The sequence below is a fragment of the Salvia splendens genome, chromosome 14 (genome assembly GCF_004379255.2).
Source record: "Salvia splendens isolate huo1 chromosome 14, SspV2, whole genome shotgun sequence".
Taxonomy (NCBI): domain Eukaryota; kingdom Viridiplantae; phylum Streptophyta; class Magnoliopsida; order Lamiales; family Lamiaceae; genus Salvia; species Salvia splendens.
In genome coordinates this window covers 28,010,041-28,147,866 of record NC_056045.1, presented here as the reverse complement: position 1 = coordinate 28,147,866, position 137,826 = coordinate 28,010,041, and the positions used below count along the sequence as shown (strand labels likewise).

The window sequence follows — 137,826 nt, the reverse complement described above, 5'->3', positions numbered from 1 at the left end:
CAAAGCATTAACATGATCTTCAGGGTTTTATTGTGCATTTACTCAAGAGTGGAATAGGAGATTCCACTCCTATTCCAGAAATGAAGTCATCAAATAACAGACCCTACGCGTACCAGGCGCTACTGGACACAACATAGTTACGTATGACTGAACCATGTAAATAGAAGTTTCACTTACCTTTGGAGCCAGGACAAGCATGGACTTTAGTGTCAATTCCCTTAGGAAAGCAGATGTATCGGAAAAGCCGTTTGCAACATGAGGGTAAACCTATTATAGAAAAAAAAATTGTCACTTCCCAATCTTCTAGATGGCATATTTGAACTGCGTGCACTTACAAAGAATATTGAGTTATAGATTATAAAGAATCACATAAAAGCTTACTTGCTCATCAACCATTTGTGCAGATAATGACTCGCCATATTGATCAATATGTTGAAGAAGACCGACGCGAATAGCACGGTCATTTGAACCAAAAAGTTTGAGAATTGTTGGTAATATCTAAAAAGAATATAGTGATAATAAGTTCAATACAAATTAACTAGAAATTGTGTGAGCCCCATTTATAGACAATACAGCTCACACAAACAAAAGCAGGACACAAGAAGGCCCCCCGTGGAGTATGCTAAGTAATAGTGACCTTAACACCATATTCTTCTGGTGAAAGCCAAGAACCCATTTTTAACAATGCCGTCAGAGCGGGTGCAGTAGCAGAACCATATTCTAATGCTGATGCTAGCAAAGGAAGCAGCTAGAAAAAACGAAAATGCAATAAGTTAGAAGTGGCAGGGATACAATTAAACTGCTAAAGATTTCAGGCTAAATGAGATACCTTCTTCTGAACTATCTGGCGGGGAAGCTGGTCGGCAAGATTTGGAAGCTTACGAAAAAAGTTATCCTTTTCTACACTATCCTTTAAGTTAAGTACTTCCATAAACTGTATTGTGTCCACCAGCTTATTTTGGAAATATTCTGTCAAAACATATTGCCAGACTTTAGTCCATAAAAAAGATTCTACATTTGCGAAGTCATGAATAAGAATGTTCTCTCTTGCGAGAAAAAACTGAGTGATATAATTAGGACTGCTAATCTAGCAGAAGCTTCAAAAAGGAAACGACATTGCTATGGACATTCCATAAATACATTTTTCAGCTTAGTGGGAAACTCAAGTAATCCAGGGAGGATGAAATCAGAAAGGGAAAATGTAACTATTCCCATGAGATAACAAAATATTGGAAAGCAAAAATGGTGATCCATCCACCAACACGCAGAGTATTAAGGAAAATAAGACAAACTTAAATTATAACAGGACAAGTTAACTATAGCAGGATGAAACCCATAACTCACCACTATTCTCTAGAAGCTTTGATGGATTCAACCTGCGAGCGGGCATGGAGCTCAAGAGACGCTGATAATCTTGAAGTAAGGACTGTCATCAAAAGAAGAATAAACAATTTTTAAATGAAAATGAAATTATCAAATCAAATGGATGCTGAAGAAACTCAAATAAGCCTTGCCTTTTAATGAAGATATCCTATGGCTAAATAAATTTCAAAATGACACTGAAATTGGAAATATGATATAGTATGCGAAGGTAATAAAGCTATCTCACCTTTGGAATATTAGTTGTATTCCGCAATTCCTCAGTTCTACCCAATTTCATTCCAGAGAAGAGCTCATATATTAAGCAGCCTAATACACCCAAGAAAAAGTATAATATTTTAAGAATCAATTTGACTTAACATTTTGTGTAAAGAGAAATGAAAAGAAAAGGATAGCTGCACAGTGAAGAGAAAATAAGGTAATCCAAGAAAAAGTTATAGATTTGAGAGTAGCTTCCATATAAAATAAGTAAACAGATGAACTCATAAGGAGGGATTGAAGTGTAACCAGTGGATGAATTTTACACACTGGAACATCATTCAACGAGGTTGCCTTCAGCTTCTTGGGATTATTTTCAAACCAACTTTTATAGATCCCGCATAGCTAGGCATTGAAAATATTTTCAAGAGGTTTCCAGGAACAATGGAGATGCATTTCAATGAGGTTTGCAATTCAGACTATGAGAGCATGTTGGTTGTATGAGCTTATGTAATGTAAAAATGTCGGGTCTATGTATACTAGAGAATTCTGCTACATTCATGAAATTATTTGAAATGATAGTAGATTTGGAAATTGATTTTGAGAATGACAATAAGTTGATCAGATAAATTTCACATTTATAAAAAGTAAAAAGCGGAAACTTACATCTTAAAACAGAAGCAGAGACTTTAGTTCAGATATCATCATAGTTCAGTCAACCCATAATTAAGCTGAAATAAACCTTTCATCACCATCAATTAATGATTACAAGGATTAGGATAATTGTTCCTTTACTAGGATTAGGATAACTGTTCCTTTACTTCATTACGTATATAGAGGAATGAGACATAGTAAAGAGTAACAATCACTTATGAATCTTAGAACACAGACTTATATTTCATTCCTGCTGCATAACTTACAACCTCTTATTCACAATAACTATAATGCCTATCCAAGATTCCAAAATACACACTTACCTAAACCCCAAGAATCTAGAGCCCAAGGTGGAGATTTTCTGATAGCTGACCAGTCTGATTTTGACAACTCCATTGATTTGTATTGTGAACCAATAAGCCATTCATATTGCTGTGTCCCAAATTGAGCAGAAACAGAAAGCATAAATAGCCATTAGATCATCTAACACAGCCTTCAGTCAAAAAACAACAGAAACAGCAGCAATGAATTTTTCACTAAACATGTATTGAGAAATATGGACACTAGATTAGAAGACACCACATACTTTTGGTCGGTAACGATACAAGAAAGAAAGTAAACAGGGAAAAAGAAAAAAAATAATCATCATTACAATAAGCTGCATGTGCCAAACAGGTCCAGGTTACAATTCTACAAGTTCAAAATACGAATCCCATACATAATTTGAAAAGTAAATACATCTGTGTGAGAATTTTGGAAAGCAATAACTATTTAGAAAACATTATTGATTTTGTGAACAACAAACCAAACATTTTTATTGAAGACCAGAGGCCTAAGTAACTAAATAATTATATGCTAAATCAGTGAAACAGTGCATCCCCTCTATTACAAATTTCCGATATGTTTTAGGAATACATTTGGATCAGGTCATGTGATGCTTATAAAAATCGATTGGCTTTTCTTACATGTGAAACAGATCTTCGGAAATGACTGGTAAGAGATTGGAAATATTTTTTTAAAACGACTTCTACAAATTCAGCAAAAATATGAAATTACCAACTCCAGGAAACACAGAAACTAAAGTATAATGAAGCCAACTAAAGCTAATTCCTTCAGGTGCAAGTTTCATGTGTTTCACCAAATGCATTTGTATGCAAGGGTCAGTTTTTCTTTTGCAGTCTTAGATATTGATATTGCATCTTGAGCTATTCGCGAAACAGTAGAATAGGACATGTTCAAACTCAATAAATGAAAAAGGATGGCAGTAAAGCCCATACTTAAAAATTTATTAATACAGCTTCTTTTGATAAGATGGTCTTATCATAACATCATTAATATCTAGCAATCAGTTCTACTTTTCCCTTAACTAGACCAAGCAAATTTGTTGATGTCCAACACAAGGCAGACAAAGAATGGCAAAAAGAGATTAAACTGAGAACTCACAAGCATTGGTCCTGTTGCTGCTTCATTGTTTCCGTCATACTCGGATAAAACATCAAACGCATGGAGTTTCCAGTCCAAAGTTTGGGTGACAACAACACTGGCCATGCAAACATTACCATGAACCTGAAGCAACCAGCACACAAAATATCATGCTTGACTAGAATAAATCAAATCCTGCCAATAACTGGAAAGTGAATCATCCCCAAAGAGTTTTTATTCAGGTAATACCAAATCATATTTACTTGAACATGTCTACAAAGAAAAAAAAAGATAAACAAATATGCTAAGGTTTAACATTTAAGATGCTTACCAATTTACAATCGTTATTCAGGAAGCTCACAGCTTTAGATATCCGGTGCAATCCCCATGCGTAATATTCATCCCTGACACAAGGCAGGTATAAACTCTCAACTTTTAATTCCAGAAACATGAAGACAGAGCAGAGCCTAAGGATGTACTCAAATAGATATCTTAAACAGAATATAGGTTCTCAACACTTCTGAAAATTTCAAAATAATAGGCCAGTGATTATAACAATAACAAATAACAACATAAAAGATAAAAGATAACTAACTTGCTACATTTTCACACTTCCCAAAATCATGGCACAAGGTACATCAGATCAGAGTATAAACAATTTACTTATCATCAGTTCAAACAAAAGAAATAACATCAATATAAAAAACTTTTGAAACTGCAACTAACAGAATGCCTCAATTTTCACCTTTGGCTACCTTCCAGTCCCAGTTCCTTGATCTTTTCTGAAAGTGGCATAACAGGTTCTGTCACAATGTAAATGGTCACCTTAGTAGTAGAACCATCTAAAGTTTCAGCCTCAGTACTGTGCAGAAATGACAAAATATTTGGATGCCTGACCTGAAAGAAGATGAACAAAAACTATGAGAAAAGTAAAAAATGAGATAAGTGCCTTAGGAAAGCAGAATGCATTCCATTCTACAAACTCGGCGAACTGGAATGATATTGTAGAGATGAAGAAATTGTTGTCAAGAAAACGATGTGAGCTTATTTTAAGTTACACAATCTTCTATTGAGAAAATCACAGGTAAAGGCTTCCAAATTCTAAATATAAAATCTATGGGTACTTGAGGTATATTTTTATCAGGAATTTCATTTATTAGAGGGAGTTTGGCTAAACTTGTTTTAGACATTTTATAAGCTCCAACATCTTAATATCTTATAACTTATAAGATATTTCAATAGCTCACATGATGTAATATCACAAGATCTTATAAGTTATCTTAATGTTTGGAGAAATGAGCTTATAAGTTAGAGAGAGAATACGAGTAAGAGAAAGAGAGTGAGTTAGAGAGGAGGGATAGATGAAATGGTAAAAGTATATTTTGGAAATAGCAAAACTTAATAGGGTTATTAAATTATTATTGACTTTTTTGTCATTAGTTGTTGCTTATAAGATCACGAAAAATAAGATGGGGTTGATAAACATCTTTAGGGAGCTTACACGCTGTTGGAGCTTAATTTTAGATCTTAAAAGTTGCTTACTAGCTAGTTTTGTAAAGCACCTTTCAAGAGCTTACACAGCTTATAAGTTGTTTTAAAGAGCTTATAAGCTCAATACCCCCTTTTCCCTTCTAAAAATGGAAAGGTTTCCGCAGTATGGGTTAAAGTAAGCCATGCAAAGCACTAACAAAGGAAAGAAAACTTTCAAGTCAAATTTCAGGCAGGACATAGGCTATCTTTCACCTGTAATTAACATTTTTGCTTACATAATAAAATTATCTGTCAAGCTTCAGTTCATGTACTATTAGCTATTAGTAACCTGAATATATAGCCAGTGACAAATTTATGGCAGTGAAATAAATCAGCAATGTGGGTTCACACTTCAACAATAAACTAAGGTAGTCTTAGGACTCTTACAATAATGATTACTGAAAGAAGAAGAAACATCAAACAGAAACATCAATCATAAGCTTACTGTTCGCAAACGTTTGACACCATTACGGCCAGCAACTAAATGTCCATCATTTGCACTGCTCCCTGAAAGAGAAAATATTGAGACAGGTGCTCCATCATCCTGTCAAATAAATAGAGCAGATTACAGAAAAAAGACAATAGTAAGAGTCTAAGAGACAATCTGAATGGTTACGGAGAGTGATAATTCAGAAAGTACAAGCAGAATTTTAACGATAATATGCGCGAATTCCCCAACAAAGGCCACCGTCAAAGGAAAAAAACTGAACACCCTATATTAGTGGCTTAGTCGTCCACATCTGCTGTACTGGAGATGCAAAGCAAATTTGTTTCTGAAGCAAAAGTGATTATGATAATCACAACTGTAAAGTTTGATCAGCAAATTGATAACATCTGGTTCTCTCCGGTCTTCAGAAAAAAATTGTTTTCTCACATAGTATTTTTATTGTTCTATCTGTTTTTCTTTCTTTTTATTGTGTATGTGTGTCTGTGTCCTCGCCAGGGCTAAGAACACGCTTCAACAACAAGAATCAGAAGATACAATAACACAATCAGCTATGGTATCCAAGTTGGGAGAGACCAAATAGCCCAAGCATCAGAAGAAAAGTTTGTGTGAACACTGAACAAAGAGGTCTGACTCTAAAGCAAGAGATGAATTTATCATCAGTAGTATATGCCCATATGAAAAGCTACTATTTTTGCTGTTCAATCATGAATAGAGCTCAATATTATCACATACTTCTTGGCCCAGTACCTTGGTTTGAGACATCACTGAAGCTACAACCTCTCTCTAAAGCCTCAACTCAAGTTACTAAACTAGATACACATATAGTAGCATAGAAAAACCTAAAATTGCATCCCGACTGATTTATTCTGCAGTTGCCTTTCATTACCAGTTCATCTAGCCACTATTGGTGTTTCTTAAATTATAGTCTAGTGTTTTCCCTTGTTCTATTGTAGTGTTTCCTAACTGAAATATACAATTACCACCATTACCAAATAATAATCGCATCCCCACAAAATCCATGGTGCAAGACCAAATAACTGAATGCATCTCATATTTGTGTCATCATTAACCAAGAAACAATAATTAGAAATAAAGCAATATGGATAGTTTTGGAACTAATTTAAGTTTCGTCGATCAAAATAAAGGAAGTACCATCTGTGATCGACTATTTTATTGATGCCAATATATGTCCAAAAGGATGGAATTAAGGATTACAATTTAGGAAATTATAAATGGTAATTCTATTTACCTAAGCTTGTCATTATTTTTCGTCCTTGATCAACTAAGATACAGCAAAAAAGGGAATTCTTTTGTGTCAAAGGTATTCTAATTTCATCACAGAAGCAAACCCCCAGTTACAAGCATAAAGAACTTGAAGAACTAATTGCATTCAATCAAGTGAGCAAAGCCTAGGAACTAGGAGTGAAGTACAACAAATGATCTAATACAAGCTAGCATGCTCCAGTCAAAACAGGCTGCAACTTTTTCAGATCTTATGGAACTACGAATGTATGAAAATTCTCAGAAGAGCCTAGAACTCCAAATCTGTAATACTTTTCTGCAATTGATCTTAATACTTCAAAAATATACACAATCCAGTGCTATAGAAATCCATATGTTAAAAACTTATAACAATGCAAATCCAATCTAATCGACGTCAAAGTTTTTCAATCTTTCCAGCTCCTCAGCCAGCTCTAATTCACCAATTTCCAGAATAACAAACAAATCAATCCCCGAAAAAACTATTAAGCTTCGCACAAGCAACCTTGATCTCGAGGTAGTAACGCAAATTGAGGGGAAATTCGAAATGAAAACCAATGAAATCGAAGCCAATCCAACTAGATGTAACGGAATCGAGAGGATCACCTTAGAGGTTCCGCGATAGTGCACCCAGGAGCCCCACGCAGAAGAGTAGGGCTCCCCGATGTCATACGGCAGATCCTTGAGGCCAGCGCCCGATCCGGCGACGACTCCTTTCAGAAATTTCAGCATCTTCCCGGCGCAATCGAGAGAGACAGAGGTGATCTGAAGGGAGATTTGCGGGGAAGAAGAGGTGTACACTACGGTGACAGACTGCGAAACAGGGGATAAAATTGTTCTTCACAATGAATTAATTCATTAATAATTTCATCATCTTTTCTTTCGAGATCCTCGCCTCAACAAAACAGTGAAGCACTATCCTATCCGATATCGAATTTTCATAATTTATTAATATTACTATAATAATAATAATAATTATTATTATTATTATTATTATTATTATTATTATTAGATGTTACTAAAACATCTCATAAACATGCCATGATCATTGATCAAGAACCAAATTTTATATTGTAAATAAACTAATGGTATTTTATATCTTCAATTTTTTTTTACTAGTATTTTTAGTGATATGAATTGATTCATCTTAGCATATCGATTTTATTCCACCTTAACACGTAAAATTTCATTATTCAAGAAAAAATTATAAAAGCTTAATAGCATCTTCTATCCCCAATTTTTAACATAGTTTCGGAAAATGTCTCAACTCATAGAAAAAACGAAAGTTGAGTACACAAACCACTCTTTCCCCTTAGTTTTTGCAAAAAAATGATATTGTTTCTCATGTGTTGATGCAAAATTATTGTACAACGGGAATTTTTGTAGAATATGTTGAAAGTTGGATACAGTCTGAATTTAAATGCTTCTTCGTTAGCTATTAACCCTAGGATTATGAATTTGTGATATGGCATCAATAGCACTATGAGGATGTGAATATATTAGTTGATCATTGATCATTTATCATTTATAATAGGTTGCATTTTATACTTATTAAGTGTTTGTAGAATAACCAATCCTTTATAACTTAATCTCTCATCTAATTCGTGAGCATTATTGACATTTAATTTATTTCAATATTTTTTAAATATGTATCTATTTAATTTAGTTTTCGAATGAGAAGGTCAAGAGAAGACAAAATCTCCTTTGAGGTCGACCACACGTCGGACGTAGTCACGTAGTACAACCATATGAATATATGATTCTTTTATTACCATCTATGATTTGTGAACTTCCCAAAACAAAATTGGCAAATTGTAAGAAAAATCACTGATCAAATCTTACTCAATTACATAATTTTAAAAAAATATTGATTGTATCATAATTTTGATAACCTTTTCAATTGTTTTATAACGAAAGAATTCGACATATTGTGTGTCTTCATTTTTTGATATATTTTTTCACTAAAATGTACAGGGATAAACTTACAAGGTAAGAAGAGCTTAATAGCATACTATCATACAGGAGAATATAAAAAAAATTAAGACATGGTAGAACGCCGATTTTTTTAATTTTTAAATATTTTTTTTACAATTAGCCTAAACAAATACAGTATTAATTTTCAATTATAATCAATTAATTAACTTATAATTCAATCTAATATAATAAATAAAAAAATTAAACAAATAAATAAACGAAGTGAGCCCCGTTGGCACGGTGTTGATGGTCGTACTACAAGAAACTTATTATTTTTGAAGGACACAAAATTAGAGACATAATTACTTGCACTGAATATTTATTAAATGGTCAAAATTAATGGCATGGAGAAAAATGTTATTAAGTTGAAGACGCAATTATCCATTATACTTTAATCTATTGTTTTTTTTGAAAGACTTTCATTTGCATTCCTTAATTTAAGCTGGGACAATAGGATTGAAGACGTTTTTGAAGTTTTGGAGATGTATTTAAAACATAAATAACATCTTTAATTGACTAAAAATGGTGAAACGAAGAACTCATAACTAAATAGGAAGTACTATAACTCACTGGAAAAAAGATAGTATGATTTACCGACGAAAAACTAGAGGATTAATATCTATTATTACTCCATCCGTCCCCCATTAAGAGTCACTCTTTTCCATTTCGGTCCGTCCCCCATTCGGAGTCACTCTTCTTTTTTACCATAAATGGTAAGTGGGTCTCACATTCCACTAACTCACTTCACTCACATTTTATTATAAAAACCAATATAAAAAGTGTCTCACATTCTACTAACTTTTTCAACCAATTTTTCTTTACATTTCTTAAAACTCGTGTCCGGCCAAAGAGTGACTCCTAATTGAGGACGGAGGGAGTATTATTTACCGAGAGATATGTTGGCAAAACATCAAACTAAAGTGCTCTTTCTATCTTTATCTATATTCTATTATCAAGTTTATTGTTTCTCCACTTATAGTTAGGGGGAAATACATACATGGTCCTGTATGATGAGAGTGTGACATGTTCTAACTAACTAAATAACTAGGAAATGCAATTATAGTTGTCGTGCCACTATTTACCAACATGAATGCAACTAATTAAATCCATTTCTAGAACTATGGACCAATCCCATTTAGTATAAGTAAACTAATGTCGTAGAATTTAATTCATGCTTAATCAGTCATAGATTCAAATTCATGGTCCAATTTTTTTGGTTTCAATGAGGCCAAGTCTTCTCGTGGACTACTGGCATGGGGTAGACCCAAAAAAATGAAATTTTTTGCCAAGAATTTAGACCCTGACTAAGTCATTATTTTCCTGAAGTTTCTTCCACTCACCGTGTTCAACACATGCATAAACACTTTGAATTTTTTCATTTTCCATATTCTTGATTTCCTTCTTGTTTACATTAATATATATACCCCACATCCACTTGCAACAAAATCCCACCAAAAAAACATTACTTCTGTTTTTAAGGTAAAAAAAATGGAGGAAAATCTGATATTGTATGGGTGTAAATTGGCAAAAGAGATGGAACAGAATCTATCAATGCTGGCCAATCAGCCTGAAGCTCTCCTCGCATCATGTGAAGAAATTATTAACATATTTAACGGCGTTAAGGAGAGACTTATCGTGTCTCAAGCGAATTCGATGAGTTTTCCCGGTCGCCGCGGCCCTGGTGGCACTAGCGCGACTCGTGAGCCGTTGGATTTGATCAGTGCCCAGACGATGCTCGGTGACCAGAGCAAGCTCAACGAGTACCTGCCGAGTCTGGATTTAATGTTTGGCAGTGGAAGGGATGTTGGCAGGGCTGGACCGGTCGGGGAGGTCCAGTCTGCTGCTAATGCAACGGATTCCATCAGAACTTCGCCTTCGCGGAATCTCAGGAGGAGGTGAGAGTTTCCTAGTACTCATGTACAGTTAGAAAATAATTTGTTGATTGTGATTTTATTTAAATGGAATTAATAGGAAGGATGAAGGTGGTAAGTTTGTGACGACGGTGGCGGCGCCGCAAATGGGGAATCTGGATCTTCCGCCGGAAGATGGGTATACATGGAGAAAGTATGGGCAGAAGGAAATCCTTGGATCAAAATATCCTAGGTAATATTTGTTTACTTATACTATTTCACAATCACCATATTTATTTTGTTGGCTGATAATTATTTCTAACTACGTGTGAGAGTGTGGTTGACGTGTAATCATGTGTCTCACCTCCTAAGTACTATTACTAAGTTCTAATATGGAAAATTTATATTTTGTTATTATATATACTTGTATATGAGATAATTATAATTCAAAATCATAGTTTTGATTTGAGAGAAAACAAGTACTATTTAATCTTTTACTTTTTGCTGCTGAAACTTAAAGCAATTCAGATTTTGAAACTTTCATATTCAGTGTTCTTGATTTGAGAAACTATATATTGGGCTCGAAAAGATTAATATTGTGACACATGATGAGTTGGCATTCAATACTCAATTTTCATTAGACTAGGCATCAAAATTCGATATTGTTGGCAATTATTATTGAACATTTGGCCTGTTTATTGCCTAAGTATTCCTCTATTTGTGTCCATTAAACATAGATTTTTTAATCCTAGAATCTTGAAACACTGAAAATTCAAAGGTTTAGGTTGCCATAAAAGGTAATTAAGAAGGTTATCATAAAATAAGGACTGGGTATTACTTCTAAAAATGAAATCAAAACTATAAGTTGACTAAACATTGTAATTTAATCAATGGTAATCATTGTACTGATATATTGTTCTAAAACAAATGAATCTTTTTGGGGGTGTTTAGTGCAAAATGATTGAAAGTGTCAAATGGGGGCATGAAGCCATAAAATTTTCTAAGCATCATGATCTTTTCTTGTATGTGAAAAAAACTGAAGTCGTGGTGCACGAAAACACGATTCAAATTTAGTGGAATGGTAGGTTTCAAATTTAACAAGAAAGATACTTACGTTTGTTGAATTGAATGAACTAAGAATTGACTTTGATAATTCAAACGATAATTGAAGAAAAACAGAAAGCGATGCATGTATTGAAGAAGTCTTTAGGGTCAGTAAAAATAATATGTCGAGGAAATCTCATTAGTCTGACTTTTCAAGCACGAGTTTGAATTTTTTTCATTTACTTAATTAATTCAACCCCTATCATTTATATTTTCATTCTTTTTATATTCAATGATCATTTAATTCGAACTAGTAGCTGGGCTAGCTATTGTTCTTAATTCCAGTCATTATTGAAGAAGTAAACGTATATTGATAATTAAGTTACGTATACAATATTAGGGTATTAAGGGTAAAAGGGAAAATAATACTAGCATATAACCTTCTCACCAAACTTCATGAGTAAATTCAAACAACTCCATTTCCTAATTTGTGAGGTTGGTGTGACTGTAAACCGTGATTCTTAATTATTTTCATATATCATAAAAAATTAAAGTAACAATTAGAAAGATAAAATTATGATGTGTTACATGAATCCATTACCCAATATGTTACTTACAGGTTTTGCATATTCAATTTTAGTACGTATTTCTTTTTCTTTTTTTGCATAAATGCAAATTCGATCTAAATATAGAACATTAAAATTAATTATGCAATTAAAAACAAATACTTCATCCGTCTTAAAAAAAATAGTAGGTATATATGTATCATTTTGTTATTGTGATTAGTCCATCAAAATTATTTTCATTTATATATATTTATAAAAACTTTCTCTATCATTTTTTTTACTTTATTCATTTTCTTTTTCTTAATTTGTTATATTTTACTAATTACACATTTAAACTCGACGTCACAATTGAGAATATTTTTTGTGCAGGAGTTACTATCGATGTACCCATCAAAAATTCTACAATTGCCCGGCAAAGAAGCAAGTGCAGCGATTGGACCACGACCCCTTCACCTTCGAGCTCACATATCGCGGGACCCACACCTGCCACCTGTCCTCCACGGCCCCTTCTGCCCCCACCCCCTTGCCGGAGCAAGCCCTCCCACCGCCGGTCACCTCCCTCCCCCTCTCCTCCTCCCTCGCCAACACCTCTCACTGGCTCTCCATGCACATCACTACTGCCGGCGCCAGCTCCAGCACCAGCGCTGCCCGTTTCCCCGCAGACTGCCCGCTTCCGGTGGCGGATATGGCCGACGCCATGTTCAACTCCGGCAGCAGCAGCAGCAGCATGGACCTTATCTTCTCCTCCATGGATGACAAGTGGGATTCTGAGGTCAAGAAAGATTAATTCAATTTTGATGAAATACTATGATTTAGTTGACAAAAAAAGAAAAACCAAATTAGTTTGGGCTAATTATATTTGATCGATCGGAAATTGATCATTGTCACAAAAATTGTCTTGTACCCTCATTTGTAGTGCTGCATACACTGACTTGATTTGATTTATTCAGTTTTGTAATCTTTGTCTTTTACCAATAATGGAGAAAATTACTTTTGTATTCTTACTATGCTCATGGGCCGTTTCACACGTGTGTTGAGATGAAATTATCATTTCACACTTCGTTTTAGGATGAAATTATCACCTACACTTATTTTCACTAATCATTATTTAAAAGAAATATTGGTAAAAGTTTTGAAACCATATAAGAGTCTATGACCATCCATAACAGAAATATATATGGGGCAGCCTCGATAGAGGCTGAAACATGGCCCTAACTAGAGCCATCTCCATCCGGATGGCCGCAAATTTAGCCCTCGGAGGGGCGGTCAACCGGGCTTCTCGGCTGTTTCGTGGTACTATATTGAGTGTCATGACCACCGGGATAAACTTTTTATTTTACATTTTTATTAATCTTTATTGTCATATTTTTTCTATTGGTCACATTTTTTTTAATAAATATTGGACCACAAACCCAATTACTTAAAGCGGCAACGTACGAATCATGAATTCATGATTAAGGTCCTCATGAAAAAAAAAATCGCTCATTCAGTTTAGGAAGTTATATTGTAATTTAAAATTTCTGCTTATAATTTTAGAAGTTAAGTACTAGTAGTATAATTTATGAATCTGACTTATGTTTCAGGATAAAATTATGAAATTGTAGTCATTTTATTTTGAATTTATAATTATCAATATTTGAATAAATATCTAATTGAAATGAGGTTGCTCCTATAACAAAAATATGGCTGAATTGATCAGATTGAAGGACGCAACCATTGAAAAATAGAATTATGATTGATTTGAGACTAAACTGAATGAATTTTCCTAAGGGCGAGCCATCTCGTCCGCCCACTGTGGGCATCGTCCGCGGACGATGTGGCGGACGATGCAACGCGTTTTTTATCATAATTAAATTAAAAATGCGTTTGTCGGGAGTCAAACCCGGGTCTATTGCTTGGAAGGCAATTATCATAACTGTTGGACTACAAACGCTAGTTGAGATATCTTGAAAACTAAGTTGTTTTATTCGTATGAGAATGATATGACAAAAATAAAAATTCACATCACTTATGATTGAATATGGTGTGATAATTTATGATTAAAAAGTAGAAATTGGTGAAACGAGAATTTGCTTCTTCGAGTTATTAAGATGATTATGTTGTGTGATTGAAATAAAATTTTTTCCAATTTTTGTAGTGTTTTACTAATTCAAATAAAGAAAATGCTTAGGGCGGCCCACTGCAGGTGAAAGGGTAGGAGAATAAAATGATGATGTGACGGTGCATAGGGCGCCCTATAGGGCGCCACATTGCTAATGCCCTAAAGAAATCGCATAACAACCTCAAGTTAGTGACGTTGAAATGATTTTGACCAAAGAAAACATGTTATTCGATGTTAACAGGGATGAGAGTGGAACACTATATAATTATAAATTATGGTATCATTTACTTTGATAAATAGTTCATCAAAATTGATAAGAGAACAAACAAAATGAAAACAAATTATCCCTAATAACTAAACAAGGCCCGTTTGCTATGATGGTGTAGTATATGGACATTTATAACTATCTAATAATTGGACAATTTATAATTTTAGAAATTTGTAAATTAAACGTCCTTCCAAAAGCCTCCATGCTTCAATAATAAATTGAGATTAATTTCAAATTAATAAATCACATCGAATAGTAGTCTTCTGATTTTTCTATAACGGAATTTCAGGCATTAATGCCACTAGCCTTCTATATATATACTAGCTATAAGTAGCAAGTTGTGCAAGGATTAGCTGTATTAACGAGACTGGACAAGCACTAATTAATGTTAAGACCAATTTCCTACTAATATTGTTTCGTCATTGGTTAATGGAAGTAGTCAAGTGGGTAGATGACTACTCCATTGTTCATACATATACTTAATTAGCTTATTCTAATGTTAACGCTCGTACTACTATTTTACAATAAGCAAAATGCTAACATCATATGGTCAAATGATTAATTAGAAGTTCAAACAAAACAGAAAATTAAACAATTATGTTAGACTCTAACTATAATCCCACTAGTAAAACATATTTTAAAGTAAAAAAACTAAACACTAATAGAAGTCGAAGAAGAGATCTCCGAACCCTGCAAGCTGCATCCAAACATATGCGACAATAAGCTCCTAAACACATACTAAGAAAGTGAAGCTAACATACCAATGTTATATTAGTGCATCATGTTTGTTTTGAAGTCATTCATCTCATCCAATTCTTTATGCCACAAGTTATTTATCACTGATCTCAACGATAATAGGATGTTTGAGCAACAATCTCTAGTCCAATTACCAAGACGCGAGAATAAGAGTTTTTCTCCATATTCATGCCAGGATGTATCTATCTGAAAGTTGTTTTTTTGAATATTCTAAGTAGAGCATGCTATCACATATTCGCATAGAGATCCACATATTTTTATCAAACTTTCTGAATGTAGTCGTCTGAGGGTCCTTAAAAATGCTCAGAACAATAGTATGAAATATTATTGGGTTCTATGCATCAGAAAAAATGTGTTGATGATATCACGTCCTTCTTTGCAAAACACACGAGTTCTATCATCTTCAATTTCATAACAAATAATTTTGTTCTTGGGCGAACTAAAATAGAAAAATATTACTATGTTTTGTTGGCAGAGGTAATTTAAGTAGTTTTAAAGATGAAAGATATAATTGAAAAATAATCCACTTATCAAATACCACTAATCTTCTGATTATTTATCCAAGGTTTAGTTTTGAAGTCATAAATGCTACTAGCATTTCAATAAACTAGCTAGGCAGCAAGTTGTGCAAAGGATTAGATGTACTAATGAGACCAGTTAATCACTACTTAAGACAATCTGTCCAATATTTCGTGATTGGTTTATTTATCAAGTAGTCAACTAGATGACTACTCCATAGTCCCTACATATACTAGACTAAGTATCTTATAGTATTTATCTGTTTTTTACTCCAATGTAAATTTTGTCATAATATTTAAATTAATCCGAGCTCCTCACATTTGCTTCACATATACTACTAGTATTTTACAGAATCTTCGTATAAATATACACATCTAAAATACTACATCCGTCCCTGAAAATTCGTCCCAGTTTTCCATTTTCGTCCGTCCCCCAAAATTTATCTCATTTCACTTTTACCATTTTTGGTAGTGGGTCTCATATTCTACCAACTCATTCCTACTCACATTTTATTATAAAACTAATATATAAAAGTAGGTCCCACACTCCACTAACTTTTTCAACTCACTTTCCATTATATTTCTTAAAACCCGTGCCTGGTCAAACTAGGACGAATTTTGGGGGACGGAGGTAGTATATTTCTACCAACTCTATTGACTCATTTGACTGTGTGGATTTACCGGCATATGTATGTCTTCACCTTTTGTTTAGATGTCGTGTGGTACTTACTTATTTGTGATGTGGGCTACCAGCTATCTCATATATGTGAACTTGCTTTATTCTTTAATTTTGTGTCTTTCGATGTGATTCATCGTTGTTGCTGCTTTTAGTGATGCCTTTGCCAGAGGTGTTTTTTATTGTGTGTAATAACGTTATTGCCATATAATAGAAATATATTGTGCACACATCTTGAGTTGAGCATCACATACAACATTAACTTGAATAGAACATCGTGGAGTATTCATGATCAAACAAGAAAAAATAAGAATACAATTTATATGTACTATTCGCATGTGGTTAGGCTGCCGATTGCGATCCAACTTGTGCAAGTGGAAGAGAGCATGCACCTTTTAAGGAACGCACAAGATTCGTCAGTGGGTGGTGCTTGCATTATTAGAATTAATTTGTGTGAGTAATAATATCCACTAAAAATAAAAAATAAAAATAATATTTTTACACTGTATAGTGTATCTTTAATTCACATCGACCAAGAATAGATATAGACGAAGCTCTTTAACTATGCAATATAGAAGTAAATTGATATTTAAAAGTAACTATTATTTTAATTTTTAATTTTATGTTTTTATTCTTATAATGAGAAAATGACTACTATTAATATATTAACTCTGGAATAGATTATGGAATAATTTTGCCTAATTAATGAACAATACTTATTCATACTCCAATATTTTTCTGTTTGGAATATAAATTGACATGATTGATTTTGGTATTGTTTGCGGAGTTGTATTAATTTATAGGAGTGACACATTCAAGTTTATCAAATTTGGTAGTCACTCAATCCCTAACTAATACGTCATCTTTTTCTTACTTTGATTTCAATAGATCATTATGTAAGTAAAATAGAAATTCACCACATAACAAATACTCCATCAATCTAATGGAGCTTATTTATTTACATCACATGTCATATTTATTGACTTGTTTATTTTACTTTCTTCTAAGTACTTTATTTATTAAAATGATTTTTCCTCTCTTTAACTTTCCTGACCAATACAATATCAACAAAAAGTTATCTTTGCTATTTAGATTTATTTTAAAATAGTCTACGTCCCAAATAATTGAATACATCCCAAACTAACTTTTTATTGAACGCCCTACTATAATAAACCACTATTTAAAATAGAATTTACTTCATCACAAATAATCCAATTCACTTCGTCCCAAATCACTTTTCTTATTTGGACGCCATATTTCAACAAGTCACTGTCTAAATATAAATTCACTACTACATTGCAAATACACAACATAACTCATTAATTAGTCATTATTTACACCACTTGTTTTTTCTTCAGTTTCTCTACTCTAGTTATTAATTGAAACCAATCTTTATCTCTCTTATTTTTTTTAAAAAAATATACTATCAACTGATCAAATAATCTTTTTCCCGATTTATTATAAACTACTCTTTTCTTAACATCAATGTCCGAATCTTAATGAGTCCTATTTTAATTTCTTTATTCCATAAATTAGTTACTCTTACTCCCTCCGTTCGTTATATAAGTATATTACTTTTAGGGACAAAAAAAAAAAAAAAAAAAAAAAAGTAATATACTTATATAACGAAGTTCACCGTAAATTTTACTAATAAATAATCATATGGTAAAAGTGTTTCGAGTAAATGAAGCATCAACTATATGTGGGTCCAAGAAAGGACAAAAAAAGAAAGTGATACGTACTCTTTTGCCAATTACTGAAAAAATAATGATGATTGATCGTTTACAATAATGGAGTCACGGAGAGAGTATTTATTTTCAATATCGATTGTGCGATCTTTTATAGTTATTTATTTGAAGGATAAGAAATAATTAAATTCTAGTACTATAATTTTCAGAAACTACTAATAATAGATACATGCAATAACGCAAAGGAGGATGGTAAGAAAATTCAAACCCACTCAAACAATAATTAAATCTCATAGTAATTTTAAGACAGACTACTCCTATTACACATCCAATTACACACAAAAAAGGATGCATTAAGAAAATGCAAACCTATCCAAAAGATAATTAAATCTTACTCTCTCCTTCTTTCCAATTACTTGAATCATATTCAATTTTGGACAATTTCAAACTATTTAGTCATTCTTTTTATAATAAAAAATTATTCTATTTTATACGACTAATTATTCTTAAAAAATTAATACTCCTACTGTATAAAAAAGGAAGTACATAAGTTTAAGATAAGTGAGTCCAGTCACACATGAAATAACACAAAAAAGGATGCAGTAATAAATTTCAAACCTACCCAATTTCCTTCTACATTATTTGTACCACCACACAAGTATTTAATTACACCAATCCCGACACGCCACATCTCCACCGTTGATTGAGTGCCCACAGCTACCCTCAACGGCCTTGATGGATACTCCACAGCCGACACTCTGAAACGCCAATCTCAAATCCGCAAAAACATATCACTTCCAACCCCAACGTCACCAAATGATGTCACAACCATGACGTCACTCCATTTTTTTCCATTTTCTCCCCCCATTTTATATATATCCAAACCCTTGATATTTCGAGGGTTTTTTCCACCTCGCTTCCTCTCTCTTTCCTCCAAATTAACCCAACCCCCCTTTTTTAAGCCTTCATACACAAAAACAGCACAGACAGCAAACACACCACAACACGCACTGTGCGTGATATATATTTACAGAGAGAGAAAATGGGGAGTTTGAGTTTCGATAATTTTCATGCAAGGAAGAGAAATGCTATGGTGAAGCTGGTTAAAGGGAAGGAGATTGCGGTCCAGCTTCAAACCCTTCTCCGCGAACCGGTCCAAGATCGCGGACCGGTTTCCGCGGAGAAACTCGCCTTCCAAATCTACAGATCTTTCTCTGATTCTCTCTCCGAGCTCAGCTCCTGCACCTCCGACCAGATCCCCGCCGCTGACGGCGCCGCCTCCTACGGCGACTCCGGCAGCAAGAAGAAGCGCGTGGTCAAAGACCGGCGGGGCTGCTACAAACGGAGGTGAGGAATAAAGAATTAAATAATTTATTTATATATATTATATTTGTCGACAGTTTGGTAGGGTAGATAACTCATCTGAAATTATATAAAAAAAACTATAATTTGTGTTATATTATATTAATTTTAGGGTTGAGATTGGTCTAAATTGAAGTATTTTAATTATTATTTTTTCAAATTTTTTGAGCTGGATTTGCGTGAGCCATAATTAATGAACATAAAATATCCTCTCTTTTTTTACTAAACTAAGCTAATCAAAACGTTAATGTGTATAAGTAATCTACAAATTTAATGTATCTATATACATGAATTGTGTGTGACGTTGATTGTGTGTAATCATCAACTTGATCAGTGACTCATTCATGAATAGTGTTAGCAACTTGATAGAAAACAACAATAATAGAGGTCGGTGTTTACTTTTCTGCTTTTTTGCCTTTTATATTACACTTTTCACTGGATTTTTTAACCGTGTACTTACCAAAAAGGTTATCCATGATGATTGATCTGTTTGATTATCATACTCTTATGGAAGATTAATGATTTATATGTTGGATTCAGAAGGACCTCAGATTCATGGGAAAAAATATCTCCATCTATGGAAGATAATTATGCTTGGAGAAAATATGGACAGAAGACCATCTTTGGTGCCGACTATCCCAGGTAATTAATTCTTCAATTTTTTTTTAAAATCTTATTTAAATAAAAAAATTATCTTGATTTCATTATAGATTCATGTGGATGAAAGAAATAATGAATAATACATGCTTTCATTTATGTATATATTTATATATAATTGTGGGGTACCATAATAGTGCAACTTGTGCACACAGCATTATGCATGCCTTCTAGCTTCTTTCCATCATCATGCATTGATTTATTTATTCATTTGATGAAAAAGAAATAAACTATAATCAATACCACCAAATGAAATGAGATAACAAGTTGACAATACGGATGGTAAATCTTCATGATTAGTTTCCATTTCTTGAACTTGATATTTCTAGTTTTTCTTCTACAATCATGAGAGTTGATTTGTGTTGTACCAGGAGCTACTTCAGGTGCACCCACAAGAAAGAAGGCTGCAAAGCCTTAAAACAAGTGCAAAGAATCAAAGGAGATGAAGTCATGTACCAAACCACATACTTGAACCACCATACATGCAATGAGACACTAAGGGCCCCTCCACTTGTGTTGGATTCCGACCCGATTGACCCGAACCTGATCAGCTTTCAGACAAGCAACCCATCCGAACAAGACAAACACGGCCAATTTTGCATTAATTCCACCAAAAAACCCTTGGTTGTCTCATCAGTGAAACGTGAGGAGTGTGTGAGCGAGGACGTGTCAAACGAGGCCAAATCTACGTTGGAGGACCCGTGGCACGACATCACTGGGCTCGAATACGAGCCAGTGTGGGCCCCCTACCAAGATGAAGTCGAATCTACTACTTTGCATGGGCTTGATATGGAAGTTGATCAGCTTTGCGACATACAAAATTTCAAGTATTTTGATCAGATGTATTGAGCTTTTTTATTTTCTTTCTCCCCCCTAGTGTATAGTACATACGAAATATTATTACATTGGGGTGTAATAATGTTGGCCTTCCTAAATGGAAGTTGTGTGCACTAGTAATTAAATTTTGTACAGTTTTTATTGAGATTTTGATAAAGTTACCGACATGGTTGTTTAGGTTTGCTTTACCTTCAGTAGTACCTCGTGGGGAATGAATTGATCCATTTTTCATAGTACTATTGTTAAGTTATTACATGTCAATTTGATGAGTCCATTTAAGATGTATGATTTTAAGCAGCTTACACTATTCGTGAATAGACTTGCAACTCAATAGACAAAGAATAACTATGGTTAGCCATTTATCGAAGAACATAGCCACCATAACCGGCTAAAATTGTTAGTGACATATCAGGATCCACTCCACTGATCTAGCAACAAACTATCAAAACAGTATATATCAATAGTACCAACTACTTATTGGACAACTTTGTTGTCTCAGCGCTACTTGTTGCTAATTTAGCAACATGCTTCAATACTAAAGATCGATAGCACCAACTACTAATTGAACAATTTCTTCTCTAGTGAATGAATGAAATTTGTAACATGACTGATGAATCCGCGAATTTCTGATGTTTGTAAATGCTGGTCTATCAGATCTAAGTTCTATTTATATATTGAACTGAGATCGTGGCTTGCATCACCACCCTAAGTCGTGGAGGTCATGGAGGTCATGAGATCCTGCATGGCCACTGACTAGGCAGTGGCTTACATCATCAGTAATTATGTCGTGGATGTCGTGGAGGTCATGAGAGCCTGCATGGGTCCACCACTAGATAGATCGTGTAGTGGAGGTCGTGGCTCCCAGTTCGGTATTGCCGAGCAGCTTTTGCCGATGCTGAGACCGAACTGCTGAACTATTGCCCAGTTCGGTATTGCCGAGCAGCTTTGTAGAGCTTGATTGGTCGGCTCTTACCGAGCTATAGGCTGGGGCCGAACTCTTTGGTAACGCCGAACTGATACTCTTTCTTGGGCTTTAGGCTGATGGGCATGTTTAGTACGTACTCCATCACTACCCCCCCCGAAAAGCGAAGTGAATTACTTCGGCATTCTGGATAAAGGTACAGGGTAAGTTGATGTTTGTCCTCGGTCTTATGAAGTGAACTCTTCTTTGACCGGACTCGTCTTTGGTCTGATGAAATAAACATCTTTGACCGGACTCGTCTTTGGTCTGATGAAATAAACATCTTTGACCGGACTCGTCTTTGGTCTGATGAAATAAACATCTTTGACCGGACTCGTCTTGTGTCCTAATTTGGCGAGTTTTATCACTCGGATCGGACTTTCCGTTGTCCTAATTTGGGGATCGGACTTTCCCTTGTCCTAATTCGGCGAGTTTTATCGCGTGGATCGGACTTTCCCTTGTCCTAATTCAGGCAAGTTTTATCGCGAGAATCGGACTTTCGTTGCAGTTCGTTTCAGACGAAGTGCTTGATTCTTAAGCCGAATTGCGGTCTTGTATCCTCTTTAGAAGCTTGGACTTCACAATCGTTGGCTTATTGCAGCTCGTTTCAGACGAACTGCTTGTTTAAGCTGAATTGTGGTCTTGTATCCTCTTTAGAAGCTTTGACTCGCAATCGTTAGCTTATTGCAGCTCGTTTCAGACGAACTGCTTGTTTAAGCTGAATTGTGGTCTTGTATCCTCTTTAGAAGCTTTGACTCGCAATCGTTAGCTTATTGCAGCTCGTTTCAGACGAACTGCTTGTTTAAGCTGAATTGTGGTCTTGTATCCTCTTTAGAAGCTTTGACTCACAATCGTTAGCTTATATATGTTCTAAAAAGGGGATCAGCCTTCGAAGAACAAGATACCTCAGCAACATTTGTAAGAGACGACACGCACATAGACAGACAAAACGCACATAGACAAAACGCACATAGACAAAAAGACCAAGCAAACCAAAGAAAGCACATTGACCGAACAGGACTCAAGACTGACTGACCGGACTGTCTCTTACAAATGGAACTTCTTGAGGTTGGAAATGTGCCACGTTCGGGGTACCTGTTCTCCTGACATGTGAGCCAATTTGTGAGACCCTTTGCCGAGGACTTCTGACACCCGATACGGACCTTCCCATGTGGGTTCGAGCTTGCCCAGCTTTTCTGCTCGGCTTACTTCGTTGTTTCTCAAGACGAGATCTCCCACTTGAAATTGCAGCTTCTTCACCCTTTGGTTGTAATACCGGGCTACTTGCTCCTTGTACTTGGCTGCTTTTATGCATGCCAATTCTCTTCTTTCTTCGGCAAGATCTAGCTCGGCTCTCAGTCCGTCGTCATTCATTTCTGCTGAGAAATTTAGAGTTCGGGGACTGGGTATGCCGATCTCCACCGGAATCACGGCTTCAGTGCCGTACACAAGACTGTACGGAGTTTCACCGTTGGAGGTTGTGGGTGTAGTTCGGTAGGACCATAGGACTTGAGGGAGATTTTCTACCCATTGTCCTTTGGCTTGTTCTAACCGAGCTTTTAACCCTTTCACCAGGATACGATTTGTTACCTCCGTTTGTCCGTTTGCTTGTGGATGAGAGACCGAAGTGAACCGCTGTTGAATATTCAGCTCTTGGCACCAATTTTTGAACGTCTTGTCGGTGAACTGAGTCCCGTTATCCGAGATGAGGATGTGGGGTATGCCAAATCGGCACACTATGTTTTTCCAGACGAAATCCAATGCCTTCGAGCTCGTTATCGTAGCTAATGGTTCAGCTTCCACCCACTTCGTAAAGTAGTCCACGGCAACGATTAGGAATTTCATTTGCCGAGGAGCTTGTGGTAGTGGTCCCACTATGTCTATGCCCCATTGCATGAAAGGCCAAGGGCTTTGCATAGTGTATAGATCGGTCTGCGGCATCCTTGGGATATTTGCATGAATTTGGCACTTCGTACACTTCTTGACGAGCTGCACTGCCTCTTGTACCATGGTTGGCCAATAATATCCTCATCTTAGAACTTTTTTAGCTAAAGCTCTAGCTCCGATGTGGCTGCCGCACGATCCTTCATGAACTTCTCTGAGGATGTAGTCCGTCTCTTCTGGCCCTATACATCGTAATAACGGCTGAAGGTAGGACTTTCTGTATAAGACTCCTTCATGAAGTTCGTACCGAAGTGCTCGACATGTGATTTTCCGAGCTTCTCTCTTATCCTCGGGCAGTTGTCCTTGATCCAGATACTGCAAGATCGGCGTCATCCAGTTCGGCGAGGTGGATACTGAATGTACCTCGGCTTCATCAATGCTTCGATGCATTAATTCTTCCGCCTTTGAGCTCGGATCTGAGGCCAACTTACTTAAGGTATCTGCTCGGCTATTTTCCGCTCTGGGAATGCGGATTATCCGAAAATAAGAGAAACTTCGGCTAATGCTTTGCGCTTTGTCTAAATATTTTCTCATCCTCTCATCACGGGCTTCACTTGTACCCAACATGTGATTCACTATGACTTGTGAATCACAATGGATTTTGAGAGACTTGATACATAGACTTTGCGCTAGCTGGAGTCCGGCAAGGAGGGCTTCGTATTCGGCTTCGTTATTAGTGGTTGGGAATGAGAACCGAAGTGAATAGGTTACCTCGTGTCCATCGGGAGCGATAAGCAGAATACCAGCTCCACTTCCCGTTTTATTCGAAGCTCCATCTACGAATCCGCTCCAGCAGTCCGGCGGCTCCTCTTCGGATTCCAAGGGCTGTGCTAGTTCGGCATTGGCAGAATTTTTCTGTTCGGCAATGACAGGGATTGCTTGATCGAACTTGGCCTCTGCAAGAAAATCTGCCAAGGCTTGTCCCTTGATGGCTTTCCGAGGTAGGTACTCGATTGAGTGTTCTCCCAGCTCTATGGCCCATTTGGCGATTCTGCCTGATGCTTCTGGCTTGGTCAAAATTTGCCGAAGAGGCAGATCGGTTAAGACGCATACCTTGTGAGCATAGAAGTATGGCCGCAGTCTCCTTGCTGCATTTACTAACGCCAGAGCAATTTTTTCCAGAGGTTGATACCTTGTTTCTGGACCTCTTAATGCTCGGCTTGTAAAGTAGATGGGAAACTGCTTTAGGCCTTCTTCTCGTACAAGCACCGCGCTAATGGTTTGATCGGATGCCGCTAAGTATAAGAAAATCACTTCGGCATCTGTTGGAGCAGAGAGAATTGGAAGCTCGGCTAAATAACTTTTGAGCTCGTCAAAAGCCTTTTTCTGCTCGGCTCCCCACTCGAACTTTGGTGCCTTTTTTAACACTTTGAAGAACGGCAGTTGCTTTTCGGCTGCTTGGGAAAGGAATCTATTCAATGCGGCTAGACATCCAGTTAGTCTTTGCACATCGTGTATGGACTTCGGCATCGCCATGTTCTGAATAACCTGAACTTTTGAGGGATTTGCCTTGAGTCCGTCCTTTGAAACCCAACAACCCAGAAATTTTCCTGAATCTACCAAAAAGGTACATTTTTGGGGGTTGAGTTTGAGGTTGGCTTTTCGGAGCACGTCGAGAGTGGATTTGAGGTTGTCTTCGTACTCCGAAGTGCTTTTGCTTTTGACAACTATGTCGTCGACATACACTTCAACCTGTTTTCCGATTAGGTGCCGAAAAAGCTTGTCTACCATCCTTTGATAAGTGGCTCCGGCATTCTTTAAACCGAATGGCATCTTTTTATAAGCGAAAATGCCGAAATCGGTAATGAAAGCTGTTTTCGGAGCGTCACTCTCATCCATCAACACTTGGTGATATCCTTTGTATAAATCAAGAAAACAGAAAATTTCGAAGCCGATCAAAGCTTCTACTTTTTTATCTATATTCGGAAGGGGATAGCAATCTTTAGGACAGTGCTTGTTTAGATCGGTAAAATCTATGCACATCCGCCATCCTCCTCCTTTTTTCTTGATCATCACAGGATTGGCCACCCAAGAAGGATATTTCACCTCGAATAGTACATCCGCTTTTAGTAATTGGCGGACTTCGTCATGGATGACTTGGCTTCTTTCCGCCGCAAAGAGTCTTTGCTTCTGTTTTACCGGCCGGATTGAAGGATCAATATTTAACCGATGAGTGATTACCTCGGGGGGCACTCCGGTCATGTCCAACGAAGACCATGCAAAGACATCTTTGTACTCCTTGAGGAGCTGAATGGTCTTTTCCCGGAGTAGAGGCGTTCCTGTGAAGCCGATCTTGACCGTTCTGGATGGATCATCTTCGTATAACTGAACGGTCATTGAGTTCGGCTCTGAAGTGACTTCGGTCATCTCGCTTGCCTCTGACTCCGGTTGCTGTGATTGCTATGCTTGATGGTGCCGAACTGATTGCTCGGCACTTTTAAGCGCAATCTGCAGACATTCTCTTGCTCTCTTTTGATCACCTCGGATGACCGCTATCCCACCTTTAGTGGGGATCTTGATGGTGAGGTGATAAGTAGAGCAAACGGCCCGAACTGTGTTGAGCCAGTCTCTCCCCAGGATGATGTTGTACGGGGACCGAGCTTTCACCACAAAGAACTCGATCATCGTATTGGAGCTTGTAGGCGCTTTTCCCACCGTGATCGGAAGGCTGATAATACCTTCAGGGCGGGTGTCCTCCTGGGCGAAACTTTTCAGAGGAAGTGGAGCTGGACTAAGCCGAGCTGGATCCACTTCCATTTTATCGAAACATTCTTTAAAAAGAACGCTGACTGACGCTCCTGTATCCACAAATACTCTGTGGATCAGTTTGTTTGCCACTCCGGCTTGAATGACAATAGCGTCTTGGTGAGGAGAGATGGCTGGGACGGGATCGGCATCTGAAAATGTAATCACTTCGTCTTTCTTCAGCCTTTTATGTGTTGGCTCCTCTTGATTGGAACCTCTGCGTTCTGCTTTTAGGGACGACTTAGTCTTCCCGGCAGGGAGAGCATCAATAGTCTGGATTACTCCATCATATTGCGGCTCGTCGTCGTCTTCGGGATCTTCATGCCTTTTCGGATCCTGAGGATTGCAGTTCGCACCTCTCTGCTTTTTGTTCTTTTTCGGCTGCTTGCTTTGGTATTTTTTTAACGTTCCTGTTTTCACAAGAACATCAATACCTGCAGCCAAATTTCGGCACTCCTCGGTATCGTGACCGTGGGCTTGATGGAAGGAGCAATATTGATCCTGAGGTCGCCGCGCGGCTGATTTCGTCATCCGCTTTGGTTTTTCGAACATATCGGAATGTAGTTCGAAAATTTCCGTTCTTGACTTGTTTAATGGTACGAACTGAGCGGGCGGCTTCTCAGGATTGAGACGTGGCCCCAATCTGCCTTGTACCGGTGCCCTTTGAATTCTTTCAAAAGGAGTTCGGCGAGGAAGCACCTGGCCGCTTTGATCGGGCTTCTTTTTCTCTTCTCGGGATGAGCTGTCTAAAGACCGTTTTCGACGGTCTGCCTCATCCGCACGGGAAAACTGGTCCGCAATGTCCCACATTTCTTGAGCTGTTTGCGGACCGCACTCCACGAGCTTTCTGTAGAGAGCTCCGGGCAGGATTCCATTTTGGAATGCCGAAATGACAAGTAGATCATTGAGATTATCTACTTGTAGGCATTCCTTATGGAATCTCGTCAGGAAGTCGCTGATCTTTTCGTCGTGACCTTGACGTATAGAAAGCAGCTGAGCCGAAGTAATCCGGGCTTCTGCTTTCTGAAAGAACCTCCTGTGGAAAGCATCCATTAGATCTCGGTAGGATCTAATGCTGCCTTGAGGAAGGCTGTCGAACCACCTTCTGGCGTTCCCGATGAGCAGCTCGGGGAACAGCTTGCACATATGGACCTCATTGAGACCCTGGTTCGCCATATTATATTGATAGCATCCCAAGAAGTCATGAGGATCCACTAGCCCGTCATAAGTCATTGACGGTGTCCGGTAGTTCCGCGGCAAAGGAGTTCGGGTGATATCGTCCGAGAACGGAGTCTTTAATGCTCCGTACATGGCGAACCCGACATCTCTTCGGTACGGAGGAGATGGAGTTCTCCTGTGGTTCCGGTACCGAGGAGGAACAGGAACATGTCGGGGTTGAGGATTCTTTCTCCTGGAAGACACGTCACTACTGCGGTAGTGACTTTCATGTCTGGATGAGGAGGGAGAATCCGCCGTTGTCTTCTCCGGCTGTTGGCTCTTCTGCAGGAAGGTTAAGAACTCCTCCTGCTTCTCGGCCAAGAACAGCTTGACAGCTTCATTTAAATCGGGCTGCTGGGAAGACTCGGTGCGATCTCTCCTGGAGTGGCTTGTTCCTTCTTCGTGAGAACTGGAGACAGATTTCTCACGAGGCTGCTTTCCAGGCCTATGGGCTGCTGGATTAGCTTCCTCGTGGTTATCACGGACGGAGGCACGGGTGTTATGTGATCTGGTATGCATTTTTTTTTTTTTTTTAGTGGTGGAAAAAGGATCAAAAATTCGCTTTATCACAGATTTGGTTCTCTGGTTTCCCACAGACGGCGCCAGTGATGAATCCGCGAATTTCTGATGTTTGTAAATGCTGGTCTATCAGATCTAAGTTCTATTTATATATTGAACTGAGATCGTGGCTTGCATCACCACCCTAAGTCGTGGAGGTCATGGAGGTCATGAGATCCTGCATGGCCACTGACTAGGCAGTGGCTTACATCATCAGTAATTATGTCGTGGATGTCGTGGAGGTCATGAGAGCCTGCATGGGTCCACCACTAGATAGATCGTGTAGTGGAGGTCGTGGCTCCCAGTTCGGTATTGCCGAGCAGCTTTTGCCGATGCTGAGACCGAACTGCTGAACTATTGCCCAGTTCGGTATTGCCGAGCAGCTTTGTAGAGCTTGATTGGTCGGCTCTTACCGAGCTATAGGCTGGGGCCGAACTCTTTGGTAACGCCGAACTGATACTCTTTCTTGGGCTTTAGGCTGATGGGCATGTTTAGTACGTACTCCATCAATGACTAATGAAGTGACATAAGCTAATTTAGTGAGACCCATTGTTGTATCCCCAAAGTACAACACCCTTGAGAAACCGTTATCTACATTCTCGAATGCCCTTAAAAACCCGTTATCTAGTGGAGTACTATAATGACTTTTATCAATTCCACGTTAACTTATTTAGTCAAGAAAATAGAAATATAATTTCCATAAGATTCTATTGAAGATGCACCATGATTTATATGCTACTTTACTATATTCCCACATGCAAAATATTTTCAAAATCGCATCGATGTCTAATTTTGCTTGTGTTTTGAAAATGGGATCATAAAAAAACTGAAGAAGTACATTTACAGGAGGAAGAAGAAAACGTGGCATGTATTTAGGGTTGTAAACATAATACTAATAAAAGGTTAAATGGGCTTCTTATGAATTGGGCTTTGACCAGGAGATGGTTTAATAAATCGATAATTGGGCTTAATTAGCCTAAATGGGCCCAATGAATTGCTTAATAATGCACTACTATTACTCTATTACACTGGTAAAAGGGAATCACCAAAACGCGATATACTTGCAAACGGGAATCACCAAAACGCGACTACTATATATCCATCCCATGACTGCAAATTGTATTCACCAAACAATAGAATGGTTTTAATAGGACACCATGTTTGGATACATTCTCACTCTCTCATCTTCAACAAAAGAACTGCTTCCGCGGCGGCGCTCAGAATGCTATCTTCATCTTCTGCCACCACTTCAATTAACCCAAATCCTTCTCTCGCCATGACTAAATCCAATTCAGAATTACCCTCCAAATCTACAAATTTTCCTCATTTTCCTGATTCTGCTCAACCCCCTTTCCCCTCGCCTACTATCCATCTCTCTCAAAGCTTCGCTACTAGAAGCTTCTCGATTGGCGCGACTGCCGCAGAAAGCTTGGAGTGTCCATTGGTGGTGGTTTCGTTCTACAAGTTTGCTGATTTCCCGGACCATGCTCATTTACGGAAGCCGCTGAAAGAGCTCTGTGAGCGGCTGGTAGAATCTCCCTCTCTCTCTTGTTAGGGCGTTTTGCTCTTTATAAACTACTGAGACGCTGGATTTGTGTTTTTTCAATGTGATTCATGTGCTCTTTGAACTTTAATTGCTAAAATACTGAGTTCTTCAATGTGTTGAATCGAATGTTCGTATGTGAAACCCTTGCTGCGGATAATTGGGGGAGGATAGGTGGAGAAGATACTAACTCTATGTGTACCCAATTTTGAGGGTAATGGATAATTCATGCTATATGTACAAGTTATTCCATGTGTTTGATTGTTATATTGATATGTCGAGGATCAAAATAAGTCTCGTGTTGATTGCTATATGTACCCAATTTTCCTTGAATCTCTGTGATCTCATGGTCTACCATTTTACAACATAAAATGTTGTCAAGTGGTTTTTGATGAAGAAGCTGATTGCTGTCTGGTGCAATGAGCCATCTAGGCATAGTGACTTCGATAAAAATGTTAGATCGTTCATGTCCTTTATGCATGCTTTAGCACCCCACTCGACACAGGCACACAAGGTTTCTGCCTGTGGCATTTTTGAGTTACCTGTTTAATGAAAATACCCTTTTATACAAGTCATGCCTCACTAAGCTGATACCCTCAGCGTGTGTCAGGGGGCATAATACTTGCACCAGAAGGGATCAACGGAACCATGTGCGGAACCTGTGATTCCGTAGAAGAAGTGCTTAATTTCATCCAGGCTGATGAACGGTTAAAGGGGCTGAGGTGCATTGAGTCCCCTGTGAGTCCTGAGGAAGAAGCTATTCACCACGGACATATGGAGAGTTCTCCTCTCGCTGCCGGGGAAGATGCTCCCTTCCGATGGGATCATGTGAGGGTCAAGCTGAAAAAAGAGGTGACCAAATATTTGCTTGTTAATTGTTGTTCAAAAAAACTTTTACTAGAAGGTAGCTACAACTTTTTGCTCATTGTTTGCAGATAGTCACGCTAGGAATGCCTTCTGTATCACCAACTGAGAGAGTTGGTACCTATGTGAGCCCCGGGGAGTGGAATAACTTGATCAGCGATCCAGATACGGTAATATCTTTATTGCATGTTTAGTAGTATGGTTAACTTGGTTGCGATGATTTTCCTTGTCAGCGTATATAATTGTGACATCATACCAAGTGTTATCATTTATCACCTATTGTCTGTAGTTTGGAGTTGTGCCTCTGGTCCAACCATGTTCATATTTCTTCAAACCTAATTGTTAAGATGTAAACGACCAAACGTTGGCCTTTGTGGAGCAGTAGAGATCACCCAAAGATTATCCAGTTATCAGTTGTGGTCTTAATTCGCCGTCGAGTATTATCTATTGAATGTAATAATAGTTGGTAAATTATTCTTCCTTGTGTAAGTTGTTGCATATGAAGTTGGTTCCTAGCATTTTGTAGTTTCGACTCCGCCATAGTAATACATATTTCTGCTCTTTTATGCATTAATCTCTAACAACTCCATACTGATACATATTTCTGCTCTTTTATGCATTAATCTCTAACAACTCGATCTTTTCTTTTGCATAAATTTGCGCTGTCCAGGTGGTGATAGATGTACGCAATGACTATGAAACCAGAATAGGGAAGTTCAAGCGGGCAGTTGATCCCTGTACAACAGCATTCAGAGAGTTCCCAACGTGGGTGGATGACAGTTTCAAACTAAACGAACCAGATGATGCCGTAGGCCAAGCTGATTCTGAACAGACCATAGATGAGCAAACGGAGAAGAAGATGCCCCGGGTGGCTATGTACTGCACTGGTGGGATCCGGTGTGAGAAAGCCTCGAGCTTCCTCCTTAGCCGAGGATTCAAAGAGGTTAGATATCGATATTCTTGAAATACAATGATCCAGCTGGTTACTAGGTCTTTCTGACTCAAGCTGAAATGCTCCAGGTCTATCATCTACGAGGCGGAATCTTGAAATACCTCGAGGAAGTCCCCAAGGACAAGAGCCTGTGGGAAGGGGAATGTTTTGTCTTTGATAAACGAGTGTCTGTTGAGCACGGGCTGGTGCAGGGGACGTACAAACTCTGCTACGGTTGCAAGAAACCAGTGAGTGATGCGGACATGGAAGCTCCGGAATGGGAGTACGGAGTCTGCTGCCCGTATTGCTACTCTTCTAAGTCGGAAGAGGAGAAGGAGAGGGCGAGGGCAAGGCAGAAGCAGTTCGAGAGGTTTGGCATCATCGGGGGCCCACACAAAGGCCGGAAACCGATCAAAACGGCTCAAACTCCTGAGAGTAAGAGCAACCAAATGTCGAGCTCAATATGAGACCTTCCATCAAACTATGTGTAGGACATTTTGCGATAAATGGATTCATTGGTTTTATACTTTTTATTTCCTTTGTAAGATTATTGTGATCGAAATCTTTGTCTTATTTATTATGTCGGACTTTAATGAGTCAATATTAGCCATAAAAGCAACCAAAAGTTCCATTTCATTTAATGATTGAAAATATTGATGAATTTATTCAAAAAAGTTTACTCGTGATTCAATTGAGTATCAATTTAAATACGAAACACGATTTGTTAAATTTACGATTTTTTGAATTGATCTAGATTTTGCGATTAATCTAAAATTAATAATTCTACTTAATTGTCGATTGTAAATTTGGAAACAATTACTCCATTTTTTTATCAAAATAATAGTAATGCAGAATTAATTATTTTTAGTATTATCATATTTTTGGGGAAATGGTTGAGCGACGACCTAGTTAAGTTTATTCCATTGAATATAAACTCCATTTTCCATTGCCACTTTTGCGCTTCAACATTCCATCTCAATTTGATAATTCAATCGATCTAGGGTTTTCGCATTCTTCGATTATGGCGCCACCAGCTGCAGCATCGGGTCTATCCAAGCTCCGTCCCCGCCTCCACCCCACCGATGTACAGGCCGCCGCTCTTTGGGGCGTCACCGCCGGGACCGCCGCTATCTACCTTGTTCAGGTACCGATATTTCGATTTCCCTGTTTTTTTTATTTACGATTTGCGACTGGTGGATTTCTTGTTTGATCCTGTAATCGCGTGTTTTATTAATGGTGAAGGTGTTGTAATCACGTGTTAGTATATTGTCATTTGTGTTATTTATTGTTTGAATTAGATCTCGATCCTCATGCTTTACATCTGCTCATTTCCGTGGATGCAGAAAATATGAGTAGCTTTAATTCGTCTCTAATGCTATGAGCTTAAAATTTTCACGACTTCTTAGCCATTGTTCATTTTAGATGCAAAAATGAAATGCGAGTCACGGACATATGAAAATAATAAGAAAGGCATATGCAAATAGACTGATTTATTTTGTAAAATATAAAGCATGAAATATGTTAAGATTTTTTTTTGGGCGGTTATCATCTTCAGGCTTTCAATATGTAGTAAGCTGAACACGCTCCCCTATTTTAATCTACCATTTTGTTTTATCCTAATATATGTTCTACCGTTCCCTGTACATAAGAAGTCCATAAAAGATGGTTGGATGCATTTCACTTCTACACATCTTTAAATCCTTTTGTGCAACTGTCAGGTACCTAATACCTATGGTGATTTGTATCTGTAAAAGTAGTGCATAATTCGTTACCTGGTCTGTACATTTCAATGAGTCCGATGATGTTATCTAAAGTGTAATATGCAAAGCAAAATGCAAAGTGACCATTGATGAAAGAGTATGCTAGTTCTGGTATACTCCCACAACGATATATCTTACTGGTCATGACATGAGACCGTTTCTTCAGTTTGTTACTTGTCAGTGTCACTTGGCTCTCTTTGTTTTGATTAACCCTTGGCTTCATGTAGTGGCGGGGTTTGAAAGTGAACCTAGTCTTTAAAGTGTATCTCAAGTCTGCCTTGTAAGCTCTGGGTTAAGATCATTGGCATCTTTAGTAGTAGGGTTAATCATTTGTGTTGCATACATTTCGAATGATAGAAGAAAAATATCATGTCCACGACTTCTTTAAAAATTACCAGGCCACTTTTCACAACTAGTGTTTTACACACCCATCAATAAGTAATTCCATTTGCAGTTTTACTTCTATCTAAAATCAACCATGAACCATCTGCAGCATGATGTGTTAGTAATAAATGTGTGAATGATGAATCTCATGAGACCAATTTGTTTGAAAAACTTCTATTTGGACTGGAAAAAGTGTGATCAAATTTGTGTTGCTACATATCCTACATAACCAAGTTGTTATCTTGTTTTGGAAATCTGTTGTGCCGATAGTTGCCAGTCCGGCTTGTACAAGATGTGAAGATTTACATCTATGTTTTTTTAATTGAATAAATATATGATTCTACTCATTTGTAAGTTCTGGTTAATGTGATCTTATTTTCCTTGGTTTATGGGATTTGAGCAGCCTTTTGACTGGATTAGGAAGACATTTTTTGAGAAACCTGCGCCTGAAGAGAAGTGAAGAGCAGCGTTTGGTCTCACATCCAACCTTTTTGTAATGATTTTCTGATGCAACTCTGAGCAGAGATTATGAAATAATAATAATGATTTTATGTAATCACGCTTTTCCCAGTAAAAGCTACATTGTACTTGTTTTTTTGGATTAATTTGCACAAGCTATTGATTTCTCTCTTTCTCTTTCATTTCTTGCCCTCATTGAATACTTTGGTATACCGAGGATTTCATCATATTGTTGAGTTATTTTGGCAATATTAGTATTTAGGTGTTATATCACTGCCACAACAACTAAAATCTCAAGTTCTAGGTGATACATCACGGCCACTGCTAAAATATGAAATTCTAGTATTATTTGTTTTCCAAACAGTTTAATTTCCACATCAACTATCCGTAAAGCTCCAACTGTAAAATAACTTCATTTGTTTAATGCATGTTATTTAATATTATAAATTAGTTTTATTGTAAATATTAGTATCTTCTCATTTAGCTCTATTAATCACTATCTAAATGAGTCATAAAGTAAAGATGTTACAATCTAAAAAGAAAATTGAATCAAAGACTTGTGAGTTGTGAAAGAGAGGCTTGGTACCTCAAGTTGGAAGAGACCTCATCGGTTGTAATTAAAGCTAACTATTATAAGATTAATAGTGACCTAAGATTAGAAGAACTTAAAAAAATGTATATCCAATAAAAGGAAAAGTCAATATATATTTGGAGTATCTTTTGTTTTTTTAGTTGTACACCGAGACCATAATGACTTGAACCAATAATGACTTGAACCAGCAATCTATTGATTGGAGAAAAATCTCTACCAATTAAGTTGAAACTTTTTTTCATCCAATAAATAAATTAAAGGCAATAAATGTGATTAAAATATAAATAAAATAGGTAACTAAGAACTAGTAAGATTAGATTTAGGCCCACTATTGAAAGAAGAAATAAGACGTATTAGCTCGGCCCAAGCCCAATAACGCGGGCGGTCGCTCCACCTTACACCTCAAATCCTTTTTCTGTTATCATCAAACAGCTTCATCATCGTTCAACGCATCTTCGCCGCTCTGACATTGTCAAGAGGCTGCTCCATCAATTTTCGTAGGTACCGCCTACGAAACTCTGCTATCGCGCCGTCTCCGGCGAGGGCTAGCTGCCAATTTGTATTCAGGTGCTCTTCCTGCTTCCGTTACTCGTTGTAAATCTCTTTTGCCCAGGAAAATAGGTGCCGTGTTTTTGTTATCCTGTTTGTTTCGAAAGCAACTGAAATTGGAATGGAAACGGACTCTAGTGATTTGCAGGAACGGATTCTTATCACTCGTTATAGTTAACTTCTTCACGGAATTCGAAAATTTTGAATTGATATATTGACACTGTTACCTAACCCTAGGGCCTAGAATGCTTTTTGATGTGTGAATTTTATGTAAAATCATTTATTTTTTTTGTTTGTAGTTTGATTGTCTGATTTTTAAGTTGATTTTTTAGAAACACAGTTTGATATGGTTTCTGTTTGACATCTGATAGATAGGAACAATGGAGAAGGAGCTGACTAAGCTTTTCGAGTCGGTGAAGAGAGCTGCGGATGGGGCTGAGAACTCGCCTGCGGAGGAGGATCGATGCGTTGATGCATTAAAGCAACTCAAGAAGTTCCCTGTTAATTATCAAGTCCTTGTATCCACACAGGTTTTTTTTTAACTATTTTTATGTATTTTTAACTATTTTTATGCATTTGGTAATGTTGTGATTGTCATGTCCATGCAAAGGTATATATACGAATTATTGTGCCGCATGTGTTTCTGTGTGGGTTTTTGTTTATTACCTGAAATCCTGTGTTGGTAATCTAGTCCCATTCGTATTGCTTTGAAACTCAAATGCACCCAAAGATCTGATTTTGATTAGAATTAATATTACAGGCATGTGTTAAAATTTGACGGTAAGTGCACTCCCTCATTTCATTCTTGAATTTTTTTAGTTCCTTAATCAGGGCTTCATAAAAACCACAACTTTAAATGAAGGCTTAGGCTTTAAACCCATTAAGTTTCAAGCATCAATAACCCCAAAACAGAATTAACACAGAATCGAAACCCTAAATGCGAGTTACTCGCCTGCATATGTACTAGTAGTACTTTCTTTGTGCACTTTTTTCTTGATGCATTTGGTACATTGGTGTGAATTGCTCAGTTTTACTTGCACACATCTACAGCAGATTATAGTGAGGTTGGTGATTCTGAGTTGTCTGGTTCCAACCTATTGATTGAGCAGTATTACTCCCTTAGCAACTGATTAGATGTTAGAGCATCATAGGATATTGTTGTTTATTTGGTATTGATATTTAGTTTGATTCCCTTACATTATTTAACTTATTTCAGGTGGGTAAACGTCTTCGCCAACTGACTAAACATAGAAGCGATAAGATCAAAGCGCTGGCTTCTGATGTGGTTGATATTTGGAAAGGCATAATTGTCAAAGAAACAATGAAAAACAAGAAGAATGGAAATAGTGAAAATGGTGATTCCGCGAAAACCGAGTCTCGTTCAGAAGCTGATGAGGCAAAGAATTTCCAGAGGACAAACTCAATGAAATCTGAAAACTCTCCAGCTCCTAAGAAATTGACGGTGGACAATTATGGTAAGTCCACAAAGTCGGGAAGTTCCTCCAGCGCCAAAAGTGAGAAAGCCGAAGTCCAGAAATTCAGTACTTCAGTGCAAAAACCACCGCCAAAACTGTCTTCTCCTGTATCCTGCAAAGACCCAGTGAGGGACAAAGTTCGGGAAATTCTGGCAGAAGCATTGTGCAAAGTATATGGTGAGGCTGACACGGATTTGAAACAAAGCATTGATCAACACGACCCAAACCGAGTTGCTGTTCAAGTAGAGAGCGCCATGTTTGAGAAGTGGGGCAAGTCCAACGGCCAGCACAAGTTCAAGTACAGGTCGGTGATGTTCAACATCAAGGATCAAAACAACCCGGATTTCCGGAGGAAAGTCCTGACTGGGGAGTTCTCGCCACCAGAGATTCTAGAACTGACGCCAGAGCAAATGGCTAGTGACGCAAGGCAGATGGAGAACGAAGAGATAAAGCAGAGGGCGTTGTTCAACAGCGAACGAGCAGCTGCACCGAAAGCTAGCACGAACGAGTTCAGATGCGGCCGGTGCAAGAAGAAGGAATGCACTTACTATCAGATGCAGACGAGGAGTGCGGATGAGCCCATGACTACGTTTGTCACCTGTGTAAACTGCAACAACCATTGGAAGTTCTGCTGATTTGATCTTTAATTGTTTTATTTCTTAGCTTTTTGTTATTTTAGAACATAGCTCAATTGTTGTAGGATACGGCGTTATTATTAAGACCATAATTTTGGTAGCATAATGTTTGTATTTGCATAATTAATCAGGATTCTGAATTTCTCTTGTGTAATGCAGTATTATTATGCAGTGCAGATCATGTAATATGGAGATTTATTATTTACGAAGGATAAATTATGGGGAAATTTGGTCAATTTTTTGTCAGTCTCAAAATTTTTAAAAATGATCTAACTTTAATAGTATTTTTCTCCATTGTCTTATACTCCTAGAGTCCTAGTTTTGAATTTGTTCAGAAAATTTTCAAAGTTCGGTCAATTTTGATCAATCTTGAAACTTTTTGAAAAATCATTATGTACTAATATTTTTTTAAATTGTTTTATAATATTGAATTTGGTGAAATTGAGTAGAATGTGGTTTATGAAAAATATTACTATGTGATAGAGTGTTTGACTACGAATAATATCATGTAGACAGAACATTTGGCTACGAAAAATATCACATGTATCATATGCTTGGCTACTTAAATGAAGTTGTTCAATATACCTAATGAGTCACATCTTTAATTTTTTTCTATCACGTGAAAATCATGCTACTATAAGTTACAATATAATCGATCATTTTATAATAATTTACCTTTTAATTAATATGATTTTCACTATCTTTGTTTTTTTAGTTGCAAATTTGTCCCGAGACCATAATGGCTTGAACCACCAAGTATTGATTGGAAAAAAATCTCTACCAATTAAGTTGAATTTTTTTCATCCAATAAATAAATTAAAGGCAAGATGTATATATAGGCCCATTATTGAAAGAAGAAATAGCCCAAGCCCAATATTGCGGTCGGTCGCTCCACCTTAAAACTCAAATCCTTTTTCAGTTATCATCAACAGCTTCATCATTATTCAATACATCTTCGCCGCTCTGACATTGTCAAGAGGCTGCTCCATCGATTCAATTTACGTAGGTAACGCCTACGAACTCTGCTATCGACGCCATCTCCGGCGAGGGCTAGCTGCCAATTTCTATTCAGGTGCTCTTCCTGCTTCCGTTACTCGTTGTAAATCTCTTTTGCCCAGGAAAATAGGTGCCGTGTTTTTTGTTATCCTATCTGTTTCGAAAACAACGAAAATTGGAATGGAAGGTCTCTAGTGATTTTCAGGAACGGATTCTTAACTCTCGTTATAATTAACTTCTTCACGGAGTTCGACAATTTTAAATTGATATATTGACATTGTTACCTAACCCTAGAATGCTTTTTGATGTGTGAATTTTATGTAAAATCATTAAATTTTTTGTTTGTAGAAACGATTGTCTGATTATTTTATTTGATTTTATAGAAAAACAATTTGATATGGTTGCTGTTTGACATCTGATAGATAGGGATAATGGAGAAGGAGCTGACTGAGCTTTTCGAGTCTGTGAAGAGAGCTGCGGATGGGTCTGAGAAATCTCCTGCGGAGGTGGATCGATGCGTCGATGCATTAAAGCAACTCAAAAAGTTCCCTGTTAATTATCAAGTCCTTGTATCCACACAGGTATGTTAACTATTTTTATGCATTTGGTAATGTTGTTTTTCATGTTGCGTTATCATGTCAATGCAAAGGTATATATACGAATTATTGTGCCTCATGCGGTTGTGGGTGGGTTTTTGTTTTATTACCTGGAATCCTGTTTTGTTAATCTAGTCCCATTCAAATTGCTTTGAAAATCAAATCCACCCGCAGATCTGATTTTGATTGCAATTAGTATTACATGCAATGTGTAAAAATTTGAGGGTATCATTAGATGGTCCAACTGTGGTTAGTTTTCTTTATTATTAGTCTTCAAACATGGACAGTACTCAAATGTGTTATCCCCTGGTGGCCCTGGATTCATATTGTGAATATTTTGAGAATATATCAATTTGACTTTAGAATGTGGCGTTTCTAATCACATCACATGTGAGATGAATCTAGACATCATCGTGATTTTTATACTATCGTAGCTGATATATCTCTGATGGCAATATCTTTCCAATTCACTACCTAATCTGACAAGATACGTTCAATTAGTTAAAACATAAAGGTGACCTACTTATGTAATCTTTTGGCCCAAGTTTTATGATGGAAGGATATATTTAATGACTATTTCCATTTCCATGTGGCAAAATTCAGTAATAAGAAAAAACTTAGCGTGTGACCTGATTTGTTCCATTATGATTCAATAATTGTAAAATATTAGAGGGTGCAGATACATTTATTACTTTGATTGCCTTCATACCTAGACTTCCTTGCTCAACCCATACATGGTACCTATGTCCTCTAGTGTATCATTGTGATTTTAGATGTAAGTTTTTTTCCGTGACAACATATAGAGTATGTCTTGGTGTTGTTTTGATTTTTTTTAAAATTGCATAATGTAACCTTAGAAAGCATCACACAGAGCCTTCCTTCCAAATATCATATAGGCTACAACTAATCAACCATCCAAATCAAGTTTCAATTGGCATGTATCCTTGCAATATAGTCGTATCTAAAAAGTTGATTTAATTATTGTCCGTGGGTGGAATCTTAATCATCCTATGCAAAACTATCTGGTGGGCACGTGACTATTTTAGAGGTTCGCCATTAATTAGAGATTTTACGCATGGGTTGCAAGGTGTTTTCAATCCTCGAGGCTTTCTGAGACATAAGGCCAAGGTGTAAATCATAAGAGCACATGGAACTCTTTGCAAATATTATGAAACTGATGAAAAGTTGAAACATGTAAAAATCATAACTAGGTGTAAGTTGATTAGTTGAGTCACCAGAGAGAGATAGGATAGTGTGTGTGTGTGTGTGAGTAGTGTGTATTAAGTAATCCTCATTCATTCTTGATTATTTTAGTTCCTTAATCAGGGATTCATAGAAATCACCACTTTAAATTAAAGCTTAGGCTTTAAACCCATGAAGTTTCGAGCATCCGTAACCCCAAAACAGAATTGATACAGAATCGAAACCCTATTCTATTTTCTCTGTGCACTTTTTTCTTGATGCATTTGGTACATTGGTGTGAATTGCTCTCCGTTTTACTTGCACACATCTACAGCAGATTATAGTGAGGTTGGTGATTCTGAGTTGTCTGGTTCCAACCTATTGATTGAGCGGTATTACTCCCTTAGCAACTGATTAGATGTTAGAGCCTTAGAGCATCATGGGATCTTGTTGTTTAACTTATTTAACTTATTCAATCTCTAGTTTGATTCCCTTACGTTATTTAACTTATTTCAGGTGGGTAAACGTCTTCGCCAACTGACTAAACATAGAAGCAATAAGATCAAAGCGCTGGCTTCTGATGTGGTTGATATTTGGAAAGGCATAATTGTCAAAGAAACAATGAAAAACAAGAAGAATGGCAATAGTGAAAATGGCGATTCTGCGAAAACTAGTGAAAATGGTGATTATGCGAAAACTGAGTCTCGTTCAGAAGCTGATGAGGCGAAGAATTTCCAGAGGACAAACTCAATGAAATCTGAAAACTCTACAGCTCCTAAGAAATTGATGGTGGACAGTTATGGTAAGTCCACAAAGTCAGGAAGTTCCTCCAGCTCTAAAATTGAGAAAGTCGATGTCCAGAAATCTTCAGTGCAAAAACCACCACCAAAACTGTCGTCTCCTGTATCCTGCAAAGACCCAGTGAGGGACAAAGTCCGGGAAATTCTGGCAGAAGCATTGTGCAAAGTATATGGTGAGGCTGATGCGGATTTGAAACAAAGCATTGATCAACATGACCCAAACCGAGTTGCTGTTCAAGTGGAGACCGCCATGTTTGAGAAGTGGGGCAAGTCCAACGGCCAGCACAAGTTCAAGTACAGGTCGGTGATGTTCAACATCAAGGATCAAAACAACCCGGATTTCCGGAGGAAAGTCCTGACTGGGGAGTTCTCGCCACCTGAGATTCTGGAACTGACGCCTGAGCAAATGGCTAGTGATGCAAGGCAGGTACAGAACGAAGAGATAAAGCAGAAGGCGTTGTTCAACAGCGAACGAGCAGCTGCACCGAAAGCTAGCACGAACGAGTTTAGATGCGGCCGGTGCAAGAAAAAGGAGTGCACTTACTATCAGATGCAGACGAGGAGTGCTGATGAGCCCATGACTACGTTTGTCACCTGTGTAAACTGCAACAACCACTGGAAGTTCTGCTGATTTCATCTTTAATTGTTTTATTTCTTAGCTTTTTGTTATTTTAGGACATAGCTCAATTGTTGTAGGATACGGCGTTATTATTAGGACCATAATTTTGGTAGCATGATGTTTGTATTTGCATAATTAATCAGGATTCTGAATTTCTCTTCTTCGTGTAATGCAGTATTCCGTCCCAAGTTACTTGAGTCGTATTTCTTTTTAGGTTGCTCCAAGTTACTTGAGTCATTTCCTTTTTTGACTAAAAACAAAATATTTAATCTTACATACTTTAATTTTTCTTTTACTTTGCTCTCTCTTCTTTCTTTTACTCTATTCTCCCACTCACTAAACATGACTTTTTTAAATCTCATGCCAAAAAGAAACGCCTCAAGTAATGTGGGACAAAAGGAGTATTATTATTTAGTGCTGACATGTAATATGGGGTTTTATTATTTACGAAGGATAAATTATCGGGAAATTTGGTCAATTTTTTTCAATCTCAAAACTTTTAAAAAATGAGACTTTGATATTTTACTCAATTACTTTGATATTTTACTCAATTATCTAATAGTCAATTATCTAATAGTCTGAACCTAGTGTAGAAAATTTTTCAGGTTCGATCAATTTTTTTCTATCAATCTCGAAACTTTTGGAAAAGTGATTGTTTGATATTTTTTTCTAAATTATTCTATTATCTTGAATTTGGGTAAAATTAAATATAACATGATTTATTGAAATTATCATGGAGAAAGAACGTTTGGCTACTTAAATGAAGTTGTTTAATAGAATATCCAATCAATCATATTTTTAAATTTTTTCAAAAATTTTCAGGCACGTGAAAATTGTGCTACTAGAAGTTACGATAATAATCGATCATTTTAAAAAAAATTACCTATTGATCAATCAAGATTTTCCTTTTAGAATGAGCAAAAGAGCAAAGTAGATTTAAAGAACAAAAAGTGAATAACTAGTTTATAACATTGAAATCAACTTCTTTTACATGATTTTTCATGATTATATTATCTAAAAACTGAACTTGAAAGATGAGATAGAAACAGAGAAGAGCATTCCCTTCAACATAAAAGAAGAAGAAACAAAGAGCTCAAGCAGAGGTTGTGTCCAGTGTTTGTGACTGTTGCTTGAGAGCCTGGAACACTCTAGAACTCCGGTCGAAAATGAGGGCTCTCCGGTTGTAATCAGTCGGCTCTCTCCCCTCATCGTCTCCCATTATCGCCTCTCTCTCTAGACACTCCATCAATTCCACTATCCCTCCTATCCCTCCGCACTTCCCGTTCAGTTTCCTCAACTCCTCCTCCATATCCGACACCTCTTCATTCCCCAGCACCAGTCTCTGCTCCGCCGCAGGAACTGAATCCGCCTTCGCGCATTTCATCACTTTCAAATTACTCCTCTGATTGATTCGAACCGTGAGTGGCAAGGCGTTAGGGCGAAATGCCCCAATTTTGGGCGAGAAGGTGGAAAAGTGATGATAAGTTGCTCTAGGGTGAGAAACTGCAGCTTCCATGGCTGTTGCTTTGCGAAAATTGAAGATGTGAAATTGACCTAGATTGAAGATTTGGGGAAGGTTTTAGTGAGAATTGGAACCCTAGTCATGGGTATTTATAGCTTTGGGAGAATGGGAAGGTGGCGTGGCGGGGGCCACGCGCCACTATGTGTAGCTGACACGTTGCTTTCATATTTAAAAGGGTTGAATTTGATATTTCAATCAACAAATCTAGACCAAATTTTGTACGAACTAGTTTATTTGAAAAGTAATAGGTTTTTTATGCATTTAATTAAAATATATGAATGCATATATACTACATGGAAAGTGCATAATATTGTGGTCATATATTTATAATTTGGGTATAATTTTTTTAGTTTTTTTAGTAAATCATACATGTAATTAGTGCATACTTTAATTCAAATTTTTAAAATAATAGAAAGGAAATTTAAATATAAAAACAAAAAATGAGGTTAAAGGCTAATAAATCTTTTAACTTGTCCACTTACTATATTTATTATTTTAATATATAATTAATACATTAAATTATTAATATAACCTTATTTTGGTTGTACAAAATTTAGTTATTAAAAGTTTGAAAATTTTGATGCGTGACGCATTGGGTGATTATTTACTTTTCGTACCTTTGTTTGGACTTTGGTGTAATATTATTCATGTGAACACTTAACAGGTCTATAATTTTGATTGAGTATAAATTGTTTATTAGTATTTGTTATTGATTTAATAAAAAAATTTATTTAAAAAATTATACTCTTTCGTCCCACTAAATATGCAACATTTACATTTTTTTATGCGAAATTTTATCTGATAAAGTATTATTTTGTGAGTTAAGTGGAAAGAGAATAAAGTAAAAGTGAGAAAATGTGAGATAAAGCTATTTTCATTTAGAAAATTTATTATTTTTAATGGAAAAATCAAAAAGAAAAGCGTTTTTAATAGGATAGAGGGAATAGTAGTAGTATTTTTTTATGACTATTATATTCTATACAAATTAATAAAGAAATATAACAAGCTACTATCATAATATGTGTGGCATTTTTCTTTTATTTGTTGCTTGCAAGATTCCATTACATGTATTATTTGAAATAGGTGGCAATTCAAGTCATTTACGCATTCCACAAATTTCTGGTCCTATAATTGGACTTTGTAACAATTTTCCTAGCCTATCTTTTTCATTACTTGAATAAATGGTAGCTAATCCATTATCCATATATAGACTTACCAGACCTGAAATTACTTTAGCGGTACTCCACATTTATATGAATTAATATCCACATAGTACAATTTATTATTGAAGATAATTAATATAATAATCTTCTGATAATCTAATGGACTTTAAACGAAGTCATCAAATTTAAGCGGTCCAAATTCTATATGATCAAACATATCCACTTAGATGTCTCTACATCGATAAACTAAAAAACAATTAAGTAGAATAAAAAAATGTAGTAATACAGTTTAGTTTATATTAAAACATGCACTACATAGTTTAATTACAGCATGCTAAAGTATGGCATCGTCATCATCATGGTGTATTTGTACAAATTTAACATTACAACCAATGGTATTATAACATTTAATCTGACCTTTCCTAATTCCTACAATATGTTGAATACATATACGCCTACCATATAAACAATCTAAACATGTGATCTTAAGCTTCAAACAATTGCGATAGAATAACGTGTAGTAGAGATCACATGATTTCCTAGCTAATCTGGAATCTACTTCACAACAGCAGATGCTATCTTTCTGCCTCCATTAATCTTCTTTCAGCCGCAATGGCAGCAGCAACCGAAGCTGGAAGATCACTCAAGCTTCCAACCGGCGTCTCGTCTTCTTTCTTGGCAGCAGGAGCTACTCTGAAAAGGGACTCCACGTCCTTAAACGTTAAACATGGCTGATCTTGGTTCTTGCGATTCCCACTGATAAATGAACTCGTATTCTTACTCTTATTCAGTTTATATATGCTTTCCTCAACGGTGTCTTTCACCTGTCCATAAGTAAGCAAGAAGGGGGTCAGCAATAGGGCAATAGACATGTCTTTTGCAAATATTGAATATAAGAGAAGATAAAGCACATACGATGAAACGATGCACGAGTGTTTTATGCTCCTGTCCGATCCGGTGCACTCTACCAACTGCTTGTGCTTCAGCTGCTGGATTAAGCAGCGGCTCTACCATAATTACATGCTGAGCTTCCAAAAGATTTAGCCCATTCGCTCCATGTTGGATTAAGAGTAGCAACACTTTGGGGGACTCGGTATCTGTATTGTCTCCTGGCTCCTTATTGCTTTTTATAGCATTGCTCTTCTGTCCTGTGAAGTTTCTGATAGCAATTTGTGATTTCCTAGAGTCACACCAAGACAAATTATAATGAGAAAGTAATCAAGTGATTTTCTTGTATTAATGTCACTGTGTAAACTTTAAGAATCGTCATCTTAGGCATGAGAGAAGAACTTCATCTAAATGATGTGATAAAACTCCTATTTCCCTAAAATGCGATTCCAGAAATGCAAAAGATACAAAGAAAGCCAAAGATAAATGCGACCAAACTATAGGTTTACCAAATGACAAATCATGTTGTGCATAAGATCAAATAGCTCGAATTACCCAAAAACAGCTTTTACTAAAAAAAGCACATGGAGAAGCACCTACCTTCCTCCTTTCATCCTGACAAAGCTTATGTTGTTGGCAGCAAAGGCATGCTGTAACACATCAAGGACGTCATTCCAACTGGAAAAAACAAGAAACTTTGCCCGGGGTTCTGTAGAGCTGATCCACAAAATTCTCCTTGTCACTGCTTCAATCTTTGAAAGACAGTGATGCATTGTCAGGGAAAAATCAAATTGAAAGAAATTACCGAAGAAACAAAAAAAAGCAGATTTTGCATCTACAAGGCCAAATCAACCACAAGCTTGACAGGCATGTTTAATATCAGTCAAGGTGGTTATAAATGACATTACCTTCGTACTGTATGAACCTTGGACAGTAATAAGAGTTTCAGTTTTGTCATAAGTGTGGCGTTTTACATCCTGTCTATCATCAGCAAATGCAATATTTCCGAAATCAGTGGCACGCCGGCATGATGGGCATATTACCCTATCATCATGATTGAATTTTCCAGGTGAAATCAGCTTTCTCTCCGTCATCACAAATAAACCTGGTAGCTATCTATTGATTAGTAAAGTTCCATTTGTAGTATTTTACTCATTTATTAGTCATGAGGTAGTTAGAATGCTTCCTGTTCTTAAGCATGTCCCAGATTATGAAAAAAGAGAATACAATACTTTACAAGGATGTGATAAGGCAATCATCATTCTTGCATGAACATTATTTACGCAACAAAAGAGGAATATGTTTGATGCAGACTTACATTTACAACAAGTGACATGGCCACATTGAAACACCATTTTTTGACTACCAAGCTGCTCTTGACAAACTGGGCATGATTCTCTACTGAATCCATTTTCTGAAGGTATTATTACTTCAGCTACAGTTGAAGCACTAAAGCATTTTGGTTCGATGTTCTGTGTAGATTGTACTAAACCCTGTCAAGCAAATAGCAAATATATAAATTAGCTTCTATCAATAAGAAATCCTATATGGCACAGTGATTATGTCATATGTTTACTTATGTAGATAGCTATATCAAGTATATTATGTTGCTCCTCTCCTCATAGTGTTGTTGAGTATCTGATGCTTTGATATGTTTGTAAGGACATCACACACACAACAGTTTTGCTTTGTAAGGAAATTGATCATCAAAGTAGGAACAAGGAGAAAAAACCAATATGCTGCCAGAAAGCAAAGCTCTGTAGCTACCTTTAAATACCTTAGATGTCCTTTTATACGTGACAATGCATCTAGAGCTAGAAATTTTTCACCAGAATTTTCAACACTAGACATATCCAGCTCTTCTGGACTTAAAGCCTCAATAGACTTATCATCCTCATCTTCTCTAAGGCGCAACCTTGAGGTAGCCATCTTTATTTCATCATGAGCACGCAGAACATGTGCCTGAGAGACAGCCAATGATCTTGCTAGAGCATACTCCTTGCGAAGTAACTGAGAAGGCAGATGAAAAGAAAGCTTGAGAGACCAAACAATATGAGTTTCCTAACCTTAATTAGCCAAAACATATTAATATGTGTCCAAATTAAGTGCATTTTGTGCACATTATGAAAGAGAAATGCCACCATCACAAAGGGATGGTAATGCAAAAAATATGTAGAAAAATCTGGATGAAGTTCTCCAAACATCAAAGATGAATGAAGAATTTTCAAATCTATCATGGATGTATCACACAGATTAGACAGACAACTGAGGTATGCGTGCATTACTTCAAGAAGATCAAGCTGCTTTCTGGCGGCTGAAATGCTGTCTCTTCCTAAGAATCCCCTGGAGTTGTTTCTGATTATTGTCAGTGCAATCTCCATATCAGAAGGTGACTTAGAGACCTGCAAGAAAAATATTATGAAGGATGAAAATGGAAGAGTTCTCTCCATGCTGATATAGTACAAGCATAAAAATCATGGCATCCATGTAATGCTACCATCAACGAAGCAACGCAATAAAATATGATGATCTGTGTCTGTATAGAAGAATTAAATTAAACCATCTGGAAGATGTCAAAAAATAGTGGGATCACACTCATGCACTAATCCTAGTCCAATGCCCAATAGAATTTCCTACAACTTGTGTAGAGAGATTCTAGAGCAGGTTGTGCAACCATCCATTTGTGTATATTCCACTATTAAGTCTAGAGTATTCAAGAGGACAAAGTGTACTGTTGGAACAAGATGACCATTGTTCATTAGGAAGTGAAATTGAAACTGTTTTGTTTGTAACCAAAGAATTCTGAGAATTTCAATTGATTTAGAGAGAATTTTAAGGCTTATTTCTTACTAAAATTTCCATGCCAAGCACTTAGCACACAACAACGCGTCAATAGGACAAGGATTCACATGAGTCTTTTTAAAAGGCATTTACTTTCATATATCATATCATTAATGCCAGAAAAAAACAATACAAAACAAGTAATGCAACTACGAACCGTCACTTTCTCCATCAATTCCCTCTTCTTTCCATTATCTTGGTAATCAGAAGTCTTGTCTTCTCGTGACAAGTTCCAGTAGAATTGATTTAGAGCAGATTGCTTTTTTTGCATATTCACTGCCTCTTCTGCTGAGGTAATCACCTCCCCGTTATTACTTTTGTTAAGACGGAACAGCCTAGCTTCATAAACCTGATAAGAAGCAATCATTATGAAAGAGGTAGCAAGGCAATGCATGCCATAATATTTTAGTGAAATGAAACAAGTTACGAAAATTTACAGACCTGAAATATTTCATCCAACTCGCAATGTGTGCATGCAGGGCCATCAAAGTTAGAATTGCACTTCTTACAGTATCTCACCAGTGCAATGTCCTCTTCTCTTGGATTTTCCATTGTTTGGTCAATTTTCAAGAGTCTATCAAGTAAAGTTTCTCTTGACTCTTCCAATGCATCCATACCAGTTTGAATGTAATATTTTAGAGTTGTTATGCTGCGGAAGCTGTTGGAAAACACAATATGAATATTAGTGTTATATGAAATCAGCCTGTAACAGCTCTAATTATAATTGGAAAAAATTATAATCCACAGAAAATATATGAAGTAATTATTATTAATTCATGATAAACACTTTCCAGCTAATCCAGTATCCCAAGCAACAATATAAATATGAAAGATTGTCAAGGTTAAGGTAAAGAAAACATGTAGAACCAGGAACATAACCATTACTAACCAGGCTGGAATCCTTGATTTCTTGTTCAAATTCCCAGAAAGCGCTTCTCCTATTTTTTGCGTCAACATACTCGATAAATCCTTGTTTTGTTCAATGTGATGCAAGGCATCCAGCCACCAAGTTGCATGCTGATGCTTCCTTTTTTTAAAAGCTTCGTAGACCTGTTCATATGACCTCCTGAACTCTTGTTGAGCAATGGTTAACTTTGAAGTAAACAATGACAAGAATTTTTGTTTTAGATCCTCGCATGATCTTCTCAACCATTGAATATGTAGTGAAACATGAGGCTGAATGCCAGGATTTGTTTCACCATTTTTCAATAAGCTTGACGGAACATTAAGTAAATCATCAGATACAGCTCCCGAACAGGGATTACATCCACTCATTTCTTCCTTTTCAATAAAATCATTATCTTTCTCTTCAACACCAGATTCTGAAACTTTCTCACAATTTTTTGAAACAGACTTCTCCTGTGAGATAGTATCAGTGAGGGGTAATGCTTCGGCAAGGTTATAATGAATGTGAATATTCAACAGAGGATCCAAGCGGAAATCATCACGGTGCTCCTTAACTAAATCCAGTGCCTCTTTATATAATAATACAGCTTGCTGAAAATCTTGCTTGATCATTGATATACCAGCAAGTCCGTTCAATGCAACAACTAGTTTCCTGAGGGCTTCCTCGCCTTCTACCTTTGTCTTTCCAATAAGAACCTGCAAAAAGAAAACCAAACTAATAGACTAACATTACTGCAATATAGGCAGGGCCCCTTTTCTAAAATGATAACTTGCGCTCATATTTGACCCACCGACAATATCTCTTCCATGGTCATGGGAGACTTCTGCAAAGAGCGTAGACCAGAACTTCCAACTTGAGGATGACAGCAAGCTTGACGAAGCTTTAGGAGTGAGTTAAAAAGCTTGGAAGCTTCCACGTTGGTGATGTAACGTTCAGTTAAGGCGTCAGATGACGAGGAATCTGGACAGGAATAACATTAGGATCGGGTTAGGTGAATCTGGAAAGAGTGGGAAAATATGTGAAGAACTAAAGATAATCTAAAAGGAAAATACTTACCTGCTGTTGTTTTGTTTCTGACATCATCCTTAAAGCTTTCAACAACTTCACGGGCATCATCCACGCAAGTTTCATGTTGTCTCTGGTAGAAGTGCTCTTCAATTGGTGAAAAAGAGAGCCAAGAGACGCATTCCTCCTGAGGTGGAAGTTGTAATTCATCCCAAACATGAACTTTCGAAGACCTCCACATAAGTTGCTTAAAGAAGTTGTGTGTGAAAGCCATAGCTCTACCATCTCCCTTCTGCAATATTAGAGAAAATTAACAAAACTATAAACCAAAATTTAGCAACAACAATTATCATGAATCTATTCACAAGAAGCACACACTACCAAGCACAATACAAGGCCCACACATGAAAAAAGAAATGTGCATTATTAATGTGACCAAAAATATCTAGAAGTAATTTTTAATAAGGTGTGTCAAATATTGTGTAGCCAGAATGACACGGGAAAAGCATTAATGTTACGCATATCAACAGTTTCATTGAGAAGAATCAGCACCATATGTTTCATACCTCATACGGATTAGATATAACATCAGTCCACCATCGGAGAACATCAAAAGGACTTGATCCAAGGAATCTCAAAAGCCCATATAGATCGTCAAGTTTCCGTTGTATGGGGGTCCCTGTTATACACCAACGATGTTTTGCATGTAGACGCAATGCCAGCTCTGTTGCTGCAGCAGCATTGCCCTCCACCATTTGAGCTTCATCCAAACATATTCTCCACCATAAAACTCGGGTCAGAAGAGTTGGAACAACTGGGTATCTGTGAAATAAACCAACAAAATAATGTAATCAACAATACTGTAATGCCATGGCGACGGAATCTTAAACACAGAAAAGAACACACAGGCTGTTCTGAAAAATAAAAGAGCGCGCGCGCGAGAGAGAGAGAGAGAGAGAGATACTTATGGGCCCTTAGGTAGAATAATAAGAGGAAGAGAGGTGGTATTGGAACTTTGGAAGGCCAAGGTGGAATCTTGGATGGTAATTATTTACCAAAACAAAAGATTAATAGCACCTTCTTGCAAAGATACGAGTACCAGAAAATGTATTTCCTTAGGCTGAGGGCCTGGACTGGGTAATACAGAGAAGGAAAACTATCCTTAGCAATAAATGCTTTAAGCAACAAGATGATGTCATCATAGATCATTTAGGTTGGTTAACATGGATTTGTACATTCTGGAACTGAAATAGAGCTTCAGATAAACTCTTGAATGTGGTTATGCTACCATAGAGGAGTGTATTGTGCCATAAATTACCTCTTCTTGTATCTCATAAAACGCCGATCCCCTTCATGTCTCTCAGAATCATGTGGCAAATCCTCTTTTAGAACATCATAAGTTGTCAAGACAATGTCAGCACTTAGAAGTTCATCTAAGTCAATAACAGGTTCATCGGAGAAGGATGTCTGTTTAACTCCTCCATAAATGCATATTCTCAAAGATCCAGGATTTGTATGTCTGTTCAGGCAATGGAAGACAACAAAATAGAACATAAGCCAACAAAATTAAACAAAATAAAATCAAATGTCCGAAATTTTTGTAATCCTGCATCTGAGTAAAGCTAGTACACCATCCTAAAACTCCATGAGCATATATTTCATAATTAGTAGGATTGAGAATAACTAATATTGAAAAATTGATGGCTTATATTATGAGATACTTCACATATTCACCTGACTCAGTTTCTTTGCATAGTAAAATAACATGCCCAATCCTTCAACACATAGCATTACCTTTTATAGAAGACCAGGCTCCAAGGAGTTTTGGATATACCAGACAGATTGAACAAGATTAACTTAAGTTTATTACTAATTAGAGTAACAGTTCAGGCGATTTCAGTGTATGGTATATACACTTGGCTTTAGCATGGGCAAAAGGGCATACTTCAATCAAATCACATTGGCTTGTGGAGTATATATTCAAGTCAGTGTGGATCAAAGTGTCAGTAAAAGTGCTCACCTAAATTCAAAGCAATGGTAAAACTCAAAACAGAATGTCAAAGCTAACTGTTAAGCAAGATAAAAAGGGCCAAAAACCCATATTTTGCATAACTTCAAATACATACACAGGCCGAAGAACAAAACAGTTACCGAAGAATTTCAGCATGCCACTGGAGCAATATTGGAGTTGGACAAACGATAAGAGTTGCACCTGCAGCAATTGGAGATTCTATGGCCTGCATCAGGGAAGAGCATGTCTGACATATGTGCTCTTTGTCCATTTCCACTACTTCAGCAACCTTCTTTCTTTTCCTACTCTTCCTTGAGTTTCTGACTGAGACCTCCTGGCATTTTTCTCCAGCATCAGCTCCTCGAGATTTTGAACCTTTTCTTTTAACTGAATACCCAACACAATCTGCATGTTGCCATGCATCACAAACGTCACATTGCACCCACATGCCTTTATACTTGTAGCTCTCCGTGACAGCACCACATAAGCACTCGACCCGCTCCCTTTTCAGTCTTTTCAAATTACAATTTTGAGATGTTTCAACTTGCATTGGGTTATCCGAATCAGTAGCAACTTCAGACGATGGCATTTGGTGAGCGAATATACAAGAGAGCACCTCAATAGTTTTCCCAAGGCCCATCTCATCTATATTTCAGGATTGCCGACAACAAGGGCAGACCCATTAGTCATTCTTATTTTCCAAACAGACATACAGATTTTGAATTGAGCACTAAAATGGTAGTTCAAATACATAAATGAATGGAAAAGAAGGATATTATTCTTTAGAGAATGAGAATGGAGGAAGGATTTAAATTCTCAATGTAAGGGCCAAGGGGACAACTTTTTACAGATTACAAATATCTGGAAAATAACTCATCAGAGTTACAGGAAATTCGGTATTCCCTCCGTTCCATAAAAATAGACTACTTTTGTCATTTTGGTCCATCCCTTAAAATTAGACTAGTTCTAAATAAGGAAACTTTTGAACAACTAAACACTACTAATAGTGCGGACCCCACAATCCACAAACCCTACTTCTACTACATTTTCTCTTTCTCTCTCTTACTTTAGCAATTGCGCATTAAAACTCATGTCATTTCAAATTGTGCTATTTTTGAGGGACGGAGGGAGTGAGGTTCTTTAGGTGCATGTTTGCATATCATATAAAAAAGAAAAGAAAGTAAAAGAAAAAGTAAAGAACAAATAAATTATAAACCATAACTGAAGTAAAGAAGCATTAATTCATCTTGTGATTTAACAATTTGAGAATGTCAACATACCAGCGAGAATCCCTCCAGAAACATATGATGCGGAGCAGGTACCATGTAATGAGACGTTTCCACTGCATAATATAATGTCTCTCATTCATTACATGTGGTACATTAACAAATATAGAGATCACTTAAGTCTCTGACATTTTGTTATACAAAGATTGGAAAACAAAACCCACTCAAATTACACCTCTGTACGAATTGGCTACTAAGTCTCAGCAATTAATATTTGAGCGTCGGTGGTAGTAATAACTAGTAGCAATAGTAATAGCAATGATAAGGATAATAACAATAGTAACAAGTAGTAGTACTATAATAGGAGTATTGTTAACAACAACAAGAAGAAAACAATTTAGCAGAGCCTAATAATTATGGCAAATCAAAATTCGAAGTCAAGAGATTTTGTTACTATTGGCAATTTGGCATCACAAAAAAAAAAAGATGTTCTTTGAGGAACTGAGGAACGCACCTAAAAGGATTGTAATAAATTCTTCTAGATGTGTCGATCAAATTTAGAGGCATACATAGAGGAGCTATAATCTGACTTCTTTCTTTGCCACCTAAATGCTCGAAATCACCTTTTTCTCTCTTGACCATCCAGTAAGCTGCACGATGCTGGTATGGTCGTAGTTCAGGGAGCAAGCCTGGAAGGTTATCCTCCAGCATTGGTGCGTCCCTGTTGCAAGAAAATGAATCAGGTCAACTTCAGAAAAGATGTACTGCAACCATCATAAAAGGAAAGTCCAACTTCCAAAAAATACTTTGATGGCTTAATAGCTTCATAAAAGCGAGAGACTTCAAACTTCACTTGTTGTCTTGATGCATGAGTATCACCATCAGCGACAAGAAGCTCGTCGGCTTCCATATTCATAACATCATTATATCCATATCTAGCCTCTGAAGTCATAACTTCTGGCCGCAGCCATGACATAACATTCATCATACTTTTCTTCCAGAGCTGCCTTGTATTATCGAGGAGGGACTCACACTCATCAAACACACTCCCTAGAATCTCAACCCGGATAGATACAGATGGCATGCCCTCCGAAAACTCGACTCCTAAAACAGGCCTAACAGTCAAGTATCTCAAACTAGTCAAATGCACAAGCCCTGTCACTCCTTCATCACTCCCATCAACAGTTCCAGACGCCATTACCACATCCGTATCCGCTTCCTCAGCCGTGCGTTTCATCACAAACTGCAGGCATATGTCACTCTCCCGCAAAACCGGCCAATTCCCTAATTTCATACGAACGAGATGCTCATTCACATTGCTCAATTTAAACCTCAAGTAGCACCGAGAATCGCTGTAAAACTCCTCAGACAACTTGTAGCCGCAAAACTCCTCACTCACCGCCAAATTCATCAAAACAATTTCAGAGATATCGTAATGCTCCACACTACCCCAACTAGACTTATCCATTTCGACAAAAAACTGTTCTTCAGCTGCAGCCAATCCATCCTTTCCGTGATGCGCAGCGCCATCTTTGTTGAATTCTGATTCAGACGTCGGTGCTTCTACCGCTCCCCCAGTTCTACGTGGCCGAATTTGCTTCCTCCTACCCATGACTACCACAGCCGGAAAATAAATACGAATAAACACTCAATCACTTACTCAACAGCATAAAACAGAAGCTTCGATGGAATGGCGGCGTGGAATAAGCAGAATTCAGTTTTAGCATTGAATCCAACAAATATCAAATTTTCAGGAATTCATGATATACACAAACACAAACTGTGTGTGTGTGGAGCAAAGGTTAGTTTGAGTGAAACCTAGAAATTTAGTGAGAGTTCGTTAATTTGGGTAAATATTTTGGGGATGAATCAAATCCTTAACTAAATCTGTTCTTTTTTTGGTACGGTGGCAAATATTAAATCAAATTTAATGTAAATTTAATAAAGTAAATAAAAAACAATGAGAAGAAGTGGTAAATTATTGTCAGTGGAAATGAAACAATAAATAGATAAAATCAAATTTTGATGGATAGACAAAAATAAGAAAACAAAATTATTTTTAATTTTTTTGAATGGATGAAGTAATTTCTCTGCCTCTGCCTCCGCCTGCTATCACTTCGCTTTCAGCAAAAAGCAGCCCATTTTCCTATTGGGCTTGTCTTTCTATTTTCACGGCCCATGTTTTTTCTTTTAGTATTTGGTCGATTGTCTACGACCTTCTTCAGCGAGGGAGAAATGTTCGTTACTATTTATAATGAAATAATGAATAAATAATGCAATATACTAGAAACAAACATGTATACATAATCCCTCCAATTTCATAACTATACTAGTATGACTCAAACACACTATAGCAATATAGCCAACAACACATCACATTGCAGCTCACACTCATCCTCGTTTGAACACTTTGCTCGGTGTCGAATACCCCATTAGGCGATGCAGTGGAGAATTCGACAATGGCGGCAGCTCTTCTATCTCCGAGACCGATGTAGTCGCATTCTTCCTCGTCACAGTTCTTGATGAAGGACCAGCTGATTCAACGCCTTCCTTTGAGTTTGAGACACCTTTCAGCTTCCGATCCTCATAATAACCGCCTCCAGATGACATCTTTCTGTCGTACGAGTTTCCCTTGGCTCGATCAATTGAAGGTATGGCGGCTGAGGCCTCTCCCTCGGTGGAGCAGCTCCTACAGAATGACCGCCCGTACTCATCAGAGTACGACACAGATTCAACATGTTTGCAGGAGATAGATTGGGGCGCCGGTTCCATATTTCTCCGGATGTTACCATCACTGTAGTCACCGGCCTCACTAGGGGGAGGTGCACGGGCATCAGCAACGTATGGAACGAGATGAGTTCCCTTCACGACCGAAAACTTTATAACCTTCCCACAAGCATTGCACATCAGCTGATGATACCTTTTCTTGAATAGGAGAAAGTCCACTGGCAGCTGGAGCAGTTGTGAACAATGGTAACAAGTGATAACCGGGGCTCCACCGGCTATGGGACGGAGGTGCCTCTTGGCTGCACTGTATTTCTCCCTCAACTGCGTCCGTCTGATCTCATCAAGCCTCTGGTTGTCAGACTTTGTCTCACGGCCCCATGATGAGGGCTCAGAGGTTGCATAACGGTGGGGGCTCAAAGAGTTGGAGCTACCGCAGCAGTTATGGTCAGCGTGGATGGCACGATGGCCATTTTTACGGTGTTGCCAATCTTGCTGATTGCAGTGCAAACAAGAGCAGCTAGCTTGGTGTCGAAAATGTGCAGCCTCGCCCGAGAAAGCCATTCTCCTCTCATTGTATCTTTCACCATAACCCTTGGCACGATCGTTTCGCCTGTTACATGGACCTGAATGGCTCACATCTGCATACATTTCCCTTTCAGCTTCTAAGTAAGGAAGAGCATTGAATTGCATCCTCTCAAGCTGATCCTTCAGATGATGTACCGTTCTCAACAGATCGAGTTGCTCTGGATTCGAGTATGAAGACTTTTCGGGTAAGTCGAAAGCTGAATGGGGTGGAAGCAAATTGTGCCGATGAACTGGAGGTCTGTGTCCAGCAGTGTGATCTCTCGAAGGGAATGGTGCTCTCGAGACATCTCCTTGTGAATTGAGTCTCATCCTATTCTGACCTCTGTGCCAAGGGAAGTGCATTTCACGGCTCAAGGGACTTGTTGCCCGATGAGCCCTCTCTGCTTCACTCTTCGCCACATTGTTCCCACTAAATCCACCATTTCTGAGCTTTTCTCTGGCTCGGATATGTCCCACATCGTTAGCCTTTCTCGAGGGATGTGAAAAATGTTCGCGGACTTGATCATCAATTCCATCGTAAGATGATTCACTACCATCATAAGCATAGTAGCTCCTGCTGTTCTGATAAAAAGCCGCGGGTCCATGCCTAACGTTGATCTCGGAGCTATGGTCACCGAGATGTGAACTTCCCAGTGTGTCTGTAGAGTTAAATCTCTCAAAAGTACGTGCAACTTCTCTTGGAGAACCATCGAGCTGTTCATCATCAGTCGTAAGATAGAATGACACGAGACTCCCTCTTGAGGGGCTCCTAGGAGCGTGAACTGGAGCACTGGCTTTAGGACTCATGCTCCTTTCAGCAATCGGGCTTCTAGAAACAGGAAGACCTCTGGAGCCATCACCAACTACCTCAGCTGATGTTGATGCGATGCTGATTTCATGAGATATCATCGCAGAAGGCGAAGTTGGTCCGACATGCTTAATTTCACCACTAGATTCATCGTTTAAGAAGGTCCGAGTCGTTCCTTCATTTTCTGGTAGAGCATTGTTTTCCGCAATCCTCTCCATCAAGCCACTCTCTTGATCTTCATATTCAGGCAAATTCTGAACTTCATCAACAAGGCCGGCGCCTTTTGTCCAAACTTGTTCTGATTCTCCATCTTTCATTTGCTCTACATGTTCACTGGATTCTTGGGTATATGCTTCAGCCTCGAGACTGATCTCACCCGAGCTAGGTAGTCCATCCAAAGAGTTTGAACCGGCAGTCCACTCCTCATGGTCATCAGCATTGCTTCGACGTTTTTGAGGGCTTCTGTCTAAAGGAGTTTTTTCCGATGATTCTTGAACTTCTTTGGGAGAAGTTTCACAGCTAGAAAGACCCTCAGAAGCACCTCTTTCGCGAGAGACTTCCATAGAGTCGTCACGTTCATCTTCAGATTTACCTCGATATCTTTCAGGACTTCTGTCCAAAGGGTGGTTTCTGAAAGATTGTCGAACTTCTGAGGAAAAACCTTCACTCTGAGGACTAGTAATGTCAGGTGAACCAGGAAGGCTGTCGGAGGGATCTCTGTTGTGAGAGAGTTCCACATAGTCGACATGCTCATCTTCAAATTTGCCTCTATGTCTTTCAGCACTTCTGTTGTTTCTTAAAGATGCTCGAACTTCTGAGGAAAAACCTTCAGTCCGAGGACTAGTAGAGAGAGCATCTCTGTCGTGAGAGAGTTTCACAGAGCTGTCAAAATCATCTAGACGTCGTATCTCGCCTTCATCTGGCGAAGATTCAACTTTAGGAGAATCGGTTAAATCAGCAGTCGAGCTTCTGCCTTCCATCCCTCCTGAAACATTACCCTGTTGGCCTCCTTCTGCAGAATCTGTTTCTTGTGAGGGTAATTCAGAATGGTTAGTCTCCGGATTTCGACGTTTAGCTGCATACGGATGAATCACAGGAGGAATGTAAGTTAAAGAATAACAATCACCTAAATGAGAGTAGTATATATGTAAAACAATTACCTTGGAGAGTAATACCACACCCTCCACATTTGTACATTGGAAGCTCTGGCAACTCTGGTAGAATCTTCCGGCACCTTGGGCATTTAACGAATCGAATTTGTACGTTCCCTTGAGTAGTCATGTTTCACCGGTACTTCACTCCAGTTGAACGGTCACAGTGCCAAAAACAATTTCTGATACAAAGAAAACATTTATACATAAAAATCAGACCAGAATACTTGTAGCGAAAACAAAGAACATATATTATGTACGGGCGATATTTCAAACTCCGAGCAAATATAAAGGTCATGAATACAACTTTATGCCTACGAACGAAAGATGACTCCAAATCTGCTTAGTCTGAAAGCAAGGAAGCTATAAGTAATCCGATTAAAACATCATGAGAAGTTCACTTCGAACTCTGTAAGGGCATAAGAACCGTTGTACTTGTATATAAACTACTGGTTCTTTCCTAATATTTCCTTGAAAATCAGAACACAACGAGAATGTAGATCACACCACCACAGGACTAAAACGAGCCCACATCTAAAAGCAAGAATCCCAGTTTACCATAATCTTTAACTACTCTTAGCAATTGAGATAATAAAAACAACATGGTGTTCAATGATAACAGCAAGTGACAGCAAAGGATGTGTGTTCATATCAAGTTCATTTGACGGTGTGAGTATTCAATGGTGTAGTTCGACATCTTGGTATTCAGTCCCACAAACGACGAAGCATACACTATGTTTTGCTACCATATAAAAGTATAAAGAAAGACAAGGAAGGCTTCAGTGAAAGACAGTACAATCTTCAGAAACAGTATGCAGATTAAACATAAGTTGTGCTAAAGCATCTTCAGATAGATTTTGTTAACTTATCTAACAATATCTCTTACACAACGTCTGCCCTCTCGGCCTTAAGAACTCGAGAAAGCAGAAGCAAGAAAAGCAGACAATTCAATCACAGCCAAATTCTTTCACACAATCACAGATCTATCCATTTTCAACAACACTTTCATGAAAAGATCCATCTTTAGCATAGATTCTATGCACCTAAACCACTAGAGCTTAAACAGAAAAAAGCATCTAAAACACATTAAATTCATCCATAGATTTCGAAATGGGAAGAAAACAAATTCAATTCCATTCCGAATATATTCGAACCAAGAACTCACATTCACACCAAAATTTAAACAAACCCCAGAAAAAAAAGGGAGAAGCTTTCAAGCTTTACAGTGCAATAAAGGAATGAATAAATTCTCATTCTGTTAAAAGTCAAACCAAAACCAGTTTCAGTGTAAACGGATCAACTCATTAATCACCAAAATTTTCATTAAAATTCAGAAACCACACCTTGATTTAGCAGAAATCCACCTCCGCACAAATACCAAAGAATGCAAACTGTAAGGAAGAGGAAACAAACAGCTTAAATAAAGTGAAAATCAAGAGAGAAAAGAGTCAACGTATGTGAAAAGAAGAAGCTATTGAGAAAAAAGGTCAAAGAAACTCATGAGAAAAAAAGGAAAAACCTTTTCTTCAACGGCGAGTGGTTTCCATTAATTTTCCACCATTCGAGCTTTCTGTCATTAAATTTCTTCTCAAGATAAAGACAATGATGGTTGAAGTCTTGGTGGTGCCGTGTGTGGAAAGATTGGCAGACTCAAAAGTCGAATTCTTGAGACATTATTATGGGAGTCGAAAACATGAATGTAGGAAATACACAGTAGAACACACGTAATCAGCACGCTCTAATCTTGGTTATGATTTGTGAGCAGTGAGTCGGTTGTTAGTTGAAGTGAAAGACACATTTGTTAGAGAATTTGAGTAGCTGTGGTTTTTATGGCTTGCAGCTTTTACCAAGTCAACCTTTTTTGTTTTTTTTTTTTAATTATATAGATATAAGTATATATTTTGTTTTATTTCTGCTTATGGAAAAGATAGGCCATACTCTGTTTTTCAGTTTTGTTTTTCTTTTCTCGAAAGGTTATGATATTTATAGTAAATATCCTAAATTGGCCTACGTAAGGTTTAAGGTATCATCTGGCCACTAAAATTAATTTATTGTATTTTATTTTCCTATAGATATTTTACTGTATAGTACTATTAGTAGTATTAGCTTCATCTTTCTCTTTTCAACGATAGCATTTTATTAAATAGTTATGTCTAAATACATATTTTTACTTAATTCTTCAAATACAACATAAAATTTCAATTAATAACTTGTAGTAGTTAATTTACAAGATATTAGTATCATCGTGACTAGCTTAAATTAGTAGATATCCAGTCAATTTAACTTAGTGCATCACTTTGAATTTAGTGTTAACCACTAAAGTCAAAAACTCCGCGGGTTAAGACTGGCTGGCGATAGAAGCGTGAATGAGTGGGCCCGGCCACACCCCACCGATGACGGCTTAAATCCGCGTCGGCCCACACATTCAATGAGCCAGCCCAGCCGACCATCACACACGTCACCATGACTTCATCACCCTCTCTCAGTGACGTTCTCTTAGAGCGTCCACATCCGTGCTCTTGCCAACGAGCACGGATATGGGTCCGGACCCACTTTTTCTGCCTGCTCTTAGGCAAGAGCACAACACCCACCTCTTCCGCAAAGACGAGCACAAGGTCCCACCATTCCATTATTCAATTTAAATAAAAACATTTCCACAAAATTAAAATACATTAAAAATACCCGGAATAATATTACAAAATACATTAAAAATTACATAATTAAAATCCTAAAAATAAAAATTACATAATTAAAATTATAAAAATAAAAATGGATGATGGATGTGTGTATTTATAGATGATTTTGGGGGGAAAAATAAAAAAAATATAGAAAAACGGGCAAAAAAACGGCCATTTTTGGGGGATTGTGAAAATATTTTTTTTTTTTTGGTATTATTTTTTATTTTTAAAAAAAATAAAAAAAATGATTTTTCCAACGAATATGTCGTTGGCTAATCAGAACGCACCACGTCGCCTGCTTGCTGGCACGGACGTGCTCGATGCATCGAGCAGCGCCGTGCCAGCGTCTACGTGCCGTTGGCACGGACGGACGGACGCGTCCCTGCTCGCCGATGTCGATGCTCTTATATTCATAACAATAATTTAAAAATAAAACTAATAGTTTGACACAACCTGAACCTCCCCATTTTTCCAGCTATGTGGAGTAATTTTTTCGACTGGTTACTTGGTTCCCTTTTTGCAGCATTTCACATTTTAATCCAGCTTCTTAATAGGTGATTAATTTATAGTATAGCTAAATCTCTCTTCTCTATAAGTTAGTACCAATTGTCTTCTCTTTCAATCTGCAAAGTTCAACTAGTTATGGAACATATACAGACTCTCATAGTCCACACAACATCTCCTACACTTGAAACCAAAGCGGATATATGGAAGACCGAAACATCCAAGGCGTTTCAAGACGAATGCATCTGCCATCTTGCTCAGTACAGGTAAGGCCAGTGAACACGGGTGCAGAGCTAAAGACACTATGCACAATCTCAGCAGATTCTGTTGAAATCGAGCATTCGTGTACGACTGGCCTTGCTGCTAAGATGAGCAAGGAGGAAAAGGTCAGTTTTCAACTGAGAACAGCTCGGGATATGCTAAGAACAGATCACTAAAACGAGCATTCATTCATCATCATGCCTTTATTCTGTTACAAAGTAGTAGTTTTACAAGCTAAAGCAACTGAGTAACCTTTCCTAACAACTATCTGTGGCTGTCAATTCAGCTTTAACTACTTAACAGAATGCAATAACAAAACAGATTCAGCTTCTACTGTCTTTGTTCTTCCGGCTTTCTTTCTTCTTTCTTCCGCCCTTCATCTTCGCTTCGTATATTCACATGCCTTCCCCTTCAGCTTCCGTGTCCTCAAGGAAGCAATTTTAATGGGAGAGCAAGTTTGTCATCCATACTTCCGTAAGCTTCCTTCACCTTCGCTACGAGCTTATGAAACCAAACCAGCAGCCACTTCAATGGATTGAATGCACAAATCAACATAGTGTGCAGACCACCGAACTTGCACCCAATTTGGCACAGTAGGTCTCCTCCCTATCAGCTGACCCCACATCAACATCAAAATGCAGAGAAAAACTCCTTGAATCACCAAACTCCTTTCCAGAAACTGCAAGGTCTTCATTCACAGACATGATCAAGTCTTTCACCATAACTAAACCATCAATCATATCTCCACAAAGAAGGTTAGACAATTCATGCAGGCGGATCTCTCCTTCGTGTGATTGATTTCGATTGTATTACTACTCCATATGATTGCAGTTTGCAGCCAAGAAATTCAACATGTTTGCATAGGTCTTGCTTGAACAAGTCTATCCAGATCATGTGGAATCAACTTTGACAGAAGAAGAAAATGATTTCAAAATGTCCAAACTGAATATTTCAAGTATTCCAAATAAAAACAATCCATCTTGTGAAGAGACAATCATTAAGATAATATTGAACTACAATCATTTGGCTCCAACATCATAGCCTCACAAGTCACAACTATAAAAGCAGTGTCAAACTGGACATGAATAAAGAAATATATGTAGTTCTGAATCTCCAACTACAAACAACTATCCAAGAATGTAATAAGACAAGTCAACTATAAACCTAATAAATAACTAATACATACCCCACCCTCTGAGATCAATTTTGGGCCATTTCTCCCCTTACCAATTTTTTTTTGCCAGAGCTGTCTGCTTAGAAAAACCAGCCACTTGTTATATTTTAATATTTTTTGCTGACATTGGCCTATGTTTCCTCTATATAAGCACAAGTAATCTCACTTTTAAGACCATCCACAACTTCCAATACTCATCTCAGCTCAACCCGACTCGACTCATATCTTTCTTCACGGTCTAATTAATGGCGACCAAAGCCTGCCTCATCGTTTCACTATGGATTTCGTGTTTGCTAGCCACTAGCCATGCCACCACCTTCTCTTCTCTCCAGAGAACTATCGTCCTCACGGCTTCACCTCAAGCCGGACAAGGTAACCAACGAACTCCTCTTTTCTCAATATCTCATATGCGCTGATGAAATAAAATACGAGACTTAACTCACGCATCCTAAACGTAAAACATGTCTAATTAGTCTTATTTTTCCACAAAACAATGCAGTTTTGAAGGCCGGAGAGGATAACATAACCCTGACATGGTCCCTTAACACCACCTTCCCATCCGGGACTGACTCCACCTACAAAGACGTCACAGTAGAGCTGTGCTACGCTCCAATCAGCCAGAAGGACCGCGGGTGGAGAAAAACAGTCGACGAGTTGGCTAAGGACAAGACTTGCCAGCACAATATTGTCAAAAAGCCATACACTTCTTCTAACATCACCTTCACCTGGACAGTGAGGAAGGATGTTCCTGGTGCCACGTACTTTGTCCGAGCCTACGCCCTCGACTCAGCAGGCAAGAAGGTAGCCTTTGGGCAAACCACCGATGCTCACAAGACGACCAACTTGTTCGAGGTTGAGGCAGTCACCGGACGCCATGTGTCACTTGACATTGCCTCTGTTTGCTTCTCTGCCTTCTCCATTTTTTCCTTGTTTGGATTCTTCTTCATGGACAAGAGGAAGTGAAAGTCATCAAAATGATCAAGCATGTTTGAGTTGTGATTCTTGTCTGTTTTAAGATACACAAGAGATAGAGTTATGTAATATGCCATATTTGGCTAGACAAGAATCTTATGAGGCCTAGGAATAAGGATATGGATATGATCATGTATGAATATGATGTACCAAGAAATTAAATGAAATACTTTTAATTTATCTTTGTTTTATTATCTTTTCTTTGAGCATTATTTCACAGAATTTCCAATCAAAATCAAGAAAATATGCATAGATGAGAATGATGACTCCAATCAAGTTCTTGATTGCTATCATCAATGTGATATGTACGGATGAACAAAAAACAAGATAAGGACTTTGATAATAATATTTATTTTATCAAAGTGATATGTACGGAAGAAAAAATATCTGAAATTTCATACATTATTTATTTTGCCAGAGAGGTGCATGGCACTTTCCAAAAGTCAAATTATCATATGGATTTGCTAAATGCTGACTAGAAATATATAAAATTGAGTTTAATAATCGGACTTATATTGTTAAAAAAAATATTATCTCACCTCCCAATGCTGTCACCAGCTATCTCAGATCAAGATCACTCCTAAAATTTCTGCAGTCGTCAGCTGCTTAATTATTTCAAAGTTCAACTCTCCTCACTGTTAAATGGATTATAAAATGAGTAAACAACATGATTTTTTTCTACGTTGCATTATTTAAAAAAAGGAAAGTAAACTGCAAGAAGGAGATACACATCAAAATCAGTCTCACAAGGATGGAGAAAAATGGTCAGTTTTTCAAGTAAAATAAAATATAATCAAGGCAATAAAATAAAATAAAATAAAAGTCTTCAGAAAGCAACTCTTCATATATCAAGCAGCAACATTTTAGTAGATTAATTTGAAAAAAGACAAAATAATATCTAATATTGAAAGAGGAACATAATTCAGCAACATCAGAAAAGCAGAATCAGTTTCTTGGTTTACTTCAATCAAGAATCATACACAACAAAATGAACTGTGTAAATTCACATATATTCAAGATTCATCAATCCGATATAACCATTTATGAGCTTTCAATCATCTTGATTGCACATATATATATAGAACAGCTAAGATCAGGCGTCGGTAAATCTAACTACAGAAAACCATCTCCTGACTCTCCATTCTATCTGCACCAGAGAGCAATAATCTATCATGGAAAATATCAATAGATCCAAAAGCATTAGTACCGGAAGGGCACTCCAACGCTGCCTCCAGGACGCGATGGTGCACGCCACGGGAGTCGACTGAGTGTCCGCCTCTGTGATCGTGTCCACCTAGACACACTTTCACACAATTATATCTATGTATCACTTCCATCACATCGTCATAATTCCACAACAGCGATTCAATAGACGATGCACCGGGGTCTAAAGGCAGATGGCAGCAAACCACGACGTTCTGGTTTAACTTCGTAGCCTCCTCAAGAACGTTATCTAGCCATTCCATCTGTTCTTCCCCGACTGCTCCATTGAACATCAGGAACCTTCTTTCGAGACCAACGAGCCCGTTAGGACTGTTCTTGTCTGAATTCGGATTCCTCTTTTTTAGAAAGTTCACAGCTTTTATGGTGTTCGGGTGATCCTGTGGCCAACCAATAGCGCTGATGTCATAACCATCGAGGACTACAAATCGGACTTCTGGTATTGGGGAAAAATCATAATAGGCGCGGCTGTTTTGGCTAGCAATGTTCAACAAGGGAAGGAGCTTTTCGCGGGAGAGATTGTAGAGACAGTGATTGCCAATCATGTGATGCACGGGGCCATCAAAAGCACCAAATTCATCTATTACTCTTTGAATGGCAGCTAGAGAATGCTCTTTTGGGCAGAAGCCATCAATGGTATCCCCAAAATTAATAGCAAAATTCACCTTCTTCTCGTTCCAACTCTGAACTGCTCTTTGCAACACGAGCAGGCTGTGCCTGTAATAGCGAGGGACACCAAGAAACGAATGGCCATCTGGAATGTCAGCATACTGGACATCTGCTATCACCCCAAAAGAAACAAGAGGCTTCTTCTCTTGTGCAGTGACAATCCCATTTTCATGGCTCATTGAGGAGCAAGAAACCCCAATCCTAGTAAACTCTGGGAAAACAAATCACAATTATTGTTTTTCCAAATCCTCATTCAGATCACACTCAAAAGTAAAAACAGATAAGTTGAAATTAACAATATAATGGTTGCAAAAAGTTGTTTTCCCAAATTCTCATTCAGATCACATTCACAATTACAGTTGTTCCAAGTTCTAATTTCGAATTATATACTCGCAACAAAAAGCATAAACCAATACAAGATCATATCTTTACGTGCTTCAAAAAAGACCACTTTACCAGCTCCACAGCCTAAACGATAAAATTAAATTTGATTCTGATTTTTACTGAAACTTCCCAGACCAAGAACGCACAAGTAAATTGGGATAAAATATGGAGTAAAATAGAGGAGAAATTTAGCACCTTAAATTGGAGTGGAGAAATCTAATTGTCTAATGATTTTCTTGGTAAAGAACCGGAAGAGGCTGGCGGAGAGAGAGAGAGATCATATTTGTATCAAGAAAATGAAGTTAAATTAATGATTAATCTCAATATATACAGTAAACAAATAAATCTATTATCTGATGGTGTTTTATACAAAAACAAATTTTACTAATAATACAGTGAATCAAATTTAACTTCTAATTTAAAAATATTGAAGTTAAAAAAAGTGAATACTAGAATGTCCTAACTTTTGGATTAATCAACTCTAATAATGAATTACTATGAATCCAAACTTTTTAGATAGTACTTTTGGAAAATTGGTTCTTTCTACACATGATATTATTTGTTTTGCAATAGCAAAATTAGAGAGGTTTGTAACACATAGAAAGGCATCTAATTATTCGACCAACTTCATTACCAAAGAAGGGATTACAGATGAGTTTCACAATGAATTTGATATCTCAATGAATTTGTTTCTCTTAATTTCTATGCTGCAGCCAAGCCAAAGGGCAAACAGCAGATATTCACAATGAATCCATCAATTGAAAACCATTTCTTGATCTCCCATTCTGTCTGTGCCAGCCACGAACAAGCTGTCGTCGAAGATATCAACCGAGCCAAATGCATCCGTTCCAGGAGGGCACTCCAAGGCTGCAGCAAGAACCCGGTGATGCACGCCATGTGAGTCCATCACTTACCCATCTCTATGAGTATGGCCAGCCAGACAGACCTTCACACAGCTGTAACGGTGTATCACCTCCATAACCTCCTCGTAGTTCCACAACAACGCAGCAAAAGATGTTGCACGAGGATCCAGAGGCAGATGGCTGCATACCACGACTCTCTGGTTCAACTTTGTCGCATCTTGAAGGACGCGATCCAACCACTCCATCTGTTCTTCCCCAACAGCCCCATTGAACTGAACGAACCTCCTAGGCGGCCCAACAAGTCCCTCGGGACTATTCTTGTCCACATTAGGATTCTTCTGTTTAAGAATGTCGATGGCTTTTAATCTGTTCGGATGATCCTCGGGCCATCCTATGGCGCTGATGTCGTACCCATCAAGCACCACAAACCGGACCTCTGGCACAGGGGAAAAATCATAATACGCGTGGCCATCAATGTTCAGCAAAGGGAGCAATTTTTGGCGGGGGAGATTGTAAAGACAGTGATTGCCTATCATGTGATATACATTGCCACTGAAGTTGCTAAATTCACCAACAACCTTCTTAGTGGCACTCAAGGATTTCTCTTTTGGGCAGAAGCCATCAATGATGTCCCCAAAGTTAATAACAAATTTCACCTTCTTCTCGTTCCAACTCTGGACTGCTCGCTGCAGCACAAGCAGACTGTGCCGGTAGTAGCGAGGAACGCCAAGAAACGAGCGGCCATCGGGAATGTCAGCATATTGTACATCTGATATCACCCCAAAGGAAACAAGAGGCTGCTTCCCTTGTGCACTAACAATCACATTCCCATAACTCATTGAGAAGCAAAACCTAAAAACCCTAAACAATTGGGCAGAAATGGAGTAGATTATAACTACAAGTTAAATCTTCATTCACATTAAATTATGCAATTCAGTAACCCTAAAGTCCAGTAAATTCACATCTGAACAAATGAATCAGCTACTAGTACTAATAATTGTGTTTCCCAAGCTCAAATTTTCATACAGTTCTCACTAAAATCAGTAATGTCATGAAATTTAGAAAATGAACTAAAACAGGCATTTGGTAATTGAGATTAAGGTGCAGCCAATAATGAAAACGGAATGTCGGAATCGATCTATGCAAATTCTTTCATCAAATTAGACAGTCCCAACCCCCAATTTCATTTTTCCTAGTGGTAAACTGAGTTTTCCAAGCCCAAATTTCGAATATTATCTACAAAAGGTGGGCTAAAACAATTCAAATTCTTGAACTAAATTGAACAGTCCCAGTTGAAACCAAATCCAAAGTTATCGAGCGATGAGAAAGACTTGTTTTTTTTAAATTTTATTTTTCTAATACTGCGTAAAATAAAAACAGAGCTACAGAGATCAGAAAGCAAGAGCACGATTTGGTTAACAGTGCATGCAATAATCTTTACTTAGTGGAGACTCCTCTTCTGCTCCAATCGTCTATCTCGAGAGAGAGAGAGAGAGAAGAGAGAGAGAGAGAGAATTAGACAAAGTGGGAAATCCTTCTGACGATGACCATATGTTTTGGTTGGTAAGTTTCTAATAATCATAATTGATTTTTATTGTAATTTAATTATACTACGTACAATTATTAAATTGGGTGCAATGTCAGTATCTAAAATAAATGGATTCGTCTATAAAGCATGATAGTACTATTTGCTTATTTGCTGATTAAAGGCTGATATAATGATTGATATTTTTTTAGTGATGTTTGAAAAATTTAGTGATGAAGCAGACAACAAATGTAGCAATATTTCTAACTTCAGAATTATAATTCCCCAAGCAATATAATATTATGGAGCTTTTATTCTTAAATGGAGCTGTTCCTTTCCACGGTCACAAACTAACATCACATTCCTTCTATAACAACATATCTAGAATGTAGAGTTACAAGATATAAAAAGAACAATCAAGGAACACCACTAATTCTAACATCCTATTGTATTAAATATCAATTCCAAAAGGAAAAAAACAAAATAAATTATGCAGCTGAAAATTGAGCATCCATAACATTGAAGTTGTGTATAATGTGGATGGCGGATCCATCAGGACTCGCGGTGTAAGGTTCCTTTCTGGATCTTTGCTTTGCTGCAAGCTTTATCTTCCGCTGTGGGGATTGTGGAGGATCTGCTTGACTAGCTTCTCCGGCAATCTCTTTGTAGCCTGTAGAATATGTGCAGACTGAGATTAATATCCGGAAAAAGTGTTATATGCATAGCGCTGAACTGGAAGTCGAAATGCAGACCTGAAACTGTCTCATGTGTAGAATGGGCTCACAGCCAACGTCTGCAATCAGCTTCCCATTTGGGGTTTGCAGACTGAACCGCCCAGCTTCATACAACGAAAGATCATCTTTGTTGCGAGGCAAATTGTGGCAAACTTTGAGAAGTGAATCAAGAGAATTCATCTAGCAAATCAATCAAGAAACCAAGATTAGATAGTTGGGATTTTAGTAGTAATAATCTACTCCATTTCGTTGCTAACCTATACTATACAGTTGGTGTAGCTAACCTTCATATAAGGACACGATGCACAGCCTCCATGAAGAGAGCAGCCCTCTCCACTTGCAGCTCCGGGTATTATTGGGAGGTCCAGTGATGAGCCCGGTGTTCTAGTTATCGACTCTGATGAGACAGGAAAGACTATCTCTACGCTCACTTTAGCTCCATTCTGGGGTGTCCCGGATCCCAAGAGCTCATGTACTGCAGCAACAATTGAGGTCACCATTCCTGATTCGGTTCCTAAGACAAACTGGAGATGCTCATCGACCTTTCTATCTAATGCCTCTAGTACTCTCTCTTTAATGAAGTCCAATATATTTTGAGTGGAACCCACCACTCCCATCCCTCTTCGTTTCGCCTCCATTGCTAAGGTGAACATTTCACCGGGAACTTCAAAATGTGCAGTCAGAAACGCATCGCAGTACATCTCGTTTATTTTGCCAACAACTTCATGACCAAAGAGGTGATGAACAATGCATGTTCCGTCCTGCCAACATAAACATTGTCAAGTTGTATTAAAGGGACTTAAAGAATCGATTTTAAGTATAATCAGTTTTCATACTAGCAAACAGCTGAAGATTCAAACCAAGAATAACTTCGTTCAGCAATGATGATTTTACCTGAAAATAGTGAAGACGGGGCATTAAAGATTTTATAGATCTGCTGTTGTGGTTTGGATGTATACTGGCAATTTCTTCATCACTCATCTCAGTCATCTGTCTGAACAATTCCATGATATTTGCACCCATGTATGTGTCAGGTCCATACCATACATTTAGATCTGGAATTTCTGCAAACGCCTGGAAAAACACGATATAGCTTAAAGAAGATGAAGTCAAAAGACTAGGCAATACCACATTACAGTGAAGCATGAGAATCACCAACCTGTAGAATGGTTGGCACGACATTAGACGACGTGCAAGTAATCGTTGGAACTACTTCGTGAGTGTAGGCTTTTGTCTCGAGTGAGGTGTTAATGTACACAACATGCAAAGAGGGAGAAGAAACAGAAGATGCACCGGCCGCAAGGTAATCCATGTATGATGGACTTGCTGCAGCATCAGCCAAGGAGCATCCAATGCGCTCATCCGACATCCTGTATACCCCTACCTAAATAACGTTCATATGTCACACAATCACTATGACAGGACAAAGAACAAAACAATGAAAACACTCATACTAACAAAAAAACATTGAGCAAGATGCATTACCTCGGGAAACCCTGCCTGATCGAGGATTGCACGAACGTTTTCTGACATGAAATCTACACCAAGAACAGTTACAAATTTGCAGCCAGCTTTAGCCATATTGACAGCAGAGTCCGCCATGACAAGTGAATCAGATATGTGAATATGAGGCCAGAGCTTCTGCGCAGCAGTTAAAACACCTTGAACCTCGGGGTCCATGTAAAAGTGAGCAACAACACCAATCTTCTTCTCCTCTAGCAAATTCACTAGCTCTTGAACTTTTACCTGATCCGGAACCAGAAATCTAGCCTGCAATAAACTACATGCAAACTTAGACTTTTTAAGAGAAAATTTCACACCTGAACCAACAATACAGCACACTCCATGATTTTTCAGAATGCCGGAGACAATCTAGGACCTTATTCTCTGGTCATCACATATGCTAAACTAAATCTAGACCAAATAAGCAGGACTCCATAAATCAAGTAATAACAGTGCATGGAATCAAACCAATATGTAACCTAATTAGCCACTGGAACGTAATAATCAGGCACAAACGAAACAAGAAATAGTAAAAAGGGAAACCCGTATGCACTCAGCAATAAAATTAGGATCTCTATATTTCATTTCAAGAAAACCATTTCCACCATTGACTGCTGACTGATGCAATATCCATTCATGATAACCTTTCCCTAAATTATCCCTTAGAATATGGACAGAAACTCCATTTTTGTTAGTTTTTGTGATGGTTCACTTTTATTCTCCTACTGACTGATATTGTTCCCTTACCTCGCCAGTTATATGAAATATTTTTGGCTATTCAAAACCTAAACATCTACTCAATCAATAAAATTAAGGATAAAAAATCCGAGTAACATAATATTCCTAGTTGACAAGTATAGTCAACAACTTATTTTTGAACAGTACATTCCACAATTTTCATCAAATATTAACAAATCCCTAACAACAGTATAAAGACAGACAAAGGATCAATCTTGTCACTCACTCAGCTTTTTTTATTCCTTAAACAAACACAGTCAGCAAGATCTATGATTCATACCCTACATGACTACATGACTATTACTCTATATTAAAAAAATAATCTTTACATAGTCAAACCAAACTTTCCACATAACAAAACAAAAATAAAAGTTCAACAAAAAATGGAAAGAAGGAAGAAAATTCAACCTGAGCTTCAGCGTAGCTTCCTTTCGCCTGGATTCCGTCAGCAGTCACAATCAACGACGGGAACGCCTCGCCGCGGGGGCGGCCGTCTCTCTCCGCCACCAACGCTTTCGTCCTCTTCTGCATGCTTATCAGCACATTATGCCAAGTATTCGATCTGCTGCTCGAATATCCACCTTTTCCTCCATTCAAACCCGCAACGCTCAAAGCTCCAAAATCCTCAGCTTTGAAGGCTAAAACCTCCTCCGCCGTGGCTCCGTCGAGCGCCCACACCAAACACGCACAGAATCCCTTTGTTATCTCCGAATCACTCTCCGCCAAAAACCTCATTCTGCCGCCGTCCATTTCCACATGCAGCCACACCTGCGCCGTGCAGCCGGGAACGCGATTGTCCGCGATCTTCATCGAATCGCCGAAAGGAGGGAGGATCTCCGCGTAGTGAATTAGCCTCTTCACACGCTCGACAGGATCGTTTATTGATTGGAAATCCTCGACGAGGATCTGCGCCTTCGCTTTAGCGGCTGCCGCGGCGGTGAGCGTATCGCCGCCGGAGATCACGGCGGAGCAAGCAAGATCGGTTCTTGCAATCGATTTCAGTGGAGACCACGAATTAAGATGCCAGCTCTGCGGATTGATGCATCTAACAATCGGTGGCGAGGATAATTTAGGGGTCGGCACGTGGTTCAATTTAGGGTATTTCGAATTGCAGAAGAGCGATGAAGAGACACCACTCATCGAAATGGCAGCTGTGTCCATCCTTCACACTAATCAAGCAAGCTCGTATTGCCCACCAACTGTTTGTTGAACGGTCTGACTGAATTCCTGCGTTTTAGCTCCGAAAAAAAAGGGCCGTGAAGAGGTGAGGTATGCAACGGCGGAGGTGGGAGGCGATGGAGAGGAAGAAACAAGAAAGTGGGGATATATGGAGGCGGAGGAGGTGAAGAATTCGCGGTGGTGATAAAGCGGCCAATCACGCACCAAAAGAGCAAAAATAGTGGACTGTGAATGGCCCGACCAAAAAGAAAGGTGATGAATTAAATCCAATAAATAAATTTGATTTATTTATTCAAAATGGAAAATACTACTTATTAAAGATTTTCTCCAACCTTTTTCAGACAATTCAATTTGTTGGAAAAGTACAGATTAAAATGGTGTATGAATTTAGCATTTCGGATATTCAAGAATCTTGAAAAGAAATCAGTATATAGTTTGGAATCAATTCATTTTAGATCAAAGTGGGAGAGAATATTGTGGGGACAAAAATTTAATTGTTGAGAATGTATTATTGGCAATCGGTGGCGGCGGCCATCAGTCTTAACTTTAGTCAATGCATATGATAAATTAATATTGCCCCATTTTATATTATAAAATATCTTGAATTCATTATTTATTTATTATATATTCTTAAATTGTGAATACTCGTATATCAGTATTATAAATTGTCATATTAAAGTGAGGTTAACAACAATATATGAGAAAGCCCAAGCTAAGAATGTTGGGGAATAATAAAAGTCGCATACAATAAGATAGTGGGTGTATGATTTCAAAGTTGATTCTTGTTCTTTTTGGATAAAGAATTCGAAGTTGATTTGATTTCTTTATCTTTTTTCCTTTTTCGTGGTACCTACATGAAAATGGTGGTCAACGTCCAAGATTGCCACTATTGAAAAGTGGAATTAATTTTTAATTATTTGTCGAACCAATGGGCCATGGGGTTGTATTTTTGTACTTACTATCCAAAATATATACGGCCCAGCCCACCTTTATTACATGGGCGGGTCTCACCAACAAACGAGCGGTGTGTCATTACATGTTTTTAGGTGTCTTTAATGGTGTAATTACTTTTTAATTGCTAATATCTCGATAATTTAGAAATATGCACAAAATTATATAGACTGCATCAACGAACACATTATATGACAAGATCACTTGAAATACAGAAAATAAAGTAATAAACTAACAAATCAAACACGCGGAGAGATTACAACATGCAAAGGATACTTTCTATGTATAGTAATCCCAAAGTCTTCCGTCATGTCCAAATCTTCCCCTCTCTCCCCATTAGGCAATCCAAAGTCAAAACTACACACCAATTTGGCCAACGCCAGCTCGTAAACCGCCGTCGCGAACGCGATGCCGGGGCAGCCTCTCCTCCCCGCCCCGAATGGCAACAACTCGAAATGAAGCCATTTGAAGTCTATGCTCGATTCAAGGAACCTTTCCGGACGAAATTCCTCAGGATCCTTCCACAATGTCGGATCCCTTCCTATCTTCCATGCATTGACCAAGACACGAGTGCCGACCGCCACATCATAACCTAGTATTACTGTGTCTTTGGTCGACTCGCGCGGCACTAGCAACGGCACCGGCGGGTGCAGTCTTAGATTGTCATTCATCACGACTTTTAAATAGGACATTTTCGCTAGATCTTCTTCAACTATGTTGCAGTTCCTTCCGACAACTTCTCCCACTTCATTTTGCAATGTTTTCATGACTGATGGATTCCTCATCAACTCCACCATCGTCCAGTCCAAAGCATTGGACGAAGTATCAGTTCCAGCAGAAAACACATCCTGTCATAAACAACAACAGTATGACAACAACAGCAACAACAACAATAGGCAAAATTCAATATATCATAACGACCCCATCGATCACAATTAGTCATTTGTCAGGTTACGAGATGTCATTACGTGCGCCATTATTCAGAATTACCTCTCAAACATCATCGATGATCACTGCTAATTTTTTTGCAAGACCACCATTCCGAATCATGGATCATATTAACGAAAGTACATATCCAGACTACAAACCAAACAAGAGAAGTTATCGTAACGAGAATCTTACAAGGATTTGAGCTTTGATGACATCATCTTCAATAGGGGAGCAATTTTCTCTCTCCTTTTGAAACTCAAGGAGTAATGTCAACAAAATCCATCTCCCCACCTTCATCACCACCTTTCTCCCTATGCTCTCTCACAACATGCTCCAAAAAACTATCCAAACCCTTCGACACTCTCTCTCTCCTCGCATCAAAACCATTGATCCAACACATCCATGACAACCAAGGAACATAGTCTCCCACAGGAGAAGTCCCCAAAATTTCTTGAAGCTCCTCGAAGAAGCTTCTACACCCATTCCCTTCTCTACCATCTCCATACTTCCTCCCCAACGCCACCCTGCTAATCACATTGCTCGTCAACGACACCAACACATGGCTCAAATTCACCAAGACAGGCGCGGAAGACGACGAAAGCCGCATGAGGTCGTCCACCATGAGGGAGGTCTCCTCCTCCCTGACGCGGCGGTAGGATTGGACGCGCTTGTTGCTGAGGAGGCGGAGGACGAAGACGGAGCGCATCTGGCGCCAGTAGTCGCCGTGGGGGGCGAAGGAGACTTCCTTGGAGCCGTAGATGAGGCGGTCGGGGCTGCTGAGCCTGGGGCGGTTGGAGAAGGTGAGGTCCTGCTCCTTCATGATCTCGCGGGACACGGAGGCGGACGAGGCCACCAGGACGGGGACGTGGCCGAGGTGGAGGAGCATCAGCGGGCCCAGGCGGTTCGACAGGGAGTGGAGGGACCGGTGGGGGTGTTTGCCCAGCTGGTGGAAGTTTCCGATTATGGGGAGCTTTGGGGGATGGAGGGAGGCGCCTCCGTGGGGGTGGAGGCGCGGCGGCAGCGCGCCAGCTGCGGAGGAGGTGGGAGAGGAGGATGGGTATAATAAAGATGAGAAGAGCTAACATTTTTTATTTTGTTACTGTTGTTTCTTGTTAGTGTAGTGTTGGAGGAGATTATTGCCTTCTATTTATAGAAGCTTGGAGTATAGACTATAGAGTGAATATGTTATGGGATTGGATTTTTAAAAAAATTTCAGTGTTTTTAGAGCGAGAATGGTGGTGACATGATATGGTATGGGACTGAACTTTTTTTTTACTACTCCCTCCGTCCCTCTTCCTTGGGCGGCTCAGAATTTTATGTAATTTTATTTTATGTGGTGAGTGAAGAGAGTAAAGTCAGAGAGATGGAATAAAATAGAGATAAAAGTGTTTTTATTTATAGAAATATGTCATCTTAGATGGGACAATCCAAAAAGAAAAGTGAATCATTTTTAGTGGGACATAGAGAATATAATTTTCGGTGTTTTTAGATTGAGATTGCTGAAAATGGGTTTGACTACATTTTATTTACAAATTCAATAATCGAAAGAACACCATGTGCATGGATGATAATCAAATTTTTTTTCCAAATTATTTCTGTTGTCGACAACTGGAGGACCAATCTTTCGTCTCAACAATTAGTACACTAATAACAGGAGACTGACCAAATAATTTGCTTCATAAATACCAATTTAGAATTATAATAAACAAACATATATATAGATACGAAATATAGTCTACAAACAAAATAGTCTAAGCATGTGGAATATAAAATGAAACTGAGATTAGGGATCGGCAAAATAACCAAAAATCTAATACTCCTATTCAATTAGAATACTAGTCCTATCCAATTAGAAATTAGTATATGGACCATATATTCCATTAAAATTTTGTATAAAATAAGTACTTCATAAAAGTAGTCACATATTACATTAACCTTTTTAACTAACATTTTATAGTTAAATAGATAAAAATTCAAAGACCGTATCACCGTGAAATTGAACCCGAGATCTTTGACATCAGATATAAACAATTCTACCAATAAATCTAATTTACACACACCTCACTTTTGTTTACAGTTTTTACAAAGTCACCGAGTCGAAGTAAGGCATTTGATATTGAACATAGTACCACTATATATTGTATATTGTTCATTATTACTATTGATAGTATTGCTACTGCTATAGTGCTATTTATTATTCACCCCTTTTATTTGGGCAGTTATTTATATATAATTGGAGAGACCTCGTACAATTTTTTGTTCCTACTTAATATATCCTCGAAAATTAATTTCGTAAATGCAAAGTAAAGTTATCATTCAGCCGTTTGTGGGCGTTATCGAAGCACAAATTGGCCACGTTACATATATGTTGCAGTTGTAATTTACACAAAAGGAATTTTTGGAAGCTATTTTGCCACCAAATGGCCACGTTACATTTGTGCAGTTGTAATATGCACAAAAAGGAATTCTATATATTTGCCACCAAATTAATGATATGTTAAAACATGGTACGTGAATAATAGGATTGGAGGATTTATAAGGCAGCCAAATGAAAATTATAGAGTAGACTTTTCACAAAGCAAAGGGGCACTTATGTCAGGTGATTCATATAAGGATGAGAATTCACATTTTTCTTCATCTATAAATAGTAACATTGTTTCATGTGCTGCCAGCCATAAAGAAAATGGTTGCCAGTTGCCACTCTATGAATTTGGTTAACAGTCTGAATTAGGATATTATTTTTTTAATTGAATGATAAAAGTGGAAGTTTGGATGAATTTTATTAAAATCCTATAAGTCGTTAAATATAAAGTCTTTATTAAAACCCTATAAGTATGCATGCTAAATTGCTAATAGCTCTACCTCAATAAATAATATTCCACTCTCATCCTATAAAAATAGAAACTTTGAGAATGACACAAATTTTAATTTAAAATTAATAAAGTTGAAAAAAGACAAACAAATTTAATTAAAATATTGTTAATGAAAAATAAAATCCAAAATAAAAAACTTGCCGAAATATAAAATTTGACTAATTTTGTGAAAGGAACAAAAATATAAAAAGAATACCATAATTATTTTTATGGGACAGACGTTTAAGGTGCAAATTCACCACTATCATTGGTTATATTTGCTTGGGCCTAATATTATTCTAGTTAAGTGGGCTTGGGCCAATATTATTATCAAACACCATTCAAGGCCCATTTCCTAGGATGATATTAGTTTCATTTATAGCTTTTGTTTATAAAACTAGAGATCATCTAATTTAGGACAATATCAAAAAATAATAATGAGAGAGCACAATATATATTGTACTTAGACTCTATCAAATTTCATTTCATAAGTTAGAAAATCTTCAATGAAACAATTACACGTAGACTGTAGACTGACAAAATTTGAGAAAAATGAGTAGTATTACTACTTAAAATCCACACTAGGATCTTCATTCCTATTTAGTGTGCAAGTGCAACATCCATGATGAAAAGGTTGAACAATTCCAACGATAGGTCCTTCACATACTTATAATTTATTCCAACTCTAAACTTGTGCATAATCTTTTAATTACAACATGTTATATTGACGATGAGTTGGCACAACAAGAAGGGGATTCTTTCTATGAAGACTAACACCAGGCTGTTCCAACACGTCCAAATCCTCACATTTTGCTCCCATAGGCAGTTTCCACTCGAACTTGTGCACAAGATTCGCTAGCACGAGCTCAACGCTTGCTATTGCCAGCGCGGCCCCTGGGCAGCCTCGTCTCCCATGCCCAAAAGGAGCAAACTTGAAATCGTGACCTTTGAAGTCTAGCGAAGAATTTAGGAACCTCTCTGGATGGAACATCTCTGGTTGTTCCCAACACGCGGGATCTCTGCCAATAGCCCATGTATTGACGACAACCAATGTGTTGGCTGATATTTTATACCCCATAACTGTTATGTCCTCTCGAGTTTCTCGCCCTAGTAGTGAGACTGGAGCACGTAGGCGTAGGGTTTCCTTGATCACGGCTTTCAGATATTGCATTTTTCCCAAGTCATCATCAGTTATGACATGTCTGTCTTGGACGATTTCCCGTACTTCTGTTTGCAACTTCGTCCTGACTGTAGGGTTTCGTATGAGTTCTGTCATAGCCCACTCCAGAGTCGAAGATGTTGTGTCTGTTCCACCCGCAAGCATGTCCTTGGAATTGTCACGAGAGATGTGTTAGGATATAGCACGCACAACAATCTTGAAAAGCAATAAAAGTACACGAGAACTGTATACCAAATTTCTGTGTCCACGAGTCAATGCTAAGCCAGATTTTTCTCTATGTTTTTCAGATAAAGAACATAGAGGGAAACAATTAGTATATGATTTTGACAGGCCAGAAATTTAGATCTCAGATATAGTGTAGTAGTACTGTTCATGGTAGCGATGCAAAGCCAACTTGTTTTCATCATGCTTTTTAGATACTAATACTCCACTAGTCCCATAAAAATAGGGGACTTTGGTGACTACACAAGTTTTAATCCGGAATTGACAAAGTATGCAAGAGAGTTTAAAAGAAAAAGTGATTGAATTATTGTTAGTGGAAATGAGGCCCACCTCATACGAAAGAAAAAAATGTCATAAATGGAATTGGACTAATTTTATGGGATGGATCGAAATAGAAAAAAAAAATAATTTTTATGAGACGGATGCATATGGAGTATAAAGGAAAACAAATAAACTATCTATAGTACTTATATATACTCTATGATTTTTGTCAGGCGAAAAATTTGGTTCTAGTATTCAGTGTTTTATATAGACAAATGAATATAAATTTTAAAAGCAACATTACCATGGATTCGAACTCGAGACTTTTAGCCTAAAACATCACACAGACTGTTATTCGGTTTCTTCACACTAGGTCTAATTTTTGAATATGTACTAAAGGGAAACTATGAGAGACGTACCAGAAGGATGCCTTTGATACCATCTCTATCAATGGAAGAATCCTTGAGCAAAATATCAACAAAATTCTCTTTGCTTTTGTTTCCATCACCACTTTCTATGCCTCTAGTGATGTGTTCTTCAACCACCATCTCCAAGTACTCATCAAGCTCTTCCCTCACCTTATCAACTCTTTTATAAAAACCATTAACCCGACTTACCCACGAAAGCCACGGAACAAACTCCCCGATCTCCACGGTCACCATCAGCCGGAACAGTTCCCTCAGCGCCATCGTAAACCTCCTCCCGCTTTCCCCTTCCCCAAACCTCCTCCCAAAGGAAGCTCTGCAGATCACATTATTCGAGTGCAAATCAAACAGTTGGCTCAAATCCACCGCCGATCCAGACAAGCAACACGATCCAATCCTTTCCAACAACAGATCCGTCTCTTCCTCTCTGATAAACTTGTAAGATTTAACCCTTTTGTTGCTGAGCAGCTGGAGAACACATATGCTCTTCAGCATCCGCCAGTACTCGCCGTAGGGGGCGATCATCACGTCCTTGAGGTCGTACAGCAGGCGGCGCGTGGAGCTCGTGTGGGGCTTGTCGGAGAAGACGAGGTCGTGCTCTTTGAGGATCTGCGCGGCCGCGTCGGCTGACTGGATGACGACCACGGGCTTGCTGCCGAAGTGGAGGAGCATGACCGGGCCGTGCTTCGCGCCTAGGGTTTGGAGGGCGCGGTGGGTCAGCGGGCTGAGCTGGTGGAGGTTTCCGATCACCGGGAGCTTTGGAGGAGACGGTGGCTTGTTTTTTTTAACGTGGTGGCTGAAATTGAATAAATATTTCTTGATCAACCATGGTAACAATAAAGTGATGAAAACAAGTAGAATTGACATGTTGTTAAAACTAATTTGTGGTGAATATGATGGATTGATATTACTATACAGATATGGAAGCTTCAAATGGAGGAGTTTTAACATAGTTTTGAGGAGTACTAAATTTAATATTTTATTGGCCGGCCATGTAATAAAAACAATAACGACAGCTATCAATGTTGAATATTTAAGCAAATGGCCTTAAGCGTTGAATATCATCAATGTTGAATATTTAATCAAATGGCCTTAAGCGTTGAATATCACCTTAAAATATTGCAGGCAAGTTGTCACTCTTAAGAGCATCTCAATGATGGCAAGCGGACAGGCTAGCCGATTCCCGGCGCTGGCCGATCCGCTCGCCGAACCATTGGAACCGGCGAGCGCCATTTTGGCGAAAAAATCGGTGACCTGACACTGATTTTCGGGCGCTGGCCGATCCGCTCGCCGGTTGGCTGGCCGCCATTGCAGGCTCCGGATCGGCGAGCGATCGGGCAGCTTAATTTTTTTTATTTTTCGAAACACTATATATACGCGATTTGTACGTCATTTTCATTCAACTCCAAAAGGATTTAATTGAAGAGTTGTGGCGCGGAGGACTGCACGTCGTTAGATTTTTTTTAATTAATGTAATTTTTTTAATTAATGTACTTTTTTAATTTATTATTGAATTTTCTCGTATCTGTGTCGTAAATTTAATTCCGTATTTTGTGTGATTGTTAATTATTTATTTTTTATAATTTTGTTTATTATGGCTAGCCTATTGCTTATCCAGTTGCTTGTCCTGATGATGTGGCAGGAGGAGTTTGCGGCTAGCCTATGACTGACGTATTACCATTGGAGATGCTCGTATTAGTATAGTTTGTACTTTTGCTTGGGATTGATGAATCTCTTTTTATTTTAAATCATGCATTTAACTATAGGCAACGGTTGCACATATTTATTTTTCAGCCATGCATGTTGTAAGATATTTTACTGCAGTCAATGTTCAGACCCTGGATGGATCTGATTTCAAAAAAAATAATCTTAATAATGGATTACACGAGTTTTAATATTAATTAATAAAATAAGTGTTGTAAGATTATAAACGAAGAATAAAAGAAAACTCAAGTTTGTAGAAGATGAACTCTTGTTTTAAGAAACCGAATGGAAAACTCTTATTGATCGAGTAGTGAATGTATACAACTGATTTTTACACACACTACAATGAGTAAACAAACTAACTACTTATACTAGAACTTAAGTGAAAGAGATCTTCACAAAAGTTTGTTGAGCTAGTTCATAACCGCCTCCAACGGCTATCTTCCGTTCTCCTTGATCAAGCTATCTTCCTTTCTCCTTGATCAAGCTGCAGCTTCACCGTACGCATGCATGCACCCATGCTTACGCCTTGATCAGCCAATAATGCTAACAATCTCCACCTTGGCTGGTCATGGTTTGATGTTCTCAAAATATCACAGTATACAAGTTTACTAGCCTGCAACAATACTCAAATTTATCTTTGCTCAATGGCTTGGTGAGCATGTCTGCAGGGTTGTGGGCCATGTCAATTTGTAACACCTTAATCCTCTCACTCTCAACTTCATCTCTAATGAAATGGAGCCGAACGTCGATGTGCTTGCTACGCTCATGAAACATTTGGTGTCTAGCTAAGCAAATCGCCTCATTGTTGTCACAATGAACCGCCACACTTTTCTGATCTATACCGAACTCAGAGACCAATCCAAGCAACCATTTACTCTCTTTCACGGCTGAAGTGAGAGCCATATACTCGGCGTCTGTAGTAGACAAAGCCACTACACTCTGCAAACTTGATTTCCAGCAAATGGCCGAACCATACAAAGTATAGATATAGCTTGTCTGAGATCTTCTAGTATCAACATTGGCTGCATAATCTGAGTCACAGTATCCAACCAGAGGATCCTCTTCAACTCCACCTTCTGATGTGAATAGGATTCCAAGATTGTGTGCTCCATTTAGATATCTCATTATCCATTTCAAAGCACTCCAATGCTGCCTCCCATAATCAACCATGTATCTGCTTGTAGAGCTTATAGCATGAGCAATGTCTGGCCGTGTACAAATCATCATTTACATCATACTTCCAACTATGTTGGAATAGGGAATCAGCTGCATCTCTTTCTTCTCCACCTCATCTTTTGGTTTCTGATCTTTTGTTAGCCTGAAGTGAACTGCCAGAGGAGTAGTTGTACTCTTCATGTTTTTTAAAAAAATTAACTCCTATATAAGGGAGAAAATTACAAATAAACTCATATACTATAGATAGGAGGAAATTACAACTGGTGTCAAGAGGACTCGAACTCGGCACCTCATGCAATAATGTCTAAGCTCCTTGCCGCTAGGACAAAGGCTCTGGACTTGTACTCTTCATGTTGTTGACCTTGAATTTCTTCAAAAGCTTGTTGATGTAGTTAGTTTGGAAAATCCATAGCTTCCCCTTACTTCTATCTCTGACTATATCCATGACTAGTATTCTTTTGGCAGCTCCAAGATCTTTCATTTCAAATATGACACTTAGCTGGCTCTTGACCTTTCTTATCTCATCGATATCCTTCCCTGATATCAACATATCATCTACATACAATAGGAGATATATGGGCTCCTTGTTCTTCTGCTTCTTCACAAAGATGCAACTATCATATAGGGATCTACAAAATCCAAGCTTAGACAAATTCTCTCCAAACATCAAGTGCCATTGTCTACTGCTTTGTTTGAGACCATACAAGCTCTTTTTGAGCATGCAAACCTTTCCTTCTGATCCAGGAACCTCAAAGCCCTGGGGTTGTGCCATGTAGATAGTTTCTTCAAGATCCCCATTCAAGAAGGCAGTCTTGACATCAAGCTGCTCCAGCTTCCAATCTCTCTGTGCTGCTACAACCAACAAAACTCTAATAGAGTTATGCTTCACAACTGGTGAGAATATTTCATTGAAGTCAACTCCTTCTTGTTGATTGAAGCCCTTGGCCACCAACCTTGCCTTGAATCTGATGTTGTCTGCCTGGGCTGATTCAATCTTCTTTTTGAATACCCATTTGCATCCAATCACCTTTCTCATTTCTGCCTTGTCCACAAGAATCCATGTTTTATTCTTGAGTAGAGAGTCAATTTCTTCTTTCATGGCTTGGATCCACTACTTTGATTCTGGACTGGAAATGGCCTCTGCATAGGAGCTTGGTTCTGAATATTCTAGCTGCTCAGCTATGTGAAGGGCATAGAAAAGCATCTCAGTGTCTCTAAATCTGACTGGAGGTCTGATATTTGTTCTTCTTGTTCTGTCCCTAGCCAACTAATAATCGTTGAGATTTCCTTGAGCATTTGAGGTTTCTGTCTGAATGTGATCAATGCTTACATCATCCTTGTTTTCTCTTGTTCGAATAGTGATCTCACTTTGACCATCATCAATATAAGAATCAGAGAGATGATCATAGTTATCTCCAGCAACATCAGCATTCTCCACCTCAAAGTGAGCATCATTATTCACAGTCTCAGAAGCAGCTTCAAGTTGATCTTTCTTATCTAGAAAAGACATTTTGTGCTCAATGAAGACCACATCCATGCTCACCAATATCGTTTGATTACCAGGCTCTAGACACCAAAGCATATATCCCTTCACACCCTTCTGGTATCCTAGCATGATGCATCTTAGGGCTCTAGCATTTAATTTTCCTTGCTTCTGGTGTGCAAAGGCTTTGCAACCAAATGGCTTTAGTCTACTATAATCTGGCTTTTCACCATACCATCTTTCATCAGGGACTACTACATCTATCCCAGATGCTGGGCACTTGTTGATTAAGTAAGCAGCAGTAGAGAATGCTTCAGCCCAGAAATGCCTCCCCACACCAGAGAGCTCAGCATACATCTTACTCTCTCAAGCAAGGTTCTATTCAATCTCTCAGCAACCCCATTTTGTTGAGGGTTTGCTGGGACAGTCTTGTGCCTTTTAATCCCTTTTTCTTGACAAAAAAGGTCAAATTCCTTGGACAGATACTCCAGTCCATTGTCTGTTCTCAAGACTTTTGGTGTTGAGCCTTTTTCATTTCTCATTTCTGTACACCAATCTCTGAATGTCTTGAATGCATCAGACTTCTCTTTCAATATGTATACCCAGACTTTCCTTGACCAATCATCAATAATAGGCATGTAGTACTTTCCTCCACCTAGGCTCTTAACTGGTGTAGGGCCCCAGAGATCTGAGTGTATGTAATCAAGGGGGGAAGTTGAGTTATGTTTACCTACTGGATAGCTCTGCTGCTTTGACTTTCCCAGTAAGCAGTCCTCATAAACTTCCATTGTCTCCCATGCACTGGCTTCTATCAAGCCATTCTTGATCAGAGCCTTCAAGCTTCCCTCTGCAGGATGTCCCAATCTTTGATGCCAAGTCTTTAAATCTGGTATGGTTATTGAATGTGACTCACCTTCAATGACTGCTGTTTGAAGATAATACAAGCTTCCATTCCTTCTTGCAGTCATCTTTACTTGAGAATTCTTGCATATTTTCATCTCACCATTCTCTGATATGAAAGAATATCGTTTCTTCTCCAAAGTTCCCAGAGATATCAAGTTCTTTTTGACTTCAGGAATGTATCTTACCTCTGACAGCACCTTGATAGATCCATCATCAACCCTCAACATGATGTTTCCTACCCCTCTGATGCAGCAGGTCTGATTATTTCCTAGGAGCACAGTACCATGTGCCTCCTTTAAATTCTGAAACCACTCTCTTGTGGGACACATATGAAATGAGCAACCGGAATCCATGATCCAAAATCCTTTCTCACATTTATCTGTCACATTCATCATCTCAGGCACCTCATCTGCTTCACCATTCACATTATTTGAATGAGAGTTCCCTTCACTGGCCTGCTTCTTCTTCCGTGCATAGCAGTCTCGTTTTAAATGCACTGGCTTCTTGCACCAATGGCAAGAACGAGTTTCTTTAACTCCATAAATCTCAGCCTTCGAGTCTCCATTATTCTTCTTAAACTTCTTCTTACTGAATTTCTTGATGTTCAGAGACTCTAGCTGTGGATCAGATCTAGTCATTGCTACCTTTTGTAATTCCTTGGCCATGAGCGCGACATTAACCTTAGCAAAAGTGATCTGCTTGTCTCTTCCATACAATATGGCATCCCTCATCTGATCATACGAATTGGGAAGGGCATTGAGTACCAAGATAGCTTTTATCTTCATCACCAATCTTCACATCAACAACCTGATGTGTAATTTTAGGTATTTTTAAACCAGAATAGATACGCACTCAAGTTCACAAAATTATCCCTAATATTACCACTTCACTGCAAGAGTACAACTTCGTGTGTAGTAATTTAAGGTGTCGATCCACAGGGAAGGTAAGTTCGTTTAACCCCAAATAAATAAAAATAACAGTAAAGATGAATGTTTTTGTTTGAAGTTTGTTTTCTGAAAATAATGAAAAATAAAGTTGAATTCAAATTAACACAAGTGAGACAATTGTTACTCCAAACACTTGCTGACAAGACACAGATTAATCCTATGCATTCAATTCTATCTCATACGTTCGGGACAATTTAAAATTATTCACCGTGCAAGCACTAAATCCTCACATTTTGCTCCCATAGGCAGTTTCCACTCGAACTTGTGCACAAGATTCGCTAGCACGAGCTTAACGCTTGCTATTGCAAGCGCGATACCTGGGCAACCTCGTCTCCCATGCCAGAACGGGGCAAACTTGAAATCAGCACCTTTGAAGTCTAGTGAAGAATTTAGGAACCTCTCTAGATGGAACATCTCCGGTTGGTCCCAAGACGCAGGATCTCTGCCAATAGCTCATGTATTGACGAGGACCAATGTGTTGGCCGAGATGTCATACCCCATAACTGTTATGTCCTCTCGAGTTACTCGCCCTAGTAGTGAGACTGGAGCACGCAGACGTAGGGTTTCCTTGATCACGGCTTTCAGATACTGCATTTTCCCTAAGTCATCATCGGTTATGACCTGTCTGTCTTGGACAATTTCCCGTACTTCTGTTTGCAACTTCATCCTAGCGGTAGGGTTTCGTATGAGTTCTGTCATCGCCCACTCAAGAGTCGAAGATGTTGTTTCTGTTCTGTCAACCTACACAAGGAATAAAATCATGTCAAGATATACAAGGAAGGAAATCAGAAGATATTACCTAATTGGTAAGTCTTGGAATATAAGATATGTAATTGATATGTAATTAAGAGTAGAATGACTTATTCCTTAGATAGAGATATTCTTCTCCTATAAGAGAATCACGATTGTATACACTTTGATATACTGAAATAAGAAAACTCAATGCATTCTCTGCATACCTACAATGTCTAGCTATTCTTGCACTGCCTCTCTCGGTTTCCATGGTTAAGATGGTACCAGAGCAGGTTTGGGACTCAGAAAAAACTCATCACTGTCCTGAGCATACCTTTCCCGACCTTTTATAAATCCCTGCAAAAACACCAACCATGTCAGAATCTGACGAAACCAAACCCGTAACAAACCAACTATCCAACATGAACTTTTCCCCAGAATTTGCTGCACAACTTGCAGAATTCTTGCGGCTGGGTATGAATCAACCGCCACAAAAACCACCAAATCAGCCCCTGCCTAACCTGAGTCATTGGGAGAGATCCACATTCAAGTCAAGCTAAACGGAGACAATTACTCTCTCTGGGCAAAATTGATGAGAAGGGCAATTGGAGGAAAGTGTCTGACATCTCACATTGCTGGAGTTTCAGACCCACCGTCAACCGACATCCCGGACTACCCCAAATGGCAGCAAAGGGATCATTGCTGTTTCAATTGGATCATAAACTACATCGAACCCAACTTGGTGAACCAGGTATCTCAATACGAGACAGCCCGAGACCTATGGGATGGCCTGGCGCTTACATATGGGAGTGGTGCAGACCCCTTTCAGATTAGTGATCTGCACAGACAAGCATACATGATGAAACAAGGCAATATGACATTGGAGGACCTTTGGAATAAATTCCAAGATCTCTGGATCTCAATTGACAGTAGAGATCCAAACCCTATGGATAGTCCAAGATCGATCGACATGTACAACAAGAACACTCAAAGGCATCGATTGTATCAGTAGATGGAAAATACGATACAATCAAGAGGGAGTTGCTAAACAAAAATCCCTTACCCACCGTAAGAGAAGCTTACGGAATAGTTCGACAAGAATTAGCAAATGAGAAGGTGATGAAGACAACCAACGAGCCAAAGGAATCCGGAGTTGGAATCGGTCTGGGGGCGTTCGACCGAAACCGCCTAGCGGCCAACCCACCACGTTTTCCAGCCAACAGCAAGGGAGAAGATGACAAGAACAAACTCTCTTACAGCCATTGCGGTGGAAAAAAAACATACCCGGGATACATGCTTCCTGATTCACGGGTATCCGGAGTGGTGGGAGAAGATGAAGAAGGCACGCAAGCAACGGGGTCGCGGCGGAGGACGGGCGTCAGTAGCCACAATGGTCGGAGATCGAGCTACCCACGTCGATTTCACGACGGGCAGCAATGGTACTCCGAATCAAAGCGGAGTCCGAGATGAAGACAAGGTGGTGGCAACAGTGGCTAGGGTGTGGAACTCCGAGACGGAGTTAGCCGGCGGCGGCGGGGCAGCTAGGGCTGGGAGTTCAGAAGATGAGACAACCCAGATTTGGGCGAAAGGTAAAGGGGGATTCAATTTGAATCCCTCTAATTTTCTAGATTTCCAGTTTTTACCTCATTTTCATAGTAATCCTATTTTAGCCCCCAGCATGAACATAATTTACAAACTGGCCCGTCAGCCTACCATATTTTACCATACGGTCCCTCCAGTTCCGTAATATGTTCATAAGAACGCCAGAATTTTGAAATTGATTCATCTGTAGCATGTCACAATCCTTTTCAAGCCCTAGTTAATTCTTCAATATCTGAAATTGGGGAACGAGATCATGATTGGATTTTTGACTGTGGGGCAACGGATACCATGTCGTTTGACCCATATGATTTTTTAAATATCTCAAAATCCAGAAAAATCTTTGTTCAGACAGCCAATGGGGAACTTGCACCGGTCCAGGGATCGGGCACTATTAATATCTCACCCACCCTACGCCTGTCCAATTGCCTCTATGTTCCGTCATTATCTCATAAATTGCTATCAGTAAGTCATGCAACTCGGGAACTTAATTGCAAATTACTGATGCAACCTCACTTTTGTCTATTACAAGATACCCAGACGGGAATGATAGTTGGGCGTGGCACTGAGCGACACGGGTTGTATTATGTTGTTTTTATACGACAAAGGTACCCAGACGGGAATGACAGTTGGGCGTGGCATTGAGCGACGCAGGCTGTATTATGTTGTTTTTATGCGACAAAGGGAGTAGTAGGCTAGGTTGGTCATGTAATTTGTAGCCTAGTGAAAGAAATGAATAACTTAACGACGGCAATCAGTGTTGACATTTAATTAAATGGCCTTAGTTAAATGTGAAAGTGATTAAAACTTTATGATAATGGAGAATTTTTAATATACCGTATGAAATTAATTTAGTAAATACATGAAGTATATGCTAGTTGCTAGGTTCGCCATGTAATATTCCCATAAAATATTGGAGTGCATAGCTTAATAGTACTTAGCTTGGGGTTTTTACTAAACTCTATGCATATTAAATCATGCATTTAATATAGAAAGTCATTAGTTGGACACGTGATCCAGTTTAGTATGGACACATTCCAGTTTCAACAATGTAGGACTTAGTTTAGTGCAAGGAATGTTTTAATTGACTGAGGGACGACTTACTAGGTATTTATGTTAATTAATCACTTTTTATTGATGTGAGTGAGCGTGCATATGAATATGTACATAATTCACCTCATGAGTCTTTGGTAGCATTATTTAATATCTGAGCAAGATTATCCATGCCCTCACATTCGGCTCGATTATTGGGATAGCCTAGAAAAAGGGATTTACAGAGTTGATCTTTTTTTCAATATGTGATAGCCTAAAAAAAGGGATTCACATAGTATTTAAGCTGATCTTTATTTCAATATGAGACTATCGAACACACACTCCAACTTGTAGTTGTATATTTTAATCATGTTATAGAGTACTCTCTCCGTTCCGCGGTAGTAGAGACGTTTCTTTTCGGCACGCGATGGCCCAAGACTCAAACAGGCTGCTCAAAGTTAATAACACCGGCCCATTTCTAATGTGGGCTTTAGCCTTTGGGCCTCAAAATCTCCCAAGATATTTATGGGATGATTTACAAATCTGCCTAGATATTCCTTCGCGTGCTTAGGGCCTATTTAGTGAATTATTCATGTTTTTGCTATTTAAAATAATGATCATAATATATGGATATAAAGTAGGGGAAAAAAGGACAAAAGGTAGTTGAATTAATATTATTGGACTGTGTGGTCCATTTCCTAAAATAAAAGTTTTTATTTTTAGAAAATGGACAAAAAAAAAGAGATTTATTTTTAGAAAAACAGATGAGTATAAAACAAAGTTATCTTGTTTTTCTGAAATTTCTCATTGTTAATACTATAGTCAAAAGTTGGCAACAGTGTGTCAGCATGTGACTTCCTATAGAACTTAGATTAAATAATAAATTTTATAGTTGAATCCAGTTTATCCAGGCCTAAATTATTAATCATATGAAACAAAAATTTCAAGAACCAAGAAATGTTGAATTTCCACCACAAGGAGATCGATCTTCATCCATTTCTGCTCTTATCCATCACCTTATTCTCATTATATCTCCTCAAGAAATGGCTAAGCAAGAAGCCAAGCAGCAAAAAACTCCCTCCATCACCACCACACCTTCCAATCTTGGGAAATATCCAGTCTCCACCAGCTCCGCCCGTTGACTCACCAAGCCCTCCGCTCCTTAGGCGCCAAGCACGGCCCGTTGATGCTTCTCCACTTCGGCAAACATCCAGTGCTCGTCGTCCAATCAGCAGACGCAGCCTCAGAGATCTTGAAAAAGCATGATCTCATGTTTGCTGACAAGCCTCGTTCAAGGACCACGTCTCGCCTCTTCTATAACTTGAAGGACCACCGTTGCCATTGCTGGCAAGGGTGGCACGCGGGGATGTTGAGGTTATGGGGTATGATGTGGAATGTGGGACGATGGTTCTACTCAATCCGTGGGCGATTGGGAGGGATTTAGCCTCTTGGGACGAGCCAGAGATGTTTCGTCCTGAGAGGTTCTCGGACTCTTGTGTGGATTTCAAGGGTTCGGATCTCGAGTTGATACCGTTTGGGGCGGGTGCCCGGGGATGACGTTTGCAATGGCTAGTGTGGAGCTTGTGTTGGCTAATTTGGTGAAGAGGTTTGAGTGGGAATTGGATGAGGATTTGGATGTAATAGAACAACCTGGTACTACCATTCATAGGAAGAATCCTCTTTTAGCTCTTGCCACTCACTGTAATTTGTAATGCTGGGAGCTTCAAACTGTTGGATTTTACTTTGCTAAGTATTCTCTTAATTCATTGAAGGTACTAAGAAGTATATTTCATTTTTTTGATATAGCACAAGTCACATGTGATTATCTAAATAAAAATAAAAATTATTCATTAAAACTGTTTGATTTTACGAGGCTAACTGCTAAGTATTGTCTTATCATTGAAAGTACGTAATTAATATATAAAGGATATTTCATATTTTCAATATAGAATAATTCACATTTGATTATCTTAAAAAAAGTATTCACAGAGTAAATACTTCACTATAATTGTGTTTTGGTTCACTCTTTATTTTCCAATTCACATCGTGAACATAAATGTCTATATAGTGAACTAGATCGTTTTGATTTAATGGTTGAAATTTATTCTCTAGTGATGCACTTAATATTAGTTATAATTTGATTATCTTCAGTCTGAAAAGATAGAGATTTAACTTTTTTTTACTCTCTTAATTACCTGCAGAAATAAGTACCATTAATTTGCAAAAATAAGATTCAATAATTTTATGCACTGAAAAAAAAGTAGCCGAATGCATTGTCCCTGGCCCAATAATAGGGTATAAGATTCACAAGCTGCACCAAATTAATAAAACAGGCCCGTTTAATGTGGACTTAGGCTTAAAATTTGCCTACAAATTTTTTGGTTGGCCTTTCAATTATATTTTTGTTATTGGTTCAATATCATGAAATCTACTGACATTCTCTTAACTGGAAATGATAAAATCACATTGATTATTCACGACTATATTTATATACTTATTAGTTTTGAATAAAATATGAATGAGATAAAATTAGTAGAATATAGATTTTATTACCAAAAATAATATAAAGACAAATTAAACATTTATTAGTGTACGAAAAAAATTGATAAAAAAAAGAACGATTATTGGTGGACCGAGAGAGTATAAAATATGTTAACTTATCCATAAAAAGAGGATTTCCTGGGATTTAAATTTATCTTCACTTGTTTATTTTATTATTTCTCTACTTAATTCACTAAATTTATACTCTTCCTTATCTTAACGTCTAGGTTGTGATGGATCAAAGGGAGTAGTCTTTTATTAAAGGAAAAGTGATTATATTTAAATTTTGAGCCTCTATATTCCCTTCTAAAACCAAAAGAAAATATTCCCAAATCCCAAGCTCTTACTCAAACGCCAACTCTATACTATTTATCATTATTATTCGATAATCGTGGAGATAACTTACGACAATATTAATTCCATGAAAACATTAAGTGATGGGTGCACTATATATCTTAATAAAAAGCATAGTCCAGATATGAAATTACCACCACAGAAAGAGTTGACAGAGATAACTATCCCCTACTATTAGTGGTTGAAGATTCGAAAAGGTTAAAACAAATTCCTACGTTTTCAGATTTTAATTAATTCATTAAATAGATAATACATAAATCATAAATCAAAATAGAAAATTATATCTCTCTAGTTGAGTCATACTCCCCCGTCCCTCAATAAGAGTCACATTTTTCCATTTCGGTCCGTCTCACAATAAATGTCACATTTCACTTTTTTACCATAAATAGTAAGTATGTTTCACATTCCACTAACTCACTGCACTCACATTTTATTATAAAATTAATATAGAAAAGCAGACTTCATATTCCATTAACTTTTTCAACTCACTATTCTTTATTTTTCTTAAAACATGTGCCCACAACAAGAGTGTATCTTATTGTGGGACAAATGGAGTATTTTTTTTAGATTGTTACATGATAATTGAGTCATTCTCTTTTTTAGCAAAAACTTTATCATCTATTTTACTCTCTCTTCATCTCTTCTATTTTATTTTCTTTATTACTTTACTTTTGCAACTTTAATATTTAACATATCAATTTTTGAAATCTAGTACTTGAAAAAATATCAATTTTTTAAATCTAGTACTTTGAAAAAATACTCTACCTTAACTACCTTAGGATAGATGGAATGCTTATTACAATTTTTTAGTGTTGACTCATCAAATAAATAAATAAATATACCCTAAAAACATCAGCAACTGTGTGTGCTGAGACGAACGCTCGCCTCGAGGTGATTTCAACGAGGATCGGCTATGAATTCGATCTTGGAAAGGCTAAGCAAGATGTTTTCTACAAGCTGGAAACTGTGGAATGCCTCACGCTCGATCAAAGGTACGAACTATGCAACATCTTAAGTGACAAACCGCATCGCCTTGAGGTATTCATGGGAATGCGGGCTAGCGCTCGTCTTGGATACCTGGTGAAGCTTATCAAGGAGAATCAGAAAGTAATGTGAACGGAGATTGATGATGAATTACGTGCCTTTTGTTGCTACTTTTTTTTGTTGTGCCAAACTGAAGCAAAAGGGTAATTAGTCTGACACGCATATTTTGTATGTAGCTAGCTTGTATTAGGATATGAACCTTTCCTGACTATGTTATCTATTTCCAGCAGTTTGTACAGTTGCGATCACGCAGCCCTGCTCCTATTGTATGAAATGATGCATATGCTATACATCTGCATTCCTCCACTATTTACTCTTTTTTTGAATGCATACTAATCCACACATTAATGGCCATCCATGTCTGATGGCACAAAAAAGAGTTGAACATAATGCAACACCCTGCATGCAAAAACCACCCTCGAATCCTAATTCTAACCCAAATTCATGTTGCTAATTAATATATAAAATTAATAGCTTAATTAAATCGTAATTATTGATATTGCACTGTTTAAGAAAACAATTATTTAATTAATTTGGTTTGAAAATATATTGGAAGACTAAGAACAAACTAGAGAAATAAAAGACACCTCCATTGTTTCATCTGTCTCCCCATTGAGATAAACATACCCTTTCATACCCACCGGAATCATCTACTGATGATATTACATACAACAACAAAATGTCATCTGTCAAAATACAAAAGTATCACTAGAAAGTATCATATACACTGACATAATTAACAAAAAGTGCACCCCAGTGCTGACTAAGAGACAGTTTACAGAAGCCTGCCTATAATTATTCCTACTACTACCAACACGACGGCCATGAACCTAAGCTGCATTAGGGTCTTCAAATCGTGCGGGTTTGAAGCGCGGCAGCAATGGCCACAGCCTTTATATTCGACCGCACTGCAGTTGGCATTAGAACTATGTTCCTCAGCCAGAAGTGTTCTTCCCTGGCCTTCTAAGCCACTTTTCCCTCCTAGCCCCCGGATAGACTCGTCGTACCACTGAAATGATCCAACATGGTTCAGTTTGTCAGGACATTTGAAGTAGTATCTTCCTGCATTGACTGCCGTTTTCCCTGCACGACGCAACTCCATCTCCCCCCTGCCACATCTGCATTCGAGTATGCCGTCGCCCAAGACAATCTGTTAATACATTAGATTGGAAAAAGTCAACGTGGAGTACAATCGGACTCTGAATATGCTTATGCCAACACATAACTAGAACAAAATGCAGTGCTATTTAAATTGTTCAAGTACAAAGTTGTTAACAAAGTCTGGGTGGATCTAATAATATGATAGCAACAAAGTCAATCTATTGTTCCACATGGTCATTGCAATGGAGTCTCTGAATTGAGTCCATTCTAGAGTTGGGTCTACATAGTCTATATATTCATGCTGGATATAATCTTGATTAGGGGTGATTGTTGCGCTCTCTCCATCAACCGCTGCTTATAAGGGGTCATTGTTCATCTCGCGGTGAATAAAATTATGGAGAAGGAAACACGCCATGATTAACCTGATTTGTGTTTGAATTGGGTAAAAAGACGCACTACGTAATATCCCCCAACACATCTTCAAAACAGCAAAGGCTCTCTCAATTACATTCCTAGCCTTGTTGTGCCTCATGTTGAACAATTCCTTCGGATTTTGTGGCTGTGCATTCCCTATGCCCCATTCCTTAAGGTGGTATCGAACCCCTTTGTACGACGTCAAAAAACCGTTACTATTGGCGTAGCCATTGTCACATAAATAGTAACAGCCTGAAACGGTCCACAAATGAATGAAAATGCTACATTAGTTCAACCCAGTACATGAAAACCCTAAAAATAACATCCACTGCCCTCACAAAAAGGATAGAGCAGGGTATGCTGCATACCCTGTGGAACTCTTAGGCCGTTGAGTCGCGCCACAGCATCCCTGAGTACGCGAGAGTCGCCGGCGAACCCCTCCCAACCAGGTAGGAAATAAACGAACTGCATATTGCGATCGCAAACAGCCAAGGTGTTCGTTGCAATAGACCCTTTTCGCGTGCGATAACGCGGTTTGTCACTGTTGCTAACCAGTACATTGATGTGTGTACTGTCGAGTGCACCGAGACAGCCCTACAAGAACAACAACCGTTTACAAACATTTACAGAAACCGAGCTTAAAATAAATTCATGTTGCTGGGGGAAACATTAAATACCTTGAACCATTTCCATCTGTGATAAATGCAATCATCAGGCACGGGTGTAGGCTTCGACAATAACACTCTGTGGAGACTCAAAACAGCCCCTAAAACCTTGTTCATGTAATGGGACACTGTCGAACCAGACCTAAAAAAACTGAAACGAACAACGCGGTTTTTATTGTGATGCGCTAAGACACCAACAAAAATCGCCACATGTTCTTCAATACCTAAGCATTTCCCTGTTAATAAACCTCCCTGCTCAGTGAGGATGCGACACAACTTCCCAAATGTGTTGCGATCCATTCTTAAGTTAGAATGCAGTCCACATCAGTGACATGAATGAGTCGTTCCAAGTGTATCAATTGCTGAGGGACCTTACTTATCAAGCTGTACTGCCTCGCATGTTCAATGATCCTACGCCTAGCACGTTTTGTGCGGGCTCTGATGTAACGTTGTACGAGAATTGTGCTCTCTACCCGGTATAATAGCATGATGTCTTCGAGCATCATCAGTAATCGAGCGGAATTAATTGGAGTTCTCATCGCGGCTATGGCGTAATGGTAGTGTAAAATGTTTGGTAGGCTGATCACCAAATAAGTTCCTGACTAATCTATCAATATGATACATATGCACACATTCAAAAAAAATTCAGCAAAAACGGAAGAACAATGGGAATGATGGAATTAAATTCAAAATTAGATGTAACACAAAGGCTCATATTATGTCGGGCTAGATAATCAAAGCACCCCACATAATGAAGTTAGCACACCAAAGCATACAGATATAATTACAAATTCAAGCTCAAATGCCCACCAAATATGCTCACCACGAAAGGGCAGTATGTACCTTTGTAAGTGCTCCGTTTTTTTTACGTCGTAGGTGTAGCTATGGTGGTTTTCCAGCAACCTAAAAAAATCAAATTCCCTTATCACCTGATAGGAAGAAAAATCTCGACGTTGCAATCGCGGGGTACTAGAAATTGGTACCCGATTCAACCCAAACACAAAATCAAAGCTTGGAAACGGGATGAGAGCTTCCGATCACCTTGTTGACGGCGTGAATAAAGCTTGGAAACAAGATGAGAGCTTCCGATCACCTTGTTGACGGCGTGAATAAAGCTTGGAAACGGATGAGAGCTTCGACACCACCGCTGGCTAGGGTTAGGTACTTCAAAAATTCTGGAATATTCAAATGTGTGTCGAGAAAGGGGGAAAAATGGGAGGGGTAATTTGGGAAGGGCACTTCTCATTTTTTGGTTTAATTTTTGTTCCAAAAAAAATACCACGCCTTTTCATTTGAATTTATTTATGGCATTTAAGCGACATACAGTGCGGGCTTCATCAATTATATGGGTCCATACGAAATAAACCATACACACCGACCAACATGAATGGGCAGAAATAAAGCCATTTCTGGTGAAATCGGACACACCAAACGCGTAATACTACATAAGACAAAAATCCAGATATGAAATTGCACCACAGCATTTATCACCAATCTTTTATACCATCACTACATATCACCAAAACTCCTTAAAACATTTCTCATTAATTCAACAAACATAAAAAAAATGGTGGCTTTCACAGAGCTCACCGCTTCCCTCCTCCCTCTCCTCCTCCTCGCCGCGTTCCTCTGCACATGGCGCCGCCGCTCCTCCCCCCTCCGGCCCCCTCCCTCCCCTCGCAAGTTCCCAATCATCGGCAACCTCCACCAGCTGGGCGAATTCCCCCACCGGTCCCTCCACTCCCTCTCCCAACACCACGGCCACCTCATGCTCCTCCACTTCGGCTCCGTCCCCGTCCTCATCGCCTCCTCCGCCTCCGCCGCCACCGAAATCATGAAAACACAGGACTCCCTCTTCTCCAACCGCCCCAAGCTCAGCATCGCCGACCGCCTCACCTACGGCTCCCACGACGTTGGCTTCGCCCCCTACGGCGACTACTGGCGCCGCGTCCGCTCCGTCTGCGTCCTCCAGCTCCTCAGCAACAAGCGCGTCCAATCCTACCGCCGCGTCCGGGAACAAGAAACCTCCCTCCTCATCCGCAAAATCGCCTCCTCCTCCCCAAACCATACAAACCTCAGCGAAGCCTTCCAGAAGGTGACAAACGACGTCGTTTGCAGAATCGCGCTAGGTAAGAAATACAGCGGCGGCGATGGAGAAGGGATTGTGTTTGGGGAAATCATCGACGCGCTGATTGAATTGCTGGGGACGTTCAGCGTCGGAGATTACGTGCCGTGGCTGGGCTGGATTAATCGGATTAACGGATTGGATGCGAGGGTTGCGAATGTAGCGAAGATGTATGATGAATTTCTTCAGAGAGTGATTGAGGAGCATAGGGAGAAGGGGGAAGGGGGTGGGGATGGGAGTGCTGAGGATTTCGTTGATGTGTTGCTGCAGTTTCAGAGGGAGAGTGAGGTGAAGGTGGAGGATTACACCATTAAAGCTGTGATAGAGGTAACCATCTCTCAACTTATCTCACTTTTTGGAGTAGAGGAGGAGATTTAAGTATTTGTCTGAACTCTAGAGTCTTTGCGCAACGTGCGAAGACTTCTCGATTTAGTTAGACATTGGACATACTTAGATTTTTTACAAATAATTGTCGTAACCATGCATCTAATATTTTATGAATTCTATCAAACCATTCTTGATTTTCTCATTTATAGAGACAACCTTGAATATTTTGTGTTTCACTTTAAAAAATGACAAAATATGTTGAAGTATTTTCTTTTGTAACTACATGTTTGGATCATCCATTCATCTTTTTCCAATGTGAGATACAAAACTTTCTTTTGTCTTCTACTTTTTTTCATTTTTTTATAATATATATAAACTAAATTATTATTTGAATATATTCTTGATAGATAAAAATAAACAATTATTGACAAATATGATTTGTGTATAGAAAAATATTTATTTGTATAATAGTTATTATTAGGTTTATACAATTTGTATAATAATTATTCTTTTAATGTTTATAATAGTATTTATTAGTTAACATGTACATAAATTTATAAACATAAGCAAATCGATAATGATAAAGAACTAATGAATAATAGTTTCATGTAATAATATTTGTTGTTAAATTATAATAATAGAAGATAGAGTACTAATATAGACAAAAAAATGATGAGAGATCTATCATATAGTTATAAATAATGACTTTTATCTCACATTGAAAGAAAGAGTAACACATTCAATAATGTGTAATTATAAAAGAGAATAATCCAATCAATACTTAATGTTGAACTTGAGCATTTAAATTGGAAGATAGTGTATTGGATGTGTTACTCTTTCTTTCAATGTGGGATAAAAGTCATTATTTATAACTATATGATAGATTTCCGATCGTTCTTTGTCTATATTAGTACTATATCTTCTATTATTATAATTTAACAACAAATATTATTACATGAATAATTCATTAGTTCTTTATCATTATCGATTAGCTTATGTTTAAATTTATGTATATGTTAACTAATAAATACTATTATACATACTAAAAGAATAACTATAATACAAATTGTATAAATCTAATGATAACTATTATACAAATAATTATTTTTCTACATACAAATCATATTTCTCAATAATTGTTTATTTTTATCAATCAAGAATATATTCAAATAATAATTTTGTTTATATATATTATACAAAAAATGAAGAAACGTAGAAGATAAAAAAAAGTTTTGTATCCTACATTGGAAAAAGATGAATAAATGATCTAAACATGTAGTTATAAAAGAAAATACTTCAACATATTTTGTGAACCGCCGGTTTAACCATTGAACCGGCGGTTCCGGTTCCACATTTCAATGAACCTGAATCGGATCATGTGAACCGCTGAACCGTCATGCGGTTCGAAACAGCCGCGCTGATTTCGATTCCAGTTTATGAACCGATGGTTAACTGTCAGTCCGGTTCGATTTGTGCATGCCTAGGTGCCGCCTTGCCTCTCATCTAATCATGCCGCGGAATGAAGTTCACTCATGGGCCCAGTGGGCTTCTTATTGTCCAATTTTCAAATTTCCATTAAAAAAATTGAGAAAACCATTTTAAAATTCAAAATATATTCGCCATTTAACAGATTTCAATCCTACAATACTTTCTATAATAGTAGTCAATAAATACTTTATACCCCACGTAACTAATAATTTTGGCCACACTCAATCTTTGTGACAGGACATGTTCAATGCCGGAACTCACTCCACATCCACAGCTCTAGAATGGACAATAGCCGAGCTTATAAAAAACCCAAGAACCATGAAAACATTGCAAACCGAAGTCCGAGAGATCGGGAAAGGCAAGGACGAGATCAACGAGGACGACATTGAGAAAATGCCCTATCTAAAAGCCGCGATCAAGGAAGGCCTAAGGCTGCACGCACCAACCCCACTCCTCCTGCCCCGCGCACCAACTCAAGACACCAAAGTGCTAGGCTATGATGTGGCGCGCGGCACACATGTGATGATCAACGCGTGGGCAATCAACAAGGATCCGGCCTCGTGGGGCGATGATGCTGAGGAGTTTCGCCCAGAGAGGTTCCTTGACTCGAGCGTGGACTTGAGAGGGCAGCACCTCCAGTTCATCCCGTTTGGGGCTGGCAGGAGGGGCTGCCCCGGGATCACGTTCACCTTGGCTGTGAACGAGCTAGCGTTGGCGAAGTTGGTGCACAAGTTCGACTTAGGGTTGCCTGGTGGAGTTCGGGTGGAGGATTTGGACATGACCGAAGCGAGTGGAGTGAGTGTGCGTAGGAAATCTCCTCTGGTTGTTGTTGCTACCCCAGCTGCCTAAGTTGATGAATTCAAGTATTTGGAAGAAAGATTAAGATGGTGTTAATGTGAAATAGCCATCAAGTATCAAGAAATGTAAGATGTCTTCTTTGCTAGATTGATTAGGTTCATGATGTAGCAAAGATAAGTATGTTGAAACTGAATTATGGCTTTTGTTTTTCCATCTACTTAAAGATTTAGATGGTCTTAATATTTTTGCAATTGCTTCTCCACTATTCTTACTCCATAATTCATTTCTCCAATATAAAAATTAGAGGGAGAGAGACATGAGAGAATTAGATAGTGATGAAAAGAATAAAGCAAGAAATAAAAAAAGGAAGTAATCTTTATTAATTTGTTAGATTAATAATTATTTAAATTATGAAATTTGATCAAATTCTAGTAATTCTAAGTTTGAAATCATGAAATTTCAAATTTTCTTTGTTCTTTAATTTATAAAGAAAATGTTGGCATTTGGTTATGTTCAAAACTATGGTGAAGTTCGGCAAGAGTTTTAAGAAATGTAAATAAAATTGGATTGAATAAGTTTGGAATACGAATCTCACATATATATATATTAATTTTATAATAAAATGTGAGTGAAATAAGTCGGTGGAATGTGTAGTCTATTTACCATTTATGATAAAAGTGGAATAAGACTCTTAATAGGAGACATACGAGATTAAGACATACGAGAATGACAAAATAAGATTCTTTTAGGATTTAGAGTATTTATTTTAATTCTAATATATTATATAAATAAATAAAATAACAAATCAAAGTTGGAGTTCCATGTAGTAACTAATAGTATAAAATTTACAATGTTAAAAAAATTAAGATATTATTCAAACCAAAACATTTAAACAAAATAAGTAATAGTAGCACATGGATTTAATGAGAGTGATGCTAGCGGATGATGCTTATATAATATATGCTTATATAATATGGGTGGTGTTCGGTTTCCTAGATAAAATAATACCAAAATATAATCTAGGATTGAGTTGTGAAATTATTTTAGTTAAAGATGGTTAATTATGACTAATTATCCCATGATTATCAATCTAGAATTGAATTATGGGATTGAATCTCATGAACCAGGAGCGGATCTAGAAATTAATATGAAGAGGGGCTACAATATATAATAAACAAAATTTTAAGATATTGAGAAGGGGTATTTAAAGAAGAGTTTCAAATAAAGTTATAAATTAGACAAAAAATAGTATGGATAAAAAAAATTTAGGAGGGGCAAATGCCCCACCATTCTTCCATGTGGCTCCGCCCATGTCATGAATCAAACACACTACATATTTAATCCCGAGATATAATTTTGGAAATCGAATACCCCTGTACGTATATGTATAGTACGTCCTTTAATACAAAACCTTATAATTGAAGAAAATAGTAGTAGTAGATTTTCTTTTTCACACAATCAAAAGTACACCTCACTTCACCACCTTGAGTAGTATTTTTAATCAAAAGTACACCTCACTTCACCACCTCACTTCACCTCACTTCTACAAAGCCAAAATATACACAATCTTGAGTAGTATTTTTACTCTACATTTCTTCTACTCCAACATACTCCTATTTATCAAATGCTAACTCCAATTTTCTCATTCCTACTGCTGCAAGAGCTAAATAGTTTCAGCCACTACTGAGACCTCAAGTTCTCGAGATAATGGCCGAATTGTTGAGCTCCGATAAACAATGCATCTGCTGCAAGAATGAGTCCGAGCTGCAAAAGAGACTTCTGTGAATGGGAAGTTCTAGGATTAATGCTACCAACCGAACTTTAGAAGAGGCGAGGAAGAGATTACCAAACGAGCAGAGAAAACTAGTCGATAACCCCAGCCTTCCTTGGCAGATGCAACTCTCTGTTGATCAGTCCAACTATGCATATGACAAGGTATAATCAGTATGGTTGTCATAATTAGATAACCGATTTTCTTGTTATGGAGTTGTTTTCGTATGACTAGCTTAAGTAAGAGAAAGATTGTTAGAAGTTACCCAAGAAATTCCGAAAGCCCACCAATTCCTGCTAATTTAAAGGGCTGCGGCCCTTCCCTTTCGAGATCCTGTTAGTATGATCCAAAGGAGCCAATCAGATCAAGAATGTAAAGCCAGAGTTATGACATATGCTTACATATGCAAAATGAAAGAGAAACGACCACATTACCTCTTCTTCAGCAGCCTCCAAACCTCCCTGAACCCAGAAGAGGTTTTCGTATCCAGCATTATACAATAATTCACAAGCTGCGAGGGATCTGCCTGATCATGAGATGACTCAAATAGAAATCGGGGAGAAAAAAAGAATTATGTAGTAAATATGCAAAATTCGGATATCTACTGAAAAAAATTCCAGCCTTGTTCGTTTATAAAGCATGGCCAACGAATACGTGGATTTCTATCAATTGAAAGAAAATCTCACCTTAAGCCCTTCTGGCATGCCAGGATAAGATCTTTATCTCTTGGGTATTTCTCCGCCACTTTCGACAAGAAATCTCTGTTAAGAAAATATTGCATAAGAGATGCTTGTCATGTAATAAAAGTATATGCTATAATGAAAAGTGGACGAAGCAGTTATCATACTTGTTGAGAGATAATGTAGGAACTCCGCTCCACCACCCTCCTAAAAACGAAGAAACTTACATTTTAATTTGGAAAGACTTAAGGTAAGTATAAAACATATTGAAACAACACACAAGGCATTAAATTACATGAACAATCAACAAAACAAAACATAGGAAATAAATTCAATGTTCAACTAAATACCCATCATAAATCCCGTGATCTTCCTAGAAAGTGTGCCAGCATCCAAGCTATTGTCAACATCGAATATAGGAATCCACGTCGAGCCTTTTACCCATGCCTGAAAACAAGATTTGAAAACAGAATCTCCAATTGTAAAGCAACTTAAAAGGAGGAACTATAAACAGCTAATCTGACATTTTTTCAAAACAAAACGCCAAGTTCAAGAAAAGTATCGTTTAAAATAACTGGTTAGAGTGCAAAAAAACATTACAAATTTTGGAAAAGGGGAAATGGATGATGCCAAATTATAGTGATAAACAACCATAACAGTATTGTGTTCACCTTCTGACGCTCAATCGAGGGACGAACATCAAGTAAGGTTTTATCCGAGAGTTGAATAGCATATCCAGCTTCTTTTGGAGTTAGAACTTTGACTTTCCCTTCCCTAACCTAAGTTAGAAACACAATTTATATACTGAAATCAATTGAAACCATCATGGATGTAGCACCAAAACCCCAAATGAGAATAAGAAACTATACAGTAAATGCTAGATATTCAAATGTTAATAGCCAACTGAAAATGCAGAGAGACCGATACAAACGAAAGCTACATGCTGAATCACTTTTCTAATTAGCAGTACCATAATTGACATGTGCACGATGCTTGAACGTGTAAATGCAGCATATATATGCTCTTGTAAATTTTCTATAGCTTGATCCTTCGGCCCCCATGGGCTCTTCTCCATCACACTCTGATTTTTCAATCAAGAATGCATTTCTTGACAAAGTTCTCACACGAAATCTCACAAGATCCTAAATTTCACAATTATCCTACATATTGCAACACATTATCAAATTCAGGAAAAATCCACTCAAATGACTAATTTTCCCAATTTTCTACAAACCCTAAATAGGCTAATATGATGACACCAATTACCATTAATAGGTTTTCCATTATGTACAAAATCATTTTGCAACAAAAAAAAATTAAACTAGATAGTATCATAGTAACAACAAGTCTCTTCCTTGTACGATTCCTAATTCCCAAAATTAGCACAACGGAATTATCAAAATTACCAGAGCCTCCCATCTTTTTTTAGCAGCTGCCATATCCCTCATCTGCTTCACCTCGTATTCCTCTTCAACCACTTGCATTCGCGTCACACCCTGCCACAATTTTTCATACAAAAAAAAATCCATTTAATTAAGGGAAAAGGGAGACTCCAGAAACAGAAACTCAAAGGATGAAATTGTGTTTACATTGCGGCGAATACTGATGTTTGAGAAAGATGGAGCTGTGGCAATCGGCAGCGGCGCAAAGCCAGAAAGATATTTCCATTTAGTGGGTCTGCGATTGCGAGGGAAGTTTAGAGCGATGGTGGGAGAGAGCTGAAGACCCAAAGTTTCCATCTTGCTGAGAGTGAGAGGATTTCTTTGATTAGCAGAGTTTTTGTGCTACATGATTTTGCTTATCTGCTTATCCAAGAATCCAGTTTGGATAAACTCAGTAAAAGGAGATACATACCAAAATCTTTACGGAGTATTAAATCCCAACTCTAGTTTTCTATTAAGAAATTTAATTAAATGATTAGTAGAAAATTAATTAAATACAAAATAAAATAATTATAAAAATTAAAAAAGTTGATATTTTTAATATAGATAAGATTTGAACGTCTTAAAAATATACATGAGTCATTTAATTACGTACTTAATTCATTGTTCTTTCCGTATGAAAATATTAAAACGTTGGTCTTCGTCGCAAGGGAAGAGCTACATGAAGGCCACTGGGGGCTTAAGCCCCTAATGAATTTAACTTTTTTAGTCCACGAAAAATATGGCACATTTGACTTTTTTAGTTGTTCACGAAAAATAAGGCACATTCAAATAATATGAACCTCACATTCCATTAACACTACTTCTTCTTTCTTACTTTTTTTCTCTTTTCCCTTACTAATAATATGGACTTCACATTCCACTAATACTGCTTCTCTCTTACTTTTTTCTCTTCTCTCTTACTTTACCAATTCTACATTAAACTATTCACAAAATGTCCTATTTTTCATGGACGGAGGGAGTATAAGTTATTATGCAAAAGAAAATTGATGTTACGTACGTGTTTTATACTTCTTCTAGACCGATCATAAGAAAGTCTAAATTCATACAGTACGTTACAACTTCAATTATTCCACGCACACTTTGAAGAAAATCAGTGAATCATAATTAATGCTTGAAGAAATTCGACTAAAATCCAAAGTCTATTAAAAAAGGTTTTTGCTATTTTTTCAATTTTTTTTGTACATAACTTTAGTCTTTGTAGTATTAAGAACTTAATTCTTGAAATGTGTTTAGTTTCAGAAAATCGGATAAATCACACAAATTCAAGAGTTGAATTTCATTAAAAATAATGTCATACTTATTGACTATTTAAATCATGTGACACTATACATACTTTCCATTCCAACTTTCACCTCCACAATTATAGCCAAAACACATCAAATTTTACTATTTCAAAATAATACATTAAAAATGATTCTGCAGATTCCCTTCATGATTCAACTTCTCACATTCATCACTCTCCTCTTTTTAGTGCTTCACAAAGCAATCAGAAAGCCCGCGAAAGCTCCCGAATATCGGGAACCTCCACCAGCTCGGCAAACTCCCCCACCGCTCCCTCCAAAAACTCTCCCAAAAACACGACGATCTCATGTTCCTACACCTCGGATTCCAGCCAGCACTCGTCGTCTCATCTGCCGAAAAAGCCCGCGACATCTTCAAGCACCACGACCTCGCAATCTCAGGCCGGCCCGCTGTCTACGCAATTGGCTTTTGTTGTCAGCTTTGTGGCGGCGGTGATAGACATTGTAGAGAGAAAGAACGGTACGCGACCATGGGCGGGCCCAAGTGAGGAAGGGGAGGGGCTTAAGCCCTCATTGATATTATTTTTTAAACCTTTTTCTATTAAGTTTTTAAAAAAATTATTAAGATTTAGTGTAAATTATTATGTAAAAGCCCCTACAAATGATCTAATTTATTCAAAAGTATACTTTAGAATAAAATTTACAAATTTCAGCCCATATGGATAAATATTTCTGCGTCCGCCCCTGTACGCAACGGCAAAACTGCCATTACGTACAAGAATGAAGTAAATAATCCTATTAGAATGAAGTAAAAAGCTACTGGAATGAATTAATATATTCTGGAATGAAATTAAATCCTCCGAATATATTAGCATGACTTATTTGCCTTAGACTGGAGTAAAAATAATTTATAAATTAGTGAATCTCATCCATTAAAATTAGATTTAAAAATCTTAATTTGGTATAGTTATGCGGTTCAGCAGTGGATTTGCATATGGTGGGACTAGTTATCAATATATTCAATCCGTCCAATCATGTATCAGTATTTGTCAACTTCGATTTAGGAAGAATATTAAAAATTGTAGAGAAGTGAAAGGAAAAGTTATTGATGTAATATGAGTTTTGTTTTTTTATGTATTAATTCTTCATTAGTCTATTAAAAATACAGATTGACGGATGATAGTGTTTTAATACTGTATGGAACTAGTAAAATATAAGAAAGAAGATATACATACAATATAATTAAAGTAAAAGAAAAAAAAATCGTGGTACAAGTTGCTAGGAGAAAGAAAGATAAAAAAATAAGTACTGAGAGTAATTTTTTTATTTTTAATAATACTAATTTTACTAGATGGATGAAAAATAAAAAAGATGAGATTATTTTTTCTGAAACGATGGAGTATGAAATTTATTTATTAAAAATATTAAAAGTAAAATATGACATTTTATTGAGGACATCTCCTTTTGATAAATTAGAACATTTTATGGTGGACCTCCCTCCATCCATAAAAAATATTTTCGTCTGTGGACGACACGAATTTTAATTAGAAATTGGGTAAAGTAAGAAAGAAGGTGAAAAAATAGGTGAAGTAAGTAAAATATGAAAGAGAGAAAAAGTGGGTAAAATATGTGAGAGAAACTTTCCATTTTTAGAAATGATACTATTTTTCGTGGACGGAAGGAGTATTATTTTTTACAAAATACAATTTTATGGTGGACATGGAGTATTATTTTTGACAAAATAATTTGCTTTACCGCAATCATCGATCATTCAACGTGACATGAACCAAACATACTACTCCCTCCGTCCCCCAAATTTTGTCACAGTTTGACCGGACACGGGTTTTAAAAAATATAATGTAAAGTGGGTTGAAAAAGTTGGTAGGATTTGGGTCCTACTTTTAAAGTATTAGTTTTATAATAAAATGTGAGTGAGAATAAGTTAGTGTAATATGAGGTCTACTACAAAAAAATGATAAAAAGTTAAATGTGACAAATTTTATGGGACAGATGGAAACGGGAAAATGTGACAAAATTTCAGGGATGGACTGCAAACCTTATACTCCTAAAAGTACAGAGCATCGATATTACTTTATCAATGTGAATGGCCTTATAACAATGTCTCAATTGCACATACTATAACATAAGTAAGAATTATTATAGATTCGAGGTTTGAGTAATCTCGATGTACATATAACGTTATAAGTACAAAAAAGAGTTTACCAAGAGCATAGTCTTAAGCTGATCATCCGTGAGCTGAGATTCCTTCTGCACTCGAAGCAACACATCAATGATATCCCTTTCGCCGGAATCCGCCGCCGCCCAATCACGATGCTCCCCGATCACCCTCTCAAAAACCCCTTCCAAATCCCGACGACTCTCCGCAATCCTTCTATCCACACCATTGATCCGATTAACCCAACCCATACCCGGAAAATAATCAGCCAAGTTAAACTCTACACCAAACCTTTGCATCTCACCAAAAATATCCCTGAAACTCCTCCCTTCCCAGCCCCCCCCCCCCCCCCCCCGCCGCCGGCCGCCCCGAACACAGCGCGGGTGACGAAGCTGTTCGACATATCAAACACCGCCGCGCTCAAGTCGACAGGGTCCGGAAATGAAGTCGATCATCCGGCCAACTTCCTCGGCCCGGATGTGGCGGAACGACCCGACCCGCTTCGCCGTCATCAGCTCGTGGACTAAGATTCTCCGCGGTTCTCTCCAGTAGAATCCGTACGGTGCGGTCGAGACGCAGGAGAGGTTGTCACGGGCTTTGTCGGCTGATGAGACGACTAATACCGGCCTGAATCCGAGGTGTAAGGACATGAGATCGCCGTGTTTTGGGAGAGTTTTTGGAGGGAGCGGTGGGGGAGTTTGAAGTAGGTGGAGGTTGCCGATGATCGGGAGCTTTCGCGGCCCGGGAAGGAGCTTCCCGGCCTTTCTGATTGCTTTGTTTATTATTAGGAATGATGATGAATGTGAGAAGTGGAATCATGTATGGAATCTGCAGATTCATTTTTTGAAGAAGAAAATATATGTGATTTTGGCTAGGATTGTGGAGGTGGAATATGAAATATATAGTGTCAAATGATTTAAATAGTCAATAAATATACCATTATTTTTAATAAAATTCAACTCTTGAAAGTAGCAATGACTTTAAAGACTAGATTTCTACTACAAAAATATTGAAAAAATAGCAGACATTTTTTAACGGACTTTGGATTTTAGTCGAATTTCTTCAAGCATTAATTATGATTCGTTCACTGATTTTCTACTAACTGTGCGCGGAGTAATTGAAGAAGTAACGTATGAGTTTAGACTGTTTGTAATGATCATTCCAGAAGAAGTATAAAACGTACGTAAAATCAATTTTCTTTCCGGATTTATTGCCGCTAATATGATCGGTGGTCTTTGTGGTAAGGCTTAGACGACGAGGGTAATTTGGAGCTATTGGACGGAGTACGCAACAGTTGAGAATGAGGTGTGGCGGTAATTTCATTATGAGTACATTTTTGTGCAGAAATTTATATCAGTTTGGATAAATTAGATCATTGATATGAATTTTTGCATAATAACTTATAGAATAAAACATAGATATATTAGAAAAAGTTATAGTTAAAGAAAAACATTAAAAAGTTAAAATCATTAGGGGCTTAAAACTGGCGGTTAAAACCGAACTGGCGGTTAAAACCGAAACCGTGACCGCCGGTTACGGTTCCGAACCGAGAATTTACCCGAATTTGATAATGTGTTGCAATGTGGTAGGAGCGGTGGGGGAGTTCTCCCGGGCTTTCTGATTGCTTTGTTTATTATTAGGAAGAGGAGTGTGATGAATGTGAAGTGGAATCATGAAAGGAATCTGCAGATTCATTTTATTCTTTTTCTATATTTGGTTAGGGTTTGTGAAGGTGGAAGTTGTAATGCAATGTTTTGGAATAAATAGAGGTAAAGGCTTAATAGTCAACAATATACTATTTCACTCTGTAATGCAATATTCTAATTTTATAGTTTCCACTATTGTAGACGAATGTTTTTCATCTCCTCAGTCCTTCGGTTGACTTGGCATAGTAGTAGCACCTCTTTTTAAAAAATATTTTGGAAAATGTGCCAAAAAAAAGTTAGTGGAATGTGGGGTCCATTACCAAAAATTATACTCTATTCGTTTTATAGTAGTGGGGGCGCTTCTTTTTGGCATGCGATTTAAGAAAAGTTGTTTTACGTGAGTTAGATAAAGAAAGAATAAAGTAGAAAATGAAAAGGGAAGAGATGAAGAGAGAATAAAGTAAAGGAGAAGAAATGAGTTGACTTTTACTAAAAAATAAATGACTTTACTATTATGGAACGTAACAAAATGGCAAAATGACTATGCAGAGAATGTGAAAACACATTGTATGCACTGTATTACAGATTGAGGCTAATTTGAGTAATATGGTGTACCTGTAAATTTAAAAAGTACAAGAACATCGATATAATTTTTGAATGTACGTACCCCCACTTCTAATTATTGACTGAGCAAGCTATTAAGCAAAGAGGAGTCTTCTTATGCATAACAATCCCAACTGATTCATCCATATCAATATCCTTCGCTGAGATTCCTTCCGGAAGCTTCCAATTGAATCGAAACAAAAGATTCGCCACCGCCAGCTCCACCACCGGAATCGAGAAGTTGATCCCGGGGCACCCCCTCCTCCCAGCTCCAAACGGCAGCAGCTCGAAATGCGGCCTCTAAAATCGACTTCGCTATCCTCGAACCTCTCTGGAGAGAATTCCCTAAGTTTTTGCCATATCACTGGATCCGTCGACATCGCTGCCACGTTGAAGAAAACCCTCGTTTTGTCAAATGGTGCTTGAAGATATCGTGGGCTTTATCGGCTGATGAGACGACGGGTGCTGGTTGGAATCCGAGGTGTAGGAACATGAGATCGCCGTGTTTTTGTGAGAGTTTTTGGAGGGAGCGAGCGGTGGGGGAGTTTGCCTAGCTGGTGGAGGTTCCCGATGATCTCGGGAGCTTTCGTGACCCGGGAAGGAGTTTCCCGGGCTTTCTAATTGCTTTGTGAAGCACTAAAAAGAGGAGAGTGATGAATGTGAGAAATGGAATGAAGAGAATCTGCATTATCATTTTATTATTTTGGTGTGGTTTGGTTAGGGACGTTTGGAATGGAAAATTTTGGAATAAATAGAGGCAACGGTTCAATAGTCATCAATATTATTTTTGATAAAATAATTTGCTTCATTTAAATAATTCTATCGATGTTAGAGTTTGTGACGGAGTTAAAAGCTCTGATGGATTTAGGAATATGTTACATATATTCTGACATTAATTTCTTTAATTGTTTGAGGTTGCTGAAGTAAGTGGAAAAGCACAACCAAGCCACTCGGCTGAATGGATAAACCCGAATGGTCCAGAGACAATGACTCCGTTAGAATATGTGAACAAAATTAGTAGGTTAATGATATCTTGGGATTTATTTCAATATAGAGTATGTCTATTTTTAAGTGTATATTGTGTATTTCTTGCTTACTGCTTCATTCCCTCTGATCTCTGTAAACGTAATTATTCATTCAATACTCCACAATTTAATAGACTCGACCGAATGAGTGGTGAAGCATAACCCACTCGAACAAATGCATAATTTGAAGATTCGACATGACTTTTTGAAGTCAATCTCTTTCCAACTATAAATATGTAACCTAGAATTCAAAAAATTTATCAATGTGACCATCCGCTATCATTCATACTTCATTCCACCATCGTTACACTTATGAGAGGAAGATCGAGTGAAGCAGAACAAGGAAGTCGAGAAAGATTGCAGATACAGCGAGATCAATTGATCCACTTCGGTTTCATTGATTAGTTTTTTAACACGAATATAATTATTATTGTGATTTGATTCTCTATGCATAAACAAAGATGGGCCAACAGTTTACGGCCCACTGGGCCCTCCATAACATGACAGTGTTGCAAATTTTTGTGGCCTTCTTGGTACGACTTTTTTAATTATTAAATAAAAGTTGTTTAGAGGTAAGTTCTGTATCAAGTCTGATAAGACTCCCCACCTTTGCCCCCTAAAAAAGTTTGATAAAATTTTAATTATAATTTTAATGTGTTGTTCAATCCTGAAAATTTTAATTATAATTTCAATGAGTATTGAGAAATACAAAGAAAAGTGGGTAAAAAATAATTAATTGAGCTAGCGTTAGTCCTATTTTAGTAAAAGATAAATAACATATGTCTAATGACGGACAAATCGAAAAGAAGATAATGAGACATGTATTTACAAATTGTGTATTTACATGTACAATTTTCTTTTCTCTATTTTTTCAAAGAAGAAGACTACTAATACTACAAAGTGTCTTTAGCAATAGATAATCCAAAGTATCTTCCCTTTTCACCATACAAAAGTTAGTGCAGCAATAATACTTTTGTTTATTTAATTTTCGTTCCATATAAAAGTATTCAAGCTCACTGGACTATTTTGTATTATTGTGTGGAGAATCTTTGGAATAATTCACTTTAAAAAGCACTTTTAATTCTCTCCAGTCAGATTATTTTATTGTGTCTGGTCTTTATTAAACCAGTCATAAAATAGTTATTTACTTGATTTGATTGCAAAGAACTCAAATCCAAAGAGTTTCTTCATCTCAAAGCGTCTAACTAAAAACCTAATCATGATTGTAATTTTCTTTGTCTAAAGTCAAATGAGGAGTAATATTCAACAAACAATTATTTTACGTAATCATGGAGTTTACGTCTATCGTCTGATGTATTTTGTTTGAGAAACAAAAAAAACAAATAATTCTAATATGATAATGTTTTGAAACACAACAAATTTCTATTAGTAGGAAAAAAACACTAACTTGTTTGAGCGTATAATGCAATAGTTAACTTTATAATTTACTCATATGTAATTAATTCAACCAAAAATCACATGACATTAGGTCACATATATGAAATATTATTTCCTTAATTAACATACGACAGTATTTTATTATTTTTTATTCATTTTTTTTACATTTTTTTTAAAAACTACTCTATGTCTCAAAAAAATATGCACTCATTTTTTTTAGCTCGCTTTACAAGAATATGCACTTTTTAGTTTTAAAAACTTTTTTCTTTCTAATGTGAGACCCATTCTCAACTACTAATACTTTAATTACTTTTTCTTTTTCATCTCTCTTACTTTACCAATTATTCATTAAAACTTGTGTTTAATCGAAAGTGCATACTCTTGTGGGACGAAAATAGCATGAGTTAAATTTATTCATGTACATATAAAGTACACTACGTATTATTTAAGAGGATCATGGAGACGTAATATGGGAGAGAGATTAAGAGGATCATCATTCATCAATCTTATAATCGTCCAAATGTGAGAAACAAAAGGATCTTATCCTAATTCATAAAGTTATTGATAGAGATATCAATTCACTTAAATATTATTGGACTAAAAACATGTTGAAATTGAAAGCGATAAATTGAAAATGACTTGCTTATGAAATCGTCTAAATTTGAGTTGGGTTATAATCAAATACTACATTTATTTCTTTGTTTTGACGACTTCTATAGCTTTTGTCCAATCACCAATGTGTACATTATTAGGTCAACGAGTTACATTCACTTCTACTAAACAATGTACAAAACAAAACTAATTAATAAATTAAACCTAGCTAGTCGATCATGTTATTTTCATTTAATTTAATAATGTAAAATTTTAAGCTTATTTACTCATCAACCCAATTTATTTTATGAACAAACATGTACTCACATTAAGCTATCTTATTTCTATTTCATTTATATCAAAATAGTTTACTACTACTATATTTAATATTCTTATGAGGTGACCTTTATTTGGTTCAAACAATTCACAATCACTTTATTTATTTTAATATAAGAGATGCTATCACATCTTACCATATCATATTAATTGAAGTTAATATATTTGCAAAGAATTAATCAAATTAATAGGAACTAAATATGTACTGTAAATGATTTTATTCAATCAAGCAACACGTCAATTAAATATCACATGTTACTTTATCGACAAAAAAAACTTTCACAATTGTAGTTTAATTCTCTATCTCTATCTCTATCTCTATCTCTATCTCTATCTCTATCTTCACCGTCACTCAAATGCGCCGAGGTAGAGTGTTGAAACTGCAGTAACGAGGTGAGGAAGGATTCTACAATAATGGAACTGATATAAAAACGTTCATAGCTTTTAATTTTTTCATGCTATATATCTGGCAAATTGTGATTTCAATTTTCCCCTTTTCATGTTAGGTTATCTATAATTTTTTTTCTAACAATTTTCCTTGGTTAAAGGTTCCAAGTTTGATGGGTTTAGATACATAGAATGAGATGATTCTAGAACTGTTTTTATATGCCAATAATTTTTTTTGGGGTATGCTTTTATATGTTTACTAAAAAAGCTCTAATGAAGACTCAATCTTGGAGTAAGAATTTTATTAGATTTTCAAGGTATTGGTTTCCCTCATCATCCTTCCTTTAGTGGGACCATTGATTCCTTCTGATTTCGCTATAATTCATGTGTGCCCTAATTATTGTGTTCTGGTAAATTGGACTTTGTAAAGATTTGGTTTTGAATATCAATGATTTTTTTTGTAGTAGCTATAACTTGGTATTGGTTCAAAGTGTCTTATTTGTATAGGTTCCCTCTCTCTATTTCTCTTTTGTTTTTAGTTGATTACTTAAATCATCTCACAAATGTGAAACTCCCCCCATATGTATCTTTCACATGTAAATGTATCAATTTGATAGAGAAATTCTTGATGTAAGGATGAGCTGAATAAAAAGCTCAATAGGTATAGAGGTTCGAGCCAAGTGTAGTTGCATCGTATTCTAGTTGGATGTTAGGTGTAATGAAGCTCACAAAGAAACACTCTCCAAGCATCTAAAACTTTCTATATAATGCCAATTGTTAGTTTGATCGGAATGCTGTGATATGTGCTTGTATTGGTGGACAAATTCAATTTTCTGTTTGAGTGCATTCTTATTCAATGAAAGTATGTCTTTTTAGGTTCAAGAGCTAATGGGTAACAGGAGTTCGAAAAGGTCAATATCAGGCCGGTACACATCTTATGCATCCAGTTCAAATTCATGGAGCCATAATGCCTATCCGCAGTCATCATATCCTCCATCTAGTCACAACTATGCTCCTCCAACTCCGAGCTACGGCGATCCACCCCCAGAATCCAAGAGAAGGCTGGAGAGGAAGTACTCGAGAATAGATGACAATTACAATAACATAGATCAGGTGCAACTATTCTTGCATAGATCTGAATATTGAACTTAGAAAGTTAGAATTAGCTGAAGTAAGACTTCTTACACATTCAGTTATATTAGATGGATGACTTACGAAGAACCCTGATTTTTACTTACTGTCTCGATATGTCTAATGCATTTTGTAATCTGGAAATATTGTCCTGCTGCATGTTATACCAAAATATTAGGAGTTTATGCACATAAAAGCTTCTGTGATCTAGTTGTCTTATGTTGTCGTACAGCCGCAGTGTGGCGCTGCGGAAGCTTGGCCATCAAACACATTTAATAGGTTTACTTTTTTTGTTTGGAACAATGGTGGACTCTGTCTGTTTTCAAAACAATTTTTTCCCATTGGTTTATTTACTTTCTGAATGGTTCCTAGTAGCAATTTATTGAATGACTCTGCTTAATGAGTTCTTGGTTGCTGTAGGTCACGGATGCCCTTGCACGTGCTGGTCTGGAATCCTCAAATTTAATAGTTGGTATTGATTTCACGAAGAGCAATGAGTGGACTGGTATAGACACTCTCCCGGGCAACAAATTCTTTGGAAGTAAAGTAGTTGGTTTATTGCAATTTCCTTTGGTCTCAGGTGCCAGGTCATTTCATAGGAGAAGTTTGCACCACATTGGCGATGAGCAGAATCCCTATGAACAAGCCATATCAATCATCGGAAGAACACTATCCAAATTCGATGAAGACAATTTGATTCCTTGCTTCGGATTTGGAGATGGTATACTCTTGAGTGTCTTATTGGTTCTGACACTCTACAGCAAGAAAAAAGTTGGTCTTGATCTTATTATTGTTGTAATATTTGACAGCTTCGACACATGACCAAGAAGTCTTCAGCTTTTTCCCGGACGAGAGATTTTGTGAGGGTTTTGAAGAAGTAATGTCACGATATAGAGAACTAGTTCCCCAATTGCGACTTGCAGGTTCATGTCCGAGCCTTGTGATTTGAACCTTTTATAATTGGTTTTTTCTGGTAACAATATCTCCGTTTGTTCTCTACAGGACCAACATCATTTGCTCCTGTCATTGAAATGGCTATCACTATTGTGGAACAGAGCGGTGGCCAGTACCACGCATTAGTGATTATAGCTGATGGGCAGGTTAGATTAATGTCCCTTTTTGATGCCCTGATCTAAATTATCTATATGTCAATGAAAAGTGGTATACTGGTTTAAATTAATAGTTTCCCTGAAAAGTTTCAGTCTGTGATTGTAAAGAGTTTGTTTTTGGTCAGTCTTGTTTATAAATATTTTCAAAATCAAGTAGTATAGCACTTGCAACAACTCACGCATACATAGATTTCTGAATCTTCTTTGTAATTTTATTTTCCTATTTCATGATGGCAGGTTACGAGAAGTGTTGACACTGATCGTGGCCAGTTAAGTCCCCAAGAGAAGAAAACGGTTGATGCAATTGTCAAAGCAAGGTGCTTTACTCGTAGTCATCATATAGTGTTTTTGAAGGATGTACAAGCAGTCATCTAAATTTGATCAAGATTTGAACTCTAAATTCCTCGGTTTTTATCTTGTTCTATTGTTAATTTTACAGTGAGTACCCCTTGTCAATAATATTAGTGGGAGTTGGAGATGGGCCTTGGGATATGATGAAGGAATTTGACGACAATATTCCTGCTCGTGCCTTTGACAATTTTCAGGTATATTAATCTCATGCAACTCTTTCTTGATGACAAATTATCAGAGAAAAAAACATAGTGTTACCATTCCACAATCGATATGAAGTCTAATTCTACTTTTATTCTGTACGTGTAGTTTGTAAACTTCACAGATATTATGTCAAAAAACATGGACCCTTCCCGGAAAGAGGCCGAGTTTGCACTTTCAGCTTTGATGGAAATACCTTCTCAATACAAAGCAACACTCGAGCTTAATATTCTTGGGTTAATCCTCATCCATAAGTGTTTTGTTTAGTTACTTATTTTCGATTTCTTTGTGGGATTTTTGTTGCAATCTCATACCATAATTGAAACGTGAACCAGTGCTTCAAGAGGGAAAGGTATAGATCGGGTTCCTCTCCCTCCTCCTCTGTACGGTGCAGCTTCTTTCTCCACGCCAAAACCTTCCCGCTCGAACAGTTTCCAGCCGAGCGCGCCTTCTTCTAGCCAGCGGGAGCCAGTTTTAAGAACAAGCCAATCTGGAAGCCATTCTTCTTCTGAGAACCATGTAAGAAATCCATATTTTCACTTGGTTCTCGTTTTGCACATGAACTAAAAATTATGCCTCTAAATAGACGAACTTTCAATGGTTTTCACTTTTCACGTGATTGTCTGTTTTTGGTTAATTAATGTTATTACGGTTATATCTAAAGTGACGTACACATCCAACTACGTTGTTTAGTATATCGATCATTGAATAAAGTGCTTTGCATAAGATATAACTTCCATTCATCTTTACAGCTCTGTCCAATCTGCATCACTGAACCGAAGGATATGGCATTTGGCTGCGGACACCAGGTACGACGTTGCTCTTTCTGTGACACTTTACGTCCGAAAGATATACTGCACATATAATCATCCTCGATTCATTCTCTCCCCCTTTCTCATGTATTGAACAGACCTGCTGTGAATGCGGGCAAGACCTCTCGACGTGCCCAATTTGTCGGATGACGATTCATACGAGGATAAAGCTCTACTAGACGATCACTCGTTTAACGCTCTACTTCATCTCTCAATGCAGAAATATGCAATGGATGTTCACTGTGAAACCTGGCTTATTATTACTGACTAGATATAAGATGAATTTCTTCAGCATTATTTTTGTACATATGCTTCTGTAATATTCTATTGTTATTTTTTCACTAATAAGAATTCTGTCTTGTTTTAGTTGAAGAATGCTAGTATTATGATATTCTGGAATATAGAAGTACTATTAATTTCTTTTGCAAATTCTATTGACCATCGATTATCCAATATTATTTGTGTTTTAACAAAAATGTTACGAGTTTAAAGGTCTTTATTCAAGATAAAATTGAAAATTTGTGACACTACCTTAGGGAAATATAGCTTTAAATTTATCGGTTGTAATGGGCTAAAATGAAAAAAAAGACTATTGATTGTGGACAAGATTACCATAGAGACTTTAGATTATTTAAGACTGTATTCACCATCGATTATCCAATATTATTTGTGTTTTAACAAATATGTTAATTGTAATTCTGACTCGAAATTAATTATTGAATTGAGAGCATCCAATTAAACGACATTCAAAAGACTCAATCAAATTTAATCCACTGAAACAAACACCACCCACATTGGTGCCCATATACTTCAATAATGATCTTAATAAAAATAATATGCTCTCAATCATGCCCTATGTAAGTGACCGTCGTATTTTTTTAAGTGATAATTCGAATAAAAGTAAAAATAATTTTCAATAAAAATGACAGTTATTTCGATTCGAAAATTTTCAATGAGACAAATGATATTTTATTTAATTTAATAATAATAGTATTTTTAATCTTTAGGCGTCCAAATATAGTGTGCAATTTTCTGTTTTACCATTTTTTATAATATATTGTAGTAACACTTGTTATTTACAATATTCGCCCTTAATGAGACACTTTCTCAGTTTTCTTCTTATCTAATTCACCGTATTTTATCAAAACTCAGTGTTATTCATTCAAACAAAGGTGAAGTTAGGATTTACGTCAAACTCCGAATCTAAATCTACGCGATTCAACTAAAACCACAACCACAAATCATATACTAGTAATATCATGTATATATAGTAAATAACCATCATGATTGGTTAAATTACACCTCTTTCAACATGAACATTACAAAATACAAGAACAATAATTGCATTAATAATGGAGTTAATGCAACTTAACAGGATGTGAGAACCACCAAAGCACCAAGCCACACAACACCAAAACCAGTGGGATCAAATGAACCGCTTTCTCTCCCGGCACCGGCTTCTTCTTCGACTCGCCTTCGTAAACCAGAGACTCATCGTCGTAGCCTGCTAAAAGATTCTGGTTCGAATCGAAGCCCTTCGACCGATACATGTCTTCTTCTTCGAAGCTGCTATTCGACATGCAAGGAAAAAATGCATATAATTAGAAGTAAAAACAAGAATTAATTGAGATTTTTAATTTGAACATGAGAAAAATACTTTGGAGAGATGTGAAAGCCATTAATAGGGTGGCAAAAGTGAGTACCTTTGCTTCTTGTTGCAGTGAAATGTGAAGAGGAAGAAAAGTGGTTTTGGATTTTAAGGGATTTTTTGTGGGATTTTGAGGTTTGTGAGTGTCATCTTGTGAAACAATTAAAGGGATATTTCATGTGATGATGAAAAGCTTTTTTTAAGTATTGTGTGTTTGTGCGTATCTATATATACTTGGGATTTTGTGTACTATATGGTATATATATGGATTTGGTTTGTGGGGATTGTTTTCATAATTCATAAATGAGATTTATATGTTTTCTATTTGGGTGTGATCCGTGTTTGGTTTGAGTTTATAGATTAATAAGTGTTTTAAACAAGTCATAAATACTAGGCCATGTTTGGTTGATGTAAAAGTAAAGTTGACAAGGAAAATGATTCTTGGGAAAATGAATCACGGGAATATGATTTCTAATAACTTTACTTTCCTATGTTTGGAAAATATCAAGATTTTAAATTTTATGTTTGATTTAAACATCAAACTAAAATTATACTCCTACTAATTATTTTTTTCCATTTATAAAAAAAGAATAATAATATACATTTTTTAGTAAATTATTAATTACTAACTCATGCTAATTTTGCATTAAAAAGCGTCACCCACAAGTGTATGGGGTATGTAGCACGTGGCAAGTTAAATTATCGATCCACAAAGACTAAAAGCCGATTTGAGTATTACGATGCAACTTTGAACACTATTTAGACTACTAAAATGGGTTTTTGGTTTTCTATAACTAAGATCAAAGAACAATTAATCAAGTAAAGACAAATAACTACGCAAGACAAACAAATGATGGTTTTTCACACAAATTTGGAAAGGTAGGGCTATGGATCCATTAGTATGGATCACGGGTTTCACCTAGGGATCATGCTCATCTATTAGTTCTCATGTGTGGCTAGGAAGGTCGGGTTAATTGGTTAGACCCCCTCTCGGGTGAATCTAACTCGTGGATTAATCCCTAATGTAGGAGTCTCCTCCATACAATTCAAGATTAACTCTCTAGAACAACGGACCCAAGTCCTCTCTCTAGCTCATGCATCTTTCGATTAAGTGTAACGCACGTAGTTGTTGATTACCTAACCATTCTAATCATGCATCTCTCAATGTCATTAATTATAACAAGAAATATCAAATTGTTAGCTAGGCAATTGGATAATAAGAGCTCAATAATCAACAAAAAACCAACACAAGAGATAGATAGCATCAATCAAGGATCAACCCATGCATTCCATACAAACATCACCACATCCTAAGGACAATCTAGCTACTCATGGTCAAAGACAAAACAAAAGGAAATACAAAGGAAATGGAAAAAAATATAATAGAAAGATAAACTAGAACTCCCTATAGGTGGGATTGATGGTGGGGAGTCTTCTCCTTCAATCTCTTGAGAGGAGAAGCTCATTGGCCTTCAAATCCTCTTCATTCTCTTGTTTCAGCTCTTTATTTGGTAGGGTGGGAGTTAGGGTTCGAAAAATGTGAAGTCCCTTTTATATTTGGGGTGAAAATGGGCAAAATAAGGAAGCTGTCAAATTTGCCCGACCGGGTGATTTGCAAGTGTCAAAACGCCCGACCGGGCATTTTGTCTGGAACCCTCAATTCACTTCAAAATGCCCGGGCGGGCGTTTCTTCGGATGGAAAATGTCCGATAGGGCAAACTCTATGTATCTTGATGTGCAATTCCAGCCAGAACGCTCGAGCGGGCTCTGTATTGTCCCGTTCAACTCCGTTTAAGCTCGTTTTATACCTGTTTTTGCATCAAGGCTTCGACAAACTTGTTAGCTCTATAAATAGAAAATAAGTGGATGAAACCTAAACATTACACCTCAAATTACTCAACAACTTGTGTTAATCACCCACCTAAACATCCTAAACCTTATAATTGAATAAATTTTATACTTTGAAATTTCACAATGACTTTATTAATTAATTATTAATTTATAAAATAATATTTTTTATTTATTATTATATAATTTATATTATATAATTATATTTTAATTATTTAATAAATTATTAATTATTATTATGATAATAAAAATATATATAATATAATTATAATAGTGACAATTTTAATTATAGTTATTTATTATACCATAATTAAGTATGGTTTATAATTTTAAAATATTTTTATATATTGTAATTAATTAATTAATTATAATAATAATAACAATAATAATAATTAATAATAATAAACTATACTTATATTGCATCAAATATGTAAGAATCATAAGACTTGGAAAAAGAATACCTAAGAAAAGTTAGGATTCAGAATCTTAGAAAGTTGTACTAACTTTCCTTGTCTCATGATTCTGATTATTTTCTCAATTTGATTAAAAACTGAAACAAGCACATGATTTTAAAATTTAAGGAATCAGATTACATTCCCGGATAAAATCCTGGCAACCATGAGCCTAGAGTTTTTTAATTACTTCCATACTTGGATCTTGAGATAAATATTCTGCTAAAATTTTGATTGATAGCTAAAATATAAGAAGCTTTTCAATTAGAAATGTAGAAAATAACTACGTGTCATCGATATTCATTAGTAGAATTATGATTACGATTGGATGAATAGTGTACTAATTGGAAACTTGTATGTGTGTAAACACAAAACGTGTTTTTTTTTATATTATTGTATAATAATATTTCTATTACGTAACACGTTAGCAATCAAATGCTTAATCCGAATTCGATAGGTTACCATACTATAGTAATTTCCTTTTTCTTGGTTTGATTTTTGGGAGTGTTTATATTAGTATATGTTTCGTAAAAGCTCATGATTGTTTTCAGAAAATTTTAGATTCCATCAATTTCTCACGTTTTCAGCATATTTTCGCAGTAATTTTATTATTTTATAGAATGATTTATCAAGAAATTGCTATATAATATATATTGTGTGCACTTGTTGAAAACTAATATAACATTCATTACTTTGAAAATTAACACAATATTGTTATACTAATGATATCATTGTCTCATTTATTCATTAATTAATTCGAAACTAATACCATCCCTTAATTTGAACAATTAAACTAGTACCAACCAATTTATAGTATGTGAACTTCACTTATGTTTCCTCAAAATCGCAAGTTCTCTAGGTGCAGACTTTATATATCTATAATGATATCATACAATTTCATGTAAAGAAAAATTACCATATCATACAATTTATTGTCTACATTAATTAGTTTAATTTTTTTTATTATTGAAAATGGATTAAGCCTAATCATTTACTATTGTAACCAAGTTAAATAACAGTATTACACCCTATTGTTTTTTGCCGCAAAAGCCCAAAATTCCTAATATAACATGTCCAAATTTGTTTTGATGTTACAAATTCTGGAAAATCAAATTTTAGAGTACCCTATTAGCGCTCCCCGTAATCTTGTGGGCCACAGGCCCACAGCCCAAAAGAAACAAGACAATAAGTCAATAATCAGCATAAGTAATGCATAACTAATCCAATTAACACATAGTACTAATTAATTAATATTTTCTTAATCCCTATGAACTATTTTTGGTATTAGGAAAAGTTTGAGTTTTCCAATTTTTAAATAATGAAACAATATATTATCCATAAATATTATTTTATTTACAACTTATACCTTTATACTTTACTACTAATCATATGGAGCCCATTTTTTCACTTTTCACTGACACTAGTTATACTACTCTTTTTATTTCCCTTTTATTTTATTAATTATACATTAAATCATTCTGAACCTAATGTTTATACTTTTCAGGGACGAAAAGAGTAGTATCTTAAACACTAAATTTTCTTTGTATTTACGGTGCACATGTCAAGTGAAGCATGCACATGAAAATAAAAATCTAAATTAAATTTATTCTTTTATTTATTTTTTGATTTTATTCAGAAAATAGATAAATCGATCTTTAATTTTGTGCTATTTATGAATAATACCTATGTAATTAGCATGATATATTGACATGTAGCACAACAGTTTTCTATCACATTAAAGTTTGAACAACCAAAAGTTTGCAAAAAGTTAAAATATTTGCCATAAAATTCGACTATTTCATATTTGGGACATTTTCATTTATTACAAATTGCATTTTAGAACTTAGTCCCCACATTTGTCACCAGTTAAAATTCCCAAAGGCAAAAAAGATCCTTCACACCATTTCGCCAGCCATAAAACATCCATTCACAACTGAAAATCTCCGCTAGAACTCGATTTTGCTTCAATTTTCTGAACGTAGATATATATATACAATACGTCTCTCATTCACCTACAACATCCATCCATGGAGAGCTTGAATTTGATTTCCTTGAGAGCTACTTCGCCTACTCCAAGAGCAGCGGCGGGCTTCTCTTTTCAGCAATCACTCAATCCCATTCCCAAAAATTCTTCAATTTCCAGTCTTATGCCGCAGGCCCACAAGAAGAATCAGTCATTTTTGGGGCAAATTTCATTTCCCGCCATTAAATCTCAACAGGTGAGCAGATTAACTCAACATTTTAGTTTGTGTGGAGGATTGATCCTTTATTTGGTGGATTTTCCTAAGTTTTGTTGTTTTGTGGTAGTGTTTAATTTGTATAAAGCTGCAATCTTGCTGTTGGGATTTTACTAAGTTTTGATGTTTTATAATGTTTAGTTTGTTTAAAGCCGCAATCTTGCTGTTGGGATTTGACTAAGTTTTGATGTTTTATAATGTTTAATTTGTTTAAAGCTGCAATCTTGCTGTTGGGATTTGGAGTTAAGTAGTAGTGGCTCTGCTGTTTGAATGTGGAAGTTATAACCAGAGGGTTGAAGAATTGCAGATTAATCCCTTTTGCTTTTCTTAAATATCTAAGGGTTTTGAGCTTGATATGTGGATTATAATGGGGTGCTTGATTGGTTCATGTTTTACTCGGCTAAGGGGCTTGTTTACTTTTGAAGATCAGCTTATATAGATAAAGATTGTATAGGGGTTAATCATGGTTTACTAAAACAGGTTGGAACTTTGGGATATCTCAAGGCCTTTGATAATTTCTAGATTAATCTTGCTCGATTTATATCCTATGAGGAACTGATGATCGGAATGAGGATAATTTACTCAATCGTAGAAAGTGAATAGATTTGTGTTGTTATTTCTCGATTGAAAAATATGGTAATGGTTGCAACTTTAAGTACTACTATATGAACATAATGAGATATGGACTAAAATTGGATATGATAGTGATTGTAGCTTTGTTGGATTGGTTGAGTGTTTATCTCTTCTATATTTAGTTCGAGGTGAAAGATGGTTCGTCAACTGCGTCCGAAACTAGTGTTCCTGAAGTAGACGCTCTCAAAATAAAAGAGTGGGAGGTTGGGATGTACCAAAACGAAGTTGCTGCAAGTCAAGGTATTAAAATTAGGAGGCGGCCATCATCTGGACCACCGCAACATTATGTTGGTCCTTTTGAGTTTCGCTTGCAGAATGAAGGCAATACTCCCCGTAATATTCTTGAAGAGATCGTGTGGAATAAGGACGTTGAAGTCACTCAGGTGTTTTTCTGATGTTTGCTAAGTAGCTTTGTACAGGGGCTTGTATTTGTGTATTGTGAGTTATATAAATGTGTTGTTGGATTTAAATGGTAGATGAAAGAGAAGAAGCCGTATGCGGTGCTGAAGAAACTGCTGGATAAAGCACCACCAGCTAGAGATTTTATTGGAGCTCTGAAAGCGGCGAATGCAAGGACTGGTTTTCCTGGCTTAATTGCTGAAGTGAAGAAGGCTTCTCCGAGCAGAGGAGTGCTGAGAGAGAATTTCGATCCTGTAAGTCTACATATATATTCATCATCCATGTGGGAACTCTAAATTATTGGTTGTGTCAGCATTGATAAAATATCGCATCTGTACCCCATCCAACATTGTGAAATGACGTAACAAATTATAACTGTTTCGGCTTTCTTTGCTTCTAATTTATTTATTTCCCATATCAACGAAGCATCCAATAGACAATAGTAGAATCTCTTTCTTTATTTAAGGGAAATGTAGCAAAATGGTGAACATGTGAATCTTTTGGATGTCTTTACAGGTTCAGATTGCTAAAGCCTATGAAAAAGGCGGAGCTGCTTGCCTTAGTGTTTTGACCGACGCGAAGTACTTCCAAGTATGAGTTTATCATTTTACTTTTTCTCAACTTTGATACACCTTATCTACGTGGTTGGCTAATTGGAGTTTTTTTTTCCCGCATATAAGGGAGGCTTTGAGAATTTAGAGCTCATTCGGAATTCTGGAGTACAGGTTTGTGATCTTCTATCAGTATCTCAATATGTTTAGATTAACGCTTCTTTTGGTAATATGTTAACCGACTTCTGCAAACTTGAACCCAGTGCCCTCTGTTGTGTAAAGAATTTGTGATAGATGCATGGCAAATCTACTATGCTCGGGTAAAAGGTGCAGATGCAATTCTTCTGATTGCCGCAGTCTTGCCTGATCTGGATCTCAAGTACATGACTAAGATTTGCAAACTGTTCGGGATGACAGCATTGGTTGAGGTTTGGCTTTTTCATTTTTCTCCACGAGCTATTTCATGTACTAAGATGCTTTTATGAATCACGAACTCTGATTTTATGATCTTCTATTAGGTCAATCTATTTTTTCAGTAATTTGGTACTAATGTGTATTTGCTCACCCAGTCGATCTTCCAACTTCTAGGTACATGATGAGAGAGAGTTCGATCGTGTCTTAGCAATTGAGGGGATCGAACTTATTGGCATTAATAACCGTAACCTAGGTATATTCGCTAATATATGAGTTTCAACTATCAACAGCAAAACTTTATTATAGTAGTATATCAGCAAAGATACATATTTATAGTAGTATATCAGTAGCTGTCAACTTTATTAGACAGTACATACATAATGAGACTGATCATTATTTCCACATTTAGAAACATTTGAGCTTGACATCGCCAATACCAAAAAGCTTCTTGAAGGCGAGCGTGGACAAAAGATAATCGAGAAAGGAATTACGGTAAGCAGTCCTTCAAGTAGCTTAAAAATCTTTCTGTTCTCCTTATTTCATGTTTGCTCATATCAATACTATTTAATGAAATTCTCAGGTTGTTGGAGAGTCTGGACTTTTCACACCTGCAGATATTGCTTATGTCCAAGAAGCCGGTGTTAAAGCAGTAAGTAGTAACGGCTATTCATCAATGCACCTATATTCGAATCTTGTTGTTTGGAAAATGAAAATGCTCATATATTCATCCTGTCATACTGAAATTACATTACATCTATTTTACCACCAAAAAATGATAAAGTTCTACGGTTATTTATACTAATACAGTTTATGTTAAACATTCACTGTATTTCAGTTTGTAGTCTCAGCTTCGACTTATTCTATGTATGCGCTAAACTTTGAGAAATTTCTTAATTGAGGCTACAAATAATCTATAATTGACCATGAGTTCTACAAAAATAGGGAAGTGGCAAAACTAACTGCCACTAGATGCGAGTTGGAGTCTCTTCTGAGTCTTTATGGCCGCTATATATGTTCTTGAGCCTCTTCTGAGTCTTTATGGCCGCTATATATGTTCTTGAGCGCCAAAAAATGTTGCTTGGCTCATTTTCAACCCTAGTAACCACTTTACATTGTGTATCTGAGCACTCATGCATCGTCTTGTGGTTTTAACAGGTGCTGGTGGGCGAGTCGCTTGTTAAGCAGGATGATCCTACTGCTGGAATAGCTCAACTTTTTGGTAAAGATATTTCTCTGTGATGTTCATCAACATCCACTTTTTCTGCATGGCATGGCGACTACTCTTAGCAGCGTTTTCTGACTATTTTCGTCGAAGTAAAAGATGGAACAGATAAGTGGCAAGTTTGCTGCACAACAGTTCTGTAGTTGCATGGAACACATTTTTATCTATATTTAATAAGAGACTTCCCTTTTCTTGTCGATTCTTTTTTGGAAATTTTCTACTATTATGTTTGCGGCTGTGTGTGTTTTACATATACGATTTTCATTTTTGCTTCAGCATTATCATAAATAGTAATATTGTATTTTGACAGAGACCATACATTAGAAAATGATCATGATGAAATGAATTGGCCAAATCCAGTTCATATTTGATTTTTAGTTTAGACTTTACTCTACAAATACAGAATATATTTTGAGTTTCATAACTGAGTATATGCAGTACTTTTTCTTGATTTTGTGAATAGTAAGCATATAATAATGGACAAAATCCATCTTCCATTATTGAATTAGTCAATTAACCACTAGCTTTACAAAAAAAAAGAATGAAAGAAATAACAGAAAACAATGACAAAAAAGCTTGATATAAATTCCCTCTTCTTTTTTATCCTCGTGATGAAAAAATTTGAATAATTTTCTTCTGTGAAAACTCCTACATCTTTGCTCTTGGAAAATCTGGAATAATTCAATATACAATCTCAATCTCTTTGAAGCTGCTGTCACTTTGAAGATCTACTGTGAGCAATCCACTCTCTGAACTGTATGTAAACTCCTCATCTTTCTTCTCCACCTTACAGAATCGCGGTTTCTTACTCGAATATGCTCCAAACAATCCTCTCCCTCTTGCTTTGATTGTCACAGTTTCACCGAATGTACAATCCTCGACTGCTCCACCAGAGTTGTACATGTTGATCAGACCAATAGGTGCAAATTGGATGTCCTCATTCAACATCTGCTGATCACATCACAAAAAGTAGTCCATGTTAGTCATCAAGAATTACTACAACATGAAAAAAGAATCAATATTTTATTTTATTTTGCAAGAAGTCTATTTACTTTTATTGGAGAAATGGTGAAGATTTCACACTCTAACACTCCCAGTGACACTTTAACAGCTCTGTTTTTATGCACTCTTGAAAGGGATCCTGCAGAGTTCAAAAATGAAGAAGTTAAGATCAAGAATGAATTTTTATTGCATTTTGTTTTGAGCTGTTTCTGTGATGAAGCTTTGCTAAACCTGAATTGAAGGCGTATACAGCACAGTCCTCAGTCCACGTTTCGCCTGCAATGTCTTCGAGGTACTCCACATCAAGGGGGCTAAAACGGCCTGAGATGGGGCTGGTGTTTTGAGTGGAATCGGTTGCTTGTTTCATAGGCCAAGTTCCAGCTCCTTGGCAGTTGAAAACTCCAACAACTCCGGTTATCTTGTTCAAGTTCCATATCTTGAGCAAGCTCTTTCCATCCATGACTGGATCAACAAACAGGCAGTCGCGTGTAGGCCTTCCAGCATATCTAGCCCTCAAGATGGATCCATCGTGCAGCACAAGTTTTTTGAGTATCTCGAAGTCATGTTTTCCTGGCTTGTCGCTGCAAGAATGTAGTCAAGTTGAGTTAATCACAGTAATGAAAAACGGAGGTTTAGTATGATTCGAGTAATAAATGTTTGTACCTCACATACACTGGACAGCCTCCTATTGCTCTTGCTGCACCATGGAACTCTGCAGTGCTGTGATTGCTCTGCAGCATTTATAAAATCTTTTAGCATCGGATCACATCAAACATTGTATGAATCAAATGAAGCGTGTAAATTGAAGGTGCTTACATGGAACATGTCCCAATCTGGCACAACTACTTCACCTAGCAGAAGGCTGTTGAAAGACACAGATGCAATGTGCAGTGTCTGAAATGTGGGCTCATTAGGCATGAAATCCTCGGATGCTCTTGCAGTCGCGCTCTTCTTTGAGCTGAAAATCGAGTCTGAGTTGTGACACATACAGCAGATCAAGTTGTTGTCAGTGAAGTTCTTCTCAATGGACTCATCAAGAGCTTCATGATACTGTTTGGTGATGGAGACTCTGCCACCGTGTCCGCCCCCCAGAGTCTCGATCAGGTTCTGCACGTCGACCTTGACACCATCCACACCGCTGCTGGAAAGATAGCTGTGCATATCGTTGTAGAAATCGAAGGCCTTTTCAGGATCAACCACTCCAACTCCATACTTTTCTAGGCTGTCCATGGCTATGTCTGTGATGTTCCCGATGTTCCCTGGTGACTGCACTGGGTATTGCAACTTCGGGTTGTACTTCTTGAGCGCCTCCGATGCAGGCTGCACTCCGCCCCAGTAGCCGGCTAGAGCGTGCCACATGTAGACATACCTGCAATATAAGTAAATATTAGCCTTTTTGATAAAATATCAAACTTCAGCCTTTTCTTAATCAACATTCTTACTTTAAGCCATAGTTCTCCTTGATTTGATGGATCAACTCTTTGAGATTTGTGGCTGAACCATCTGATTCTGAGATCTTGAACTTGCTATTTTCCTTGATATCAGTTAATCTGGTAGCAAATCTGTAACCAAATACCATGAAAAAATGATGAATATAATGATCAAATGCTTTGAAAAAGATTGATTCTTGCTGAATGATGCAAAGTCTTACTGTGTTCCTTCGATAATAGGCTCTCCTTCCTTCTTGAATTCGTTCTCGGTTTCTTGCCACCCGTCATCTATGATCAGATACTTCGGAGAAATGCCACCCTCTTTGAAGCTTCATGAATCAAGAATTTCATACAAATTCAGAAAAAAAGATTCGATTTTTGCTTATTCGATAAAAGATTTTTCGGTTTTTTGCCATACCTTTGTAGACCATCTTTGATTCCATTTGGAGTAACATCAGTGTAGAAAGCATCCCATGTGCACCACCCAAACCAGTCTATGTGAGCAGGAGACTGTTCAAAGCAAAAAAGCATATTCATATTTCAAGAAAATTTCACACATTTAGTGTGTGTTTTGGTGATCATGGATCAACTATTGTTACCTTCTTGTTATCCAGGTGACTAAATGTGCCCTTGTGCTTTGCCAATATCCTACACAAGCAAAAACAAATTCAAGAATCAAAATCTGATTATTGAAGCAAAATCTTTCTTGATTCAACTATGTAACATAACATACTTGATTGAATCCTTGAGTAGCTCAAAAGGGTTGTCACCCGAATTGACAAAAACGCCCTCCAACGCTTGCGAAGTTTGCACATTAGGATCACCTGAACACGAACACAAACACAAACACAAACACGAGGTCAGTTCCAAGAATTTTAAAAAAAAAGAGGCCTAAGCAGAGCTTCTGAGGTGAATTCAGCTTACCGCTTTCACAGCAGAAGTGGAGCTCGTTGGCTTTAGTCCCTTGCAGCGTTGTCCTGAACGCTCCGTCCAGCACTGGAAGCACGAGCACGTAGAACTTGTTCCCACTCGTTTCGCTCTCCTCTTGAAGCAAATCCAGAGCAGATTCCTCCTCGGCTTCCAACAGAAGCATCTGAGTCTCCATAGGGATCTCACTAGCTGACCTCCCAACACGCGGGATCATCCACCAGATCTTCGCGATGAAAAGGCACATGAATCTGTAGTTTCTGCCAATGATTTGTGCAGGGAAATGTTAGAACTGAAAATAACAGAAATAACAGAAAATAACTGAAATAACAGAAAATGTGAAATACTCACTCAAGAGTTCCAAGATTGAAGACATGATGAGAGCTCGGGCTAGGCGAAGTGGCGCCAACGAAGGCTGACCCCGAGCTCGATGGAGTGATGACAACATTGTCTGGAACTCCGGTTAAGACAACCTTGCCACGAACCATGAGGCAGCCATTCTTGATCACTGGCACAGCTGTGATTGTCATTTTTTCCTTTGCTTTATCACAGTTTTCGGAGGCGTTTTCGGGTTTTAAACTGCAAGAATTGAACCATAACCAGACATGAACTCATGGACCATGAATCAAAATCAAGAAAAGTGGCATTCGAACATAGCTTTGATTACATTTCAAGAAAAGCAAACTAGCAAAAGTGATGGATGATCAAGATTCTTACCAATGAAGCAATGTAGATAGATCAAGATTCTTGAAGAAAATGAGAAAACAAGAATGGGAGAGAAGGAGATGAAATCAAAGGTGAGGATCAGTGATTAAAAAATTTGGGTTTAAATAGGTGAAATAGGAAAGGGGGCAGCAGCCCACAATGAGTGTTTATTTAAGATTAAAGATTGGTCAAAAGATTGGTAGCTGAGAAAATGATTTATTTTAGGATGAGTACAAGTAATATTGACAAGGAGATGAGTCAGCAACGAGTAATATTGACATTAATTATGTGTGCAACTGTCCGCGGTTTTTGGAGGCAAGACAACCTGACCACAGCTTCAGATTGCTAGAAAAGCTACCTAAAGCCCAATTGGTTAATTTCTTCGAGTTATATTGACGGATGCAGAAAAAACAATTATTGAAAGCTTTTTTACTTTTATATAAATATTTTCACGGAATCTCATAAATAAATTAAATAATATATTAGTTATGTTTTGATTGGTACAAATTTTAGTAATGAGATTAGGGGTGAGCATTCGGGTTTCGGTTCAATTTTTTGCCTAAATCGAATTTAGTTCAAAATCCAAACAGAACCGAACCCGAAAAACCGAAAACCGAACATAAAAAACCGAACTAAACTGAAATTATATGAAATAACCGAAATTAATATAATATAATATATTTTATTTTATATATATTTATATATACAAATAGAATATATATATAGGATTGTATTCAAATCCTTTGCACCTATTAAATCCAATCTCCTTCTCAATCTCGTCCATCCATTTTCATAATCATATGGACGAAAATAAAGCCTCATCAATTTAATTTTAATCATAAAAAATTTCGAAAAGGGCAGTTTCGGGAGCTCAAATTTGTATCGGTTAATTTAATTCCTAAATTCTCTCCTTCTAGTTTGGTAAATATATAATCTGATTTATTTTCCTTAATTAAGTTTTTTCTCTCTTCTTATTTTACGGTAAATGTATTGGAAAGACATTCTTCTGCAATTTTTCGAGACAATCATGAAGCTCTTTTTTGAGAAGTTAGTTTAGTAGTCCTTCATTAATTTCGAGACAATCATGAAGTTCTAGTCCAATTAAATTGTATAGGTATCTAAATGATATGCTTGTGTAAGTATTTAATGTTTGGCGAGATTTAAATCCATATACCCTTTGGGTTTAGCAATCCATGGGGCTTGGTTATAGTACCCACTCACAAACGGAACCATCACAAAGGGCAAAGAGTTTGAATCATTTCCATTGGGTTTAGCAACCCATGGGGCTAGGTTATAGCACCAACACATGAATTAAATTTCATTTTTTAATGCGTTTAAGATTTGGTACAGTAAATAATGTACCAAAAGTGTCTAATAATGTGCACGGATCAGTGAATAATGTACATATTGAAGAAAATAATGTTGAAAGGAAATTGAATTCATGCCCTTTGAGTTTAGCAATCCATGGGGCTAGGTTGTAGTATCCACTCACAAACGGAACCATCACAAAGGGCAAAGAGTTTGAATCATTTCCCTTGGGTTTAGCAACCCATGAGGCTAGGTTATAGCACCAACACATGAATTAAATTTCATTTTTTAATGCGTTTAAGATTTGGTACAGTAAATAATGTACCAAAAGTGTCTAATAATGTGAACGGATCAGTGAATAATGTACATATTGAAGAAAATAATGTTGAAAGGAAATTGAATTCAAACCATCCCAAGTGCTTTACATCGTCATAAATCTAGAAAAAATACCCTACAAATCTATTTCAAATCAGTTGGACACATCTTGAAGTACAATGTTGTTGTCGTTCTTGTTTCAACTAGCTGCTGCAAAATCCTCTCTCACCGGGACCGCCACAGAGCCGTCGCTGCCACTGCAGCGCACAAGGAATGCAGTTGATCCATGGGCATGAACATTTTCAAACAAGCCTACTTGGTTCATCTTCCTCCAACACCTCCTGGTTGGGTGAATTGAGATCGTCATTGCTGCCAAGTTCCTCCAACACCTCCTGGTTTAGCAAAAGTAAATTATATGTATCAGTGATGTAACAGAACAATAATGTACAAAAATATATGTATAATGCATGTGTAATAGCAACAACAGTAATGGTTAATATAACATGTGAGTAATGTACGATAAATAACACATAATGCACGACAACATATCAATAATGTACCAAAAGATATTTAAATTTTCCCATGCAACTCAGTAATATACCAAGAAGTTCATATAATGAGTAGTAACTGACTATTAATGTACCAAACTTTATATATAATGCATGTATTACATCGAACACAATATTACGTACTTGTAACTTGTCAGTAATATATGAAAAGTGGTAATGTAATGTACAAAACGATATAAATAATGTAGCTTACAACAGAACAGAATGAATAATGCATCAAATTAAACTAATGTAATGTACAAAACAGTATAGATAATGAACAACGTGTAAACAAAAGAAAAGAACAAATATGAAACAGACCACTACCTATTACAATTTAATAACCAATGCCTAAACACCATTGTACAATAATGTACAATTTCAGTGGAAACCAAACGTTTTTTATTGAAACAAACTCATGATGTACAAAACAGAGTGCAATAATGAACAACGAACAACCAAATAATGCAGAGCTCTAGCTGAACCAATGGTATCAGATTTGAACAAATTCAAGAAGAATGCAAAAGATTTATCACCTGTAGTCTGTGTTGGTTGGGTTTTGAAGGGTCTGCCTCTTTTCGTCATTGATGCACTGTCAGACACACCATGGAAATCAGTTAAATTTCTTCATCCAAATCATAAAAAACACAGATATAACTCAATAATCAACCCAAATCGTCAATAATGGACAAAATCAACAACACATTGAACACAAAATCGGACATTTTCAGCAACATCTACGACATCAGTATGGTTTCACCCGGAATAATCGAACATATACCAAATGTAACACAAAAGTCAACTACACACTTCAACAATGACCAGAACCCTAATCCGAATGATTACCATTTCATTGTTTACAGAAAAATCTACCAAAAAAATTGTGCATTATTGCATCTAGGAACTTAATCAACACTAAAAACTGTGAATCGATTACTATGTGGTCTCGTAAATGACGACAATCAATGTTTAAGAGTGATTATTACCCAAAAACGGAACTTTGGAAACCCACATTGTTGCGAATAGAAACTCAATCGGCGCGCGCACAATTGAAAATCGGAACTTTAAGCCTGTGAATCGTCGACCGACGGTGAATTCTGCGGCGAGAATCGACTGTGGATTTGGTTTCTCTTCAATTGGAGAGGCGACTAGGGTTTCAGCGGTTTTGAAATGGTGGAGAATAGTTTTGATCGTGGGCTGATGGGATGGAGTGAGAGAGTGAATGAGAAGATGGAAGGTTTATGAGAGAGATAGTGAGTAGATGGAAGGTTGTATCAAAATCCCGCTGGAAATTCGCTCCTTCCGTTTTGGGCGGTTTCCAATTTAGTTGTTTTACTAGTTTACCCTTATAATGCACAAATTCCACCATATAATGCAACACGAGATTAAAAAATGGGATTTCATCCGGTCCCTCCATCCACCAAATCCAACGACCCAAATTAAGAAGGAACTTAAATCTAAGAGAGGAAAAGAAGAATAACACTACCCTCTCTCTATATATATATATATATATATATATATATATAGGGAGATGATCAAAATAAGTATGTGTTTAAATCCAGAAATGCAGACCAAATCTTGACCCTAGGATTAGATGATCTAATGGTCAATAATTAACCAAAAACACGGAAGGTCATAATTAAGCAATTTTAGGTCATATTATAATATTTGGGTTTAATGTCATGCTAAGATCGTTTTAGGTCATGCTTTGTTAGCATGACCTAAAAATTACCTAATTATGACCTAAAAGTGACCTAATTATGATATTGTTCTGCGTTTCTGTATTTAAATCTAGTTTTGCATAGATCAAAACCCTATATATATATATATATATATATATAGGGTTGTGATCAATTGAGATTTTTTAGCCTAATTGAGAATTGAGATGCATTATTAGCCACTCATTTTTATTAAATGAGTGGTCCAGAATTTACCACATGGAAAATATTTTTACATTAATTAATTGTGAAAGGGCAGAATGGTAATTTCATCATACATTTTATTTAATAAATATTTTTTATTTTTTTAAAAAAAATTAAATTTTTTTTTCGATTTTTTATTTTTTTTTATTTTTATTTTTTTTGTCAACTACATATACAATTCATGTCAACTACACACATATAATGTCAACTACATATACAATTCATGTCAACTGCACATATATAATGTCAACTACATATATGATTCATATCACCTATACACATATAATGTGTTGTATAAGCTGTTGACATTTGATGTGCAGGTTATTGACATTTGATGTGCAGGGCTATTGACATTTGATGTGCAGGCTACACATCGTAGTTGACATCGCGTGAAAATTAAAAAAATTAAAAAAAAAATTTTAAAATTTTTTTAAAAAAATTTTAAAAAAATAAAAAAATAAATTTTTTTTAGTTGTTGACATTTTAATACGAGTTGTTGACATTTGATATTCTGGCTATTGAAATGAAATGACGATAATACCCTTAGTTGATATAACCTACTTGTAGTTGACATTTCAAAATGAGTGGCTGAAAATGCATCTCAATTCTCAATTAAGCTAAAAAATCTCAACCTAACAAGACCCTATATATATATATATATATATATATATAATATAAAATTAATAGAATATATATATATATATATATATATAATACATATTGTAGAGAATATATTAAAAGAATATATATTATGTACATAATATAATATATTACATTAATATAATATTATATTTAAAATATGATTCGGTTTGTTATTTCACCCGAACTGAATCGAAAAATCAAAAAAATCGAACTGAATTTTAAAATTTCGGTTTGCTTCGGTTCTGATATTCGGTTTTTTTGCTCACCCCTAAATCGTTCTAGTTGTTTCATAACCGATCAAATGACATAATCGACACGATTAATAGCGTAAACACTTAAGATAATTATCGTGCAATCCATGTGTGCGCAAAGCCAATAGTTTAAACTCTTAGGGGGTGTTTGGTAGGCATGTTAAGTTATCATAAGATAATTAATTATGATCGACTTTAAGATAAGAATTAAGATTAAATCTAAGATAATTTATCAAGTATTCTTGTTTGGTAACAATGACAAAAATTAGGATAAATACATAAAATGACTAATTTAACATAATTAAATTAATCTTATCCCAAATTTATCCCTAGCACACATTTCATCGTTCATTTCTTCCCCATTTTCTCTTAAACCCAAAAGAGTAGGGCTTCTCCGATCCGGCTTTTCTCTCCAATCCAGCGCCTCTTTCCAAAGTATAAATCATTAACATTAACATTTCATCAAACACATTGTGGGCAATTTTATTTAAGCACACAGAAACCACTCCACACAATTGCACGCACAGGAAACTTCCCTACAAAAATCAATTATCTAAATTCACGACGCAAAATAATAAACAAAAGCACATGCTCCATTCAAATTTCCTCATTCCTACCTAATAAAAGCAATTTCCACCTCCTAAACAAGGAATAACAATCGAATATGACTTACTCAAAATTGATTGAACTCTCCCAGATCACATCAACATATGAAGCATTTCGTTTTTTATGAGAGTGTAGAAATTTTGAATTGGAGATTTTTCATGAAAGAGGTGAAAGAAGAGGGTTGCAGACTTGCAGTCTTTCCGTAAATTGGAGATGGCGCAGATTTGTTTATGAAAGAGGTGAAAGAAGATGGTATATTGGTAATTTTACATTTAATCTGGGTTATGGATATAGGCCTGATTAATTAACGGACCTGTTTTGGACTGATAACAAAGATGAGGAAATGAACTAATTTGTTTCGGGCCTAGACGGGCCACGATGGGCCCATGTCTTAAACGTGGGCAATATAAATAGTTCATCTTATCTACCAAACAGTCAGATTAATCAAGATATCTTATCTAATCAAGGTTTGTCTTATCTATCAAACACACCCTTAAGATAATTATCGCGAAAAGCCGATATGCATGCGTGTACCAATATCATACTCCTATTTAATAAATAATACGATAAAACAAAGTTAAAAGGTTAGTATTTTGTGTGAGATGCAAATTGGGGTATGAGTGACATAATAAAAGGCTCAATATATTCAACTGATTCGATCGTGACCGCAACTCCCGATCAAATTTGAATCGCGACTACTGACTGACGAGGCCGGGAAGCTCACCATGGCCCAAATGTGCATTCACCACTGCTTGGAGCATATTGAGATTTAAAATTTTGATATTTTAGATATTTTTATGGGTCTAGAGTATTCACTTCTAACTCCTAACAAAAAGTACAACAAATCCAAGCCTCTTGGCATAGCGGTAAAGAGCGCTTAGATATCGCGTCCATCCTGGAGGTCATGAGTTCGACCCCTGAGAGGTGCCAACATGGGGATTAATTTCCCTTGAGGGTGACAGTTTACTTGCTTGTACTCATGTTTGGGGGGATTAATTTCCCTTGGGGTGACAGTTTACTTGCTTGTACTCATGTTTGGGGGTGACAGTTTATTTGTTTGTACCCAACCAGACAACGAAGCGCGTCTTGGTGGTAAGACGCCTCTTCACCTCTGACCTATATAGGTCGGGGGTCCAAGTCACTTCGAGGGTAGATGGGGAACCATCGTCGATCCTCCTTTTTCAGAAAAATAATTAAAAAAAATACAACAAATCTCGATTGTGATACTAAAAGATTTCTTTGTTGTAATCTATGATACGCCATGTGGTATCATGGCCATCTTAGGTCATTGAAATTGAAATTATTGAAGGGATATGTAATGTTAGATGAATCTAACAAATAATTCAATAAAATTTAGTGGTAGTGGTGTGTGATGTTTTCAAATTTAA

General features: G+C 37.2%; 23 protein-coding genes and 1 long non-coding RNA gene across 36 annotated transcripts in view; 10 read left to right on the top strand and 14 right to left on the bottom strand.

Annotated features, from left to right (window-relative positions):
• LOC121763225 (probable inactive serine/threonine-protein kinase scy1) overlaps window positions 1-7,793 on the bottom strand; it is an 11,243-nt gene extending 3,450 nt beyond the window's left edge. Inside the window, exons 1-12 of one of the 2 annotated variants that reach the window (XM_042159179.1) lie at window positions 7,499-7,793; window positions 5,630-5,728; window positions 4,400-4,551; window positions 3,986-4,058; window positions 3,676-3,798; window positions 2,556-2,664; window positions 1,610-1,689; window positions 1,345-1,426; window positions 830-969; window positions 638-748; window positions 382-498; window positions 178-267 (exon numbers count right to left, since the gene is read on the bottom strand). In XM_042159179.1, coding sequence (XP_042015113.1) covers window positions 178-267; window positions 382-498; window positions 638-748; window positions 830-969; window positions 1,345-1,426; window positions 1,610-1,689; window positions 2,556-2,664; window positions 3,676-3,798; window positions 3,986-4,058; window positions 4,400-4,551; window positions 5,630-5,728; window positions 7,499-7,624 — 1,302 coding nt within the window. In that variant the 5' untranslated portion in view covers window positions 7,625-7,793. Of the gene's footprint in view, window positions 1-177; window positions 268-381; window positions 499-637; window positions 749-829; window positions 970-1,344; window positions 1,427-1,609; window positions 1,690-2,555; window positions 2,665-3,675; window positions 3,799-3,985; window positions 4,059-4,399; window positions 4,552-5,629; window positions 5,729-7,498 lie in introns of those variants that run through there. The other variant, XM_042159180.1, reaches the window with a different exon arrangement.
• A 2,448-nt stretch (window positions 7,794-10,241) lies between these two features.
• LOC121764832 (WRKY transcription factor 55-like) lies at window positions 10,242-13,284 on the top strand. Its single transcript, XM_042160861.1, has 3 exons — window positions 10,242-10,761; window positions 10,838-10,969; window positions 12,696-13,284. The coding sequence occupies exons 1-3, from the start codon at window positions 10,355-10,357 to the stop codon at window positions 13,111-13,113; spliced, it is 957 nt and encodes a 318-aa protein (XP_042016795.1). The 5' UTR covers window positions 10,242-10,354; the 3' UTR covers window positions 13,114-13,284.
• A 5,945-nt stretch (window positions 13,285-19,229) lies between these two features.
• Window positions 19,230-21,377, top strand: LOC121765515 (WRKY DNA-binding transcription factor 70-like). Of its 2 annotated transcripts, none has more exons than XM_042161696.1 (3): window positions 19,230-19,680; window positions 20,239-20,337; window positions 20,724-21,377. In XM_042161696.1, exons 1-3 carry the CDS (start codon window positions 19,376-19,378, stop codon window positions 21,199-21,201), a joined length of 882 nt encoding a protein of 293 aa, XP_042017630.1. In that variant the 5' UTR covers window positions 19,230-19,375; the 3' UTR covers window positions 21,202-21,377. The 2 variants fall into 2 exon arrangements, with proteins under 2 accessions (XP_042017630.1, XP_042017629.1); XM_042161695.1 differs by having other exon boundaries at window positions 19,231-19,680; window positions 20,236-20,337.
• Window positions 21,378-29,732: 8,355 nt separating this feature from the next.
• On the top strand, window positions 29,733-32,572 carry LOC121765841 (rhodanese-like domain-containing protein 7). The gene is made up of 5 exons (XM_042162099.1): window positions 29,733-30,143; window positions 30,759-31,010; window positions 31,094-31,192; window positions 31,693-31,965; window positions 32,043-32,572. The coding sequence occupies exons 1-5, from the start codon at window positions 29,754-29,756 to the stop codon at window positions 32,418-32,420; spliced, it is 1,392 nt and encodes a 463-aa protein (XP_042018033.1). The 5' UTR covers window positions 29,733-29,753; the 3' UTR covers window positions 32,421-32,572.
• A 274-nt stretch (window positions 32,573-32,846) lies between these two features.
• LOC121763457 lies at window positions 32,847-34,738 on the top strand. Its single transcript, XR_006042438.1, has 2 exons — window positions 32,847-33,097; window positions 34,501-34,738. It is a non-coding gene; the product is annotated as an uncharacterized LOC121763457 (long non-coding RNA).
• Window positions 34,739-35,555: 817 nt separating this feature from the next.
• LOC121765876 (transcription elongation factor TFIIS-like) lies at window positions 35,556-38,034 on the top strand. The gene is made up of 3 exons (XM_042162157.1): window positions 35,556-35,715; window positions 36,069-36,227; window positions 36,914-38,034. Exons 2-3 carry the CDS (start codon window positions 36,078-36,080, stop codon window positions 37,805-37,807), a joined length of 1,044 nt encoding a protein of 347 aa, XP_042018091.1. The 5' UTR covers window positions 35,556-35,715; window positions 36,069-36,077; the 3' UTR covers window positions 37,808-38,034.
• Window positions 38,035-38,751: 717 nt separating this feature from the next.
• Window positions 38,752-42,192, top strand: LOC121764821 (transcription elongation factor TFIIS-like). The gene is made up of 3 exons (XM_042160853.1): window positions 38,752-38,879; window positions 39,226-39,384; window positions 41,098-42,192. The coding sequence occupies exons 2-3, from the start codon at window positions 39,235-39,237 to the stop codon at window positions 42,010-42,012; spliced, it is 1,065 nt and encodes a 354-aa protein (XP_042016787.1). The 5' UTR covers window positions 38,752-38,879; window positions 39,226-39,234; the 3' UTR covers window positions 42,013-42,192.
• Window positions 42,193-42,951: 759 nt separating this feature from the next.
• LOC121764615 lies at window positions 42,952-43,570 on the bottom strand. Its single transcript, XM_042160631.1, has one exon. It carries the CDS (start codon window positions 43,514-43,516, stop codon window positions 43,094-43,096), a length of 423 nt encoding a protein of 140 aa, XP_042016565.1. The 5' UTR covers window positions 43,517-43,570; the 3' UTR covers window positions 42,952-43,093.
• A 1,390-nt stretch (window positions 43,571-44,960) lies between these two features.
• LOC121765128 (E3 ubiquitin-protein ligase SHPRH-like) lies at window positions 44,961-55,431 on the bottom strand. Its single transcript, XM_042161163.1, has 18 exons — window positions 54,370-55,431; window positions 54,078-54,284; window positions 53,618-53,679; window positions 52,478-52,982; window positions 51,645-51,845; window positions 50,893-51,148; window positions 50,378-50,618; window positions 50,112-50,281; window positions 49,304-50,016; window positions 48,856-49,072; window positions 48,572-48,763; window positions 47,859-47,975; window positions 47,341-47,583; window positions 46,892-47,066; window positions 46,482-46,678; window positions 46,174-46,325; window positions 45,601-45,865; window positions 44,961-45,509 (listed from the first exon to the last, which is right to left on the bottom strand). The coding sequence occupies exons 1-18, from the start codon at window positions 55,173-55,175 to the stop codon at window positions 45,261-45,263; spliced, it is 4,968 nt and encodes a 1,655-aa protein (XP_042017097.1). The 5' UTR covers window positions 55,176-55,431; the 3' UTR covers window positions 44,961-45,260.
• Window positions 55,432-55,818: 387 nt separating this feature from the next.
• LOC121766184 (protein ENHANCED DISEASE RESISTANCE 4) lies at window positions 55,819-60,619 on the bottom strand. The gene is made up of 4 exons (XM_042162537.1): window positions 60,333-60,619; window positions 60,157-60,204; window positions 58,823-58,995; window positions 55,819-58,737 (listed from the first exon to the last, which is right to left on the bottom strand). Exons 3-4 carry the CDS (start codon window positions 58,941-58,943, stop codon window positions 55,955-55,957), a joined length of 2,904 nt encoding a protein of 967 aa, XP_042018471.1. The 5' UTR covers window positions 58,944-58,995; window positions 60,157-60,204; window positions 60,333-60,619; the 3' UTR covers window positions 55,819-55,954.
• Window positions 60,620-62,434: 1,815 nt separating this feature from the next.
• Window positions 62,435-64,593, top strand: LOC121763558 (high-affinity nitrate transporter 3.2-like). The gene is made up of 2 exons (XM_042159600.1): window positions 62,435-63,802; window positions 63,930-64,593. Exons 1-2 carry the CDS (start codon window positions 63,676-63,678, stop codon window positions 64,391-64,393), a joined length of 591 nt encoding a protein of 196 aa, XP_042015534.1. The 5' UTR covers window positions 62,435-63,675; the 3' UTR covers window positions 64,394-64,593.
• Window positions 64,237-66,984, bottom strand: LOC121763557 (manganese-dependent ADP-ribose/CDP-alcohol diphosphatase-like). 4 transcript variants are annotated; one of them, XR_006042448.1, is made up of 4 exons: window positions 66,872-66,984; window positions 65,610-66,503; window positions 64,942-65,037; window positions 64,237-64,371 (listed from the first exon to the last, which is right to left on the bottom strand). XR_006042448.1 is itself a non-coding variant. In XM_042159598.1 (2 exons), the coding sequence occupies exon 2, from the start codon at window positions 66,469-66,471 to the stop codon at window positions 65,512-65,514; it is 960 nt and encodes a 319-aa protein (XP_042015532.1). In that variant the 5' UTR covers window positions 66,472-66,503; window positions 66,872-66,984; the 3' UTR covers window positions 65,278-65,511. The 4 variants fall into 4 exon arrangements, 1 of the variants encoding a protein (XP_042015532.1); XR_006042449.1 differs by having other exon boundaries at window positions 64,245-64,368; XR_006042447.1 differs by having other exon boundaries at window positions 64,302-64,436.
• Window positions 66,985-67,280: 296 nt separating this feature from the next.
• On the bottom strand, window positions 67,281-69,070 carry LOC121763377 (manganese-dependent ADP-ribose/CDP-alcohol diphosphatase-like). The gene is made up of 2 exons (XM_042159387.1): window positions 68,981-69,070; window positions 67,281-68,391 (listed from the first exon to the last, which is right to left on the bottom strand). The coding sequence occupies exon 2, from the start codon at window positions 68,376-68,378 to the stop codon at window positions 67,587-67,589; it is 792 nt and encodes a 263-aa protein (XP_042015321.1). The 5' UTR covers window positions 68,379-68,391; window positions 68,981-69,070; the 3' UTR covers window positions 67,281-67,586.
• Window positions 69,071-69,359: 289 nt separating this feature from the next.
• On the bottom strand, window positions 69,360-73,620 carry LOC121763304 (quinolinate synthase, chloroplastic-like). Its single transcript, XM_042159299.1, has 7 exons — window positions 72,448-73,620; window positions 71,284-71,568; window positions 70,958-71,182; window positions 70,693-70,872; window positions 70,083-70,559; window positions 69,817-69,978; window positions 69,360-69,734 (listed from the first exon to the last, which is right to left on the bottom strand). Exons 1-7 carry the CDS (start codon window positions 73,198-73,200, stop codon window positions 69,669-69,671), a joined length of 2,148 nt encoding a protein of 715 aa, XP_042015233.1. The 5' UTR covers window positions 73,201-73,620; the 3' UTR covers window positions 69,360-69,668.
• Window positions 73,621-74,408: 788 nt separating this feature from the next.
• On the bottom strand, window positions 74,409-75,146 carry LOC121764459 (cytochrome P450 71A6-like). The gene is made up of 2 exons (XM_042160473.1): window positions 75,138-75,146; window positions 74,409-75,017 (listed from the first exon to the last, which is right to left on the bottom strand). Exons 1-2 carry the CDS (start codon window positions 75,144-75,146, stop codon window positions 74,409-74,411), a joined length of 618 nt encoding a protein of 205 aa, XP_042016407.1.
• Window positions 75,147-75,355: 209 nt separating this feature from the next.
• LOC121764458 (cytochrome P450 71A6-like) lies at window positions 75,356-75,919 on the bottom strand. The gene has a single exon (XM_042160472.1). It carries the CDS (start codon window positions 75,917-75,919, stop codon window positions 75,356-75,358), a length of 564 nt encoding a protein of 187 aa, XP_042016406.1.
• Window positions 75,920-78,494: 2,575 nt separating this feature from the next.
• On the bottom strand, window positions 78,495-81,394 carry LOC121764669 (cytochrome P450 736A117-like). The gene is made up of 2 exons (XM_042160691.1): window positions 80,034-81,394; window positions 78,495-79,278 (listed from the first exon to the last, which is right to left on the bottom strand). The coding sequence occupies exons 1-2, from the start codon at window positions 80,988-80,990 to the stop codon at window positions 78,661-78,663; spliced, it is 1,575 nt and encodes a 524-aa protein (XP_042016625.1). The 5' UTR covers window positions 80,991-81,394; the 3' UTR covers window positions 78,495-78,660.
• Window positions 81,395-86,459: 5,065 nt separating this feature from the next.
• LOC121764457 (cytochrome P450 71A8-like) lies at window positions 86,460-87,517 on the bottom strand. Its single transcript, XM_042160470.1, has 4 exons — window positions 87,509-87,517; window positions 87,273-87,344; window positions 86,752-86,996; window positions 86,460-86,697 (listed from the first exon to the last, which is right to left on the bottom strand). Exons 1-4 carry the CDS (start codon window positions 87,515-87,517, stop codon window positions 86,460-86,462), a joined length of 564 nt encoding a protein of 187 aa, XP_042016404.1.
• Window positions 87,518-94,169: 6,652 nt separating this feature from the next.
• LOC121765860 lies at window positions 94,170-96,956 on the bottom strand. Of its 7 annotated transcripts, none has more exons than XM_042162130.1 (6): window positions 96,721-96,956; window positions 96,581-96,640; window positions 95,750-96,344; window positions 95,441-95,666; window positions 95,081-95,324; window positions 94,170-94,707 (listed from the first exon to the last, which is right to left on the bottom strand). In XM_042162130.1, exons 3-6 carry the CDS (start codon window positions 96,035-96,037, stop codon window positions 94,587-94,589), a joined length of 879 nt encoding a protein of 292 aa, XP_042018064.1. In that variant the 5' UTR covers window positions 96,038-96,344; window positions 96,581-96,640; window positions 96,721-96,956; the 3' UTR covers window positions 94,170-94,586. The 7 variants fall into 7 exon arrangements, with proteins under 7 accessions (XP_042018064.1, XP_042018067.1, XP_042018061.1 ...); XM_042162133.1 differs by having other exon boundaries at window positions 95,750-95,888; window positions 95,962-96,640; window positions 96,779-96,935; XM_042162127.1 differs by having other exon boundaries at window positions 96,779-96,934.
• A 152-nt stretch (window positions 96,957-97,108) lies between these two features.
• Window positions 97,109-100,727, top strand: LOC121765859 (cytochrome P450 71A6-like). Its single transcript, XM_042162125.1, has 2 exons — window positions 97,109-98,189; window positions 99,915-100,727. Exons 1-2 carry the CDS (start codon window positions 97,305-97,307, stop codon window positions 100,524-100,526), a joined length of 1,497 nt encoding a protein of 498 aa, XP_042018059.1. The 5' UTR covers window positions 97,109-97,304; the 3' UTR covers window positions 100,527-100,727.
• Window positions 100,728-101,893: 1,166 nt separating this feature from the next.
• On the bottom strand, window positions 101,894-104,763 carry LOC121766136 (rhodanese-like domain-containing protein 11, chloroplastic). Its single transcript, XM_042162481.1, has 10 exons — window positions 104,516-104,763; window positions 104,333-104,422; window positions 103,598-103,705; window positions 103,277-103,373; window positions 103,094-103,133; window positions 102,933-103,007; window positions 102,681-102,768; window positions 102,512-102,579; window positions 102,322-102,394; window positions 101,894-102,239 (listed from the first exon to the last, which is right to left on the bottom strand). The coding sequence occupies exons 1-10, from the start codon at window positions 104,663-104,665 to the stop codon at window positions 102,156-102,158; spliced, it is 873 nt and encodes a 290-aa protein (XP_042018415.1). The 5' UTR covers window positions 104,666-104,763; the 3' UTR covers window positions 101,894-102,155.
• An 8,872-nt stretch (window positions 104,764-113,635) lies between these two features.
• LOC121765489 (E3 ubiquitin-protein ligase RGLG2-like) lies at window positions 113,636-117,807 on the top strand. The gene is made up of 12 exons (XM_042161665.1): window positions 113,636-113,780; window positions 114,651-114,887; window positions 115,326-115,410; window positions 115,486-115,626; window positions 115,715-115,828; window positions 115,908-116,005; window positions 116,252-116,331; window positions 116,454-116,559; window positions 116,675-116,802; window positions 116,902-117,085; window positions 117,319-117,375; window positions 117,477-117,807. Exons 2-12 carry the CDS (start codon window positions 114,663-114,665, stop codon window positions 117,555-117,557), a joined length of 1,299 nt encoding a protein of 432 aa, XP_042017599.1. The 5' UTR covers window positions 113,636-113,780; window positions 114,651-114,662; the 3' UTR covers window positions 117,558-117,807.
• A 5,379-nt stretch (window positions 117,808-123,186) lies between these two features.
• On the top strand, window positions 123,187-126,979 carry LOC121765248 (indole-3-glycerol phosphate synthase, chloroplastic-like). Its single transcript, XM_042161322.1, has 10 exons — window positions 123,187-123,545; window positions 124,319-124,579; window positions 124,673-124,849; window positions 125,112-125,186; window positions 125,276-125,320; window positions 125,410-125,574; window positions 125,735-125,813; window positions 125,970-126,052; window positions 126,141-126,209; window positions 126,716-126,979. Exons 1-10 carry the CDS (start codon window positions 123,354-123,356, stop codon window positions 126,797-126,799), a joined length of 1,230 nt encoding a protein of 409 aa, XP_042017256.1. The 5' UTR covers window positions 123,187-123,353; the 3' UTR covers window positions 126,800-126,979.
• Window positions 126,980-127,251: 272 nt separating this feature from the next.
• LOC121765247 (probable galactinol--sucrose galactosyltransferase 2) lies at window positions 127,252-130,994 on the bottom strand. 2 transcript variants are annotated; one of them, XM_042161320.1, is made up of 13 exons: window positions 130,859-130,994; window positions 130,493-130,720; window positions 130,139-130,401; window positions 129,948-130,038; window positions 129,814-129,862; window positions 129,633-129,724; window positions 129,436-129,543; window positions 129,227-129,346; window positions 128,601-129,153; window positions 128,448-128,515; window positions 128,016-128,365; window positions 127,835-127,923; window positions 127,252-127,733 (listed from the first exon to the last, which is right to left on the bottom strand). In XM_042161320.1, the coding sequence occupies exons 2-13, from the start codon at window positions 130,669-130,671 to the stop codon at window positions 127,464-127,466; spliced, it is 2,232 nt and encodes a 743-aa protein (XP_042017254.1). In that variant the 5' UTR covers window positions 130,672-130,720; window positions 130,859-130,994; the 3' UTR covers window positions 127,252-127,463. The 2 variants fall into 2 exon arrangements, with proteins under 2 accessions (XP_042017254.1, XP_042017255.1); XM_042161321.1 differs by having other exon boundaries at window positions 127,252-127,730.
• Between the last annotated feature and the right edge of the window lie 6,832 nt (window positions 130,995-137,826).

Bases quoted from the DNA above. Each gene is read 5' to 3' on its own strand.
- LOC121764458 (XM_042160472.1), bottom strand. From the start codon at position 75,919: ATGAAGGAGCAGGACCTCACCTTCTCCAACCGCCCCAGGCTCAGCAGC.
- LOC121766136 (XM_042162481.1), bottom strand. From the start codon at position 104,665: ATGGAAACTTTGGGTCTTCAGCTCTCTCCCACCATCGCTCTAAACTTC. The intron at 103,374-103,597 runs GTGAACACAATA...TCTTGTTTTCAG, and splicing joins CCTCGATTGAGCGTCAGAAG to GCATGGGTAAAAGGCTCGAC. The intron at 102,395-102,511 runs GTAACTTCTAAC...TCATATGCATAG, and splicing joins GGGCTTTCGGAATTTCTTGG to TTGGACTGATCAACAGAGAG.
- LOC121764832 (XM_042160861.1), top strand. From the start codon at position 10,355: ATGGAGGAAAATCTGATATTGTATGGGTGTAAATTGGCAAAAGAGATG. The intron at 10,762-10,837 runs GTGAGAGTTTCC...TGGAATTAATAG, and splicing joins TCGCGGAATCTCAGGAGGAG to GAAGGATGAAGGTGGTAAGT. The intron at 10,970-12,695 runs GTAATATTTGTT...TTTTTTGTGCAG, and splicing joins CTTGGATCAAAATATCCTAG to GAGTTACTATCGATGTACCC.
- LOC121764615 (XM_042160631.1), bottom strand. From the start codon at position 43,516: ATGGAAGCTGCAGTTTCTCACCCTAGAGCAACTTATCATCACTTTTCC.
- LOC121764821 (XM_042160853.1), top strand. From the start codon at position 39,235: ATGGAGAAGGAGCTGACTGAGCTTTTCGAGTCTGTGAAGAGAGCTGCG. The intron at 39,385-41,097 runs GTATGTTAACTA...AACTTATTTCAG, and splicing joins AAGTCCTTGTATCCACACAG to GTGGGTAAACGTCTTCGCCA.
- LOC121765841 (XM_042162099.1), top strand. From the start codon at position 29,754: ATGGTTTTAATAGGACACCATGTTTGGATACATTCTCACTCTCTCATC. The intron at 30,144-30,758 runs GTAGAATCTCCC...TGATACCCTCAG, and splicing joins AAGAGCTCTGTGAGCGGCTG to CGTGTGTCAGGGGGCATAAT. The intron at 31,011-31,093 runs GTGACCAAATAT...CATTGTTTGCAG, and splicing joins GGGTCAAGCTGAAAAAAGAG to ATAGTCACGCTAGGAATGCC.
- LOC121765128 (XM_042161163.1), bottom strand. From the start codon at position 55,175: ATGGGTAGGAGGAAGCAAATTCGGCCACGTAGAACTGGGGGAGCGGTA. The intron at 51,846-52,477 runs GTAACTGTTTTG...TTGCCTGAACAG, and splicing joins TGGCATGCTGAAATTCTTCG to ACATACAAATCCTGGATCTT. The intron at 46,679-46,891 runs GTAAGTCTGCAT...GATAGCTACCAG, and splicing joins CCATGTCACTTGTTGTAAAT to GTTTATTTGTGATGACGGAG.
- LOC121763557 (XM_042159598.1), bottom strand. From the start codon at position 66,471: ATGAGCCATGAAAATGGGATTGTCACTGCACAAGAGAAGAAGCCTCTT.
- LOC121765876 (XM_042162157.1), top strand. From the start codon at position 36,078: ATGGAGAAGGAGCTGACTAAGCTTTTCGAGTCGGTGAAGAGAGCTGCG. The intron at 36,228-36,913 runs GTTTTTTTTTAA...AACTTATTTCAG, and splicing joins AAGTCCTTGTATCCACACAG to GTGGGTAAACGTCTTCGCCA.
- LOC121763377 (XM_042159387.1), bottom strand. From the start codon at position 68,378: ATGAGTTATGGGAATGTGATTGTTAGTGCACAAGGGAAGCAGCCTCTT.
- LOC121765860 (XM_042162129.1), bottom strand. From the start codon at position 96,037: ATGGATCGCAACACATTTGGGAAGTTGTGTCGCATCCTCACTGAGCAG. The intron at 95,667-95,749 runs GTATTTAATGTT...TTGTTCTTGTAG, and splicing joins ACAGATGGAAATGGTTCAAG to GGCTGTCTCGGTGCACTCGA. The intron at 95,325-95,440 runs GTATGCAGCATA...GGACCGTTTCAG, and splicing joins CGGCCTAAGAGTTCCACAGG to GCTGTTACTATTTATGTGAC.
- LOC121764669 (XM_042160691.1), bottom strand. From the start codon at position 80,990: ATGTTAAAACTCCTCCATTTGAAGCTTCCATATCTGTATAGTAATATC. The intron at 79,279-80,033 runs GTACGTCTCTCA...GACAATTCCAAG, and splicing joins GTATCAAAGGCATCCTTCTG to GACATGCTTGCGGGTGGAAC.
- LOC121765859 (XM_042162125.1), top strand. From the start codon at position 97,305: ATGGTGGCTTTCACAGAGCTCACCGCTTCCCTCCTCCCTCTCCTCCTC. The intron at 98,190-99,914 runs GTAACCATCTCT...TCTTTGTGACAG, and splicing joins CCATTAAAGCTGTGATAGAG to GACATGTTCAATGCCGGAAC.
- LOC121763304 (XM_042159299.1), bottom strand. From the start codon at position 73,200: ATGGACACAGCTGCCATTTCGATGAGTGGTGTCTCTTCATCGCTCTTC. The intron at 70,873-70,957 runs GTTGGTGATTCT...GTGTTTTTCCAG, and splicing joins TCGTGCCAACCATTCTACAG to GCGTTTGCAGAAATTCCAGA. The intron at 69,979-70,082 runs GTTAGCTACACC...TTGATTTGCTAG, and splicing joins CATCGTGTCCTTATATGAAG to ATGAATTCTCTTGATTCACT.
- LOC121766184 (XM_042162537.1), bottom strand. From the start codon at position 58,943: ATGACTACTCAAGGGAACGTACAAATTCGATTCGTTAAATGCCCAAGG. The intron at 58,738-58,822 runs GTAATTGTTTTA...ATCCGTATGCAG, and splicing joins GTGTGGTATTACTCTCCAAG to CTAAACGTCGAAATCCGGAG.
- LOC121765247 (XM_042161320.1), bottom strand. From the start codon at position 130,671: ATGACAATCACAGCTGTGCCAGTGATCAAGAATGGCTGCCTCATGGTT. The intron at 130,039-130,138 runs GTAAGCTGAATT...GTTCGTGTTCAG, and splicing joins CCACTTCTGCTGTGAAAGCG to GTGATCCTAATGTGCAAACT. The intron at 129,863-129,947 runs GTATGTTATGTT...TTGCTTGTGTAG, and splicing joins CTACTCAAGGATTCAATCAA to GATATTGGCAAAGCACAAGG.
- LOC121764457 (XM_042160470.1), bottom strand. The intron at 86,997-87,272 runs GTACCATCTTAA...TTCCTTGTGTAG, and splicing joins TGAGTCCCAAACCTGCTCTG to GTTGACAGAACAGAAACAAC. The intron at 86,698-86,751 runs GTATGACATCTC...AGCTATTGGCAG, and splicing joins GAGGACATAACAGTTATGGG to AGATCCTGCGTCTTGGGACC.
- LOC121765515 (XM_042161695.1), top strand. From the start codon at position 19,376: ATGGGGAGTTTGAGTTTCGATAATTTTCATGCAAGGAAGAGAAATGCT. The intron at 19,681-20,235 runs GTGAGGAATAAA...TGTTGGATTCAG, and splicing joins CGGGGCTGCTACAAACGGAG to AAGGACCTCAGATTCATGGG. The intron at 20,338-20,723 runs GTAATTAATTCT...GTGTTGTACCAG, and splicing joins TTTGGTGCCGACTATCCCAG to GAGCTACTTCAGGTGCACCC.
- LOC121765489 (XM_042161665.1), top strand. From the start codon at position 114,663: ATGGGTAACAGGAGTTCGAAAAGGTCAATATCAGGCCGGTACACATCT. The intron at 115,411-115,485 runs GTATAGACACTC...CTTTGGTCTCAG, and splicing joins GAAGAGCAATGAGTGGACTG to GTGCCAGGTCATTTCATAGG. The intron at 116,803-116,901 runs GTTAATCCTCAT...AACGTGAACCAG, and splicing joins CTCGAGCTTAATATTCTTGG to TGCTTCAAGAGGGAAAGGTA.
- LOC121765248 (XM_042161322.1), top strand. From the start codon at position 123,354: ATGGAGAGCTTGAATTTGATTTCCTTGAGAGCTACTTCGCCTACTCCA. The intron at 124,850-125,111 runs GTAAGTCTACAT...ATGTCTTTACAG, and splicing joins TGAGAGAGAATTTCGATCCT to GTTCAGATTGCTAAAGCCTA. The intron at 125,575-125,734 runs GTTTGGCTTTTT...TCCAACTTCTAG, and splicing joins GGATGACAGCATTGGTTGAG to GTACATGATGAGAGAGAGTT.
- LOC121763558 (XM_042159600.1), top strand. From the start codon at position 63,676: ATGGCGACCAAAGCCTGCCTCATCGTTTCACTATGGATTTCGTGTTTG. The intron at 63,803-63,929 runs GTAACCAACGAA...AAAACAATGCAG, and splicing joins TTCACCTCAAGCCGGACAAG to TTTTGAAGGCCGGAGAGGAT.